This window comes from Sminthopsis crassicaudata, chromosome 3 (assembly GCF_048593235.1).
Source record: "Sminthopsis crassicaudata isolate SCR6 chromosome 3, ASM4859323v1, whole genome shotgun sequence".
In the NCBI taxonomy this organism is placed as follows: Eukaryota; Metazoa; Chordata; class Mammalia; order Dasyuromorphia; family Dasyuridae; genus Sminthopsis; species Sminthopsis crassicaudata.
The window spans coordinates 561,370,731-561,474,383 of record NC_133619.1 but is presented as its reverse complement, the minus strand read 5'-3'; the positions used below and the strand labels follow the sequence as shown (position 1 = coordinate 561,474,383).

Sequence of the window (103,653 nt, the reverse complement as noted above, 5' to 3'; positions counted from 1 at the left end):
ATAATAATTAATTATAGCAATAAATAATAATAGATATTCTCACTTATAATAGAATAATAGATAAGTTCTCACTTAGTAATCCTAACAGATAAACCATTCTGTTACAAAGGGAAAATAAGAAATTTGGATGCAGAAACTATGCTGAAATTCTAGTACTGAATTTGGCCAAGTCGCTAAAAAAAAATCTCTTCTGTTCTGTTTCTCTCTGTGTAAATGAAATGATGAAATTAGATGACCTCTAACGTTTCCAGCACTTTCTCAATTGTAGATCTTCAATAACAACAACAACAAACTCTCTTTAGAGGGACACTCACTTTGGGCATTCTCTTGAGCCTCTAAGCATCTGACATCCAGGTTGTGAATATGTCTTAAATTAGAGCAGCACACAGTAAGTAGGATCTAGGGCTTATGTTTTCCCCACACATTTCCCCACCATTATACTCTGTGTGGAGTACTGGGATGCAGCAATTGTAAAATATAAGATAGTTTGTTCTCTCAAAAAAAAAAAAAAAAAAAAAAACTTTTATAATTTGTCATCCTGGTATTTTCCATTTCCCTTAGGCATACAATTAATCTCAGTGTTCACTCATTAACCAATTCATTCTGCTTATTCTGAGATTAATGAAATATTTTCCCTCCTTTTCTAGGACCTCAAATTGGTCCCAGTCAAGCTCCATATTCCACACTGCCCATCTTCTGCTCATATCCCCTACTTGACACTGTGTGAGTGGGAACCTTGGGCCGCCTTCCCTGTAATAATACTACCAACACTAAGACTTGAGTAAATGGTGAATCAGTGTACGCACTGGGAAAGTGAAGGGAAATTTCAAATGGTGTGAGGTGAGAAAAAGCAGAGAAGCATCATCTCTCAGAAAATAGTCTAAAACTTGTAACGAAATATAAGATGAAGGAAGTTCTTTGTGGGTGAATCAACTACTGGGTTCTGTGGGAATTGTGAGAAAATGTCAGAGCACTGGTTGAACCTGCCACCATGTAGCCTAGAAAACATATCTGTTGCTTAGAAACAAGATTTTTAAAATATTTAAATCAGAACTTAGATTACCCTGACCAGGTGCCCAGCCAGATATGAAGATTTGCAAGAAATGTTAGGAGTTTCCCTTAGATACACATCTCAAGGATTCATGTGGCTTATTTGAAAATGCCTCCTAGCTGGCCAGGCAGCTTCTCTTTTTTTCTTCCTTGTTTGAATCCTATAGTATGTATAATTTACAGAAAATCGGTGGCAACAGCCATCCAACTTTTTAAGTCTCCCTTCTGCTGGATGGCTTAAACTTCTTTTTAAATTATTTTAGCTCTAGATTTTGTTCTCAATCAATAGAGGCAGGAGGAGAAAAGATGGGTTTGGAATTACTAACTTTTGAGTGATAGACAATTAAGTAGAAGTGGTAGAATGATTGCCGTCCCCAGCTGAGGACATAATTGAAAGTAAATAACAACAATCAGTAGTGGATTCATTCAGCATGCTCTCCTAACTTAAATTCTTTTGATTCTTTTAAAAGAATTGATGGATAAAATCTGAAATAACCAAGGAAAGAAAGGTTGCCATATACATTTATTATGTAATACATGACAACTGCAGAGCAAATCTGGACCAGTCCTCCTCAGCCTGGCACTTGACCCCTTACAGGGGAAACATTTTCTGAATTAAAAAAACCAAGTAGGAAGATATAAAACAGGATATGGAGGGGAAGAGGGAAAAGAGGAAATTCCTTGATTTGGTAGAGGTGGCCCAACTTCTAAATCACTTGGCAATGCAATGAAGTTTTCTCCCAATTCTCACCATTGAACAGTGTTCTGAGTAGTTAGAAATTGAAGTGGATCCCTAATTAAATTGAAAGGGAACTGAGCTACCTCCAGAATTGAGTCACATCATAAATTCAGTGTGGTGTATTGAATTCCAATAATTCTTTTGAAAAGTAAAGAAAAGTAAGACTTATTGACACTGAAGTAGAGATAATTTCCAGTTAGGTACTATTTGCACTAGTTGATATCTATAGGGAGGATCTTCCAATTTTATCATTCTGTATTTGTCACCTGCTGAAAGTCCAAAGCCAAGAACATACTAAGGCAGGCTAGCTGCTTTCCCAGAGGTGTGAACACCATCATACTCACTGCTAATGCTATCCCAGGTGAAGTTCAGCAAGTTCCAGAACAAAACTTATGGCAGAAGAGGTGGTCCTGTGAAATCTAATAATGAATTGAATTTATATCTTATGTGGTTCAGGTGAATTTCCACCTTGTGTTGGAAAGGGTTAAATTTAAATAAATGACATATTTTGAATGAATCATTTAAAAACAGGTTTCTAGTTTAAGAAACTTATTTCCTTTTCTGAATTTCAGAATTGGTTCCATTTGTAAGAAACTAGCAGGTAAATATTTCAGTGACAATGGAATGCTACAGCATGACTTAATCTAACAGTGATGATAAACTTCCTAGGACACTAGCCTTTTTGGGTTTTGTATTAGGGGGTTATGATGTTTAACTAAGTTGATTAAGGAGATGTCCCAACTATAGGTGTCTTCAGGGATGTGGATATTCAATGTGAATTTCAAATCCACTTGGTGAGAATGTGGTTCTAGTTTATTTAGTAATTTGCTAAACTTGAACACTGGTATTTTTATTTTATTTATTTTATTCTGAATGTAAGGAGGGGGAGTTTTTTAAATAACATAACAAAATACAGGTATCTTGAAATTTTTTTTTGGGGGGGAGCTAGGTAGCACAGTGCATAGAACACTGGCCTTGAAGTTAGAAAGACCTGAGGTCAAATTTGAAGTCAGACACTTAACACTTCCTAGCTGTGTAACCTCAGGCAAATGACTTAACCCCAATTGCCTCAGGGGGAAAAAAAAAGAAATTTTCTTTTAAAAATTATTTTCTTCTCTTTCTGCCCTCCTCCTAGAAATGGCTAATATTAAGCACAAACATATTTATGGGATGAGATGTGAACCCCATTATATTCACCATTAATGCTATCACAAGTGAATTTTAGGAAGTATCAAAACAAAGCTTATGGCAGTACAGGTGTTACTGGGGAATCTAATGATGCATTGAATGTACATGTTATGGCACATCATATTAATTTAAATTTGTTTTGGAAGGGGATGAATTCAGAGGAAGTACCCAGAGAGAATCATTAAAAAAAAATTAATCTTATTTCTTTTTCTGAACTTCACAGTTGGGTCCATTTTCAAGAAACTAGAAGGGAAAGAAAGGCTAGACTTTATTTTTTCATTTTCTTCAGCTCAGAATATTTTGTATTTTCCGTCATTAGGCAAGCAATTCTGATCAGAAAAAGAAAAGACAGAAGGAGGAAAAATGTCACTTTCTAAACTTAATTGTCATAAATATCAAATTCATTCAGTATTTCATGCCATTAATCCAATTTTTGTCCAAAAAATGGAAGGACAGATCATTTTCTCTTGGATTCATCCATGGATATTCATTCCAGTCATACTGAAATTAATCAGATATTTTCACTCCTTTTATAGGTCTTTAAATTGGTCCCAGTCATGCTTGATATTCCACATTGGCCATCTTCTGCTCATGCACTCTACTTGACACTGAGTGGTTGGGAACCCTGGCCTTCTCTGTAGGAGCACTACCAACCTCAAAAGACTTGAGCAAATGGTGAAATAATGTGTGCACTGGGAAAGTGAAGGGTACTTTCAGAGGGTGTGAGGTGAGGAAAAGCAGAGAACAAGCACCTCTCAGAAAATGGTCTAAAACTTTTGAAGACATATAAGAAAAGTTCTTTGTGGGTAAATCAAATAAGGGGTTCTGTGGGAAGTTTGAGAAAACTTCAGAGCTCAGGTGGAACTTGCCACTAGGTAGCCTACAAAACATGTTGCTCAGAGACCTGATTAACTTAATGTTTAAATCAGAACCTGGATTGCCTGTCCACATGGCCAACCAGGTAAGAAGATTGATGCAAGAAACATTGGGAAGTTTCCCTGGTTGTACAGCCAAACCATTCATGTGTCTTATCTGCAAATATTTCCAAGCCGGCCAAGCAACTTCTGTTTCTTTCTTCCTTTGTTTGAATCCTATATCATATGTAAGTTACAGATATTCAGTGGCAAAGGCCAAACCAACTTTTTGACCCTCCCCTCCATGGGAAGACTTAATAAACTTCTTTGTAAATTCTGTTAGTTGTGGATTTTGTTCTCAGTTAGTAGAGGCAGGAGGAGAGAAGAGAGGTTTGGCATTGCTCCTTTATGAGTGACAGATAATTAACTAGAAATGGCAGAATGATTACCATCCCCAGCTGAGGACATGTTGAAATTAGATACCTCCAATCAGTAGTGGACTCATTCAGCATATTCTCCTAACTTCAATTCTTTTGGTTCTTTTGAAAAGAATGTGATGGATAAAATCTGAAGCAATCCAAGAAACAAAGATTGCAGTATAGATTTATCACTTAATACATGTTAATTGCAGAACACATCAGTAGCAGGCCTCCTCAGCTGGGCACTTGGCCCCATTACAAGGGAGCCACTGCTTTTTGAATAAAAGAAAAGAAGGAAGAAGACATAAAACAGGATAGAGATAAGGGACTTCCAAAGTTGGGAGGGAGAGAGGGGAAAGTGACAATTCCTTGATTTAGTAGAGGTGGTCCAACTTCCTAACCTCAGGGGACTAGGTTCAAACAATGCAACTAAGCTTTCTCACAATCCCCAAAAACTGAACCATTTTTTTTCTTAGTAGACAGAAAATGGAATTAGGTCCCTCATTAAACAGAAAAGGAACTGAGCCACATCCATAACTGAGTCACAGAATAAACTCAATGTGGTTCATGTAATTCTAATAATTCTTTCAAATAATCAAGAAATGTTAAGATGTATTGATTCTGCAACAGGGGTCACTCCCAGTTAGGATGGACTAATTAATATGTATAGAGGGGACCTTTCCACTCTGTCATTCTGTGTTTGTCCTATGCTGAAAAGTTCAAAACCAAGAACAAACTCAGCTGTGGCAGTCACTTTCCCAGAAGTAAGAACTCCATGGTACTCACTGCTAATGCAGTCACCAGATAGTGACTGTCAGAAGTATCAGAACAAAGTTATGGCAGACAGGTGGTCCTGGGAATTCTTATATTGAACGGAATTCACATCTTATACTGGATTAGCCAAATTTTCACCTTGTGTTGGAAGGGGTCGAATCGAGAGGAAGCATGCCTAAGTGAAGATTTTTATTATTTAAAAAAAAAAAAGTTTCTTATTGAGGAATCTGATTTCCTTTTTTGAATCTCAGATGTGGGTCCATTTGCAAGAAATTAAAAGGGATATATTTCAATTACAATGGCTTAATCCAATAGTGATGATAAATTCTACAGGACATTAGCCCCCTTGAGTTCTCTATTTGGGTTTATGATGATTGACTAGGGAGACATCCCAACTTTAGCCTTAGGACTCTTCAGGGACTTGGATATTCAATGTGAATTTCAAACCTACTCAGTCAGAATGTGGTTCTAGTTTAGTAATGGATCAAGCAAGAAGCCATCACTTTCCAGCATGATAACAGGACTTCTGGATTGAGAAATTCTTCAACAATTTGTCATTTGTGAGCAAGATTTACTGGGATTGCTAACAGTAAAAAAGGAATTTCCTTTTCTGGAATTACTAAAGTAATCCAGATTAGCATTGATTTCCTTCTCACATCAGTTTTCTGGAGCCCATCAGAATCCAATGTTGTTTAGGGTGTTAACAATAACATGACTCAAATTTTTATTTTGTATGAGGTCAATTAAAAAACAATTAGTGGAAGGGGCAGAGCCAAGAAGGGGCAGAGAGCAACCAGGAAGCTGTTTCTTAGATTCCTTAAAGTTCTTTAGATACTTTGAAGAGATAAAGATAATTTTAGCAAAGTTAAATTCATTGTAACAAATAACTTTGCCAAGAAAACCCCAAATGAGGAAACAAAGAGCTTGACAAAAAGGAAAGAAATGCACAACAAAAAAGATACAAAAAAGCACACCAAAATCTAGAATTCATTTCACATCTTTATTGAATGGAGTAAAAGATAAGTTAACAGTAATTCAAGTGACATAGGAGTGGAATGGCTTGAAATCTATGGCTTTCGAAGAACTTTGACAAATTCTAGGAAGATTATGAAAGCCACAGTCCTTATGTGTGTTGTTATATATTTTTTTAACTGCTGAAAAAAATTGCTATGTTTTGAAATTTTATAAGCAGAATCCACTGACGATCAGAAGGCACAACATACTTGGGAAGAATCCTCTTCAGCTTGCAGGGTGAAAGGCAAGGCATCTAGAAGTTGGTGATGCTCCTTGTCTTGCAGGGGAAGTTTGGAAATGGAAAAACACCAGCCGGGGAGCCTAGTGGTGGGCTGAGAATTCCTCCTTGTTGGAATGCTCAGAGAGACGAATAGCAGCAAGAACAAAGATGAGAATCCAGTGCACAGAAAGTCATGGGTGCAGGCTTTGTTCCTGGAAGTGGGGGGCCAGGAGAAAACATGGGTCTAACAGGGGCTGCAAATGAAATATCAGGTAACTGATAAATAAGAGAACTCTGCAGAACATTGTAAAAGGCTAGAGTGCCAAATTTGTATTCCAAGTATACTCCAATCCTGGGAATAGGATCTTTTAGTTTGTGGTTCAGTGATCCAGGATAAGATTGCAAATAGTGTCCATCTTCCTTCTTGACACATCTCAGGAAAAAGACAGAGGCATATTTAGTTATTCTCCCGGGACTTTTTATCCTCAAATAGGTTGTGTGAATCCCCAGTGTCCACTGAGGCAGCTGTGTCACATCCACCTCCCAGTACTGTATGCCTGAGGAGAAGGCCTGCTCAGCAAGGACCATGGGAAGGTCAGAGTCATCACCATGTGGGCTGTCTACCTGCCAGCCTTCTCCAGCTCTTACACTCTTCAGATCCTCAGCCACAATCAGGCAGGGACTGGCTGATGCAGGATCCAACCTGATGTCCACTCTGAATTGGTTGAGGGTCTCTATCATGCCAAAGATAGGACACACTCTCACCTCTGGGATGAGAGCCTTGGCCCTTTGGGACAATGCTGACTTGCTCCTTTCCAGCAACTCCTTGACATCCCGGAGCAGATCCAGATTGGGTTGGGAGTCTGCTTCCTGTAGATCTAGCATGAGGTCCTGAAGGGTGCTGCTTTCCTGGGATAGTCTCTCCTTCTTGTTCTTTTTTTCTTGATCCATCCTTTCCAGATAATGATATAACTCATCCCGCATGAGGGAATCCCGTTCCCGGTATTCTCTGCTGATCATCTTCTCCCAGTCAATAACAGGTTTCTTTTCCTTAACAAGAAGTTTCTTAGTTTCCTTAAAGTACTTCTGTAAGCAACTTTGCAGGTGCTGCATCTTCTTCCTGGAATTGGACACAGCTTCTTCTACAGGACAGTGCCTGTGAGCCCCATGCTCTGGGGCTTGACAACATCTTAGACAGAGCACGGTCTGGTCGTCTTCACAAAAGTACTCCAAGACTTCTTTGTGAATGGCACAGCGCCTCTGTCCTCCAGTACTCTGTAACAGCTGGGACCTGAGCTGTGTGCCCAGTTTAGTCAGCTCTGCTAGGCTCCCATTGACTAATGGGAAGCCTCTGACCTGAGACACTTGCCTGCATTCAGGGCAAGAGAAAGCTGTAACTGCTGTGCTTGGGAGACATGCTCGGCAAAAGCTGTGCCCACACCCGATGGTGACTGGCTCACAGAAGTAGTTCCCACAGATGGGACACGTGATCTGGCTCTGCAATTGCTGAAACATTTCCATAGCAGCAGCAGCAGCCATTCTCCTCTCTCCACTTGCTTCTGTTCTGCAGCAGCTGAGATGAAGAGCCTTCACTTCTATTCAAAGTAGTGCTTCTGAGCAGAAGAAGGCTCTCCTTTTATAGCAGGTAGCCCCACCCCTCTAGAGCCTCCCTGGCAAGGTGTGAATTCCCCTGTCCCAGAATTCTGAAGTTCTACCTGAGAACTCTTCCCAGTTGACAGAGTCCTGAGGACCTCAGAGTTCACACTTTTAGTTGGCTCCTTTGAATGTTTGGATTTCACCATCCTGCAGCTTTGTGGCTGTCTGTTAGGAAGAGCTTTCTTTCCCTTACCCAGCCTTACCCAATCAGTTCTAAGAAGCTCCAAAAGTCCTGTGCATTTCTCCCTTCAATCTACTTTTGGAAAGTCACAGAATTTAAGATTAAAAATGGATCTGCATGGCCATTTAGTTCAAGGAGCCCACAGCCATGATGAGGGCCATCTCCAGGATCCAAGAAGGGGTATTCCTTCTCTGTTGCATCGACAGTGGCATACTTATTACTTCTTCTCTATTGCATTTTTCTCTCAGTTAAGTGTCTTCTTCCTCCTTATTCCATCCTTTCCACAGTTGTCAATTAATCTTCCACAAGCAATCTGAGGATTGAAACTGTCTAAAAAAGTGTAACAGAAAAACTGATTTGCTTCTTTTTTTAACAACAGAATACCTTTTTTATAAACAGTTCAACATACAAAGAACATTAATTGAATTTTTTCGTTTATCATTTTAAATTAGTAGAACAAGACATTAAAGTGTCAACAACTTATCTGGAAAATTAATTTCCTTTCCCTAATCCTACCTTTCCTTCACAAATGGTGCACCTAGAGGACAGGGTCTGATTTGTTTATCTTTTGTCTTCTAATATCTTCCATGATGCCGGTGAAATGATAGGTGTCTAAAAGTGTTAACTGAATTGAATTCTATTGATTTTAAAAATGAGGACTCCAATGAAGGCTACAGCATTGGGATGGCTAGTGCTTTTTTTCCATTCCACTTATTGCTCCATTTGGTCAGGTATTAGATGATCTCTCTATATGTTGTTTAAGTTGTTTAAATTATCCAAGTGTTGTGAGGGCTGCTATTAACATCTGGGAATATGATGGGACAGAGAGGAGGAGCTCTACTTTGCCACAAGCATGATTTTTTTTTTTTAAATCTTCACGTTCTTTCTTGAAAGTGGAGAGACATTTCTCTAGAAATGAGGAACAAGGAGGCTTTAATGATTGAGAGTGCCTTGTAAAAAAAGAAGGAAGGATTCCAGTTTTGTGGAAAGGATATGGTAGGGGGTGGAGCTAAGATGGAGGAGAGCAGACACAATTCTCTGTAACCTCCTCTAACCTTCTCTCAAACCTACCCCAGATGAAGCCTCTAAACTGGTTTTGAAGTCAAAGAATCCACAAATATTTGTAGTACAACACATTTCTAGAAGAAGAAGATACCTTGGAAGAATTTCAGAACAGGTCTGTTTCAATCTGGCAGGGGGAGAGTCTGCCAAGCCCAGAGCATAGTATAGGGAGACCAGGGCAAGAAGCTGGAGTGGAGAGTCAAAGTGTTGTAGCTTCCAAGAACCTGGGGATCTTGTGTGAGCCTCCTTAGGCCACTCTGTCCTGGTTGCTACCAGATGGTTTGGCAGATTTGCCTTTTATAAAAAACAAATAGTTCCGTTACTGGAAATCAATCAGCAGAACTGCCCCAGGGCAGCTGTCCCTCCCTTGCATTGAAAGCACCTCAAGCCTTTAAAACAGTGAATAAAAAACAAAAAAGAACTCAAACCTAGACAGCTTTTATGGAGAGAGAAAAACAGCCCTCAAATCCTGAGGTTCCTAAAGGCAAAGCAAGTCCAGAAGAAGCCCTAAAGAGAGATACAAGCTGATTGCCATTTCACAAAACTTTCTTTGAAGATAGCATAAAGGATCTTAAAAGAGAATTAGAAGAAAAATGGTGAAATGAAATGAGACCATTGCAAGAAGGAATAGAAAAAATGAAAAAAAGAATGCAATGAACAAAAAAATTTAATTGTCCAATTGCAAAAGGAGGTAAAAAAATAACTGAAGAAAAGAATACTCTAATTTTTAGTGTATTTAGTGAACAAATGGAAGTGAATCACTCAAGACTTCAAGAATCAGTGAAACAAAAAAAAAAAAAAAATAGAAGAAAATATGAAATACTTCCTAGGAAAAATGATAGTGATAAAACGATTGGTTTATACTCAGTGTAGAGCATATAAGTAGGAACTGAGAACCACTGAGGACAAGCACACTAGAAGCTCTCAGAACCAAGGGGACAAATTCAAGTTAAACTCCAATTTCCTGGTGGCTGGCCTGGCCTCCTGCACTTTCCCCAATAAAAGCAAGGCCACACTGAAAGGCTCTTCAGAAAGCTGCCCAGCATCAGGCAAAGAGGAAATAAAAGATTTGGACTTTAACTCTTGGCTACTCTTCTGGTGATTACTGAACTGAAACAAAGGCTGCTGCCAGAGACCCCAAGAAAACTGAACCAAGAGAACCTTACAAAGGAAGCCTATAAAGTAATAAACATCCCTAAATTGACAGTATGGCTTCATTATCTGTATCTGAAAGTCAAACTAGGTACCAATCAGGGTTGCCTTACCTTTGCCAAAGGCGGTCTTAAACATGTAATATGTATTGCTGTAATATAATTCCTAAGTTTCTAAACTTTTTCTTTGTCATTTGCTGGCCATGGTGTGTTACCTGAATTTTGACAAACTCCCCGGGAAAAATCTCACTTGATTTCTCATGCCAAGCTTTGGGTATTGAAATGGGGATAGTCCCTTTGACCATGAATCTAAGCTTTTTTTCATACCAGTTCTAGGACACGAACAAAACCTTCCTGTTGAAAGTGTAGTCTTCAGTATTTCTGTTTACTGGGCTCTGAGAATGATAGAGAATGACTATTTGTCTAATATTTCATAAAGTAGAACCTTGTGCCAGGTCCAGATGCAATGTTGAGATCGAACTCCAACGGGTAAGTGAATAAAGAATGAAAGGGGAACAATAAAACTCAGGGAGATTCATCAACTTCTCTGTCTTGTATTCTGTTTCTATGCATTATTTAATCAGGCTTCTGATGGAGCACTCATGGAGCTTCATTAGGCTGAAGTTTTATTCTGAGCAATAAGCAGAGCCTGCATGAACACAAATGTTGTGCTACTTGTGAGTTGGAATCAATAGAGCATCTGACCACAATGTTTGACACACCAAAGGGCTTTTAAAAACCAATTTTTATTCGGTTATGAAGGATGAAAACCAAATGAAAGCAATACTCAAGAGAGATTTCTTAGGTGCCAGATAGAATATAAAAGTGAGGATTCAGTCATCATGTTCCTCCTTCCAAAAATATGTACAACATAAGCCACACCTCAGGATTTAGTAATCCCAGGGGAAAGAAAGTTGCAGTCAGAATATAAGTCATTAAGGTACACCCAATGCCTACTATATACCATCCATATAACCTTAGAAAACTCTCTTCTTTTTGAAAAAAGTCCCTTCATCCCTGCTCAGGGTAATTCTTTCTTCTCTGTGGGATTAATTGAAGGGGAGAGAGAGAAATTGGAGAGGTCAAGGTCTATAGGTATTTATTGCTATATCACTAGCTAATTATATCACTCCCCTAACTGACTACCAGAATTTATCTATATGCTGGAAGAGGAAGGTCAGAAGAAATGAGGCAGTCTAAGAATTCCAAAGACTAGAAAAGTAACTGTTGGTTAAGAAGTCAGGAAGTCATTTACTCATTTGCAGATATTTTACGGGGGCTGATTAGAGTAAAAAAGGAAATGCCTGAGAAAGAGATCAGGGGCATGGCTAAAAGCTCTTTCCAAGTGTAATCAAATAAATAAAGAATATTCTTCATGAACCCCTTACTGCCCATAGAAGAATGGTTGAAAATGAACGATATCATTTTTTTTTTTTACTGTCAAAAAGGCTTGTGAAATGTTTAAATTTCCATAATATTGTTTATCCTATTGTCAAACCAGGAAACAGGACTATGCCTACTTGCAGTTTAGAGACCTTTAAGTAAGAACCTAGACTATGCTGCCCAGAACCCTAGTTAGATCCAAAGATTGATGAAGGGAGATTTCTCACAATTGCATACCTCAAACAACCCATATATCTTATCTGAAACCTGAAACTTACTGATGAATCAGTTATTCTTTCCATGTTCTTTGATTAAATATAGATATTTGGGAGTAGGACACCTCTTCATATGAATTAAGGGAATTGCATTGCTTTCTCTCATCCTTACAACTTGGACAGGCCCTAATCTGTCCTTACATTAGAAATCTGATCACCTAATATTGAATTCTTTTCTTAATTAATTGATTTTTATTTGATTAATTGCTTTTAATTTATGAAAGTCTATCTTCTCATGTTTTGGAGATTGAGGCTTAAGCTTGTTGCTTAAGAAATCAATATACTTAGAAGATCCAACCTTTGTTTACATTAGTAATTTTATCTTTCAGGTGGCAGAACAGTCAACGTGATTAGATTTTCTTAAGATCCTTTTAAATTTCTACAAGGATTTATTTCTAGAAGATTTATTCAGCAATAAAGTCTCTTGGCATCTGGAAAACCAGATCTATCGGTATAAATGTGTCTGCAAATCTGTCCTAAAAATAAGGCCCTAAGGATACTGTATGGCTGATTTGCCTAGATATATTTCAGAGTTAATTAGATCAAACTGGACAGTTTTGGGATGATGCTCAAAGACAGTCCCCTAGGGAAGAATTCCTATGAAGAAATGCTTTCCAGAAACAGACAACTTCATGAAGTAGACAACTCTTTCCAAAAATTTGCACTTGGATATACTGATTAAGAACATTAAAGAACTGTTCTACTCTTTTCCTCTTGATCCTTGTTTGTATTTTGGCTTCCATTATATTGATTTGACAGTGTATTTTAGCCATGGGGAGCCATTTCTTGGATCACAGAGATGGCCCTAATCATGAGCATGGGTTCCTTGCACTAAATGACCATGGCGGAGGATTTCTCATCTCACATTCTGTGATTCTCCATAACTGGACTGAAGGGAGAGATGCAGAGGATTCTTGGAGAGACTTGGAAGTGATTGGGTATGGCAGGGTAAAGGAGAGAAGGTACTTATGGATCCTGGTGTTTACATGGGGCTCCTGCACAAATCAGATTGTAAAATTCATTGATCTGAAGCTCCCTGTTTTCAGAGTCTTCTTCCTAAAAGATAGGGGAACCATCATGATGGTGAAATCCATCCATACAAAGGAGTCAACTAAAAGTGTGAACTCTGAGGTCCTCAGGGCTCTGTCAACTGGGAAGAGTTAACAAGTAGAACTTCAGAATTCTGGGACAGGGGAATTCACACCTTGCCAGGGAGGCTCTAGAGGGGTGGGCTACCTGCTATAAAAGGAGAGCCTTCTTCTGCTCAGAAGCACTGCTTTGAATAGAAGTGAAGGCTCTTCATCTCAGCTGCTGCAGAACAGAAGCAAGTGGAGAGAGGAGAATGGCTGCTGCTGCTGTGGAAATGCTGCAACAATTGCAGAGCCAGATCACGTGTCCCATCTGTTGGAAGTACTTCTGTGAGCCAGTCACCATCGGGTGTGGGCACAGCTTTTGCCGAGCATGTCTCCCAAGCTCAGCAGCTACAGCTTTCTCTTGCCCTGAATGCAGGCAAGTGTCTCAGGTCAGAGAATCACCTTTATGTATCAATGGGCGCCTGCTAGAGCTGACTGAACTGGGGAAACAGCTCAGCTCCCAGCTGTTGCAGAGTGCTGAAGGACAGAGGCGCTGTGCCACTCACCAGCAAGTCTTGGAGTTCTTCTGTGAAGACGACCAGACATTGCTCTGTGTCAGATGTTGCCAAACCCCAGAGCACGGGGCTCACAGGCACTGTCCTGTAGAAGAAGCTGCTCCCAATGTCAGGAAGAAGCTGCAGCACCTTCAAAGTTGCTTGGAGAAGCACTTTGAGGAAGCAAAGAAACTTCTTGCTAGTCCCAGACCTCTTGTGAACTGGCACAAGATGATTACAGAAGAATACTACAAAATGTACAACCTGCACTTATTCAAGGAATGCCCTTTTGCTAGGATTGAGGAAGAAGAAAGAAGTGAGAAGGACAGACTTTCCCAGCAAATGAGAACCCTTCAGGACCTCATGCTAGATCTCCAGGAAGCAGAGGGCCAAGCCAATGTGGATCTGCTCCGGGATGTCAAGCAGTTGCTGGAAAGGAGCGAGTCAGTGTTGTCCCAAAGGGCCAAGGCGCTCATCCCGGAGCTCAGAGTGTGTCCCGTCCCTGGCATGATAGAGATGCTCAACCGCTTCAGAGTGCACATCAGGTTAGATCCTGCATCAGCCAGTCCTTGCCTGATTGTGGCTGAGGATCTGAGGAGTGTAAGAGCTGGAGAAGGCTGGCCGGTGGACACCCACCCTGGTGATGACGGGCATCTTCACATGGTCCTTGCTGAGCAGGCCTTCAGCTCAGGGAGACAATACTGGGAGGTGGATGTGACACAGCTGCCTCAGTGGATGCTGGGGATCCACACCCCCTGCTTGAAGAGACAAAGTGGTGGCAGCAAGACCCATTGTCCCTCTGTGTTCTTTCTGAGATGTGTCAGGAAGGAAGAGGATTACTTTTTGCAATCCTACCCTGGATCGCTGGACCACAGACTGAAAAGCCCTATTCCCAGGGTAGGACTCTACCTAGAATACCGTACTGGCATTCTGGCCTTTTACAATGTTCTGCAGAGTTCTCTTATTTATCAGTTACCTGATATTTCCTTTGTAGCCCCTGTTAGACCCATGTTTTCTCCTGGCCCCCCACTTCCAGGAACAAAGCCTGCTCCCATGACTCTCTGTGCACTGGATTCTCATCTTTGTTCTTGCTGCTATTCGTCTCTCTGAGCATTCAAATAAGGAGGAATTCTCAGCCCACCACTAGGCTCCCCGGCTGGTGTTTTTCCATTTCCAAACTTCCCCTGCAAGACAAGGAGCATCACTAACTTCTAGATGGCTTGCCTTTCACCCTGCAAGCTGAAGAGGACTCTTCCCAAGTATGTTGTGCCTTCTGATTGGCAGTGGATTCTGCTTATGAAATTTCAAAACATAGCAATTCTTTTTCAGCAGTTAAAAAAAAATAACAACACACATGAGGACTGTGGCTTTCATAGTCTTCCTAGAATTTGTCAAAGTTCTTCGAAAGCCATGAATTTCAAGCTATTCCACTCCTATGTCACTTGAATTACTGTTAACTTATCTTTTACTCCATTCAATAAAAATGTGAAATGAATTCTAGCTTTTGGTGTGCTTCTTTGTATCTTTCTTGTTGTGCATTTCTTTCCTTTGTGTTAAGCTCTTTGTTTCCTCATTTGGGGTTTTCTTGGCAAAGTTATTTGTTACAATGAATTTAATTTTGCTAAAATTATCTTTATCTGTTCAAGGAATCTAAAGAATTTTAAGGAATCTAAGAAACGGCTTCCTGGTTTCTCTCTGCCCCTTCTTGGCTCTGCCCCTTCCACTATTGTTTTAATTGGCCTCATACATTGAAGTCATATTATTATTGCCACCCTAAAGAATTTTGGGGTCTTATGGACCTCAGAAAATTGATATGAGTAGGAAATCAATGCTAATATGGACATCAATGTCTTCGACCTTGGTCCATTTGACTGGATATCTTATGGATCTGAATGAAAATTAGAATTTAAAATTTTGTTCAGGTTCAAATGACAGGCAATTGGTGATTAGGTGTTATTGCCCAAAATAAAGACTGAAACAAAAAACATCAAAGAATAAGGAAAAGAAATCACTTACACAAATATTTTGGGAGTACTTTTATTGGTGGGGGACAAGAAGCTGGAAATCAAAGGGGGTATATATCACTATGCACTTTATGGTCTCAAGATGCAATAGAATACACTTGTCACGTAAAAAAATGATGAAGATTTTCAGGAAATAATGTGAAGTCTTCCCATTTGGGCATCTATATAAGATAAGAAATATACATAGAATTTATTCTCCCCTCACCCCACAGGAGTTCACTGATGAGGAGTAAATTGGGGCTCTAAGCCAAGATGTATTAGCTGTTCTCCTCCTGAGTCTGATTAACCTCTCTCTCTCCAAAGTAACCAAGGGCAGGTTCAGTAACAAATGAATTTGCTACTCAATGCTGTATCAAAACAAAGTCTTTATTGATAGTAAAGGGATAGACAGGCATTAGGCCTCCAGGAAGACCAAAATGACTGGCAAGGGGATGCCAGTTGGCAGGCACAAGGCTGGTGTAGACCGAGTGCAAGGATTCCATTTTTTAGAACTTCCTTTTATACATAACTAGGGTCATCAAAACAACATTTGCACAGATATGTTATCCAAAATGTTGCCGAGATATTTGTAAATAAGACAGGAATTTCTCTTAATCATTTGTATCTCAAATTATCTCTTTTTACCCTTCCTGAGACAAGAATTTTCTGTTAATTATTTTTATCTTGAACTATCTCTTTTTTTTTTTTTTTTTTTGACATTATCATTTCCCCTTCTCAAATAATAGGACACAAATTCTTTTGGGGGTAGGGAAAATTGTCGTCGAAGATCATCAAGCTGCTTCGTGCTGAAAGGGGCATCGATGGGGGGGGGCGGGAGTTGATGTCTAAAAAGCAATAGCCATAGTATTTTAAGCACAGTAATAGATAACCCAGACAAGTTTGCTGTTCCACTTCCTAACCATAACATAATTATTTACTGAAAATTCTTCCTCCCAAGATACTAAATGTTCTTGTTACCCACAGAAGGAATGCTATAGAATTCAAGTAAGGTCTTCTTCTCACTAAAGATGTTGAAATCCTTTCTTTTGGACTGAAACCTTTTCCTTTTTATAGGATATAAACTGACAGAGAGATGCAATGACTACAAACTTGTCTGAAGCAAAAAAAAAAAAAAAAAAAAAAATGGGCTGTCACAATTGTCCTTGGCTTCTAAGAGAAGAAATACCTTGCCTATATATTTGGAAATGTTCAAGCTGAGGATATCATAATTAAGAAAATTCTTTATTGAGGCATAGTCCCAGATAAAGTGTTTGAAGAAGTCTATGCCAAGCGGGCAGCTAGGTGGCGCAGTGGATAAAGCACCAGCCCTAAATTCAGGAGGACGCAAGTTCAAATCTGGTCTCAGACACTTAACACTTCCTAGCTGTGTGACCCTGGGCAAGTCACTTAACCCCAGCCTCAAAAAAAAAAAAAAAAAAAAAAAAAAAAGTCTATGCCAGAATTATCATCACTTTCAGAATTGCTATGAAGAGGGATGAATTATCTAGCAAGCTTTTTCCTCCAATAAAAAGGCAGTATGAGTAAAGAGCCTTTGCACAGAAGTTCAGGTGATTCTAAATAATGTTGAATCATTGTCAAATATTCATGTGCATTATTTTCATATTTGATGAATCACAGGATTATAAATCTAGAGCAAAATTTCTTAATCTGACATAAATGAAATTCCTGCCCAACCCCCAATCAATGGATAGATATTAGGGGGTCTGTTAATTCCTGACATTCCTGATATTAAGACCAGCTTTCCCAAACATTCCCGTTAGCAATAGAAAGTTCTTTCCAAATTACTGATGACCTGATCAGCATATGACAGCTCAACTTTTGGAAAAACCAATTTGATAGAAACAATTACTAAATATTCACTCCAATTTCACAATCCATGATCTGCCTTTCTGAGGTGGCAGGGAAGGGGGATAGTAGAAAGTAATACTTAGGCCACTAGGTGGCCTTGTACATAAGGTTATTGAACAAAGTTCAAAAATGTTCTCAACCACTAACTAGCTCTGTGACTTTAGATAAGTAATTTAACTTCTGTCTGCCATTTTGTCTTTAGAATGCGTATAATAACTTCTTATTATAAAGCTTTTTTAAAGACCAAACAGGATTAGCTATATAAAGTAATTTGCAAATCTCAAAGCACTGTGAAATTAGATAATATTATTAGTAATCACTTCAGACCAGCTCACCCCACTAGAGAGATGGCAGTTCCTTCAGAAGGAAATGGAAGCCTTAATATGAAACTAAAAGAGACCTGAATTGAACCTCCAATGGCCAAACTGAGAAGATTGTTTAATCCAAGCTAAATACTGGACTCTTATTATCTGATCTTACACTCTCAGGAAGGCAGAAATTTTAGTCTCCATCCCCTTTACAGCCTTTTGCTTAGTAGGTAGGCAAATACATTTGAATGAAGGAAAATTTTGGCTTGAAAATGAAGGTAATATTATTGTGCTGCCTACTTCACAGAGTTATTGTGAGAAAACAACTTTATTGTATAAAGTGTGAATTAAAGGCTGTTGTAGTGCCACAGTTCCCTTTTATGGATCTAATTCAGTTTCCATAATTTTCCTGACCCAGTTTCCCTGAATTATTCTGCCTCTATTCCTAATTGTAATGCTCAATACTGCAACACAACCTTTCCCTCTTAATCATTAGAATGTTTGAAAGTTGAAGATCTTAGATTTTAGACATCATTAGAATATCAGGTGCCTCTCCCCATCCCATTTAATTAGAATATCAGGTGCCTCTCTCTCTCCAGTGCCTCCCCCCATTATGTCATTATTCTTGTTACGCTATAAAGGAATTTTTGTATTCAACATTCTCTGCTAGATTCTTGGAGACAATAGTCCCATTCAGCCCTGGGAAGAAACCATGGATCCATTTGGTCCCAGTAAATCTCTCCCTTTCAAATAAAACATTAAAGACTCTCTAATCTCCATTTTGCCTCAGTTTCTCTGCCATTCCACTGTGATTTAATGACTAGATCTAAGGTTTCAAAGTACTAGAGAAATGTGGAAAAAAAATTCTATCTTTGTTTAAATTGAGAGAGATGGAGAGAGCAGAGCAAATTCACAGCTGCTCAAAGTAGAGTGAGGAAAGGGGAATGTATTTATGGGTTTTTGAGTCTTTTGAACAGGGCTCAGGGGCAAAAGGAATAAAACACATGCACATGCAATAAGCTAGGGAGCAGAATACTTAGAAAGTCTCAAGCAATGTTTTGAATCTTCAAGTGCTTTACACTGGTCAAGGCTAATTCTGTAGTTTCTGGCAACTACAGATATCTCCAAATTCAGCTAGAATTCACTTACAACAGGTCACTTGTACATCAAGAAGTTTTTGGCATCATATGTAATGGGGATAAACTGGAACCCTTCCCAGTAAGATCAGGAGTGAAACAAGGTTGCCCACTATCACCATTACTATTCAATATTGTATTAGAAATGCTAGCTTTGGCAATAAGAGTCAAGAAAGAGATTAAAGAATTAGAGTAGGTAATGAGGAAAACAAATTACCACTCTTTGCAGATGATATGATGGTATACTTAGAGAACCCCAGAGATTCTACTAAAAAAGCTATTAGAAATAATCTACAACTTTAGCAAAATTGCAGAATACAAAATAAAACCCACATAAGTCATCAGCATTCTTACTTATCACTAACAAAATCCAACAGTTAGAATTATAAAGGGAAATTCCATTTAAAGTAATTACCAATAGTATGAAATATTTAGGAATCTATCTGCCAAGGGAAAATCAGGAACTATATGGGTAAAACTACAAAATACTTTTCACACCAAAAAATCAGATATAACCAATTGAAAAAATATTAAATGTTCTTGGATAGGGCAAGCAAATATGATAAATATGACAATACTATTTAATCTATTTATTTAGCGATATACCAATTTGACTTCCAAAAATCTATTTTTATGACCTAGAAAAAATAACAACAAAGTTCATATGGCAAAGCAAAAGGTTAAGAATTTCAAGAGAACTAATGAAAAAAAAATCAAATGAAGGTGCTGTAAATAGACTAGTTGGTCAGTGGAACAGGTTAGATTCAAAGGAAAAAACAATCAATAACTTTAATAATCTAGTGTTTTACAAACCCAAAGACCCCAGCTTTGGGGATAAGAACTCACTGTTTGACAAAAATTGCTGGGAAAATTGGAAATCAGTATGTCAGAAACTGAGCATTGATCCATACTTAACACTGTACACCAAAATAAGGTCAAAATGGGTTCATAACCTGGGCATAAAAAAATGAGATTACAAATAAATTAGAAGAACATAGGATAGTTTACCTCTCTCAGACTTGTGGAGGAAGAAAGAATTTATAACCAAAGAAGGATTAGAGATCATTATTGATCACAAAATAGAAAATTTTTTATTCCTTCTTGCAATGATCTCATTTCATTTCCCTATTGTTCTTCTAATTCTATTTTAAGATCCTTTATGCAATCTTTGAAGAAAGTTTTGTGAAATGGGGACCAACTTTTGTCTCTCTTTAGGGCTTTATCTGGAGTTGCTTTGCCTTTAGGAACCTCAGGATTTGAGGTCTGTTTTTCTCTCTCTCCATAAAATCTGCCTATGGTGATCATTCTTTTTTGTTTTTTATTCTTTTTTTTAAGGCTTGAAGTGTGTGCAAAACAAGAGTGACAGCTGCCCAGGGGTAGTTCTGCTAATTGATTTCCAGTGCTGGGTAATGGTGGCTAGGTCGGGTCTTCTTCCTGCACTCAGTGATTTACAATTTGTCTTTTACAAAAGGCCAATCTGCCAAACCATCTATTTGCAACCAGGACAGAATGGCCTAAAGAAGCCTCACAGAACATTCCCAGGTTCGTGGAAGCTACAACACTTTGACTTTCCACTCCAGCTTCTTGCCCTGGTCTCACTATATACTATGGTCTGGGTTTGGCAGACTGTCCCCTGCCTGATTGAAACAGACCTGTTCTGAAATTCTTCCAAGGTATCTTCTTCTAGAAATGTGTTGTATTACAAATATTTGTGCATTCTTTGACTTTAAAACCAGTTTAGAGGCTTCATCTGCTGTTGGTTTGAGAGAAGGCTAGAGGAGGTTACAGAGAAGTCACTCTTTGCTACACTGTAGATTATTCTATGCTCCAGAATGACTGATTGGAGAAAGTGAGTTTTAAGCTTCATAGAAAAGTGTTTGGCCTTTCTGATTCAGAGATTACTTATTTGGATATTGTAGGACTGCAAATGTAACAGGATCAGCTGTCAGAAGTAAATATAAAGAAGGGAACATTATCAACTTCTCCTATTGGAAGATGAGATTCAGAGGCAAGGGAGATCTGAAGTTTTGTATTCTGCTTATGAGCATTCATGGGACAGTTCTCTTTTTAGAAATTTTGTTAGACATAAGGAGAGACAAAAAGTGATGGCTCATATGGAGAGATACCTTCTGCATCAGGGAGGCCTAAATTCATGTCATCCCTCAGATATTTCCTGATTGTTCTGTAATATCTTTCGTCTTCCAAGTATTCCACCAAAGGTAAAAGTTAGAAAGACCTTTTCCATCAACTTGTGTTTCAAGTGCTTAAACTTCATCTTGCTTGCCAGGGATTCTCCAAGGTGCAGGTTAGGGATTCTACAAGGAACACACACTCCAGAGATCAGGTCTATACAACGATGGAAAATTCCTACTTGTTTATGGGAAAAAGAAAGCAAGACAGAGTCACTGTCAGTTCATGGAGGCGAATAGTATACCAACATAAAAAGAAAACAAAAAAAGACACAAAAATTAAAATAATAGAAAGAGGCCAGGTTGGGAAGATCCATAAATACCCAGCAGAATACCTTGTATTTAAATGAATTTAATTTACAATAAGCAAAATCAATTACAAGGAATATATATATATATAAAGATACTTCTGCCTTCACTGTTTTGGTTCCATAGGGGAGAAATAGAAATGCAAAGTAATACCTATAACATATTGAAGAAAATTAATACTATATTGTATCATTTGATAATTAAAACTATTTTGTCATCTCTATTTTCCCACTATTTTACCAAAAAACGATCTCTTAGCCACATGCAGAAGGGTATCTTTACTAGTCCTAGCCTCCTGGAATATCTACTTATTAGCCACTTTAAAGGTGGCACCCCAGCTTTCCTTTCTTCTTTAAGAAAAAGAACTAGTTGGAACTGCTCTCTCCCTTGGGGACAACTCCACTGTCCTAGCTTCTCACTTTAAAATTTGAGATCTGATCTCCAAGGAAGGGCAAAAAAGAGGTTTGGTGTGATTTTATTTTTTAGCCAAGATTTATTAGAGGCCTTTGAAGACAGTCAATTAATAAATATTCCATAATTGGCTGAGGATGTCTTGATTATCGGTACCTGAACTATCTGCCAATCTACCAATCAGGAGTCAGATGTAAGTCTTTTGGAAAATCCAAGCAAGATGAGGTCTCTTGGATGACTTTAGGGGACTTGGCTAGCCCCCTAACCAAAGCTGGTGACCTATATCCAAGCTCCCTTGGATTATTTATATAGAAGATCAGAATATAACCAGAGTATACCTTATGTAGAAGCAAAAAGGGCCCCCTAAGAGAAAAACACAAACAGGATGTGCCTTGACTAACAGAACAAGGAAATGTCACAACCTTGGTTATACTTTGTGTGGTTTTCTGGCATTTGTATAATGTATAACAGAGAAAAACATGCTTAAGGTGGGATATAAAAAGGAAGCTGTAAGAAATAAAGTCAAGATGTAAGCTTGAATTCACCTGGTCCCATTCATATCCTTTTCAGTTATTACTTCACCCAGCAGTCATACAAACTACTAGCGCTCTTACCTTTGTCAAAAGATGCCACTGTCTTGTCAGGTCAATGAGAAGGAAAACGAACCTAAGTTTAGAAGGCTCTCTTAGCCCTCAATGTCTCTTTTCATTGTGACCCAGAAATCAAAGTCCCACTGTCTTTATAACAGCTAGCCTAAGAAAAAAATTAGTCATACAATCCCTGGATTTTGCCTGCCAGTGCCATCCATCTTATTAACACTTTACACATGGCTGTTATTAAAATGATATCTTGTTCTGGGGGAAAATGTGCCTCAGTTATAATACTATTCACCACAATCTGACTTTAGTATATTGCTTACTGTTAAACTTATCACACTCTTACACCCAACTTCTACCTATATTTCGCCCTTCTAATTTTACCTTATAGAAGACTGATTTCTAGAAGTGAGAGAAGCAATGAAAGTACATAAGATTAAAAAGTAAAGTGATCAGTAAAGTTTATTTTAACAATAATCATAAAAATAGCTTCTTAAAAAAAAGATATCAAATTCCTAATGTTCTTAAGAGCAGAGAATGTGAGCAAATAAAGTGATAAATATTTGACACGTAAAAGTCCTATATTATTATAGACAACATAAACTTAAAAACAAACAGCAATTTATTTGATATTGTCAAATTCATATATATGTTGGCAATACTTTATTGTTTTACTATAGTCCTACAAGAGGAGGGAAGACTAAATCCTACATATATTTTCTATCTGAAACAGATGCCCAAATGTGAAATTCCTCCTATGAATTTTAGAAACTGTTCTTTTCGTCATTTCTTCTGTTTCAAATGTATTCTCTTGCATCTTGATACCAAAACATTCACAGCCATTCCCAACTGATACATACTCTGGTTTTCTAATTTCTTGCCCTGAATTAAAAAAAAAAAATACAAACTAGTATAGGTGATTCCTTTTCTTGTTTCTTTGATTTTTTTTTTTAATCTTTCTTTTTTTTTCTCGTAAATTCTATCTGCTTACCAACTGTCTGTCATTTAAGGCAGATTAAAATTTTAGGTTCTAATCTTGCCTCCTGATCAATAAGATATCCAGCCAAATTTACCTAGGTAGACAAAATTGTTATCCAGCAGGATATTTAGACTTCTGGACTGAGAAATTCTTCAACAATTTTGCATTGTGGATAGGCTTTACAAGGATTTCTGGCAGTAAAAAAAATAGAGTTTGCCTTTCTGGGATAATTGAGGTAATGAATATTAACTCTAATTTCCTTCTTCCATCAGTCTTTTGGAGCCAGTCAAATCCATTGGTCTTTTGAGTGTTAAGAATAATATGCCTCAAATTTTTATAATGTATGAAACTGATTAAAATACAATTATTGAACAGCAGAAACAGAAGAGGAGAGAGAAGCCAGGAAGTTGTTATAGGGACATTTCTCCTTTTCTGAGAATTGCCATGTATGTCAGCTGGTAGGGCAGGCCCAGGGGGTAAAAGGGGTTTGGCCTCTGAGGCAGGAGGTTGTGTCTTACAGGTGGTTCCTTGAGATGAGAAGGGGTGTGTCCTGTTGCTAGATCTCCTCTTAGAATGAAGCACTAACTCCAGGTGTCTCCCTTCTGCAGATCCACCTATTCATGCTGAGGGGGCTAGACATGGGGTAATCCCAAAGGAGAGTTAATATAAATAACCAGCTTAGAGTCCATAGGCAGGGATGTAGAATAAGACGTTTTCCTTACAACTGGGGAGTCTCTGCAATGGATGACTGTCTGCAGATTTAGCAGACTTTGCAGACAGAGCCTAGATGAATCTTTCCCTGATGTTTGTGGTTCCCTACAGGTGGCTGTTGAGAGATTAGTAGGTAAAGGAGAAGCAGCTGGTTTTATTTGGAAATTAGTTCGAGAGAACACTAATGCCCATTGCCAGAAAGCCATGCTCTCCTTAGATGGGGATGCGAGCCTTGAAAAGATTATAAAAAGATGTAACAATGTTGCCTCCAGTGCCTTTCAAATGGATGCCCTGGAAGCTGCTATTTCTGAAGGAGTGCAGTAAGTGATCACATAAAATGCAACTGCCTCCTTGGGCAGTGGTTCTTTATTTAACAGAGCTTCCAAAGGCCTGGGATTAGGTGATCTCTGAGAGGGAAGTTACAGTTACATTCTTCAAATGTCTTTAGATTCTATAAAGAGGTGAATAAAATTTTAGAAAAGTTAGACTTGGGGGCAGCTAGGTGGTACAGTGGATAGAGCACCAGCCCTGAATTCAGGAGGACCCAAGTTCAAATCTGGTCTCAGACACTTAACACTTCCTAGTTGTGTGATCCTGGGCAAGTCACTTAGCCCCAGCCTCAGAAAAAGAAAAAAAAAAGTTTACTGTAGTTTAAGGGGCACAGGACTAGAAAAGGGAACCTCTAGGAACCTCTATTCTATGAACCTCATAGAATTTTGAAATCTATGGACCTCATAGAACTTTAACAAATTCTAGGAAAGCTATGAAAATGATGGTCTTCATAGGAGTTGATGTTAATTTTTAAATTTCTGGAATACAATTGATGTTGTAAAACTTCATAAATACATGGGATCCACTCAGAACAAGAAGGCACAAAACACTTGGCAATGGTCCCCTTTCAGCTTGCAGGGTAAATGGCAAGCTATCTAGAAGTTGATGATATTTATTTTCTTGCAGGGAAAGTTTGGAGATGGAAGAACTCCAGCCAAGAAGCCTAGTGGTAGGTTGAGAGCTCCTCCCTGGAGAAATGTTCTGATAAATGAATAGCAGCAAGTACAAAGATGAGAATCACCTAGACAGAAATGAAACCAAGTTTTGTTCCTAGAACTGGAAGCCAGGAAAAAGATAGGTGTAATAGGTATTATGAATGAAATTTTTGGTAATGGATAAAGAAGAGAACTCCAGAGAACAGTGTAAAAAGCCAGAATGCCAGTTTGATATGCTAAGTAGGGCGTTATCCTGGGAATATGGCCTTTCAGTCTGTGGTTCAATGTTCCAGGATACTATTGTAAACAGTAATCCTCTTTCTTCTGGCCACATCACAGGAAGAACAGAAGGACAATGAGTCATGCTGCCACCACTTTGTCTCTTCAGGTGTGTGTAAATCCCCAGTATCTACTGAGGTAATTGTTATATCAACCTCCCAATATTGTCTGCCTGTGCTGAAGGCTTTCTCAGAAAGGACAATGGGAAGATTAGAGTCATCTCCAGGTTGGGTGTCCACCTGCCAGCCTTCTTAGAAAGGACTGGGTGATGGAGGATCCATTCTAATGTCCCCTCTGAATCAGGTGAGCATCTATCATTTCAGAGATGGGACACATTCTCTACTATGGAATAACGGCTTTGGCATTTTGGGATAATTTTGCTTCACTCCTTCCCAGCAACTGCTTGACACTCAATAGCAGATCAAGATTGGGTTGGGAATCTGCTTCCTCTAGATCTAGCCTGAAGTCCTGAAGGGTTCTCCTTTGCTGAAATACTCTGCCCTGCTCTTCTTGCTTTTTCCTTGGAAGACAATGAGATTCCTCCTCCATCAGGAGGCAGTGCAGTTTGTAGAATTCTCCTATGATCATTTCCTGCCAGTCAACAACAGTTCTCTCCTCCTCAGCAAGAAGTTTCTCTGCTTCCTCAAAGTGCTTCTCCAAGCAACTCTGAATGTGCTAGAGCTTCTTCCTGAAATTGGGAGCAGCTTGTTCTACAGGAGAAATCCTGTGAGCCCCATGCTCTGGGGTTTGGCATCATCTCACACAGTAATGTCTAGTCATCTTCACAAAAGAACTTGAAGACTTTGTGTGTGTCACACTGCTTCTGTCCTCCATTACTCTGCAAAAGCTGGGAGCTGAGCTGTTTGCCCAATTCAGTCAGCTATGCTAGGTACCTGTTGATTAATGGGAAATCTCTGACCTGAGAGCTGCATTCAGGTCAAGAGAAAGTTGTAGCTCTTCAGATTGAGAGACATGCTGGGCAAAAGCTGTGCCCACTCCTGATGGTTGACTGGCTCAGAAGTAGCGTCAAAAGATGGTACAAGTGATCTTACTCTGTAATTTTATATGTGTACAAAGTGTTTTGTATTTTTGCTCATATAATTCCTGTCTTTCCCTTGGCAGATAGATTCCCAAATATTTTATACTATTGGCAGTTACTTTAATGGAATTTCTCTCTGTAGCTCTAACTGTTGGATTTTGTTAGTGATATATAAGAATGCTGATGACTTATGTGGGTTTATTTTGTATCCTGCAACTTTGCTAAAGGTGTGGATTATTTCTAATAGCTTTTTAGGAGAATCTCTAGGGTTCTGTATACCATCATATCATCTGCAAAGCATGCTAATTTGGTTTCTTCATTACCTATTCTAATTCCTTTCATCTCTTTCCCTACCTTTATTGCTGAAGCTAGCATTTCTAATACTATCTTGAATAATAATAATGATGGTGATAAGATCACTCCTAATCTTATTGGGGTTGGTTCCACTTTATCCCCATCACATATGATGTTTACTGATGGTTTTTAATAAATGCTCCTGACTATTTTAAGGAAAAGTCCATTTTTCCCTAGACTTTCAAGTGGTTTTCATAGGAATGGACATTGGATTTTATCAAATGCTTTTTCCGCATCTATTGAGATGATCATATGTTCTTTGTGAATTTGGTTACTGATATAGTCAATTATGCTAATAGCTTTCCTAATATTGACCCAGCCCTGCATTCCTGGTAAAAATCATAGTTGGTCATGGTCTGTTATTCCAGGGATGGTTTTCTATAATCTTTTTGCTAATATTTTATTTAAGATTTTAGTATCAATATTCATTAGGGAGATTGATCTAGAATTTTCTTTATGTGTTTTCATCCTACTTCCCTGCCACCTAAGAAAGGCAGATCATGGATTGTGAAAAATGGAGTGAATATTTAGTAATTTCGTATATCAAATTGGTTTTTCCATAAGTTGAGCTCTCCTATGTTGATCAGGTCATCACTAATTTAGAAATAACTTTCCATTGCTAATGGGAATGTTTTGGGAAGCTGGTCCTGATAGAATATCAGGAATTTACAGACCCCCTAATATCAATCCATTGATTTTGGGGGTGGGCAGGAATTTCATTTATGCCTAGTTAAGGAGCTTTGCTCTAGATTTATAATTCTATGATTGACCAAATATGAAAGCAGTACACATGAACATTTGGCAAGAATTCATTCAATGAGTCAACATTATTTAGAACTACCTTAACTTCTGTGCAAAGGCTCTTTACTCATGCTGCCCTTTTATTGGAGAAAAAACTTGGTAGATGATTCATCCCTCTTCATAGCAATTCTAAAATGGATAATTCTGGCATAGAATTCTTCAAACACTTTATCTTGGGACTTAGCCTCAATAAAGAATCCTCTTAATACAATATCCTCAGCTTGAACTCTTCCAAATATATGGGCAAGGTATTTCTTCTCTGAGAAGCCAGGGACAATTGTGACAGCCCTTTTTTTTTTTTTTTTTTTTTTTTTTTTTTTTTTTTTTTTTCTCTTCAGACAAGTTGTAGTCATTGCATCTCTCTGTCAGATTATATCCTATGAAAAGGAAAAGATTTCAGTCCAAAAGAAAGGATTTCAATATCCTTAGTGAGAGGAAGACCTTACTTGAATTCTATAGCATTCCTTCTATGGATAACCAGAACATTTAGTATCTTGGGAGGAAGAATTTTCAGTAAATAATTATGCTATGGTTAGGAAATGGAACTGCAATCTTAGCTGAGGACTAGATCTTTCTTTTTCAAGCATTTCCTTTTATTCTAATACACCCCCATATCTGTTTAGATGAAATCTGTTTGTAGGATAATAAAGGTTTCAAGGGAGAGGTGAAGGTAGTATTTTAGTCTTTGTGGCTTTTAAGTAACGCAAAATGGCCCAGTAAGTCATGTGAATTCTTTCTCCTTATAGTAAAGATCAGAATAGCTCCAATTATAAGAATAATTTTTTAAATTTGGAATGCCCAGATTTCTCCAGTTCTCATGAATTAAATTATGCCTTCATTACCTAAGTCTACATTAGATGCTCTTGATAAATTCATGGGACAGTACAATTAGTTAAATGTCAAGTTCTATAGTGTCTTCAATCTCTCAAAGTAAATTGTTTCATCAATGTCACCAGCTTTTATTTCCCCAAATTTTGTCACTTCTGTACTCCATCATGTTGAGAAGAAATAATGAAAGGAAATTATATCTCCATCTGTCTATTGACCTGGGGCCATAAGTTCTTGAGATGCAGACAAATATTCTCCCAATATTTGAAGGTTTTATGTCTTAACACAGATCTTTCTGCGGAATCTCTTCATTTCACAGGGCTGTCAAGGCCTGAGTATCTAATAAAGTCTTATCTCCAAGGAGCCACTTTCTAGTTGTATATCATAAGTTCCTGGATTTTGATTTCATTTCTAAAATATAGTCTAAGATAATAGATATGGAAGAGATCTTATAGAAGTCAGCACAACATAACTTCCTCTTACCAGGTAGAAATGAAAGAAGTTAGAAAATGAGCTTTCTAAGAGTACAAAGAAAGCGTAAGGAATGGAAAATGGTTTACACCTCTGATTTACAAACATCTTTCTCTTTGGACAACTATATCCTTCAGTACCTAGCCTTTCTTCTTTATCTTATATAATTTGGGAAAGAGGCACATGGTGATTCCTTACTAAAAATCATTCTCTACAGAGACCCTTAGGGAATTTCTCCTCTTATTTCCTCTTGTTTTCTGCTTTTCATCAATGAGTAAGAGTTGATAAGAATTTCCTATGCTCCAACTGCCCTGAAACTTAGAAGCTCAGCAGTAAGGTCTATGACTATGAGTATGACTATGACACCAGGATGGCAATCCAGCATACGGTCCCAATGCATGACTTGCTGGAGCAGCTTCAGTCTTGTCCCCGGTCATGGCTGCAAAATGACCAATATGTACAAAAAATATTCATAGCAGCTCTCAAGACAAAAATAATTGGAAATTGGAGGGATGGCCACTTGTGATACAATATTATCATTCTATGTGAAATATTGAGCAGGATGCACACAGGAGGAGAAAAAAAAACCATCTGGAAATTCTTTTATGAACAACGTGAAATATATTGTATAAAAAAAGAATAGCAATGTTCTAGCTTTGTTATTCTCAGTAGAGCAATCATCCACAACTATTCCAAAGGACTTAGGATAAAAAATCATATCCATACCCAAAGAAGAAACTGATTATATCTGAATAAAGCATTCATTCTCTCTCTCTCTCTCTCTCTCTCTCTCTCTCTCTCTCTCTCTCTCTCTCTCTCTCTCTGTCTCTGTCTCTCTCTCATTATTTAATTTTTCTTGAGGATTTTTATTTTAATGAGGGTAAAAGATCTATGTTTTCTTTCACAACTTTTGAGAAGATGTTTTGCATAACTTCACATGTGATTTCTTAATTGTGGGTGAGGATAAGGAAGAGTGCCTAGAACTTAAAAACATTTTTAACATTTGTTTTATAGATGTTTAATATTACTAGGGGGGAATTATTAAGTAAATAAATACCTAAGTCTGATAATAAGAACATGCCTGCCTGACTGGAAATGAATCAGAAATATGTGTCTAAGCTCTCCAGTCTTCCTCAACATCTTTGCCCTCCATGTATTCTAGGCTGCAGTGACAATGGCCTCCTTGTACTCAGAGAGGCTCTTCTATCCACACATTTCTTTATCACTGGAATTCTTTTAATGCTAGGAACTCACTTTGTCCTTGTCACTACCTGATGAGTTCCCAACATCCTTCCAACTCCAGATAAAATCCTCCAATCTATGAGCAGTGTTTTCCCAATTTTTTTTTCATGTTAGTCTCTTCTTCCTCTTGATTATACTCAATTTAATTCGTATATCTCTTGGCCAAACATGTCTCTTTTCATGTTTTCTTTTTCATTAATCTGAGAGATCATTAAGGGCTGAGGCTTATTCTGTCTTTTAATTTCTCCCCACCAATTGTCACAGTACTTAAAATATAGGAAAAGCTTAATATGTGATTATTACTATGGGAGATGATGGTGGAAGGATCATGTAATTCAGTATTTTCCAAGTACTCTTTCAAGGCCACTTTGTGATCAATTCATACTATTGCTTAGCAAACTCTTTACTTCTCAAAGTCTATTTATCAAATGTGTCCTATCCGGTTAATCCCCTTTTCCCTTAAAATCTCATTTTTCTGTTTTGATTGATGAAGGAGTCTTAAGACTGGGAAACAAATCAGAAAGCTGAACCAAGATGGCAGGGATAGATGTCATCTCCAATGAGAGACAACTTAAGACTTAACTCTAGATTTCAGGTCAGAAGATATTAGTTTGATTCAAATTTCTGAACTCATTTGATCACAAAAGAGAGAAAAGGACTCATACGTGTAAAAATATTTTTGCATCTCCCTTTGTGTGGTAAGAAACTTGGAATTCAGTAGATGCCCCTCAATTGGGGAATTACCTACTTAGTTATGATATATAAATGTAATTTAATATTATTGTTCTCTAAGTTATTATATACAAGGTGATTTCAGTAAAGCCTGGAAAGACCTTACATGAGGGGCAGCTAGGTGGTGTAGAAAATAGAGCAAAGCCTTGAACTCAAGAGCATCTGAATTCAAATCTGGCCTCAGGTACTTAACACTTCCTCAGTGTGTGACCCTGGACAAGTCACAACCCCAATTGCCTCAGCAAAAAAAAAAAAAAAAAAAGAAAGAAAGAAAGAAAACATACAGGAAATGATGCTAAGTGAAGTGAACAGAATCATGAGAACATTATACAGTGTAAGAACAAGATTATGTGCTAATCAACTGTGATAACCTTGGCTCTTTTCACCAATGAGTTATTTTAAGGCAATGCCAGGAAACTTGTGATGGAAAGTTCAATCCACATTCAGAGAGGAAAAAAAAGGCTGAATATGATGTAAGCATAGTATTTTCACCTTTGTGTTATTGTTTGGCTTCTGGTTTTGTTTTGTTTTTTCCCCTTTGAATCTGCTTTTTTTGCTCAATATGATGAATATGGAAACATGTTTAGAGAAATTGCACCTGTATTGCAATTTACCCTATATTGAATTGCTTGCTGTTTTAGGGAGAGGAAAAGGGAAAGGAAAAGGAGAAAAATCTGGTACACAAAATCTTGCAAAAATTAATGTTGGAAATTATATGTATATGGAAAAAGAAAATACCATTAAATGATTAATAATAATAATAATAATAATAATAAAGTGGATATTCACTTAAGTGCTTTAAAAAAATTGAATTCCTTAGTGACATGTGATAAGTGAGATATTACTTATGAACCTCCATTTCCTCACTTTCCAGACAAGTCAATTAAGTCTGAGAGGCTTTTAATGAAAATTATCTGTGATTGGGGATATTCAACATATTATTGAGGGAGGTATCTTGATACTTACATTCCATACCACAGCCCAGACCAGAAGTTGCTCCTTCTCTTTTAATACACTTTTCTGAACTATTTTGATCTTTCTGTGAAAGATTTCCATCTTTTTCTACATCTTCTCTTGTAAAGAAAGAGGAATAAGCAGTTAGGAAATTTCTTTTCTCAGCCTGAGTTCTGTGACCTAATTGAAACTAAGAAACTCAATAACCCTGATAAGCTGGTACTTTTTCATTGATTTGTTAGGAAGAGTCACCAAAGGAAAGACTGTTAGGTTCTTACCAAGTGCTAAGTCAGTACTTGACAATTCTCTAGTTCCAGCCATGACTGGGAGTTGTACTTGTGAATTTCTGGGGAAGAGCTTGCATGCTTAGGAGGAGCAAGTTCATTGGTTGAAGTAATTTTTCCCAGAAGCCTTTGAATTATCCCACACCCATTCTCTGGGAGGATAAAAGAGGGAAGTCTCACTTTGGACCAGAGTTAACAGCAACTGTCTGGAGACAACAGTTCTCTACAGGAAGAAGAATCTGTCTGAGAGATTTGAGTTGACACAGCAGATCTCCTCCCAGAGAGCAAACAGCAGCTTCTGGAGACAACAGCACATTACAAAAGACCATGAACCCATTCTGACATAGCTTATCACTTAGATCTGAATACTGTTAATGCAGAAACAACGAAATTGTGCATGGACAATCAGTGCCATTCCTGAAGGAGTAGGGTCTTATTCCTATCACAGAACAGCTTCTGGTCTTCCCTGTGTATCTCACATATGCCTTCCCCTTCAGGGTACATGGCAATATCAAATTGATGATCTCTTAACTGAGAAAATTCCCAGCATGTAGTACAACAAGAAGATGGAGAGGTATTTTTCCTTAAGCAAGACATGCAGATTATATGTCCACATTCAGCTGTGATTAGCTTAATGACTTCATTCAAGCAGTTAACACAAAGGCCCTCTTGTACTGCATCAACCATGATTCTGAAGAGAGAAAATGAGGCAGTGTAAGAATACTTCTACACCTTCATTTCTGAAGTTTTAAAAAGCACATTTCAAGAACACCATAGCAAGCAAAATCATAATTGATGATATCCCCCATAAACCTGGAGAAAGTCTTTAACAGGTATAGACTCCATCACTTAGAAAGATAGACACAATAATATGTAATAACATCTAGTTTCACCTTAGACATTTATGATGCATTTCATACTTTTTTTTTTTTTTTTTTTTTTGGTCCACACAAAACCCCCATCAAGTACATGAAATTGTCTGCATAGTGGATAGGGAACCTCAGGATGAGAGGCCAAGTGAGTTGCTCAGAACCAGAAAAGCTCTCCTATTTCCAAAGCTGTATGAGATAATTTTGATACTCTTATTCAAATCAATCAGTATTTAATCAATTTGTTGTGATTTTTATGATTATCAGTGATTGTATTAGTGAATCAAACAGAATGATTAATTCAAGTTGCTGTTAGGATAAGAATTAATCCTCCTTGAAGATTATATTTATTATGTTTCTCAATTACCTTCCTTTTGTTAGTAATGTAATAGCATGTAATTGTTGCATTGATCCCCTCCTTGACTTAGGAAAGGCTGTAATAAGATTCACTTGCTAGTGCAATAGCTCTCCCTCCTATGAACCACTTCTGACCATTCCCTACTGATCTTTATTTCCAGCTCACAACTTCCTTAGACTGTAGGCTAGCATTGGTCAAACCCTAGGGGCTCATGTCTTGTAGAATCTCCTGAGATGTTGTTGAAAGGGTCTTAGGACCTTTGGATCACCTGGAATTTATGACCTGTGAAGAGGTCATGACATAATTATGATTGGTAGACATCCCTAAGATTTCACCCCCTTCTGGAATTGAGAGAGCAGTAAATTGTAATGTCTCCTTATTTTAGGAGTATATAAAAGTAGTTAGCACCCAAGAGGAGGGGCCTCTGATAGTGAGGAAGATCTTAGATCCAATTAAATTTAGGGCCTCTGGATTCACTAATGAATTGATCATGCTTGGAGTTTTCCATTACTTTTGTAATTTTCTGGCTTACAACAACTAATAATCAATCAACATTTATTAAGTGTCTGCCATGTGCCAATTACTGTGCTAGAAATTTTACAAATATCACCTCACTTGATCAGCACAATGAATGAGACTTAGGGGATACTATTTCTGTAATAATACAGTCAAGGAAACTGAGGCAAAGAGGTTTACTAACTTGCTCAGAATGAAACAACTAAATAAATATCTGAGGCTGGATATTGAAAGTAGGTCTTCCTGATTCCATTCCAGTGCTGTACCAATTATGCCACTTATATAATAAAATGATAGGCATAATAAGTAATAATAGCAATAAATAATAATGAAAGAAATATTCTGTTACAAAGGGATAATAAGAAATTTGGATTCAGAAACTATGCTCAAATTCTAGTACTGAATTTGGTCATCACTTTAAAAAAAAACTCTTCCGGTCTGTTTCTCTCTATGTAAAATGAAATGATGAAATTAGATGAACTCTAAGGTTCCCAGCACTTTCTAAATTGGTCTTCAGTAACAACAAAAATTTTCCTCAGAGGGACACCTACCTGGGATATCCTCTGGAGCCTCTAAGCATGTGAATTCCAGTTTGGGAATGTCTTAAACTAGAGCAGCACACAACATCAAAGTGAGTAGGGGCTGGAGCTTAAGTTTTCCCCATACACTTCCCTACCCTCATAATCTGTATGTACTGGGATACAGCCATTGTAAAATATAAGGGACTTTGTCATCCTCCCCCCCCCCAAAAAAAAAAAAAAAAAAACTTTTGTTATTTATTATCCTGTTATTCCCCATTTCTCTTAGGCAGACTTTGAATCTCAGTGTTTACTCATCAATCAATCAATCAATCAATCAACTGACTACTTATTCAATGATTACTAAGCTTTAGGTTTTGTCAAAGTCTTGAGTGATTCAGAACAATACAGAATCATGATCCCACTCTTCAAAGAGTTCACTACTAGGAAAGAGAACTTGAAAACCAATCCACTCTACCAAATACTTGAGGAATAGCCATAACTGTGAAAATGGGTTGGGGGAAACAACTGCCAATGATATCAGGCAGAGGTTCATTTGAACTGAAAGATTTATTTTCAGGGAAAAAAAGAGGAAATTTCACCTGGAAAATTATTTCCTTAGCACCTAAGAGTAATTAGGAAGTAATTACCAATTCAGGTCTTTTTAAATTAAAGAGCTTTCTTTTCTTTTAGTCAAGAGTTATTGCATGTGCCCCAGTCATGGCAGAGATCCTACTATCTGTATAAATTAATTGAAATACACATTTTGGAAAATCAATATATTTTGTGGATGAGAGATCAGGAAATGGCATCCATGGTGGCTCCAGACTGCCCCAACAAAAGAATCTAAAGTTTTGGACTTGCCAAGTTACTCTCTCACCCAGATGAATGGGATTCTTTGTTGTTCAATCATTTTTAGTGATATCTAACTCTTTTTGACCCCATTTGAAGTTTCCTTGGCAAAAATACTGGAGTGGTTTCGGTATTTGCTTCTCCAGCTCATTTTATAGGAGATGAAATAACAGGTTTTAGTGACTTGCCCGGGATTGTAAAGCTAATAAGATTCTAGGGCCACATTTGAACTCAGATGAGAACTCTTCTGGACTCCAAACCAAGCAGTCTGTGCACTGTACCACCTCGATCCCATTCCCTTTTATCACTTCCTCAGCAATAAGTCTCCTCTGACCCACTCCAGTACTCTATTTCTTTAGGCTAATTGGTTCTACATCTCCATCCAAAAATATATAGTGTTTGGAGATCTTTGAGGCCTCTTGAAGTCTGTTCCTCTCAAGAATTCCTATAGCAATCATAGAATTAGAGTACCAAGGCTCTTTCTAATTCTGCACTACAAGGAAAAATGATAGGATCACTATTTGACTGAATTTGATGATACTCTGTCTTTGTACCCTTTCATCTATGACTGACTGAGAATAACATTTCTTCATCTATGTCTATGGATTCTTGATACTTTAGATCCATTTGGGGGCATAATTATAAATGTCTACTTGAGTAACTAACTCACACCTCCACCAGTAGTGTCAGTTCATCTATCTTCTCCCAGATGTTTCAGCATTGTCCATTTTTTCTATCTCTTCTGATCTTTGCCAATTAATTGGGTATGAGTTTCTATCTTTGAGTTCATTTGGTTATCATTGGCTTGGAGAATACTTTCTTTAAGGAATGGTAGTTTCTAAAGTATATTTGAAAACTGATCCTGGGAGAAATTCAGATCGCTAGGTGGACAAGGGAAGATACTAATCCTATCCTTTTAGCAAGCTGACTTTCTCCACTTCTTCTGACATAGATTAGGAAAGAACCCATGAACATGAATTCTTTCTCTCTTCTCCCTTTGCTGGGTTCAGAAGACTCATTCCCAAATTTTTATAGTATAATGTGGTGAACTATACCTCTCAACCTCAATGACTGCCATATTGTGATGGACATTTTTGCATTCCTGTCTCAGAAATGAAGTTTTTAATAGGAAAACTTACCTTTCTTTTTTCTCCTGGGATCTTTTCTTCAGCTTCCACTGGTCTGCCTTTCCTCTCTGTGTTCAGGAAAAGGAAACTCTTGAGTCTGTCTCCTCTTAGGCCTTTCATATACTGCTAAGCACATTCATGAAGCCCCTCCTTCTTTCAAGGTGTGAATTCTCCTGACCTCCAAAGCCAAGAATAAACTCATATGTGACAGCGATTTTCCCAGAGGTATGAACTCCATGGTGCTCACTGTTAATGCAATCACAAGAATGTGAATTTCAGGAAGTAGCAGAACCATGCTTTTGGCAGAGAGGTAATCCGGGATAATCTAATAATGAATTGAATTCTCATCTTATGCTGGACCAGGTGAATTTCCACCTTGTGTTGGGAGGGGCTGAAATTCAAAGGAAGTATCCTGAGTGAATCATAAAAAAAGGTTTTTTATTTAGAAATCTTAATTTCCTTTTCTGAATTTCAGAGTTGATTCTATTTGTAAGGAACCATGGGGGAAATGTTTCAGTGAGAATGAAATGCTGCAGCGTGGTTTAATCCAACAGTAATGATGAAGTACATAGACAACTGGCCCCCTTTGATTCTTTGAGGGCTATTAAGGAGGTGTTCCAAATTCAGCCTTAGGTATATTCAGAAATTTAGATATTCAGTGTGAATTTGAGATCTACTCAGTTAGAATGTAGTTTCAGTTTACTGATCTGCTAATTTTGCACATTGCAGTTGTTGTTGTTTTTTTTTTTTTTTTTTTTTTTTTTTAATTTTATTCTGAACATAAGGGGGGAAAAGGAAGAAAGGATTTACATAAAAATCCTTTAAAATGTATAATAAAGTTATCTGGTAATTCTCTTTTTTTTCACTTTTTTCTTCTTTCCACTCTCCCATCCTGGAGATGGCTACCATTAGGCATAAATATGTTTATGGTATGTGTGTTTGTGTTTGCATGAATGTATATACCTACACCATCCTTATAATTTTATTTATCAGTTCTTTATCTGTGTGCAGATGACATCTTCCTTTATATCTCATTTGCAGTTAACTTGGGAATTTATCATAGTCAAAAAGTGTCTCACAGTTTTTCTTAAAACAATATTTTGTTACTGTGTACAGCGTCCTTTTGGCTCTCCTCATTTCATGCATCTTTATTTCTTTCTATATTTTACTAAGATCATTGAGCTCATCATTTGTTTTATCGTAGCAGTATTGTATCACAATCACACACTATAACCTGTTCAGCTATTCCCCAAATGATGGACTTCTCTGCAGTTTCCAGTCCTGTGCTGCCAAAAAGAACTGCTAAAATTATTTCAGAACATCTATATTATTTTCCTTTTTCTCTTACCATCTTTTCATTTAATCAACAGAGGTATTAGTGTTATTGCTGGGCGAAAGGGTATACACGGTTTTAGAACAGTGAGCAAAATTTCAGATTGTTCTTCACAATTGTTGGATTACTGCACAATTCTTCCAGTAGTGAATTCTTGTCCCACATGCCCTCCAACATTTATTGCTTTCTTCTTCATTCAGTTCATAAAATTTTATTAATGAAAAAAAAAAGTTAAAGAAGGAGGTTTGGCAGTAATAGATTTCAAATGTTATGATTTGGATGTAATTATCAGATTTGTTTACGGAAAAGAAGATCAGTGGAAGAAAATAGACATATACTTTATATTAATAATTAAAGTCATCTTGTTTTTGTTACATCTGAAAACTTAAGATTTGGGAATCAGAACTCGCTCTTTGCCACATTGCAATTTATTCTAAGTTCTAAAATGACTATCTGGAGAAAGTGAGTTTTAAGCTACATTAAAAAGAGTTGGTTTTTTAAACTCAGAAACTACTTGCTTGGGCCTTGTAGCAAGTGAGAAGGATCAGCTGACAGGACTAAAGATGATAGTGGAGTCTTCTCAAATATAAGGGAGAGGACATTCTAAAAATCTAGTATTTTCAACTGCTCCGATTAGAAGATGAAATTCAAAGAGGAGGGAATTCCTGGAAAAGGAAAACACTTAGTATTCTGCTGATGAGCATTCATGGAGAGTTCTTTTTTTTAAGAATTGTACATAAGGAGAGATAAAGTGTGATGGCACATATGGAGAGATGGCTTTTGCATCAAGAACACCTAGATTCATGTCACATCTCAAACATTTCCTGATTGTGCCAGAGAAACAACTTTCTTACAACCATTTATTCCACCAAACATGACAAATGGTAAAAGAGGAAAGAACTTTCCCCTCTTGTACTTCAAGTGTCTAAGCTTCTTCTTGCATGAAGCCAGAAATGCCTATTCCAAAGATTAACTCTGTGCAAAGTTGAAAAATGTGTTTTTGTTTATGGGAAAGAAGAAGCAGGACAGAATCACTGGAGTGTAAGTTCATGGAAGGGAGTAATGTAAAATAAGTAAAAACACAAAAACTAAAAAGACAGAAAGAGACCAGGTTGTGAAGAACTTAAATACTAAGCAGAATACTTTGTATTTAAATATGAGCTTAATTTACAATAACCTAAAATTGGATACAAGAAAGAGTTGTAAAAAGATACTTCTTCCACCCTCTTTTCCAGAGTAGAGTAATAGAAATGTGGAGCAATGTTTATAATATCTTGAAGACAATTAATACTGAGTTCTATCATTTGATTATTAATATTACTTTTTAATCCACCTTTCCCCCCTATTTTGCCAAAACCCCATCTCTTAGCCAAGCTCAAAAGAATACTTCTCCTGTCTAGCTCCTCAAAGTATGTATTTATTAATCAGTTTAAAGTGGGTACCCTTGCTTTGGTTTCCTTGTTAATTAAAAAGACAAAAACTATCTTTTTCTGGTTTCTCGCCAGGAGACAACTGTACTATCCTTGCTTCTCCCTTTGAAATTTGGTTGTGGCTTGATCTCCAAGGGAAAGACCAAACAGGGGTTTGGAGTGGTTATATTTTCCAGGGAAGATTTATTAGATGCAGTTGAAGCCCAGCTAGCAATGAGTATTCCATCACTGGCAGAGGGTGACTTGATCATCTGTACTTTAATGTCACACTACCTGCCAATCTATCAATCAGCATTGTCTTATCTTTGCTAAAATAGGTCCTAATACTGTACTGGCAGATCAATGAGAAGGGAAAACATACCTAAGTTTAGAAAGTCCTGTTGGCCCTGAATGTCTCTATTTATTGAGAGACAGAAGTCAATGTCTCAGTGTTTTGATTACTGCTAGTCTAGTAATAAACTGGTCATGCTCAGGGTTTTACCTACCAGTGTCACCCATCTTACAAATAGTTTACACATGGCTGTTATAAAATTGTAAAAATGTCTTGTCCTGCAGAAAAAAATTGCCTTTGTTGTAATTTTATTCACCAAAAGATGACATCAGTACATTGCTTAACTTTGTTGAAGAGACCACTCCCCTATATCCCACCTCTACCTATACTTCCCCTTTTGATTTTGCCTCATAAAGATGTGTTTTCTAGGAGTCAGAGAAGCAAAGAAAGTACAGAAGATTCTAAAACAAAGTGATGTATATTTCTTATCTTATACAGAAGCCCAAATGGGAAGACTTCCCATTATTTCCTGAAACTCTTCTTTTCATCCTTTTTAAAAAATGTTTCAAGTGGATTCTATTGCATCTTGAGACCATAATGTGTATAGTCCTTCTCTAAATGATACATATCCCTTTGATTTCCAGCTTCTTCCCCAAATAAAAAAATATTCCCAGCATATTTGTGTAAGTGATTTCTTTTCCTTATTCTTTGATGTTTTTGTTTCAGTCTTTATTTTGGTCGATAACACCTATTCACCAACTGCCTGTCATTTCAGTTGGAATAAAATTTTAAATTCTAATTTTTATTCTGATCCATAAGATATCCAGTCAAATGGACTAAGGTAGAAAACATTACTTTCCAGCATGACACTAGGACTTATGAATTGAGAAATTCTTCAACAAATTGTAATTTGTGAGCAAGATTTACTGGGATTGCTGATAGTAAAAAAGGATTTTTATTTATTTGTTTGTTTGTTTGTTTGTTTTTTTCCCGGAATTACTGAAGTAATCCATATTAGCACTGATTTCCTTCTCACATCAGTTTTCTGGAGTCCATTATACCCCAAAGTTCTTTAGGGTGGCAACAATAATATGACTTGAATTTTTGTAATGTATGAAGCCAATTAAAAACAATTAGTGGAAGGGGCAGAGCCAAGAAGGGGCAGAGAGAAACCGGGGAAGCTGTTTGTAGATTCCTTAAAATTCTTTAGATTCCTTGAAGAGATGAAGATAATTTTAGAAAAGTTAAATTCATTGTAACAAATAACTTTGCCAAGAAAACAGAACTTGACACAAAGGAAAGAAATACACACAAAAAAAAGATACAAATAAGCACACCAAAAGCTAGAATTCATTTCATATTTTTATTAAATGGGTCAAAAGCAAAGTTAACAGTAATTCAAGTGGCATAGGAGTGGAAAAGGTTGAAATCCATGGCTTTCAAAGAACTAGGAAGAGTATAAAAACCACAGTCCTCATGTGTGTTGTTAATTTTTTTTTTCTTTTAACTGCTGAAAAAGAATTGATATATTGTAGTTTCATAGAATCCATTGAAAATAAGAAGGCACAACATACTTGGAAATAGTCTTCTTCAGCTTGCAGGGTTAAAGGCAAGCCATCTAGAAGTTGGTGATGCTCCTTCTCTTGCAGGCAAAGTTTGGAAATGGAAAAACACCAGCCGGGGAGCCTAGTGGTGGGCTGAGAATTCCTCCGTGGAGAAATGCTCAGAGAGATGAATAGCAGCAAGAAGAAAGATGAGAATCCACTGCACAGAGATTCATGGGAGCAGGCTTTGTTCCTTGGAGTGGGGGGCCAGGAGAAAACATGGGTCTAACAGGGGCTACAAATGAAATATCAGGTAACTGATAAATAAGAGAACTCTGCAGAACATTGTAAAAGGCCAGATTGCCAGTTTTATATTCCAAGTATACTCCAATCCGGGGAATAGAACCTTTCAGTTTGTGATTCAGTGATCCAGGATAAGATTGCAAATATTGTCCATCTTCCTTCTTGACACATCTCAGGAAAAAGACAAGGGCACATTTAATTATTCTCCCAGGACTTTTTATCCTCAAGTAGGTTGTGTGAATCCCCAGTGTCCACTGAGGCAGCTGTGTCACATCCACCTCCCAGTACTGTATGCCTGAGGTGAAGGCCTGCTCAGCAAGGACCATGGGAAGATCAGAGTCATCACCATGTGGGCTGTCTACCTGCCAGCCTTCTCCAGCTCTTACACTCTTCAGATCCTCAGCCACAATCAGGCAAGGACTGGCTGATGCGGGATCCAACCTGATGTCCACTCTGAATTGGTTGAGGGTCTCTATCGTGCCAGAGATAGGACACACTCTTACCTCTGGGATGAGAGCCTTGGCCCTTTGGGACAATGCTGACTTGCTCCTTTCCAGCAACTCCTTGACATCCCGGAGCAGATCCAGATTGGGTTGGGAGTCTGCTTCCTGTAGATCTAGCATGAGGTCCTGAAGGGTGCTGCTTTCCTGGGATAGTCTCTCCTTCTTGTTCTTTTTTTCTTGATCCATCCTTTCCAGATAATGATATAACTCATCCCGCATGAGGGAATCCCGTTTCCGGTATTCTTTGCTGATCATCTCCTCCCAGTCAATAACAGGTCTCTTTTCCTTAACAAGAAGTTTCTTAGTTTCCTTAAAGTACTTCTGCAAGCATCTTTGCAGGTGCTGGATCTTCTTCCTGCAATTGGATGCAGCTTCTTCTACAGGACAGTGCCTGTGAGCCCCATGCTCTGGGGCTTGACAACATCTTAGACAGAGCACGGTCTGGTCGTCTTCACAAAAGTACTCCAAGACTTCTTTGTGAATGGCACAGCGCCTCTGTCCTCCAGTACTCTGTAACAGCTGGGACCTGAGCTGTTTGCCCAGTTTAGTGAGCTCTGCTAGGCTCCCATTGATGAACAGGAAGCCTCTGACTTGAGTCATTTGTCTGCATTCAGGGCAAGAGAAAGCTGTAGCTGCTGACCTTGGGAGACATGCTCGGCAAAAGCTGTGCCCACACCCGATGGTGACTGGCTCACAGAAGTAGTTCCCACAGATGGGACACGTGATCTGGCTCTGCAATTGCTGAAACATTTCCATAGCAGCAGCAGCAGCCATTCTCCTCTCTCCACTTGCTTCTGTTCTGGAGCAGCTGAGATGAAGAGCCTTCACTTCTATTCAAAGCAGTGCTTCTGAGCAGAAGAAGGCTCTCCTTTTATAGCAGGTAGCCCCACCCCTCTAGAGCCTCCCTGGCAAGGTGTGAATTCTCCTGTCCCAGAATTCTGAAGTTCTACCTGAGAACTCTTCCCAGTTGACAGAGCCCTGAGGACCTCAGAGTTCACACTTTTAGTTGGCTCCTTTGAATGTTTGGATTTCACCATCCTACAGCACTGTAGTTGTCTGTAAAGAACTTTCTTTCCCTTACCCAGCCTTACCCAATCAGTTCTAAGAAGCTCTAAAAGTCCTGTGCATTTCTCCCCTCAACCTACATGTGGAAAGTCACAGAATTTAAGATTAAAAATGGATCTGGGGGCAGCTAGGTGGTGCACTGGATAGAGCACCAGCCCTGAATTCAGGAAGTCCCAAGTTCAAATCTGATCTCAGACACTTAACACTTCCTAGCTGTGTGTCCCTGGGCAACTTAACCCCAGCCTTGGGGGTGGGGGGGCGCGGAGAAATGGATCTGCATGGCCATTTTGTTCAAGGAACCCATGCCCATGATGAGGGCCATCTTCAGGATCCAAGAAGTGGTATCCCTTCTCTGTTGCATCTACTTATTACTTCTTCTCTATTGCATTTGTCTCTCAGTTAAGTGTCTTCTTCCTCCCTTTTCCATTCTTTCCACAGTTGTCAATCTTCTAAAAGCAAGTTGAGGATTGAAAATGTCTAAAAAAGTGTAACAGAAAAACTGATTTGCTTCTTATTTTAAACAACATAATATCTTTTTATAAACAGTTCAACATACAAAGCACATCAATTGAATTTTTTCATCTATCATTTTAAATTAGCAGAAAAAGCCTGAGGTGGTGTCAACAACTTATTTCAAAATTTAATTTCCTTTCCCTAATCCTACCTTTCTATCACAAATGGTGCACCTAGAGGACAGGGTCTGATTTGTTTGTCTTTGTCTTCTAATATCTTCCATAAAGCATGTGAAATGATAGGTGGCTAAAACTGTTAACTGAATTAAATTCTATTGATTTTATTAATGAGGACTTGAATGAAGGCTACAGCATTGGGATGTCTAGTGCTTTTTTTCCATTCCACTTATTGCTCCATTTGGTCAAGTATAAATGATATCTCTATATGTTGTTTAACTTGTTTAAGTTATCCAAGTGTCAGAGACTCCTGTGAGGGCTGCTATTGATGGGGGTTGAAGTCCCTTTAAGATTGCCCAACGGTTTGTTGGGGATGTACAGGCTTTTGATGAGACAAGGCTCGGGTGAAGTAAAAGAATTTACTAAATTATAAGTAAAATTAGAAGTTTAATTTTATTATAAATCATCAAGAGAGCTCAAATGGAGCAGAACTCTTTGATGGAATTAGAGCTCTGCCCCTTCTGCCCCTCCGCCCATTCTTCCCACCCTCGTGAATAAGATTTGAGACAATACAGAGCTACTGGGTTTGAATAGGCTTCAGTAAGGCTAAAGACAGTTTGATTAGTGATAGTTCAAATTGTATAGATCTTAAGTGGAGGTACTTAATGTGAATTCAGTTCTATTGATAGTTAAGTAGGGGTACTTAGCATTAGTTCAGCTCTGTAGAAAATTTGGGTGGTGTCCAGCTGAACTCTATAGAAAGGTAAATTAGTGGTACTTAACAGAGGTGGGGTTGGGCTGGCTTCTAGTTCTGGATAACGTGGGAAGTGACTTTTTTTAGGGTTTCCAGCCTCAATTTCCCTTGTCAGATTCCCATCACCATGACTGACCTTGATTCACAAATCCTGGTCTAAGGCACCCTTTGAATATCCGGACCCAGCCCCCACCATCATCAGCTCAGCTTCCCCCAGCCTTACCTGATCTGAGCTAACTGAAAAGCCTGCCGAGAATTTAGGAGTATAGCTCATTATATATAAAAAGGGCCAAGCTGGAGCCCTCAATGGCAGGAGCCCTCCCAGCCAACAAATGGTATCCTTCCAGCCATGTAAGGGTTCCTGCCCACCTAGCGGCCACCTTCGGCCCTGGCATCTTTCTAACTGAACTTTATTTCCAAATTTCTACAATAAACCTTTTATTTATCAATCTAGGTTTTCAGGCCTGTAAATTCATTTTACAGGGGACACTGTGCCTCATGGGATTATCTAAGCACCGAGAAATGGGGTTCCCCCTTTCCTTTCCCTCATTACTATTAACATCTGAGAATATGATGGGACAGAGAGGGGGAGCTCTATTTTGCCACAAGCATGATGTTTTTTTTGAAATCTTCACATTCTTTCTTGAAAGTGGAGAGACATTTCTCTAGAAATGAGGAACTAGGAGGCTTTAATGATTGAGAGCGCCTTGTAAAAAAAGAAGGAAGGATTCCAGTTTTGTGGAAAGGACATGGTAGGGGGTGGAGCTAAGATGGAGGAGAGCAGACACAATTCTCTGTAACCTCCTCTAACCTTCTCTCAAACCTACCCCAGATGAAGCCTCTAAACTGGTTTTGAAGTCAAAGAATCCACAAATATTTGTAGTACAACACATTTCTAGAAAAAGATACGTTGGAAGAATTTCAGAACAGGTCTGTTTCAATCTGGCAGAGGGACAGTCTGTCAAGCCCAGACCATAGTATAGGGAGACCAGGGCAAGAAGCTGGAGTGGAGAGTCAAAGTGTTGTAGCTTCCACGAACCTGGGGATCTTGTGTGAGCCTCCTTAGGCCACTCTGTCCAGGTTGCTACCAGATGATTTGGCAGATTTGCCTTTTGTAAAACACAAATAGTCCCATTACTGGAAATCAATCAGCAGAACTGCCCCAGGGCAGCTGTCCCTCCCTGGCATGGAAAGCACCTCAAGCCTTTAAAACAATGAATAAAAAACAAAAAAGAACTCAAACCTAGACAGCTTTTATGGAGAGAGAAAAACAGCCCTCAAATCCTGAGGTTCCTAAAGGCAAAGCAAGTCCAGAAGAAGCCCTAAAGAGAGATACAAGCTGATTGCCATTTCACAAAACTTTCTTTGAAGATAGCATAAAGGATCTTAAAAGAGAATTAGAAGAAAAATGGTGAAATGAAATGAGACCATTGCAAGAAGGAATAGAAAAAAATGAAAAAAAGAATGCAATGAACAAAAAAATTTAATTGTCCAATTGCAAAAGGAGGTAAAAAAATAACTGAAGAAAAGAATACTCTAATTTTTAGTGTATTTAGTGAACAAATGGAAGTGAATCACTCAAGACTTTAAGAATCAGTGAAACAAAAAAAAAAAAATAGAAGAAAATATGAAATACTTCCTAGGAAAAATGATAGTGATAAAATGATTGGTTTATACTCAGTGTAGAGCATATAAGTAGGGACTGAGAGCCACTGAGGACAAGCACACTAGAAGCTCTCAGAACCCAGGGGACAAATTCAATTTGAATTTCAATTTCCTGGTGGCTGGCCTGGCCTCATGCACTTTCCCCACTAAAAGCAAGGCCACACTGAAAGGCTCTTCAGAAAGCTGCCCAGCATCAGGCAAAGAGGAAATAAAAGATTTGGACTTTAACTCTTGGCTACTCTTCTGGTGATTACTGAACTGAAACAAAGGCTGCTGCCAGAGACCCCAAGAAAACTGAACCAAGAGAACCTTACAAAGGAAGCCTATAAAGCAATAAACATCCCTAAATTGACAGTATGGCTTCATTATCTGTATCTGAAAGTCAAACTAGCTACCAATCAGGGTTGCCTTACCTTTGCCAAAGGCGGTCTTAAACATGTAATATGTATTGCTGTAATATAATTCCTAAGTTTCTAAACTTTTTCTTTGTCATTTGCTGGCCATGGTGTGTTACCTGAATTTTGACAAACTCCCCGGGAAAAATCTCACTTGATTTCTCATGCCAAGCTTTGGGTATTGAAATGGGGATAGTCCCTTTGACCATGAATCTAAGCTTTTTTTCATACCAGTTCTAGGACACCAACAAAACCTTCCTGTTGAAAGTGTAGTCTTCAGTATTTCTGTTTACTGGGCTCTGAGAATGATAGAGAATGACTATTTGTCTAATATTTCATAAAGTAGAACCTTGTGCCAGGTCCAGATGCAATGTTGAGATCGAACTCCAACGGGTAAGTGAATAAAGAATGAAAGGGGAACAATAAAACTCAGGGAGATTCATCAACTTCTCTGTCTTGTAGTCTGTTTCTAAGCATTATTTAATCAGGCTTCTGATGGAGCACCCATGGAGCTTCATTGGGTGAAGTTTTATTCTGAGCAATAAGCAGAGCCTGCAGGAACACAAATGTTGTCCTACTTGTGAGTTGGAATCAATAGAGTATCTGACCACGATGTTTGACACACCAAAGGGCTTTTAAAAACCAATTTTTATTCGGTTATGAAGGATGAAAACCAAATGAAAGCAATACACAAGAGAAATTTCTTAGGTGCCAGATAGAATATAAAAGTGAGGATTCAGTCATCATGTTCCTCCTTCCAAAAATAGGAAAAACATAAGCCACACCTCAGGATTTAGTAATCCCAGGGGAAAGAAAGTTGCAGTCAGAATATGTCATTAAGGTACACCCAATGCCTACTATATACCATCCATATAACCTTAGAAAACTCTCTTCTTTTTGAAAAAAGTCCCTTCATCCCTGCTCAGGGTAATTCTTTCTTCTCTTCGGGATTAATTGAAGGGGAGAGAGAGAAATTGGAGAGGTCAAGGTCTATAGGTATTTATTGCTATATCACTAGCTAATTATATCACTCCCCTAACAGACTACCAGAATTTATCTATATGCTGGGAAGAGGAAGGTCAGAAGAAATGAGGCAGTCTAAGAATTCCAAAGACTAGAAAAGTAACTGTTGGTTAAGAAGTCAGGACGTCATTTACTCATATGCAGATATTTAAGGGGCGGATTAGAGTAAAAAAGGAAATGCCTGAGAAAGAGATCAGGGGCATGGCTAAAAGCTCTTTTCCAAGTGTAATCAAATAAATAAAGAATATTCTTCATGAACCCCTTACTGCCCATAGAAGAATGGTTGAAAATGAACGATAACATTTTTTTTTTTACTGTCAGAAAGGCTTGTGAAATGATTAAATTTCCATAATATTGTTTATCCTATTGTCAAACCAGGAAACAGGACTATGCCTACTTGCAGTTTAGAGACCTTTAAGTAAGAACCTAGCCTATGCTGCCCAGAACCCTAGTTAGATCCAAAGATTGATGGAGATTTCTCACAATTGCATACCTCAAACAACCCATATATCTTATCTGAAACCTGAAACTTACTGATGAATCAGTTATTCTTTCCATGTTCTTTGATTAAATATAGATATTTGGGAGTAGGACACCTCTTCATATGAATTAAGGGAATTGCATTGCTTTCTCTCATCCTTACAACTTGGACAGGCCCTAATCTGTCCTTACATTAGAAATCTGATCACCTAATATTGAATTCTTTTCTTAATTAATTGATTTTATTTAATTAATTGCTTTTAATTTATAAAAGTCTATCTTCTCATGTTTTGGAGATTGAGGCTTAAGCTTGTTGCTTAAGAAATCAATATACTTAGAAGATCCAACCTTTGTTTACATTAGTAATTTTATCTTTCAGGTGGCAGAACAGTCAAAGTGATTAGATTTTCTTAACGTGATTAGATTTTCTTAAGATCCTTTTAAATTTCTACAAGGATATATTTCTAGAAGATTTATTCAGCAATAAAATCTCTTGGCATCTGGAAAACCAGATCTACTGGTATAAATGTGTCTGCAAATCTGTCCTAAAAATAAGGCCCTAAGGATACTGTATGGCTGATTTGCCTAGATATATTTCAGAGTTAATTAGATCAAACTGGACAGTTTTGGGATGATGCTCAAAGACAGTACCCTAGGGAAGAATTCCTATGAAGAAATGCTTTCCAGAAGCAGATAACTCTTTCAAAGAAGTTGAACTTGCATATACTGATTAAGAACATTAAAGAACTGTTCTACTCTTTGACTCTTGATCCTTGTTTGTATTTTGGCTTCCATTATGTTGATCTGACAGTGTGTTTTAGCCATGGGCAGCCATTTCTTGGATCACAGAGATGGCCCTAATCATGAGCATGGTTTCCTTGCACTAAATGACCATGGCGGAGGATTTCTCATCTCACATTCTGTGATTCTCCATAACTGGACTGAAGGGAGAGATGCAGAGGATTCTTGGAGAGACTTGGAAGTGATTGGGTATGGCAGGGTAAAGGAGAGAAGGTACTTATGGATCCTTGTGTTTACATGGGACTCCTGCACAAATCAGATTGTAAAATTCATTTATCTGAAGCTCCCTGTTTTCAGAGGCTTCTTCCTAAAAGATAGGGGAACCATCAGGATGGTGAAATCCAAACATTCAAAGGAGCCAACTAAAAGTGTGAACTCTGAGGTCCTCAGGGTTCTGTCAACTGGGAAGAGTTCTCAGGTAGAACTTCAGAATTCTGGGACAGGGGAATTCACACCTTGCCAAGGAGGCTCTAGAGGGGTGGGGCTACCTGCTATAAAAGGAGAGCCTTCTTCTGCTCAGAAGCACTGCTTTGAATAGAAGTGAAGGCTCTTCATCTCAGCTGCTGCAGAACAGAAGCAAGTGGAGAGAGGAGAATGGCTGCTGCTGCTGCTATGGAAATGTTTCAGCAATTGCAGAGCCAGATCACGTGTCCCATCTGTGGGAACTACTTCTGTGAGCCAGTCACCATCGGGTGTGGGCACAGCTTTTGCCGAGCATGTCTCCCAAGGTCAGCAGCTACAGCTTTCTCTTGCCCTGAATGCAGACAAATGACTCAAGTCAGAGGCTTCCTGTTCATCAATGGGAGCCTAGCAGAGCTCACTAAACTGGGCAAACAGCTCAGGTCCCAGCTGTTACAGAGTACTGGAGGACAGAGGCGCTGTGCCATTCACAAAGAAGTCTTGGAGTACTTTTGTGAAGACGACCAGACCGTGCTCTGTCTAAGATGTTGTCAAGCCCCAGAGCATGGGGCTCACAGGCACTGTCCTGTAGAAGAAGCTGCATCCAATTGCAGGAAGAAGATCCAGCACCTGCAAAGATGCTTGCAGAAGTACTTTAAGGAAACTAAGAAACTTCTTGTTAAGGAAAAGAGACCTGTTATTGACTGGGAGGAGATGATCAGCAAAGAATACCGGAAACGGGATTCCCTCATGCGGGATGAGTTATATCATTATCTGGAAAGGATGGATCAAGAAAAAAAGAACAAGAAGGAGAGACTATCCCAGGAAAGCAGCACCCTTCAGGACCTCATGCTAGATCTACAGGAAGCAGACTCCCAACCCAATCTGGATCTGCTCCGGGATGTCAAGGAGTTGCTGGAAAGGAGCAAGTCAGCATTGTCCCAAAGGGCCAAGGCTCTCATCCCAGAGGTAAGAGTGTGTCCTATCTCTGGCACGATAGAGACCCTCAACCAATTCAGAGTGGACATCAGGTTGGATCCCGCATCAGCCAGTCCTTGCCTGATTGTGGCTGAGGATCTGAAGAGTGTAAGAGCTGGAGAAGGCTGGCAGGTAGACAGCCCACATGGTGATGACTCTGATCTTCCCATGGTCCTTGCTGAGCAGGCCTTCACCTCAGGCATACAGTACTGGGAGGTGGATGTGACACAGCTGCCTCAGTGGACACTGGGGATTCACACAACCTACTTGAGGATAAAAAGTCCTGGGAGAATAATTAAATGTGCCCTTGTCTTTTTCCTGAGATGTGTCAAGAAGGAAGATGGACAATATTTGCAATCTTATCCTGGATCACTGAATCACAAACTGAAAGGTTCTATTCCCCGGATTGGAGTATACTTGGAATATAAAACTGGCAATCTGGCCTTTTACAATGTTCTGCAGAGTTCTCTTATTTATCAGTTACCTGATATTTCATTTGTAGCCCCTGTTAGACCCATGTTTTCTCCTGGTCCCCCACTCCAAGGAACAAAGCCTGCTCCCATGAATCTCTGTGCAGTGGATTCTCATCTTTCTTCTTGCTGCTATTCATCTCTCTGAGCATTTCTCCACGGAGGAATTCTCAGCCCACCACTAGGCTCCCCGGCTGGTGTTTTTCCATTTCCAAACTTTGCCTGCAAGAGAAGGAGCATCACCAACTTCTAGATGGCTTGCCTTTAACCCTGCAAGCTGAAGAAGACTATTTCCAAGTATGTTGTGCCTTCTTATTTTCAATGGATTCTATGAAACTACAATATATCAATTCTTTTTCAGCAGTTAAAAGAAAAAAAAAATTAACAACACACATGAGGACTGTGGTTTTTATACTCTTCCTAGTTCTTTGAAAGCCATGGATTTCAACCTTTTCCACTCCTATGCCACTTGAATTACTGTTAACTTTGCTTTTGACCCATTTAATAAAAATATGAAATGAATTCTAGCTTTTGGTGTGCTTATTTGTATCTTTTTTTTGTGTGTATTTCTTTCCTTTGTGTCAAGTTCTGTTTTCTTGGCAAAGTTATTTGTTACAATGAATTTAACTTTTCTAAAATTATCTTCATCTCTTCAAGGAATCTAAAGAATTTTAAGGAATCTACAAACAGCTTCCCCGGTTTCTCTCTGCCCCTTCTTGGCTCTGCCCCTTCCACTAATTGTTTTTAATTGGCTTCATACATTACAAAAATTCAAGTCATATTATTGTTGCCACCCTAAAGAACTTTGGGGTATAATGGACTCCAGAAAACTGATGTGAGAAGGAAATCAGTGCTAATATGGATTACTTCAGTAATTCCGGGAAAAAAACAAACAAACAAACAAACAAATAAATAAAAATCCTTTTTTACTATCAGCAATCCCAGTAAATCTTGCTCACAAATTACAATTTGTTGAAGAATTTCTCAATTCATAAGTCCTAGTGTCATGCTGGAAAGTAATGTTTTCTACCTTAGTCCATTTGACTGGATATCTTATGGATCAGAATAAAAATTAGAATTTAAAATTTTATTCCAACTGAAATGACAGGCAGTTGGTGAATAGGTGTTATCGACCAAAATAAAGACTGAAACAAAAACATCAAAGAATAAGGAAAAGAAATCACTTACACAAATATGCTGGGAATATTTTTTTATTTGGGGAAGAAGCTGGAAATCAAAGGGATATGTATCATTTAGAGAAGGACTATACACATTATGGTCTCAAGATGCAATAGAATCCACTTGAAACATTTTTTAAAAAGGATGAAAAGAAGAGTTTCAGGAAATAATGGGAAGTCTTCCCATTTGGGCTTCTGTATAAGATAAGAAATATACATCACTTTGTTTTAGAATCTTCTGTACTTTCTTTGCTTCTCTGACTCCTAGAAAACACATCTTTATGAGGCAAAATCAAAAGGGGAAGTATAGGTAGAGGTGGGATATAGGGGAGTGGTCTCTTCAACAAAGTTAAGCAATGTACTGATGTCATCTTTTGGTGAATAAAATTACAACAAAGGCAATTTTTTTCTGCAGGACAAGACATTTTTACAATTTTATAACAGCCATGTGTAAACTATTTGTAAGATGGGTGACACTGGTAGGTAAAACTCTGAGCATGACCAGTTTATTACTAGACTAGCAGTAATCAAAACACTGAGACATTGACTTCTGTCTCTCAATAAATAGAGACATTCAGGGCCAACAGGACTTTCTAAACTTAGGTATGTTTTCCTTCTCATTGATCTGCCAGTACAGTATTAGGACCTATTTTATCAAAGATAAGACAATGCTGATTGGTAGATTGGCAGTTAGTGTGACATTAAAGTACAGATGATCAAGTCACCCTCTGCCAGTAATGGAATACTCATTGCTAGCTGGGTTTCAACTGCATCTAATAAATCTTCCCTGGAAAGTATAACCATTCCAAACCCCTGTTTGGTCTTTCCCTTGGAGATCAAGCCACAACCAAATTTCAAAGGGAGAAGCAAGGATAGTACAGTTGTCTCCTGGCGAGAAACCAGAAAAAGATAGTTTTTGTCTTTTTAATTAACAAGGAAACCAAAGCAAGGGTACCCACTTTAAACTGATTAATAAATACATACTTTGAGGAGCTAGACAGGAGAAGTATTCTTTTGAGCTTGGCTAAGAGATGGGGTTTTGGCAAAATAGGGGGGAAAGGTGGATTAAAAAGTAATATTAATAATCAAATGATAGAACTCAGTATTAATTGTCTTCAAGATATTATAAACATTGCTCCACATTTCTATTACTCTACTCTGGAAAAGAGGGTGGAAGAAGTATCTTTTTACAACTCTTTCTTGTATCCAATTTTAGGTTATTGTAAATTAAGCTCATATTTAAATACAAAGTATTCTGCTTAGTATTTAAGTTCTTCACAACCTGGTCTCTTTCTGTCTTTTTAGTTTTTGTGTTTTTACTTATTTTACATTACTCCCTTCCATGAACTTACACTCCAGTGATTCTGTCCTGCTTCTTCTTTCCCATAAACAAAAACACATTTTTCAACTTTGCACAGAGTTAACCTTTGGAATAGGCATTTCTGGCTTCATGCAAGAAGAAGCTTAGACACTTGAAGTACAAGAGGGGAAAGTTCTTTCCTCTTTTACCATTTGTCATGTTTGGTGGAATAAATGGTTGTAAGAAAGTTGTTTCTCTGGCACAATCAGGAAATGTTTGAGATGTGACATGAATCTAGGTGTTCTTGATGCAAAAGCCATCTCTCCATATGTGCCATCACACTTTATCTCTCCTTATGTACAATTCTTAAAAAAAAGAACTCTCCATGAATGCTCATCAGCAGAATACTAAGTGTTTTCCTTTTCCAGGAATTCCCTCCTCTTTGAATTTCATCTTCTAATCGGAGCAGTTGAAAATGCTAGATTTTTAGAATGTCCTCTCCCTTATATTTGAGAAGACTCCACTATCATCTTTAGTCCTGTCAGCTGATCCTTCTCACTTGCTACAAGGCCCAAGCAAGTAGTTTCTGAGTTTAAAAAACCAACTCTTTTTAATGTAGCTTAAAACTCACTTTCTCCAGATAGTCATTTTAGAACTTAGAATAAATTGCAATGTGGCAAAGAGCGAGTTCTGATTCCCAAATCTTAAGTTTTCAGATGTAACAAAAACAAGATGACTTTAATTATTAATATAAAGTATATGTCTATTTTCTTCCACTGATCTTCTTTTCCGTAAACAAATCTGATAATTACATCCAAATCATAACATTTGAAATCTATTACTGCCAAACCTCCTTCTTTAACTTTTTTTTTTCATTAATAAAATTTTATGAACTGAATGAAGAAGAAAGCAATAAATGTTGGAGGGCATGTGGGACAAGAATTCACTACTGGAAGAATTGTGCAGTAATCCAACAATTGTGAAGAACAATCTGAAATTTTGCTCACTGTTCTAAAACCGTGTATACCCTTTCGCCCAGCAATAACACTAATACCTCTGTTGATTAAATGAAAAGATGGTAAGAGAAAAAGGAAAATAATATAGATGTTCTGAAATAATTTTAGCAGTTCTTTTTGGCAGCACAGGACTGGAAACTGCAGAGAAGTCCATCATTTGGGGAATAGCTGAACAGGTTATAGTGTGTGATTGTGATACAATACTGCTACGATAAAACAAATGATGAGCTCAATGATCTTAGTAAAATATAGAAAGAAATAAAGATGCATGAAATGAGGAGAGCCAAAAGGACGCTGTACACAGTAACAAAATATTGTTTTAAGAAAAACTGTGAGACACTTTTTGACTATGATAAATTCCCAAGTTAACTGCAAATGAGATATAAAGGAAGATGTCATCTGCACACAGATAAAGAACTGATAAATAAAATTATAAGGATGGTGTAGGTATATACATTCATGCAAACACAAACACACATACCATAAACATATTTATGCCTAATGGTAGCCATCTCCAGGATGGGAGAGTGGAAAGAAGAAAAAAGTGAAAAAAAAGAGAATTACCAGATAACTTTATTATACATTTTAAAGGATTTTTATGTAAATCCTTTCTTCCTTTTCCCCCCTTATGTTCAGAATAAAATTAAAAAAAAAAAAAAAAAAACAAAAAAAAAAACAACAACTGCAATGTGCAAAATTAGCAGATCAGTAAACTGAAACTACATTCTAACTGAGTAGATCTCAAATTCACACTGAATATCTAAATTTCTGAATATACCTAAGGCTGAATTTGGAACACCTCCTTAATAGCCCTCAAAGAATCAAAGGGGGCCAGTTGTCTATGTACTTCATCATTACTGTTGGATTAAACCACGCTGCAGCATTTCATTCTCACTGAAACATTTCCCCCATGGTTCCTTACAAATAGAATCAACTCTGAAATTCAGAAAAGGAAATTAAGATTTCTAAATAAAAAACCTTTTTTTATGATTCACTCAGGATACTTCCTTTGAATTTCAGCCCCTCCCAACACAAGGTGGAAATTCACCTGGTCCAGCATAAGATGAGAATTCAATTCATTATTAGATTATCCCGGATTACCTCTCTGCCAAAAGCATGGTTCTGCTACTTCCTGAAATTCACATTCTTGTGATTGCATTAACAGTGAGCACCATGGAGTTCATACCTCTGGGAAAATCGCTGTCACATATGAGTTTATTCTTGGCTTTGGAGGTCAGGAGAATTCACACCTTGAAAGAAGGAGGGGCTTCATGAATGTGCTTAGCAGTATATGAAAGGCCTAAGAGGAGACAGACTCAAGAGTTTCCTTTTCCTGAACACAGAGAGGAAAGGCAGACCAGTGGAAGCTGAAGAAAAGATCCCAGGAGAAAAAAGAAAGGTAAGTTTTCCTATTAAAAACTTCATTTCTGAGACAGGAATGCAAAAATGTCCATCACAATATGGCAGTCATTGAGGTTGAGAGGTATAGTTCACCACATTATACTATAAAAATTTGGGAATGAGTCTTCTGAACCCAGCAAAGGGAGAAGAGAGAAAGAATTCATGTTCATGGGTTCTTTCCTAATCTATGTCAGAAGAAGTGGAGAAAGTCAGCTTGCTAAAAGGATAGGATTAGTATCTTCCCTTGTCCACCTAGCGATCTGAATTTCTCCCAGGATCAGTTTTCAAATATACTTTAGAAACTACCATTCCTTAAAGAAAGTATTCTCCAAGCCAATGATAACCAAATGAACTCAAAGATAGAAACTCATACCCAATTAATTGGCAAAGATCAGAAGAGATAGAAAAAATGGACAATGCTGAAACATCTGGGAGAAGATAGATGAACTGACACTACTGGTGGAGGTGTGAGTTAGTTACTCAAGTAGACATTTATAATTATGCCCCCAAATGGATCTAAAGTATCAAGAATCCATAGACATAGATGAAGAAATGTTATTCTCAGTCAGTCATAGATGAAAGGGTACAAAGACAGAGTATCATCAAATTCAGTCAAATAGTGATCCTATCATTTTTCCTTGTAGTGCAGAATTAGAAAGAGCCTTGGTACTCTAATTCTATGATTGCTATAGGAATTCTTGAGAGGAACAGACTTCAAGAGGCCTCAAAGATCTCCAAACACTATATATTTTTGGATGGAGATGTAGAACCAATTAGCCTAAAGAAATAGAGTACTGGAGTGGGTCAGAGGAGACTTATTGCTGAGGAAGTGATAAAAGGGAATGGGATCGAGGTGGTACAGTGCACAGACTGCTTGGTTTGGAGTCCAGAAGAGTTCTCATCTGAGTTCAAATGTGGCCCTAGAATCTTATTAGCTTTACAATCCCGGGCAAGTCACTAAAACCTGTTATTTCATCTCCTATAAAATGAGCTGGAGAAGCAAATACCGAAACCACTCCAGTATTTTTGCCAAGGAAACTTCAAATGGGGTCAAAAAGAGTTAGATATCACTAAAAATGATTGAACAACAAAGAATCCCATTCATCTGGGTGAGAGAGTAACTTGGCAAGTCCAAAACTTTAGATTCTTTTGTTGGGGCAGTCTGGAGCCACCATGGATGCCATTTCCTGATCTCTCATCCACAAAATATATTGATTTTCCAAAATGTGTATTTCAATTAATTTATACAGATAGTAGGATCTCTGCCATGACTGGGGCACATGCAATAACTCTTGACTAAAAGAAAAGAAAGCTCTTTAATTTAAAAAGACCTGAATTGGTAATTACTTCCTAATTACTCTTAGGTGCTAAGGAAATAATTTTCCAGGTGAAATTTCCTCTTTTTTTCCCTGAAAATAAATCTTTCAGTTCAAATGAACCTCTGCCTGATATCATTGGCAGTTGTTTCCCCCAACCCATTTTCACAGTTATGGCTATTCCTCAAGTATTTGGTAGAGTGGATTGGTTTTCAAGTTCTCTTTCCTAGTAGTGAACTCTTTGAAGAGTGGGATCATGATTCTGTATTGTTCTGAATCACTCAAGACTTTGACAAAACCTAAAGCTTAGTAATCATTGAATAAGTAGTCAGTTGATTGATTGATTGATTGATTGATGAGTAAACACTGAGATTCAAAGTCTGCCTAAGAGAAATGGGGAATAACAGGATAATAAATAACAAAAGTTTTTTTTTTTTTTTTTTGGGGGGGGGGGAGGATGACAAAGTCCCTTATATTTTACAATGGCTGTATCCCAGTACATACAGATTATGAGGGTAGGGAAGTGTATGGGGAAAACTTAAGCTCCAGCCCCTACTCACTTTGATGTTGTGTGCTGCTCTAGTTTAAGACATTCCCAAACTGGAATTCACATGCTTAGAGGCTCCAGAGGATATCCCAGGTAGGTGTCCCTCTGAGGAAAATTTTTGTTGTTACTGAAGACCAATTTAGAAAGTGCTGGGAACCTTAGAGTTCATCTAATTTCATCATTTCATTTTACATAGAGAGAAACAGACCGGAAGAGTTTTTTTTTAAAGTGATGACCAAATTCAGTACTAGAATTTGAGCATAGTTTCTGAATCCAAATTTCTTATTATCCCTTTGTAACAGAATATTTCTTTCATTATTATTTATTGCTATTATTACTTATTATGCCTATCATTTTATTATATAAGTGGCATAATTGGTACAGCACTGGAATGGAATCAGGAAGACCTACTTTCAATATCCAGCCTCAGATATTTATTTAGTTGTTTCATTCTGAGCAAGTTAGTAAACCTCTTTGCCTCAGTTTCCTTGACTGTATTATTACAGAAATAGTATCCCCTAAGTCTCATTCATTGTGCTGATCAAGTGAGGTGATATTTGTAAAATTTCTAGCACAGTAATTGGCACATGGCAGACACTTAATAAATGTTGATTGATTATTAGTTGTTGTAAGCCAGAAAATTACAAAAGTAATGGAAAACTCCAAGCATGATCAATTCATTAGTGAATCCAGAGGCCCTAAATTTAATTGGATCTAAGATCTTCCTCACTATCAGAGGCCCCTCCTCTTGGGTGCTAACTACTTTTATATACTCCTAAAATAAGGAGACATTACAATTTACTGCTCTCTCAATTCCAGAAGGGGGTGAAATCTTAGGGATGTCTACCAATCATAATTATGTCATGACCTCTTCACAGGTCATAAATTCCAGGTGATCCAAAGGTCCTAAGACCCTTTCAACAACATCTCAGGAGATTCTACAAGACATGAGCCCCTAGGGTTTGACCAATGCTAGCCTACAGTCTAAGGAAGTTGTGAGCTGGAAATAAAGATCAGTAGGGAATGGTCAGAAGTGGTTCATAGGAGGGAGAGCTATTGCACTAGCAAGTGAATCTTATTACAGCCTTTCCTAAGTCAAGGAGGGGATCAATGCAACAATTACATGCTATTACATTACTAACAAAAGGAAGGTAATTGAGAAACATAATAAATATAATCTTCAAGGAGGATTAATTCTTATCCTAACAGCAACTTGAATTAATCATTCTGTTTGATTCACTAATACAATCACTGATAATCATAAAAATCACAACAAATTGATTAAATACTGATTGATTTGAATAAGAGTATCAAAATTATCTCATACAGCTTTGGAAATAGGAGAGCTTTTCTGGTTCTGAGCAACTCACTTGGCCTCTCATCCTGAGGTTCCCTATCCACTATGCAGACAATTTCATGTACTTGATGGGGGTTTTGTGTGGACCAAAAAAAAAAAAAAAAAAAAAAGTATGAAATGCATCATAAATGTCTAAGGTGAAACTAGATGTTATTACATATTATTGTGTCTATCTTTCTAAGTGATGGAGTCTATACCTGTTAAAGACTTTCTCCAGGTTTATGGGGGATATCATCAATTATGATTTTGCTTGCTATGGTGTTCTTGAAATGTGCTTTTTAAAACTTCAGAAATGAAGGTGTAGAAGTATTCTTACACTGCCTCATTTTCTCTCTTCAGAATCATGGTTGATGCAGTACAAGAGGGCCTTTGTGTTAACTGCTTGAATGAAGTCATTAAGCTAATCACAGCTGAATGTGGACATATAATCTGCATGTCTTGCTTAAGGAAAAATACCTCTCCATCTTCTTGTTGTACTACATGCTGGGAATTTTCTCAGTTAAGAGATCATCAATTTGATATTGCCATGTACCCTGAAGGGGAAGGCATATGTGAGATACACAGGGAAGACCAGAAGCTGTTCTGTGATAGGAATAAGACCCTACTCCTTCAGGAATGGCACTGATTGTCCATGCACAATTTCGTTGTTTCTGCATTAACAGTATTCAGATCTAAGTGATAAGCTATGTCAGAATGGGTTCATGGTCTTTTGTAATGTGCTGTTGTCTCCAGAAGCTGCTGTTTGCTCTCTGGGAGGAGATCTGCTGTGTCAACTCAAATCTCTCAGACAGATTCTTCTTCCTGTAGAGAACTGTTGTCTCCAGACAGTTGCTGTTAACTCTGGTCCAAAGTGAGACTTCCCTCTTTTATCCTCCCAGAGAATGGGTGTGGGATAATGCAAAGGCTTCTGGGAAAAATTACTTCAACCAATGAACTTGCTCCTCCTAAGCATGCAAGCTCTTCCCCAGAAATTCACAAGTACAACTCCCAGTCATGGCTGGAACTAGAGAATTGTCAAGTACTGACTTAGCACTTGGTAAGAACCTAACAGTCTTTCCTTTGGTGACTCTTCCTAACAAATCAATGAAAAAGTACCAGCTTATCAGGGTTATTGAGTTTCTTAGTTTCAATTAGGTCACAGAACTCAGGCTGAGAAAAGAAATTTCCTAACTGCTTATTCCTCTTTCTTTACAAGAGAAGATGTAGAAAAAGATGGAAATCTTTCACAGAAAGATCAAAATAGTTCAGAAAAGTGTATTAAAAGAGAAGGAGCAACTTCTGGTCTGGGCTGTGGTATGGAATGTAAGTATCAAGATACCTCCCTCAATAATATGTTGAATATCCCCAATCACAGATAATTTTCATTAAAAGCCTCTCAGACTTAATTGACTTGTCTGGAAAGTGAGGAAATGGAGGTTCATAAGTAATATCTCACTTATCACATGTCACTAAGGAATTCAATTTTTTTCAGCACTTAAGTGAATATCCACTTTATTATTATTATTATTATTATTATTAATCATTTAATGGTATTTTCTTTTTCCATATACATATAATTTCCAACATTAATTTTTGCAAGATTTTGTGTACCAGATTTTTCTCCTTTTCCTTTCCCTTTTCCTCTCCCTAAAACAGCAAGCAATTCAATATAGGGTAAATTGCAATACAGGTGCAATTTCTCTAAACATGTTTCCATATTCATCATATTGAGCAAAAAAAGCAGATTCAAAGGGGAAAAAACAAAACAAAACCAGAAGCCAAACAATAACACAAAGGTGAAAATACTATGCTTACATCATATTCAGCCTTTTTTTTCCTCTCTGAATGTGGATTGAACTTTCCATCACAAGTTTCCTGGCATTGCCTTAAAATAACTCATTGGTGAAAAGAGCCAAGGTTATCACAGTTGATTAGCACATAATCTTGTTCTTACACTGTATAATGTTCTCATGATTCTGTTCACTTCACTTAGCATCATTTCCTGTATGTTTTCTTTCTTTCTTTCTTTTTTTTTTTTTTTTGCTGAGGCAATTGGGGTTGGGACTCGCCCAGGGTCACACACTGAGGAAGTGTTAAGTACCTGAGGCCAGATTTGAATTCAGATGCTCTTGAGTTCAAGGCTTTGCTCTATTTTCTACACCACCTAGCTGCCCCTCATGTAAGTCTTTCCAGGCTTTACTGAAATCACCTTGTATATAATAACTTAGAGAACAATAATATTAAATTACATTTATATATCATAACTAAGTAGGTAATTCCCCAATTGAGGGGCATCTACTGAATTCCAAGTTTCTTACCACACAAAGGGAGATGCAAAAATATTTTTACACGTATGAGTCCTTTTCTCTCTTTTGTGATCAAATGAGTTCAGAAATTTGAATCAAACTAATATCTTCTGACCTGAAATCTAGAGTTAAGTCTTAAGTTGTCTCTCATTGGAGATGACATCTATCCCTGCCATCTTGGTTCAGCTTTCTGATTTGTTTCCCAGTCTTAAGATTCCTTCATCAATCAAAACAGAAAAATGAGATTTTAAGGGAAAAGGGGATTAACCGGATAGGACACATTTGATAAATAGACTTTGAGAAGTAAAGAGTTTGCTAAGCAATAGTATGAATTGATCACAAAGTGGCCTTGAAAGAGTACTTGGAAAATACTGAATTACATGATCCTTCCACCATCATCTCCCATAGTAATAATCACATATTAAGCTTTTCCCATATTTTAAGTACTGTGACAATTGGTGGGGAGAAATTAAAAGACAGAATAAGCCTCAGCCCTTAATGATCTCTCAGATTAATGAAAAAGAAAACATGAAAAGAGACATGTTTGGCCAAGAGATATACGAATTAAATTGAGTATAATCAAGAGGAAGAAGAGACTAACATGAAAAAAAAATTGGGAAAACACTGCTCATAGATTGGAGGATTTTATCTGGAGTTGGAAGGATGTTGGGAACTCATCAGGTAGTGACAAGGACAAAGTGAGTTCCTAGCATTAAAAGAATTCCAGTGATAAAGAAATGTGTGGATAGAAGAGCCTCTCTGAGTACAAGGAGGCCATTGTCACTGCAGCCTAGAATACATGGAGGGCAAAGATGTTGAGGAAGACTGGAGAGCTTAGACACATATTTCTGATTCATTTCCAGTCAGGCAGGCATGTTCTTATTATCAGACTTAGGTATTTATTTACTTAATAATTCCCCCCTAGTAATATTAAACATCTATAAAACAAATGTTAAAAATGTTTTTAAGTTCTAGGCACTCTTCCTTATCCTCACCCACAATTAAGAAATCACATGTGAAGTTATGCAAAACATCTTCTCAAAAGTTGTGAAAGAAAACATAGATCTTTTACCCTCATTAAAATAAAAATCCTCAAGAAAAATTAAATAATGAGAGAGAGAGAGAGAGAGAGAGAGAGAGAGAGAGAGAGAGAGAGAGAGAGAGAAGAGAGAGAGAGAGAGAGAGAGAGAGAGAGAGAGAGAGAGAGAGAGAATGAATGCTTTATTCAGATATAATCAGTTTCTTCTTTGGGTATGGATATGATTTTTTATCCTAAGTCCTTTGGAATAGTTGTGGATGATTGCTCTACTGAGAATAACAAAGCTAGAACATTGCTATTCTTTTTTTGTACAATATATTTCACGTTGTTCATAAAAGAATTTCCAGATGGTTTTTTTTTCTCCTCCTGTGTGCATCCTGCTCAATATTTCACATAGAATGATAATATTGTATCACAAGTGGCCATCCCTCCAATTTCCAATTATTTTTGTCTTGAGAGCTGCTATGAATATTTTTTGTACATATTGGTCATTTTGCAGCCATGACCGGGGACAAGACTGAAGCTGCTCCAGCAAGTCATGCACTGGGACCGTATGCTGGATTGCCATCCTGGTGTCATAGTCATACTCATAGTCATAGACCTTACTGCTGAGCTTCTAAGTTTCAGGGCAGTTGGAGCATAGGAAATTCTTATCAACTCTTACTCATTGATGAAAAGCAGAAAACAAGAGGAAATAAGAGGAGAAATTCCCTAAGGGTCTCTGTAGAGAATGATTTTTAGTAAGGAATCACCATGTGCCTCTTTCCCAAATTATATAAGATAAAGAAGAAAGACTAGGTTCTGAAGGATATAGTTGTCCAAAGAGAAAGATGTTTGTAAATCAGAGGTGTAAACCATTTTCCATTCCTTACGCTTTCTTTGTACTCTTAGAAAGCTCATTTTCTAACTTCTTTCATTTCTACCTGGTAAGAGGAAGTTATGTTGTGCTGACTTCTATAAGATCTCTTCCATATCTATTATCTTAGACTATATTTTAGAAATGAAATCAAAATCCAGGAACTTATGATATACAACTAGAAAGTGGCTCCTTGGAGATAAGACTTTATTAGATACTCAGGCCTTGACAGCCCTGTGAAATGAAGAGATTCCGCAGAAAGATCTGTGTTAAGACATAAAACCTTCAAATATTGGGAGAATATTTGTCTGCATCTCAAGAACTTATGGCCCCAGGTCAATAGACAGATGGAGATATAATTTCCTTTCATTATTTCTTCTCAACATGATGGAGTACAGAAGTGACAAAATTTGGGGAAATAAAAGCTGGTGACATTGATGAAACAATTTACTTTGAGAGATTAAAGACACTATAGAACTTGACATTTAACTAATTGTACTGTCCCATGAATTTATCAAGAGCATCTAATGTAGACTTAGGTAATGAAGGCATAATTTAATTCATGAGAACTGGAGAAATCTGGGCATTCCAAATTTAAAAAATTATTCTTATAATTGGAGCTATTCTGATCTTTACTATAAGGAGAAAGAATTCACATGACTTACTGGGCCATTTTGCGTTACTTAAAAGCCACAAAGACTAAAATACTACCTTCACCTCTCCCTTGAAACCTTTATTATCCTACAAACAGATTTCATCTAAACAGATATGGGGGTGTATTAGAATAAAAGGAAATGCTTGAAAAAGAAAGATCTAGTCCTCAGCTAAGATTGCAGTTCCATTTCCTAACCATAGCATAATTATTTACTGAAAATTCTTCCTCCCAAGATACTAAATGTTCTGGTTATCCATAGAAGGAATGCTATAGAATTCAAGTAAGGTCTTCCTCTCACTAAGGATATTGAAATCCTTTCTTTTGGACTGAAATCTTTTCCTTTTCATAGGATATAATCTGACAGAGAGATGCAATGACTACAACTTGTCTGAAGAGAAAAAAAAAAAAAAAAAAGGGCTGTCACAATTGTCCCTGGCTTCTCAGAGAAGAAATACCTTGCCCATATATTTGGAAGAGTTCAAGCTGAGGATATTGTATTAAGAGGATTCTTTATTGAGGCTAAGTCCCAAGATAAAGTGTTTGAAGAATTCTATGCCAGAATTATCAATTTTAGAATTGCTATGAAGAGGGATGAATCATCTACCAAGTTTTTTCTCCAATAAAAGGGCAGCATGAGTAAAGAGCCTTTGCACAGAAGTTAAGGTAGTTCTAAATAATGTTGACTCATTGAATGAATTCTTGCCAAATATTCATGTGTACTGCTTTCATATTTGGTCAATCATAGAATTATAAATCTAGAGCAAAGCTCCTTAACTAGGCATAAATGAAATTCCTGCCCACCCCCAAAATCAATGGATTGATATTAGGGGGTCTGTAAATTCCTGATATTCTATCAGGACCAGCTTCCCAAAACATTCCCATTAGCAATGGAAAGTTATTTCTAAATTAGTGATGACCTGATCAACATAGGAGAGCTCAACTTATGGAAAAACCAATTTGATATACGAAATTACTAAATATTCACTCCATTTTTCACAATCCATGATCTGCCTTTCTTAGGTGGCAGGGAAGTAGGATGAAAACACATAAAGAAAATTCTAGATCAATCTCCCTAATGAATATTGATACTAAAATCTTAAATAAAATATTAGCAAAAAGATTATAGAAAACCATCCCTGGAATAACAGACCATGACCAACTATGATTTTTACCAGGAATGCAGGGCTGGGTCAATGTTAGGAAAGCTATTAGCATAATTGACTATATCAGTAACCAAATTCACAAAGAACATATGATCATCTCAATAGATGCGGAAAAAGCATTTGATAAAATCCAATGTCCATTCCTATGAAAACCACTTGAAAGTCTAGGGAAAAATGGACTTTTCCTTAAAATAGTCAGGAGCATTTATTAAAAACCATCAGTAAACATCATATGTGATGGGGATAAAGTGGAACCAACCCCAATAAGATTAGGAGTGATCTTATCACCATCATTATTATTATTCAAGATAGTATTAGAAATGCTAGCTTCAGCAATAAAGGTAGGGAAAGAGATGAAAGGAATTAGAATAGGTAATGAAGAAACCAAATTAGCATGCTTTGCAGATGATATGATGGTATACAGAACCCTAGAGATTCTCCTAAAAAGCTATTAGAAATAATCCACACCTTTAGCAAAGTTGCAGGATACAAAATAAACCCACATAAGTCATCAGCATTCTTATATATCACTAACAAAATCCAACAGTTAGAGCTACAGAGAGAAATTCCATTAAAGTAACTGCCAATAGTATAAAATATTTGGGAATCTATCTGCCAAGGGAAAGACAGGAATTATATGAGCAAAAATACAAAACACTTTGTACACATATAAAATTACAGAGTAAGATCACTTGTACCATCTTTTGACGCTACTTCTGAGCCAGTCAACCATCAGGAGTGGGCACAGCTTTTGCCCAGCATGTCTCTCAATCTGAAGAGCTACAACTTTCTCTTGACCTGAATGCAGCTCTCAGGTCAGAGATTTCCCATTAATCAACAGGTACCTAGCATAGCTGACTGAATTGGGCAAACAGCTCAGCTCCCAGCTTTTGCAGAGTAATGGAGGACAGAAGCAGTGTGACACACACAAAGTCTTCAAGTTCTTTTGTGAAGATGACTAGACATTACTGTGTGAGATGATGCCAAACCCCAGAGCATGGGGCTCACAGGATTTCTCCTGTAGAACAAGCTGCTCCCAATTTCAGGAAGAAGCTCTAGCACATTCAGAGTTGCTTGGAGAAGCACTTTGAGGAAGCAGAGAAACTTCTTGCTGAGGAGGAGAGAACTGTTGTTGACTGGCAGGAAATGATCATAGGAGAATTCTACAAACTGCACTGCCTCCTGATGGAGGAGGAATCTCATTGTCTTCCAAGGAAAAAGCAAGAAGAGCAGGGCAGAGTATTTCAGCAAAGGAGAACCCTTCAGGACTTCAGGCTAGATCTAGAGGAAGCAGATTCCCAACCCAATCTTGATCTGCTATTGAGTGTCAAGCAGTTGCTGGGAAGGAGTGAAGCAAAATTATCCCAAAATGCCAAAGCCGTTATTCCATAGTAGAGAATGTGTCCCATCTCTGAAATGATAGATGCTCACCTGATTCAGAGGGGACATTAGAATGGATCCTCCATCACCCAGTCCTTTCTAAGAAGGCTGGCAGGTGGACACCCAACCTGGTGATGACTCTAATCTTCCCATTGTCCTTTCTGAGAAAGCCTTCAGCACAGGCAGACAATATTGAGAGGTTGATATAACAATTACCTCAGTAGATACTGGGGATTTACACACACCTGAAGAGACAAAGTGGTGGCAGCATGACTCATTGTCCTTCTGTTCTTCCTGTGATGTGGCCAGAAGAAAGAGGATTACTGTTTACAATAGTATCCTGGAACATTGAACCACAGACTGAAAGGCCATATTCCCAGGATAACGCCCTACTTAGCATATCAAACTGGCATTCTGGCTTTTTACACTGTTCTCTGGAGTTCTCTTCTTTATCCATTACCAAAAATTTCATTCATAATACCTATTACACCTATCTTTTTCCTGGCTTCCAGTTCTAGGAACAAAACTTGGTTTCATTTCTGTCTAGGTGATTCTCATCTTTGTACTTGCTGCTATTCATTTATCAGAACATTTCTCCAGGGAGGAGCTCTCAACCTACCACTAGGCTTCTTGGCTGGAGTTCTTCCATCTCCAAACTTTCCCTGCAAGAAAATAAATATCATCAACTTCTAGATAGCTTGCCATTTACCCTGCAAGCTGAAAGGGGACCATTGCCAAGTGTTTTGTGCCTTCTTGTTCTGAGTGGATCCCATGTATTTATGAAGTTTTACAACATCAATTGTATTCCAGAAATTTAAAAATTAACATCAACTCCTATGAAGACCATCATTTTCATAGCTTTCCTAGAATTTGTTAAAGTTCTATGAGGTCCATAGATTTCAAAATTCTATGAGGTTCATAGAATAGAGGTTCCTAGAGGTTCCCTTTTCTAGTCCTGTGCCCCTTAAACTACAGTAAACTTTTTTTTTTCTTTTTTTGAGGCTGGGGCTAAGTGACTTGCCCAGGATCACACAACTAGGAAGTGTTAAGTGTCTGAGACCAGATTTGAACTTGGGTCCTCCTGAATTCAGGGCTGGTGCTCTATCCACTGCACCACCTAGCTGCCCCCAAGTCTAACTTTTCTAAAATTTTATTCACCTCTTTATAGAATCTAAAGACATTTGAAGAATGTAACTGTAACTTCCCTCTCAAAGATCACCTAATCCCAGGCCTTTGGAAGCTCTGTTAAACAAAGAACCACTACCCAAGGAGGCAGTTGCATTTTATGTGATCACTTACTGCACTCCTTCAGAAATAGCAGCTTCCAGGGCATCCATTTGAAAGGCACTGGAGGCAACATTGTTACATCTTTTTATAATCTTTTCAAGGCTCGCATCCCCATCTAAGGAGAGCATGGCTTTCTGGCAATGGGCATTAGTGTTCTCTCGAACTAATTTCCAAATAAAACCAGCTGCTTCTCCTTTACCTACTAATCTCTCAACAGCCACCTGTAGGGAACCACAAACATCAGGGAAAGATTCATCTAGGCTCTGTCTGCAAAGTCTGCTAAATCTGCAGACAGTCATCCATTGCAGAGACTCCCCAGTTGTAAGGAAAACGTCTTATTCTACATCCCTGCCTATGGACTCTAAGCTGGTTATTTATATTAACTCTCCTTTGGGATTACCCCATGTCTAGCCCCCTCAGCATGAATAGGTGGATCTGCAGAAGGGAGACACCTGGAGTTAGTGCTTCATTCTAAGAGGAGATCTAGCAACAGGACACACCCCTTCTCATCTCAAGGAACCACCTGTAAGACACAACCTCCTGCCTCAGAGGCCAAACCCCTTTTACCCCCTGGGCCTGCCCTACCAGCTGACATACATGGCAATTCTCAGAAAAGGAGAAATGTCCCTATAACAACTTCCTGGCTTCTCTCTCCTCTTCTGTTTCTGCTGTTCAATAATTGTATTTTAATCAGTTTCATACATTATAAAAATTTGAGGCATATTATTCTTAACACTCAAAAGACCAATGGATTTGACTGGCTCCAAAAGACTGATGGAAGAAGGAAATTAGAGTTAATATTCATTACCTCAATTATCCCAGAAAGGCAAACTCTATTTTTTTTACTGCCAGAAATCCTTGTAAAGCCTATCCACAATGCAAAATTGTTGAAGAATTTCTCAGTCCAGAAGTCTAAATATCCTGCTGGATAACAATTTTGTCTACCTAGGTAAATTTGGCTGGATATCTTATTGATCAGGAGGCAAGATTAGAACCTAAAATTTTAATCTGCCTTAAATGACAGACAGTTGGTAAGTAGATAGAATTTACGAGAAAAAAAAAAGAAAGATTAAAAAAAAATCAAAGAAACAAGAAAAGGAATCACCTATACTAGTTTGTATTTTTTTTTTTTAATTCAGGGCAAGAAATTAGAAAACCAGAGTATGTATCAGTTGGGAATGGCTGTGAATGTTTTGGTATCAAGATGCAAGAGAATACATTTGAAACAGAAGAAATGACGAAAAGAACAGTTTCTAAAATTCATAGGAGGAATTTCACATTTGGGCATCTGTTTCAGATAGAAAATATATGTAGGATTTAGTCTTCCCTCCTCTTGTAGGACTATAGTAAAACAATAAAGTATTGCCAACATATATATGAATTTGACAATATCAAATAAATTGCTGTTTGTTTTTAAGTTTATGTTGTCTATAATAATATAGGACTTTTACGTGTCAAATATTTATCACTTTATTTGCTCACATTCTCTGCTCTTAAGAACATTAGGAATTTGACATCTTTTTTTTAAGAAGCTATTTTTATGATTATTGTTAAAATAAACTTTACTGATCACTTTACTTTTTAATCTTATGTACTTTCATTGCTTCTCTCACTTCTAGAAATCAGTCTTCTATAAGGTAAAATTAGAAGGGCGAAATATAGGTAGAAGTTGGGTGTAAGAGTGTGATAAGTTTAACAGTAAGCAATATACTAAAGTCAGATTGTGGTGAATAGTATTATAACTGAGGCACATTTTCCCCCAGAACAAGATATCATTTTAATAACAGCCATGTGTAAAGTGTTAATAAGATGGATGGCACTGGCAGGCAAAATCCAGGGATTGTATGACTAATTTTTTTCTTAGGCTAGCTGTTATAAAGACAGTGGGACTTTGATTTCTGGGTCACAATGAAAAGAGACATTGAGGGCTAAGAGAGCCTTCTAAACTTAGGTTCGTTTTCCTTCTCATTGACCTGACAAGACAGTGGCATCTTTTGACAAAGGTAAGAGCGCTAGTAGTTTGTATGACTGCTGGGTGAAGTAATAACTGAAAAGGATATGAATGGGACCAGGTGAATTCAAGCTTACATCTTGACTTTATTTCTTACAGCTTCCTTTTTATATCCCACCTTAAGCATGTTTTTCTCTGTTATACATTATACAAATGCCAGAAAACCACACAAAGTATAACCAAGGTTGTGACATTTCCTTGTTCTGTTAGTCAAGGCACATCCTGTTTGTGTTTTTCTCTTAGGGGGCCCTTTTTGCTTCTACATAAGGTATACTCTGGTTATATTCTGATCTTCTATATAAATAATCCAAGGGAGCTTGGATATAGGTCACCAGCTTTGGTTAGGGGGCTAGCCAAGTCCCCTAAAGTCATCCAAGAGACCTCATCTTGCTTGGATTTTCCAAAAGACTTACATCTGACTCCTGATTGGTAGATTGGCAGATAGTTCAGGTACCGATAATCAAGACATCCTCAGCCAATTATGGAATATTTATTAATTGACTGTCTTCAAAGGCCTCTAATAAATCTTGGCTAAAAAATAAAATCACACCAAACCTCTTTTTTGCCCTTCCTTGGAGATCAGATCTCAAATTTTAAAGTGAGAAGCTAGGACAGTGGAGTTGTCCCCAAGGGAGAGAGCAGTTCCAACTAGTTCTTTTTCTTAAAGAAGAAAGGAAAGCTGGGGTGCCACCTTTAAAGTGGCTAATAAGTAGATATTCCAGGAGGCTAGGACTAGTAAAGATACCCTTCTGCATGTGGCTAAGAGATCGTTTTTTGGTAAAATAGTGGGAAAATAGAGATGACAAAATAGTTTTAATTATCAAATGATACAATATAGTATTAATTTTCTTCAATATGTTATAGGTATTACTTTGCATTTCTATTTCTCCCCTATGGAACCAAAACAGTGAAGGCAGAAGTATCTTTATATATATATATATTCCTTGTAATTGATTTTGCTTATTGTAAATTAAATTCATTTAAATACAAGGTATTCTGCTGGGTATTTATGGATCTTCCCAACCTGGCCTCTTTCTATTATTTTAATTTTTGTGTCTTTTTTTGTTTTCTTTTTATGTTGGTGTACTATTCGCCTCCATGAACTGACAGTGACTCTGTCTTGCTTTCTTTTTCCCATAAACAAGTAGGAATTTTCCATCGTTGTATAGACCTGATCTCTGGAGTGTGTGTTCCTTGTAGAATCCCTAACCTGCACCTTGGAGAATCCCTGGCAAGCAAGATGAAGTTTAAGCACTTGAAACACAAGTTGATGGAAAAGGTCTTTCTAACTTTTACCTTTGGTGGAATACTTGGAAGACGAAAGATATTACAGAACAATCAGGAAATATCTGAGGGATGACATGAATTTAGGCCTCCCTGATGCAGAAGGTATCTCTCCATATGAGCCATCACTTTTTGTCTCTCCTTATGTCTAACAAAATTTCTAAAAAGAGAACTGTCCCATGAATGCTCATAAGCAGAATACAAAACTTCAGATCTCCCTTGCCTCTGAATCTCATCTTCCAATAGGAGAAGTTGATAATGTTCCCTTCTTTATATTTACTTCTGACAGCTGATCCTGTTACATTTGCAGTCCTACAATATCCAAATAAGTAATCTCTGAATCAGAAAGGCCAAACACTTTTCTATGAAGCTTAAAACTCACTTTCTCCAATCAGTCATTCTGGAGCATAGAATAATCTACAGTGTAGCAAAGAGTGACTTCTCTGTAACCTCCTCTAGCCTTCTCTCAAACCAACAGCAGATGAAGCCTCTAAACTGGTTTTAAAGTCAAAGAATGCACAAATATTTGTAATACAACACATTTCTAGAAGAAGATACCTTGGAAGAATTTCAGAACAGGTCTGTTTCAATCAGGCAGGGGACAGTCTGCCAAACCCAGACCATAGTATATAGTGAGACCAGGGCAAGAAGCTGGAGTGGAAAGTCAAAGTGTTGTAGCTTCCACGAACCTGGGAATGTTCTGTGAGGCTTCTTTAGGCCATTCTGTCCTGGTTGCAAATAGATGGTTTGGCAGATTGGCCTTTTGTAAAAGACAAATTGTAAATCACTGAGTGCAGGAAGAAGACCCGACCTAGCCACCATTACCCAGCACTGGAAATCAATTAGCAGAACTACCCCTGGGCAGCTGTCACTCTTGTTTTGCACACACTTCAAGCCTTAAAAAAAAGAATAAAAAACAAAAAAGAATGATCACCATAGGCAGATTTTATGGAGAGAGAGAAAAACAGACCTCAAATCCTGAGGTTCCTAAAGGCAAAGCAACTCCAGATAAAGCCCTAAAGAGAGACAAAAGTTGGTCCCCATTTCACAAAACTTTCTTCAAAGATTGCATAAAGGATCTTAAAATAGAATTAGAAGAACAATAGGGAAATGAAATGAGATCATTGCAAGAAGGAATAAAAAATTTTCTATTTTGTGATCAATAATGATTTCTAATCCTTCTTTGGTTATAAATTCTTTCTTCCTCCACAAGTCTGAGAGAGGTAAACTATCCTATGTTCTTCTAATTTATTTGTAATCTCATTTTTTTATGCCCAGGTTATGAACCCATTTTGACCTTATTTTGGTGTACAGTGTTAAGTATGGATCAATGCTCAGTTTCTGACATACTGATTTCCAATTTTCCCAGCAATTTTTGTCAAACAGTGAGTTCTTATCCCCAAAGCTGGGGTCTTTGGGTTTGTAAAACACTAGATTATTAAAGTTATTGATTGTTTTTTCCTTTGAATCTAACCTGTTCCACTGACCAACTAGTCTATTTACAGCACCTTCATTTGATTTTTTTTTTCATTAGTTCTCTTGAAATTCTTAACCTTTTGCTTTGCCATATGAACTTTGTTGTTATTTTTTCTAGGTCATAAAAATAGATTTTTGGAAGTCAAATTGGTATATTGCTAAATAAATAGATTAAATAGTATTGTCATATTTATCATATTTGCTTGCCCTATCCAAGAACATTTAATATTTTTTCAATTGGTTATATCTGATTTTTTGGTGTGAAAAGTATTTTGTAGTTTTACCCATATAGTTCCTGATTTTCCCTTGGCAGATAGATTCCTAAATATTTCATACTATTGGTAATTACTTTAAATGGAATTTCCCTTTATAATTCTAACTGTTGGATTTTGTTAGTGATAAGTAAGAATGCTGATGACTTATGTGGGTTTTATTTTGTATTCTGCAATTTTGCTAAAGTTGTAGATTATTTCTAATAGCTTTTTTAGTAGAATCTCTGGGGTTCTCTAAGTATACCATCATATCATCTGCAAAGAGTGGTAATTTGTTTTCCTCATTACCTACTCTAATTCTTTAATCTCTTTCTTGACTCTTATTGCCAAAGCTAGCATTTCTAATACAATATTGAATAGTAATGGTGATAGTGGGCAACCTTGTTTCACTCCTGATCTTACTGGGAAGGGTTCCAGTTTATCCCCATTACATATGATGCCAAAAACTTCTTGATGTACAAGTGACCTGTTGTAAGTGAATTCTAGCTGAATTTGGAGATATCTGTAGTTGCCAGAAACTACAGAATTAGCCTTGACCAGTGTAAAGCACTTGAAGATTCAAAACATTGCTTGAGACTTTCTAAGTATTCTGCTCCCTAGCTTATTGCATGTGCATGTGTTTTATTCCTTTTGCCCCTGAGCCCTGCTCAAAAGACTCAAAAACCCATAAATACATTCCCCTTTCCTCACTCTACTTTGAGCAGCTGTGAATTTGCTCTGCTCTCTCCATCTCTCTCAATTTAAACAAAGATAGAATTTTTTTCCACATTTCTCTAGTACTTTGAAACCTTAGATCTAGTCATTAAATCACAGTGGAATGGCAGAGAAACTGAGGCAAAATGGAGATTAGAGAGTCTTTAATGTTTTATTTGAAAGGGAGAGATTTACTGGGACCAAATGGATCCATGGTTTCTTCCCAAGGCTGAATGGGACTATTGTCTCCAAGAATCTAGCAGAGAATGTTGAATACAAAAATTCCTTTATAGCGTAACAAGAATAATGACATAATGGGGGGAGGCACTGGAGAGAGAGAGGCACCTGATATTCTAATTAAATGGGATGGGGAGAGTTACCTGATATTCTAATGATGTCTAAAATCTAAGATCTTCAACTTTCAAACATTCTAATGATTAAGAGGGAAAGGTTGTGTTGCAGTATTGAGCATTACAATTAGGAATAGAGGCAGAATAATTCAGGGAAACTGGGTCAGGAAAATTATGGAAACTGAATTAGATCCATAAAAGGGAACTGTGGCACTACAACAGCCTTTAATTCACACTTTATACAATAAAGTTGTTTTCTCACAATAACTCTGTGAAGTAGGCAGCACAATAATATTACCTTCATTTTCAAGCCAAAATTTTCCTTCATTCAAATGTATTTGCCTACCTACTAAGCAAAAGGCTGTAAAGGGGATGGAGACTAAATTTTCTGCCTTCCTGAGAGTGTAAGATCAGATAATAAGAGTCCAGTATTTAGCTTGGATTAAACAATCTTCTCAGTTTGGCCATTGGAGGTTCAATTCAGGTCTCTTTTAGTTTCATATTAAGGCTTCCATTTCCTTCTGAAGGAACTGCCATCTCTCTAGTGGGGTGAGCTGGTCTGAAGTGATTACTAATAATATTATCTAATTTCACAGTGCTTTGAGATTTGCAAATTACTTTATATAGCTAATCCTGTTTGGTCTTTAAAAAAGCTTTATAATAAGAAGTTATTATACGCATTCTAAAGACAAAATGGCAGACAGAAGTTAAATTACTTATCTAAAGTCACAGAGCTAGTTAGTGGTTGAGAACATTTTTGAACTTTGTTCAATAACCTTATGTACAAGGCCACCTAGTGGCCTAAGTATTACTTTCTACTATCCCCCTTCCCTGCCACCTCAGAAAGGCAGATCATGGATTGTGAAATTGGAGTGAATATTTAGTAATTGTTTCTATCAAATTGGTTTTTCCAAAAGTTGAGCTGTCATATGCTGATCAGGTCATCAGTAATTTGGAAAGAACTTTCTATTGCTAACGGGAATGTTTGGGAAAGCTGGTCTTAATATCAGGAATGTCAGGAATTAACAGACTCCCTAATATCTATCCATTGATTGGGGGTTGGGCAGGAATTTCATTTATGTCAGATTAAGAAATTTTGCTCTAGATTTATAATCCTGTGATTCATCAAATATGAAAATAATGCACATGAACATTTGACAATGATTCAACATTATTTAGAATCACCTGAACTTCTGTGCAAAGGCTCTTTACTCATACTGCCTTTTTATTGGAGGAAAAAGCTTGCTAGATGATTCATCCCTCTTCATAGCAATTCTGAAAGTGATGATAATTCTGGCATAGACTTTTTTTTTTTTTTTTTTTTTTTTTTTGAGGCTGGGGTTAAGTGACTTGCCCAGGGTCACACAGCTAGGAAGTGTTAAGTGTCTGAGACCAGATTTGAACTTGCGTCCTCCTGAATTTAGGGCTGGTGCTTTATCCACTGCGCCACCTAGCTGCCCGCTTGGCATAGACTTCTTCAAACACTTTATCTGGGACTATGCCTCAATAAAGAATTTTCTTAATTATGATATCCTCAGCTTGAACATTTCCAAATATATAGGCAAGGTATTTCTTCTCTTAGAAGCCAAGGACAATTGTGACAGCCCATTTTTTTTTTTTTTTTTTTTTTGCTTCAGACAAGTTTGTAGTCATTGCATCTCTCTGTCAGTTTATATCCTATAAAAAGGAAAAGGTTTCAGTCCAAAAGAAAGGATTTCAACATCTTTAGTGAGAAGAAGACCTTACTTGAATTCTATAGCATTCCTTCTGTGGGTAACAAGAACATTTAGTATCTTGGGAGGAAGAATTTTCAGTAAATAATTATGTTATGGTTAGGAAGTGGAACAGCAAACTTGTCTGGGTTATCTATTACTGTGCTTAAAATACTATGGCTATTGCTTTTTAGACATCAACTCCCGCCCCCCCCCATCGATGCCCCTTTCAGCACGAAGCAGCTTGATGATCTTCGACGACAATTTTCCCTACCCCCAAAAGAATTTGTGTCCTATTATTTGAGAAGGGGAAATGATAATGTCAAAAAAAAAAAAAAAAAGAGATAGTTCAAGATAAAAATAATTAACAGAAAATTCTTGTCTCAGGAAGGGTAAAAAGAGATAATTTGAGATACAAATGATTAAGAGAAATTCCTGTCTTATTTACAAATATCTCGGCAACATTTTGGATAACATATCTGCAAATGTTGTTTTGATGACCCTAGTTATGTATAAAAGGAAGTTCTAAAAAATGGAATCCTTGTACTCGGTCTACACCAGCCTTGTGCCTGCCAACTGGCATCCCCTTGCCAGTCAGTTTGGTCTTCCTGGAGGCCTAATGCCTGTCTATCCCTTTACTATCAATAAAGACTTTGTTTTGATACAGCATTGAGTAGCAAATTCATTTGTTACTGAACCTGCCCTTGGTTACTTTGGAGAGAGAGAGGTTAATCAGACTCAGGAGGAGAACAGCTAATACATCTTGGCTTAGAGCCCCAATTTACTCCTCATCAGTGAACTCCTGTGGGGTGAGGGGAGAATAAATTCTATGTATATTTCTTATCTTATATAGATGCCCAAATGGGAAGACTTCACATTATTTCCTGATAATCTTCATCATTTTTTTACGTGTCAAGTGTATTCTATTGCATCTTGAGACCATAAAGTGCATAGTGATATATACCCCCTTTGATTTCCAGCTTCTTGTCCCCCACCAATAAAAGTACTCCCAAAATATTTGTGTAAGTGATTTCTTTTCCTTATTCTTTGATGTTTTTTGTTTCAGTCTTTATTTTGGGCAATAACACCTAATCACCAATTGCCAGTCATTTGAACCTGAACAAAATTTCAAATTGTAATTTTCATTCAGATCCATAAGATATCCAGTCAAATGGACCAAGGTCGAAGACATTGATGTCCATATTAGCATTGATTTCCTACTCATATCAATTTTCTGAGGTCCATAAGACCCCAAAATTCTTTAGGGTGGCAATAATAATATGACTTCAATGTATGAGGCCAATTAAAACAATAGTGGAAGGGGCAGAGCCAAGAAGGGGCAGAGAGAAACCAGGAAGCCGTTTCTTAGATTCCTTAAAATTCTTTAGATTCCTTGAACAGATAAAGATAATTTTAGCAAAATTAAATTCATTGTAACAAATAACTTTGCCAAGAAAACCCCAAATGAGGAAACAAAGAGCTTAACACAAAGGAAAGAAATGCACAACAAGAAAGATACAAAGAAGCACACCAAAAGCTAGAATTCATTTCACATTTTTATTGAATGGAGTAAAAGATAAGTTAACAGTAATTCAAGTGACATAGGAGTGGAATAGCTTGAAATTCATGGCTTTCGAAGAACTTTGACTAATTCTAGGAAGACTATGAAAGCCACAGTCCTCATGTGTGTTGTTATTTTTTTTTAACTGCTGAAAAAGAATTGCTATGTTTTGAAATTTCATAAGCAGAATCCACTGCCAATCAGAAGGCACAACATACTTGGGAAGAGTCCTCTTCAGCTTGCAGGGTGAAAGGCAAGCCATCTAGAAGTTAGTGATGCTCCTTGTCTTGCAGGGGAAGTTTGGAAATGGAAAAACACCAGCCGGGGAGCCTAGTGGTGGGCTGAGAATTCCTCCTTATTTGAATGCTCAGAGAGACGAATAGCAGCAAGAACAAAGATGAGAATCCAGTGCACAGAGAGTCATGGGAGCAGGCTTTGTTCCTGGAAGTGGGGGGCCAGGAGAAAACATGGGTCTAACAGGGGCTACAAAGGAAATATCAGGTAACTGATAAATAAGAGAACTCTGCAGAACATTGTAAAAGGCCAGAATGCCAGTACGGTATTCTAGGTAGAGTCCTACCCTGGGAATAGGGCTTTTCAGTCTGTGGTCCAGCGATCCAGGGTAGGATTGCAAAAAGTAATCCTCTTCCTTCCTGACACATCTCAGAAAGAACACAGAGGGACAATGGGTCTTGCTGCCACCACTTTGTCTCTTCAAGCAGGGGGTGTGGATCCCCAGCATCCACTGAGGCAGCTGTGTCACATCCACCTCCCAGTATTGTCTCCCTGAGCTGAAGGCCTGCTCAGCAAGGACCATGTGAAGATGCCCGTCATCACCAGGGTGGGTGTCCACCGGCCAGCCTTCTCCAGCTCTTACACTCCTCAGATCCTCAGCCACAATCAGGCAAGGACTGGCTGATGCAGGATCTAACCTGATGTGCACTCTGAAGCGGTTGAGCATCTCTATCATGCCAGGGACGGGACACACTCTGAGCTCCAGGATGAGCGCCTTGGCCCTTTGGGACAACACTGACTCGCTCCTTTCCAGCAACTGCTTGACATCCCGGAGCAGATCCACATTGGCTTGGCCCTCTGCTTCCTGGAGATCTAGCATGAGGTCCTGAAGGGTTCTCATTTGCTGGGAAAGTCTGTCCTTCTCACTTCTTTCTTCTTCCTCAATCCTAGCAAAAGGGCATTCCTTGAATAAGTGCAGGTTGTACATTTTGTAGTATTCTTCTGTAATCATCTTGTGCCAGTTCACAAGAGGTCTGGGACTAGCAAGAAGTTTCTTTGCTTCCTCAAAGTGCTTCTCCAAGCAACTTTGAAAGTGCTGCAGCTTCTTCCTGACATTGGGAGCAGCTTCTTCTACAGGACAGTGCCTGTGAGCCCCGTGCTCTGGGGTTTGACAACATCTGACACAGAGCAATGTCTGGTCGTCTTCACAGAAGAACTCCAAGACTTGCTGGTGAGTGGCACAGAGCCTCTGTCCTTCAGCACTCTGCAACAGCTGGGAGCTGAGCTGTTTCCCCAGTTCAGTCAGCTCTAGCAGGCGCCCATTGATACATAAAGGTGATTCTCTGACCTGAGACACTTGCCTGCATTCAGGGCAAGAGAAAGCTGTAGCTGCTGAGCTTGGGAGACATGCTTGGCAAAAGCTGTGCCCACACCCGATGGTGACTGGCTCACAGAAGTACTTCCAACAGATGGGACACGTGATCTGGCTCTGCAATTGTTGCAGCATTTCCACAGCAGCAGCAGCCATTCTCCTCTCTCCACTTGCTTCTGTTCTGCAGCAGCTGAGATGAAGAGCCTTCACTTCTATTCAAAGCAGCGCTTTTGAGCAGAAGAAGGCTCTCCTTTTATAGCAGGTAGGCCCACCCCTCTAGAGCCTCCCTGGCAAGGTGTGAATTCCCCTGTCCCAGAATTCTGAAGTTCTACTTGTTAACTCTTCCCAGTTGACAGAGCCCTGAGGACCTCAGAGTTCACACTTTTAGTTGACTCCTTTGTATGGATGGGTTTCACCATCCTGATGGTTCCCCTATCTTTTAGGAAGAAGCCTCTGAAAACAGGGAGCTTCAAATCAATGAATTTTACAATCTGATTTGTGTAGGAGCCCCATGTAAACACAAGGATCCATAAGTACCTTCTCTCCTTTACCCTGCCATACCCAATCACTTCCAAGTCTCTCCAAGAATCCTCTGCATCTCTCCCTTCAGTCCAGTTATGGAGAATCACAGAATATGAGATGAGAAATCCTCCTCCATGGTCATTTAGTGCAAGGAACCCATGTTCATGATTAGGGCCATCTCTGTGATCCCCAAGTGTGATGCCCATGGCTAAAACACACTGTCAAATCAATATAATGGGAGCCAAAATACAAACAAGGATCAAGAGGAAAAGAGTAGAACAGTTCTTTAATGTTCTTAATCAGTATATCCAAGTGCAAATTTTTGGAAAGAGTTGTCTACTTCATGAAGTTGTCTGCTTCTGGAAAGCATTTCTTCATAGGAATTCTTCCCTAGGGGACTGTCTTTGGGCATCATCCCAAAACTGTCCATTTTGATCTAATTAACTCTGAAAATATATCTAGGCAAATCAGCCATACAGTATCCTTAGGGCCTTATTTTTAGGACAGATTTGCAGACACATTTATACCAGTAGATCTGGTTTTCCAGATGCCAAGAGACTTTATTGCTGAATAAATCTTCTAGAAATATATCCTTGTAGAAATTTAAAAGGATCTTAAGAAAATCTAATCACGTTGACTGTTCTGCCACCTGAAAGATAAAATTACTAATGTAAACAAAGGTGGGATCTTCTAAGTATATCGATTTCTTAAGCAACAAGCTTAAGCCTCAATCTCCAAAACATGAGAAGATAGACTTTTGTAAATTAAAAGCAATTAATCAAATAAAATCAATTAATTAAGAAAAGAATTCAATATTAGGTGATCAGATTTCTAATGTAAGGACAGATTAGGGCCTATCCAAGTTGTAAGGATGAGAGAAAGCAATGCAATTCCCTTAATTCATATGAAGAGGTGTCCTACTCCCAAATATCTATATTTAATCAAAGAACATGGAAAGAATAACTGATTCATCATAAGTTTCAGGTTTCAGATAAGATATATGGGTTGTTTGAGGTATGCAATTGTGAGAAATCTCCCTTCATCAATCTTTGGATCTAACTAGGGTTCTGGGCAGCATAGTCTAGGTTCTTACTTAAAGGTCTCTAAACTGCAAGTAGGCATAGTCCTGTTTCCTGGTTTGACAATAGGATAAACAATATTATGGAAATTTAAACATTTCACAAGCCTTTTTGACAGTAAAAAAAAAAAAATGATATTGTTCATTTTCAACCATTCTTCTATGGGCAGTAAGGGGTTCATGAAGAATATTCTTTACTTATTTGATTACACTTGGAAAAGAGCTTTTAGCCATGCCCCTGATCTCTTTCTCAGGCATTTCCTTTTTTACTCTAATCAGCCCCCACATAAAATATCTGCATATGAGTAAATGACTTCCTGACTTCTTAACCAACAGTTACTTTTCTAGTCTTTGGAATTCTTAGACTGCCTCATTTCTTCTGACCTTCCTCTTCCCAGCATATAGATAAATTCTGGTAGTCAGTTAGGGGAGTGATATAATTAGCTAGTGATATAGCAATAAATACCTATAGACCTTGACCTCTCCAATTTCTCTCTCTCCCCTTCAATTAATCCCACAGAGAAGAAAGAATTACCCTGAGCAGGGATGAAGGGACTTTTTTCAAAAAGAAGAGAGTTTTCTAAGGTTATATGGATGGTATATAGTAGGCATTGGGTGTACCTTAATGACTTATATTCTGACTGCAACTTTCTTTCCCCTGGGATTACTAAATCCTGAGGTGTGGCTTAAGTTGTACATATTTTTGGAAGGAGGAACATGATGACTGAATCCTCACTTTTATATTCTATCTGGCACCTAAGAAATCTCTCTTGAGTATTGCTTTCATTTGGTTTTCATCCTTCATAACCGAATAAAAATTGGTTTTTAAAAGCCCTTTGGTGTATCAAACATCGTGGTCAGATGCTCTATTGATTCCAACTCACAAGTAGCACAACATTTGTGTTCCTGCAGGCTCTGCTTATTGCTCAGAATAAAACTTCAGCCCAATGAAGCTCCATGAGTGCTCTATCAGAAGCCTGATTAAATAATGCATAGAAACAGACTACAAGACAGAGAAGTTGATGAATCTCCCTGAGTTTTATTGTTCCCCTTTCATTCTTTATTCACTTACCCCTTGGAGTTCGATCTCAACATTGCATCTGGACCTGGCACAAGGTTCTACTTTATGAAATATTAGACAAATAGTCATTCTCTATCATTCTCAGAGCCCAGTAAACAGAAATACTGAAGACTACACTTTCAACAGGAAGGTTTTGTTGGTGTCCTAGAACTGGTATGAAAAAAAGCTTACATTCATGGTCAAAGGGACTATCCCCATTTCAATACCCAAAAGTTGGCATGAGAAATCAAGTGAGATTTTTCCCGGGGAGTTTGTCAAAATTCAGGTAACACACCATGGCCAGCAAATGACAAAGAAAAAGTTTAGAAACTTAGGAATTATATTACAGCAATACATATTACATGTTTAAGACCGCCTTTGGCAAAGGTAAGGCAATCCTGATTGGTAGCTAGTTTGACTTTCAGATACAGATAATGAAGCCATACTGTCAATTTAGGGATGTTTATTCCTTTATAGGCTTCCTTTGTAAGGTTCTCTTGGTTCAGTTTTCTTGGGGTCTCTGGCAGCAGCCTTTGTTTCAGTTCAGTAATCACCATAAGAGTAGCCAAGAGTTAAAGTCCAAATATTTTATTTCCTCTTTGCCTGATGCTGGGCAGCTTTCTGAAGAGCCTTTCAGTGTGGCCTTGCTTTTAGTGGGGAAAGTGCATGAGGCCAGGCCAGCCACCAGGAAATTAAAGTTCAAATTGAATTTGTCCCCTTGGTTCTGAGAGCTTCTAGTGTGCTTGTCCTCAGTGGCTCTCAGTCCCTACTTATATGCTCTACACTGAGTATAAACCAATCATTTTATCACTATCATTTTTCCTAGGAAGTATTTCATATTTTCTTCTATTTTTTTTTTGTTTCACTGATTCTTGAAGTCTTGAGTGATTCACTTCCATTTGTTCACTAAGTACACTAAAAATTAGAGTATTCTTTTCTTCAGTTATTTTTTTACCTCCTTTTGCAATTGGACAATTAAATTTTTTTGTTCATTGCATTCTTTTTTTCATTTTTTCTATTCCTTCTTGCAATGGTCTCATTTCATTTCACCATTTTTCTTCTAATTCTCTTTTAAGATCCTTTATGCTATCTTCAAAGAAAGTTTTGTGAAATGGCAATCAGCTTGTATCTCTCTTTAGGGCTTCTTCTGGACTTGCTTTGCCTTTAGGAACCTCAGGATTTGAGGGCTGTTTTTCTCTCTCCATAAAAGCTGTCTAGGTTTGAGTTCTTTTTTGTTTTTTATTCATTGTTTTAAAGGCTTGAGGTGCTTTCAATGCAAGGGAGGGACAGCTGCCCTGGGGCAGTTCTGCTGATTGATTTCCAGTAATGGAACTATTTGTTTTTTATAAAAGGTAAATCTGCCAAACCATCTGGTAGCAACCAGGACAGAGTGGCCTAAGGAGGCTCACACAAGATCCCCAGGGTCTTGGAAGCTACAAAACTTTGACTCTCCACTCCAGCTTCTTGCCCTGGTCTCCCTATACTATGCTCTGGGCTTGGCAGACTGTCCCTCTGCCAGATTGAAACAGACCTGTTCTGAAATTCTTCCAAGGTATCTTCTTCTAGAAATGTTTTGTACTACAAATATTTGTGGATTCTTTGACTTCAAAACCAGTTTAGAGGCTTCATCTGGGGTAGGTCTGAGAGAAGCTTAGAGGAGGTTACAGAGAATTGTGTCTGCTCTCCTCCATCTTAGCTCCACCCCCTACCATGTCCTTTCCACAAAACTGGAATCCTTCCTTCTTTTTTTACAAGGCACTCTCAATCATTAAAGCCTCCTTCTTCCTCATTTCTAGAGAAATGTCTCTCCACTTTCAAGAAAGAATGTGAAGATTTCAAAAAAAAAATCATGCTTGTGGCAAAGTAGAGCTCCTCCTCTCTGTCCCATCATATTCCCAGATGTTAATAGCAGCCCTCACAACACTTGGATAATTTAAACAACTTAAACAACATATAGAGAGATCATCTAATACCTGACCAAATGGAGCAATAAGTGGAATGGAAAAAAAGCACTAGCCATCCCAATGCTGTAGCCTTCATTGGAGTCCTCATTTTTAAAATCAATAGAATTCAATTCAGTTAACACTTTTAGACACCTATCATTTCACCGGCATCATGGAAGATATTAGAAGACAAAAGATAAACAAATCAGACCCTGTCCTCTAGGTGCACCATTTGTGAAAGAAAGGTAGGATTAGGGAAAGGAAATTAAATTTGCAGATAAATTGTTGACACTTTAATGTCTTGTTCTACTAATTTAAAATGATAGATGAAAAAATTCAATTAATGTTCTTTGTATGTTGAACTGTTTATAAAAAAGGTATTCTGTTGTTAAAAAAAGAAGCAAATCAGTTTTTCTGTTACACTTTTTTAGACAGTTTCAATCCTCAGATTGCTTGTGGAAGGTTAATTGACAACTGTGGAAAGGATGGAATAAGGAGGAAGAAGACACTTAACTGAGAGAAAAATGCAATAGAGAAGAAGTAATAAGTATGCCACTGTAGATCCAACAGAGAAGCAATACCCCTTCTTGGATCCTGGAGATGGCCCTCATCATGGCTGTGGGCTCCTTGAACTAAATGGCCATGCAGATCCATTTTTAATCTTAAATTCTGTGACTTTCCAAAAGTAGATTGAAGGGAGAAATGCACAGGACTTTTGGAGCTTCTTAGAACTGATTGGGTAAGGCTGGGTAAGGGAAAGAAAGCTCTTCCTAACAGACAGCCACAAAGCTGCAGGATGGTGAAATCCAAACATTCAAAGGAGCCAACTAAAAGTGTGAACTCTGAGGTCCTCAGGGCTCTGTCAACTGAGAAGAGTTCTCAGGTAGAACTTCAGAATTCTGGGACAGGGGAATTCACACCTTGCCAGGGAGGCTCTAGAGGGGTGGGGCTACCTGCTATAAAAGGAGAGCCTTCTTCTGCTCAGAAGCACTGCTTTGAATAGAAGTGAAGGCTCTTCATCTCAGCTGCTGCAGAACAGAAGCAAGTGGAGAGAAGAGAATGGCTGCTGCTGCTGTGGAAATGCTGCAACAATTGCAGAACCAGATTACGTGTCCCATCTGTTGGAAGTACTTCTGTGAGCCAGTCACCATCGGGTGTGGGCACAGCTTTTGCCGAGCATGTCTCCCAAGCACAGCAGTTACAGCTTTCTCTTGCCCTGAATGCAGGCAAGTGTCTCAGGTCAGAGGCTTCCCATTACTCAATGGGAGCCTAGCAGAGCTGACTAAACTGGGCACACAGCTCAGGTCCCAGCTGTTACAAAGTACTGGAGGACAGAGGTGCTGTGCCATTCACAAAGAAGTCTTGGAGTTCTTTTGTGAAGACGACCAGACCGTGCTCTGTCTAAGATGTTGTCAAGCCCCAGAGCATGGGGCTCACAGGCACTGTCCTGTAGAAGAAGCTGTGTCCAATTCCAGGAAGAAGATGCAGCACCTACAAAGTTGCTTACAGAAGTACTTTAAGGAAACTAAGAAACTTCTTGTTAAGGAAAAGAAACCTGTTATTGACTGGGAGGAGATGATCAGCAGAGAATACCGGGAACGGGATTCCCTCATGTGGGATGAGTTATATCATTATCTGGAAAGGATGGATCAAGAAACAAAAAACAAGAAGGAGACACTATCCCAGGAAAGCAGCACCCTTCAGGACCTCATGCTAGATCTACAGGAAGCAGACTCCCAACCCAATCTGGATCTGCTCCGGGATGTCAAGGAGTTGCTGGAAAGGAGCAAGTCAGCATTGTCCCAAAGGGCCAAGGCTCTCAACCCAGAGGTGAGAGTGTGTCCTATCTTTGGCATGCTAGAGACCCTCAACCAATTCAGAGTGGACATCAGGTTGGATCCTGCATCAGCCAGTCCCTGCCTGATTGTGGCTGAGGATCTGAAGAGTGTAAGAGCTGGAGAAGGCTGGCAGGTAGACAGCCCACATGGTGATGACTCTGATCTTCCCATGGTCCTTGCGGAGCAGGCCTTCTCCTCAGGCATACAGTACTGGGAGGTGGATGTGACACAGCTGCCTCAGTGGACACTGGGGATTCACACAACCTATTTGAGGATAAAAAGTCCCGGGAGAATAACTAAATATGCCTCTATCTTTTTCCTGAGATGTGTCAAGAAGGAAGATGGACACTATTTGCAATCTTATCCTGGATCACTGAACCACAAACTAAAAGATCCTATTCCCAGGATTGGAGTATACTTGGAATACAAATTTGGCATTCTGGCCTTTTACAATGTTCTGCAGAGTTCTCTTATTTATCAGTTACCTGATATTTCATTTGCAGCCCCTGTTAGACCCATGTTTTCTCCTGGCCCCCCACTTCCAGGAACAAAGCCTGCTCCCATGACTCTCTGTGCACTGGATTCTCATCTTTGTTCTTGCTGCTATTCGTCTCTCTGAGCATTCCAACAAGGAGGAATTCTCAGCCCACCACTAGGCTCCCCGGCTGGTGTTTTTCCATTTCCAAACTTCCCCTGCAAGACAAGGAGCATCACCAACTTCTAGATGGCTTGCCTTTCACCCTGCAAGCTGAAGAGGATTCTTCCCAAGTATGTTGTGCCTTCTGATTGTCAGTGGATTCTGCTTATCAAATTTCAAAACATAGCAATTTTTTTTCAGCAGTTAAAAGAATATATAACAACACACATATGGACTGTGGCTTTCATAGTCTTCCTAGAATTTGTCAAAGTTCTTCGAAAGCCATAGATTTCAAGCCATTCCACTCCTATGTCACTTGAATTACTGTTAACTTATCTTTTACTCCATTCAATAAAGATGTGAAATGAATTCTAGATTTTGGTGTGCTTTTTTGTATCTTTTTTGTTGTGCATTTCTTTCCTTTGTGTCAAGCTCTTTGTTTCCTCATTTGGGGTTTTCTTGGCAAAGTTATTTGTTACAATGAATTTAACTTTGCTAAAATTATCTTTACCTCTTCAAAGTATCTAAAGAACTTTAAGGAATCTAAGAAACAGCTTCCTGGTTTCTCTCTGCCCCTTCTTGGCTCTGCCCCTTCCACTAATTGTTTTTTAATTGACCTCATACAAAATAAAAATTTGAGTCATGTTATTGTTAACACCCTAAACAACATTGGATTCTGATGGGCTCCAGAAAACTGATGTGAGAAGGAAATCAATGCTAATCTGGATTACTTTAGTAATTCCAGAAAAGGAAATTCCTTTTTTACTGTTAGCAATCCCAGTAAATCTTGCTCACAAATGACAAATTGTTGAAGAATTTCTCAATCCAGAAGTCCTGTTATCATGCTGGAAAGTGATGGCTTCTTGCTTGATTCATTACCAAACTAGAACCACATTCTGACTGAGTAGGTTTGAAATTCACATTGAATATCCAAGTCCCTGAAGAGTCCTAAGGCTAAAGTTGGGATGTCTCCCTAGTCAATCATCATAAACCCAAATAGAGAACTCAAGGGGGCTAATGTCCTGTATAATTTATCATCACTATTGGATTAAGCCATTGTAATTGAAATATATCCCTTTTAATTTCTTGCAAATGGACCCACATCTGAGATTCAAAAAAGGAAATCAGATTCCTCAATAAGAAACTTTTTTTTTTTTTAAATAATAAAAATCTTCACTTAGGCATGCTTCCTCTCGATTCGACCCCTTCCAACACAAGGTGAAAATTTGGCTAGTCCAGTATAAGATGTGAATTCCATTCAATATAAGAATTCCCAGGACCACCTGTCTGCCATAACTTTGTTCTGATACTTCTGACAGTCACTATCTGGTGACTGCATTAGCAGTGAGTACCATGGAGTTCTTACTTCTGGGAAAGTGACTGCCACAGCTGAGTTTGTTCTTGGTTTTGAACTTTTCTTCATAGGACAAACACAGAATGACAGAGTGGAAAGGTCCCCTCTATAGATATTGATTAGTCCATCCTAACTGGAACTGACCCCTGTATCAGAATCAATACATCTTAACATTTCTTGATTATTTGAACGAATTATTAGAATTACGTGAACCACATTGAGTTTATTCTGTGACTCAGTTCTGGATGTGGCTCAGTTCCTTTTCTGTTTAATGAGGGACCTAATTCCATTTTCTGTCTACTAAGAAAAAAATGGTTCAGTTTTTGGGGATTGTGAGAAAGCTTAGTTGCATTGTTTGAACCTAGTCCCCTGAGGTTAGGAAGTTGGACCACCTCTACTAAATCAAGGAATTGTCACTTTTCCCTCTCTCCCTCCCAACTTTGGAAGTCCCTTATCTATATCCTGTTTTATGTCTTCTTCCTTGTTTTCTTTTATTCAAAAAGCAGTGGCTCCCTTGTAATGGGGCCAAGTGCCCAGCTGAGGAGGCCTGCTGCTGATGTGTTCTGCAATTAACGTGTATTAAGTGATAAATCTATACTGCAATCTTTGTTTCTTGGATTGCTTCAGATTTTATCCATCACATTCTTTTCAAAAGAACCAAAAGAATTGAAGTTAGGAGAATATGCTGAATGAGTCCACTACTGATTGGAGGTATCTAATTTCAACATGTCCTCAGCTGGGGATGGTAATCATTCTGCCATTTCTAGTTAATTATCTGTCACTCATAAAGGAGCAATGCCAAACCTCTCTTCTCTCCTCCTGCCTCTACTGACTGAGAACAAAATCCACAACTAACAGAGTTTACAAAGAAGTTTATTAAGTCATCCCATAGAGGGGAGGGTCAAAAAGTTGCTTTGGCCTTTGCCACTGAATATCTGTAACTTACATATGATATAGGATTCAAACAAAGGAAGAAAGAAACAGAAGTTGCTTGGCCGGCTTGGAAATATTTGCAGATAAGACACATGAATGGTTTGGCTGTACAACCAGGGAAACTTCCCAATGTTTCTTGCATCAATCTTCTTACCTGGTTGGCCATGTGGACAGGCAATCCATTTTCTGATTTAAACATTAAGTTAATCAGGTCTCTGAGCAACATGTTTTGTAGGCTACCTAGTGGCAAGTTCCACCTGAGCTCTGAAGTTTTCTCAAACTTCCCACAGAACCCCTTATTTGATTTACCCACAAAGAACTTTATCTTATATGTCTTCAAAAGTTTTAGACCATTTTCTGAGAGGTGCTTGTTCTCTGCTTTTCCTCACCTCACACCCTCTGAAAGTACCCTTCACTTTCCCAGTGCACACATTATTTCACCATTTGCTCAAGTCTTTTGAGGTTGGTAGTGCTCCTACAGAGAAGGCCAGGGTTCCCAACCACTCAGTGTCAAGTAGGAGTGCATGAGCAGAAGATGGCCAATGTGGAATATCAAGCATGACTGGGACCAATTTAAAGACCTATAAAAGGAGTGAAAATATCTCATTAATTTCAGTATGACTGGAATGAATATCCATTCATGAATCCAAGAGAAAATGATCTGTCCTTCCATTTTTTGGACAAAAATTGGATTAATGGCATGAAATACTGAATGAATTTGATATTTATGACAATTAAGTTTAGAAAGTGACATTTTTCCTCCTTCTGTCTTTTCTTTTTCTGATCAGAATTGCTTGCCTAATGACGGAAAATACAAAATATTCTGAGCTGAATAAAATGAAAAAATAAAGTCTAGCCTTTCCCTTCTAGTTTCTTGCAAATGGACCCAACTGTAAAGTTAAGAAAAAGAAATAAGATTAATTTTTTTTTTAATGATTGTCTCTGGGTACTTCCTCTGAATTCATCCCCTTCCAAAACAAATTTAAATTCATGTGATGTGCCATAACATGTACATTCAATGCATCATTAGATTCCCCAGTAACACCTGTACTGCCATAAGCTTTGTTTTGATACTTCCTAAAATTCACTTGTGATAGCATTAATGGTGAATATAATGGGGTTCACATCTCATCCCATAAATATGTTTGTGCTTAATATTAGCCATTTCTAGGAGGAGGGCAGAAAGAGAAGAAAATAATTTTTAAAAGAAAATTTCTTTTTTTTTTTTTTTCCCTGAGGCAATTGGGGTTAAGTCATTTGGCCGAGGTTACACAGCTAGGAAGTGTTAAGTGTCTGAGGTCAAATTTGACCTCAGGTCTTTCTAACTTCAAGGCTGGTGCTCTATGCACTGTGCTACCTAGCTCCCCCCAAAAAGAAAATTTCAAGATACCTGTATTTTGTTATGTTATTTAAAAAACTCCCCCTCCTTACATTCAGAATAAAATAAATAAAATAAAAATACCAGTGTTCAAATTTAGCAGATTACTAAATAAACTAGAAGCACATTCTCACCAAGTGGATTTGAAATTCACATTGAATATCCACATCCCTGAAGACACCTACAGTTGGGATATCTCCTTAATCAACTTAGTTAAACATCATAAACCCCTAATACAAAACCCAAAAAGGCTAGTGTCCTAGGAAGTTTATCAGCACTGTTAGATTAAGTCATGCTGTAGCATTCCATTGTCACTGAAATATTTACCTGCTAGTTTCTTGCAAATGGACCCAATTCTGAAATTCAGAAAAGGAAATAAGTTTCCTAAACTAGAAACCTTTTTTTAAATGATTCATTCAAAATATGTCATTTATTTAAATTTAACCCCTTCCAACACAAGGTGGAAATTCACCTGAACCACATAAGATATAAATTCAATTCATTATTAGATTTCACAGGACCACCTCTTCTGCCATAAGTTTTGTTCTGGAACTTGCTGAACTTCACCTGGGATAGCATTAGCAGTGAGTATGATGGTGTTCACACCTCTGGGAAAGCAGCTAGCCTGCCTTAGTATGTTCTTGGCTTTGGACTTTCAGCAGGTGACAAATACAGAATGATAAAATTGGAAGATCCTCCCTATAGATATCAACTAGTGCAAATAGTACCTAACTGGAAATTATCTCTATTTCAGTGTCAACAAGTCTTACTTTTTTTTACTTTTCAAAAGAATTATTGGAATTCAATACACCACACTGAATTTATGTTGTGACTCAGTTCTGGAGGTAGCTCAGTTCCCTTTCTATTTAATTAGGGATCCACTTCAATTTCTAACTACTCAGAACACTGTTCAATGGTGAGAATTGGGAGAAAACTTCATTGCATTGCCAAGTGATTTAGAAGTTGGGCCACCTCTACCAAATCAAGGAATTTCCCCTTTTCCCTCTTCCCCTCCATATCCTGTTTTATATCTTCCTACTTGGTTTTTTTTAATTCAGAAAATGTTTCCCCTGTAAGGGGTCAAGTGCCAGGCTGAGGAGGACTGGTCCAGATTTGCTCTGCAGTTGTCATGTATTACATAATAAATGTATATGGCAACCTTTGTTTCCTTGGTTATTTCAGATTTTATCCATCAATTCTTTTAAAAGAATCAAAAGAATTTAAGTTAGGAGAGCATGCTGAATGAATCCACTACTGATTGTTGTTATTTACTTTCAATTATATCCTCAGCTGTGGATGGTAATCATTCTACCACTTCTACTTAATTGTCTATCACTCAAAAGTTAGCAATTCCAAACCCATCCTTTCTCCTCCTGCCTCTGTTGATTGAGAACAAAATCTAGAGCTAAAATAATTTAAAAAGAAGTTTAAGCCTTCCAGCAGAAGGGAGACTTAAAAAGTTGGATGGCTGTTGCCACCGATTTTCTGTAAATTATACATAATATAGGATTCAAACAAGGAAGAAAAAAAGAGAAGCTGCCTGGCTAGCTAGGAGGCATTTTCAAATAAGCCACATGAATCCTTGAGATGTGTACCTAAGGGAAACTCCTAACATTTCTTGCAAATCTTCATATCTGTCTGGGCACCTGGTCAGGGTAATCTAAGTTCTGATTTAAATATTTAAAAAATCTTGTTTCTAAGCAACAGATATGTTTTCTAGGCTACATGGTGGCAGGTTCAACCAGTGCTCTGACATTTTCTCACAATTCCCACAGAACCCAGTAGTTGATTCACCCACAAAGAACTTCCTTCATCTTATATTTCTTTACAAGTTTTAGACTATTTTCTGAGAGATGATGCTTCTCTGCTTTTTCTCACCTTACACCATTTGAAATTTCCCTTCACTTTCCCAGTGGGTACACTGTTACACCATTTAATCAAGTCTTAGGGTTGGTAGTATTATTACAGGGAAGGCGGCCCAAGGTTCCCACTCACACAGTGTCAAGTAGGGGATATGAGCAGAAGATGGGCAGTGTGGAATATGGAGCTTGACTGGGACCAATTTGAGGTCCTAGAAAAGGAGGGAAAATATTTCATTAATCTCAGAATAAGTAGAATGAATTGGTTAATGAGTGAACACTGAGATTAATTGAGTGCCTAAGGGAAATGGAAAATACCAGGATGACAAATTAGAAAAGGTTTTTTGTTTTTTTTTTTTTGGAGGGAACAAACTATCTTATATTTTACAATTGCTGCATCCCAGTACTCCACACAGAGTATAATGGTGGGGAAATGTGTGGAGAAAACATAAGCATGTCTTGCTTAAGGAAAAATACCTCTCCATCTTCTTGTTGTACTACATGCTGGGAATTTTCTCAGTTAAGAGGTCATCAATTTGACATTGCTATGTACCCTGAAGGGGAAGGCATATGTGAGATACACAGGGAAGACCAGAAGCTGTTCTGTGACAGGAATAAGACCCTACTCTGTGTGACCTGTTCTAAGTCAGGAAGTCATGAGAACCACTTACACTGGCCCATTGCAGTGGCTGCTCTTTGTTACAGGGTAAGTCCAACACAGCTCAATGCCATTCCTTCAGGAATGGCACTGATTGTCCATGCACAATTTTGCTGTTTCTGCATTAGCTTATCACTTAGATCTGAATACTGTTATGTCAGAATGGGTTCATGGTCTTTTGTAATGTGCTGTTGTCTCCAGAAGCTGCTGTTTGCTCTCTGGGAGGAGATCTGCTGTGTCAACTCAAATCTCTCAGACAGATTCTTCTTCCTCTAGAGAACTGTTGTCTCTAGACAGTTGCTGTTAACTCTGGTCCAGAGTGGGACTTCCCTCTTTTATCCTCCCAGAGAATGGGTGTAGGATAATGTAAGGGCTTCTGGGAAAAATTACTTCAACCAATGAACTTGCTCCTCCTAAGCATGCAAGCTCTTCCCCAGAAATTCACAAGTAAAACTCCCAGTCCTGGCTGGAACTAGAGAATTGTCAAGTACTGACTTAGCACTTAGTAAGAACCTAACAGTCTTTCCTTTGGTGACTTTTCCTAACAAATCAATGAAATAGTACCAGCTTATCAGGGTTATTGAGTTTCTTAGTTTCAAGTAGGTCACACAACTCAGGCTGAGGAAAGAAATTTCCTGTTTATTCCTCTTTCTTTACAAAAGAAGATGTAGAAAAAGATGGAAATCTTTCACAGAAAGGTCAAAATAGTTCAGAAAATTGTATTAAAAGAGAAGGAGCAACCTCTGGTCTGGGCTGTGGTATGGAATGTAAGTATCCAGCTACCTCCCTCAATAATATATTGAATATCCCCAATCACAGATGATTTTCATTAAAAGCCTCCCAGACTTAATTGACTTGTTTGGAAAGTGAGGAAATGGAGGTTCATAAGTAGTATCTCACTTATCACATGCCACTAAGGAATTCAATTTTTTTCAGCACTTAAGTGTATATCCACTTTATTATTATTATTATTATTAATAATAATCATTTAATGGTATTTTCTTTTTCCATATACATATAATTTCCAACATTAATTTTTGCAAGATTTTGTGTTCCAGATTTTTCTCCTTCTCCTTTCCCTTTTCCTCTCCCCAAAACAGCAAGCAATTCAATATAGGGTAAATTGCAATACAGGTGCAATTTCTCTAAACATGTTTCCATATTCATCATGCTGAGCAAAAAAAAAAAAAAAAAAAAAAAAGCAATTCCTTAATCTTCTCTTTCTCTATTTTCTTCAAATAACCCTCTAAAGATATGAAATTTCCCCTTATTACTCCTTTAGCTGCATCCCACAGATTTTGGTATGATGTCTCATCATTGTCATTATCTTGGGTGAAATTATTAATTGTTTCTATAATTTGCTCTTTCACCCAGTCATTCTTTAAGATGAGATTATTCAGTTTCCAATTACTTTTTGGTCTATTTATCCCTAACTTTTTACTGAATGTAGCTTTTATTGCATTGTGGTCTGAGAAGAAGGCATTTATTATTTCTGCCTTCCTACATTTAATTTTGAGATCTTTATGTCCTAATATATGGTCAATTTTTGTATAGGATCCATGAACTGCTGAGAAGAAAGTATATTCCTTTCTATTGCCATTCAGTTTTCTCCAAAGGTCTATCATACCTAGTTTTTCTAATGTTCTATTTACTTTTTTAATTTCTTTCTTCTTTGTTTTGTGGTTTGATTTGTCTAAATCTGAGAGTGCAAGGTTGAGATCTCCCACTATTATAGTTTTACTGTCTATTTCTTCTTGCAACTCTCTTAACTTTTCCTTTAGAAAGTTAGATGCTATACCACTTGGTGCATATATATTTAGTATCGATATGGCTTCATTATTTATGCTACCTTTCAGTAGGATATAGTTTCCTTCCTTATCTCTTTTAATTAGATCAACTTCTGCTTTTGCTTGATCTGAAATAAGGATAGCTACCCCTGCTTTTTTGGCTTTACCTGAAGCATAATAGATTCTGCTCCAACCTTTTACCTTTACTCTATATGTATCTCCCTGCTTTAAGTGTGTTTCCTGTAAACAACATATTGTAGGGTTCTGATTTTTGATCTAGTCTGCTATCCGTCTCCATTTGATGGGAGCGTTCATCCCATTCACATTTACAGTTAAAATTACTAATTCTGTATTTCTTGCCATCGTATTATCCCCAGATTATGCTTTTTCCCTAGACCCCCCTGAACCCCTTCCCCAATTTTCAATTTATAGACCCCCCTTGTGACGCGCAGCCCTCCCTTTTTTTTTTTAGTATCCCTCCACGTCCCTTTCCTTATTCTCCTTTTCCTTTTCCATTTTCCTCTCCCCCCTTTTAATGAGGTGAGAGAGAATTCTCTGAAAAAGAAAATATGACAATTATTTACTCTTTGAGCCTCTTCTGATGAGAGTAAGATTTACACAATGATTCTCCCCCTCTCTAAATTCCCTCTGATATGGTGTATTTTCTATGCCTCTTCTTGGGATGTAGTTTCCCTCTTTTTATCACTCCCTCCCCTTTTTCTGATACTACCCCCTTCCCTTTACTGCCCCCCTCCTTTTTTTTTCTTTTATATCAGTAAAATCAAATTATCCATGTGTACTTTCTATATAACCACAACAGAGATATAGTTCTCAAGGGTTCTGTGTACCTTTTTCTGTTTCTCTTCAGTCTTTTGGATGTAGATCAAATTTTTTGTTTAAGTCTGGTTTTTTTCTTATAAACATGTGGAATTCCTCTATTTCACTGAATGACCATCTTCTTCCATGGAAAAAGATGCTAAACTTAGCTGGGTAGTTTATTCTTGGTTGCAATCCTTGATCTTTTGCCTTTTGGAATATCAGGTTCCAGGCCCTTCTATCTTTTAATGTGGAGGCAGCCAGATCTTGTGTGACCCTTATTGTGGCACCTTGGTATTTAAATTGTTTTTTTCTAGCTGCTTGCAGGATTTTCTCCTTTGTGTGGTAATTCTGCAGCTTAGCCACAATATTCCGTGGTGTTCTTTTTTTAGGGTCTATTTCAGAAGGCGTTCGATGAATTCTTTCAACATCTACTTTCCCCTCTGTTTCTATTATCTCTGGACAGTTCTCTTTGATAATTTCCTGTAAAATAGAATCTAGGCTCTTTTTTTCGTCATAGTTTTCGGGAAGTCCAATGATCTGCAGATCATCTCTCCTAGATCTATTTTCCAGGTCTATAGATTTTCCCAGTAAGTATTTGATGTTGTTCTCCAGCTTCTCATTTTTTTTGTTTTGTTTGAATGATTCTTGGGTTCTCAATGAATCATTCATTTCTATTTGTTCCATCCTGACTTTCAAGGAGTTATTTTCTTCATTCACAGTTTTTAGTTCTTTTTGTAAATGCCCAATTTCATTTTTAAATGAGTTATTTTGCTCTATTGAATTTTTTTCCATTTCCCTAATTTTTTTTTTTGAGAATTATTTTCTTTTTCCAATTCAGAAATCCTATTTTCTTGGGACTTTTTTATCTTCTCCAATTCAGAAATCCTATTTTCTTGAGACTTTTTTATCTTCTCCAATTCAGAAATCCTACTTTCCTGTGATTTTTTTACCTTTTCTAATTCACTAATTTTGTTTCCCTGCATCTCCTGTGACTTCTTTATTTTTTCCAACTCCAATTTCAGAACGTTGTTATTCTCTATCATAGCTTCTCTTTCCTTTCCCCATTTTTCTTCAAACTCTCTTAACTTTTTAATAGTCTCTTCAAGGAGAGAGTTATGTGATGGGGGGCAGGAATCATTCCCCTTTAGGTTGTTATCTGCTGACTCTCTGCTGTTAACTTCCTCAGGGTTGGATACCCGCTCTTTCTCTGTGTAGAAGCAATCTATGGTTTTTTTGGGCTTCTTGCTCATACTTAAAAAATCTTTTGGGGTCTGTCCCTGGGGTAGGAATTTATTTATTTATTTCTTTACCAGATTCCTCCCAGACCGGATGGATGCAGCGGCCCCCGCACCTGAGCTAAGAGAGACCTCTGGGAGAGAGTTCCCCACCCCCTCCTTGGAAATGCCTCAGAGGTGACCAACACTGCTGTGCCCCGAGGGCGCTGTGTTTTAGCGGCTTCCCTGAGGTTGAGACTGAACAGCAAAGGCGACTCAGAGCCTAGCCTAAACATCCTGGTGGGGCGTGGATGTCTGCATCAGGTGACGTGAAAAGCCCCTGCGCACAAACTGGGAAGTGTCTGCCAGAAACCGCGGTCCCTAGTTCAAAGGTTCTGCTTCTCAGGGAGTTCCGTTCCACAGCCTCCAGCCAGCCGAGCCAGGCACTATGAGTTACCGCCCCACCCACTCTTCAATCTCTTAACTACCCCAAGGCAAAAGCCTGGATTGCCTATGTCGGCCACACCCACCAGTGCCCAGATCTGCTGAGTCACCCCTGGGATCCGGGAAGATCCAATCTGGTTTTAAATTTTAAAGTTGCTTAGATTTCTCTTCTGAACTGCTGTTTTATAAGCAGAGAAGAGCTAACAGCCTCTGCCAGATTCTTTTATCTCAGTGGCTTCTCTGATCCCAGAGCCCTCCCCAGCGCAACCGGCGCAGTGTGCCACTACCCCACCGTCTGCGCTGGCCTCTCTTCTTCCTCCCCTGGGAGCTGACCTTTCCTGCTGAAACTCCAGATTCTCTTCAGCTGGTAAGTCGTGCTTCCAGTCCTTGTGGATTGTATCAGTCCAATGCTATTTCTGAGGCTGATTAAATCTAGTTGGTTGTGAGGGAAGAAAGGAGCTTACATAGTGGTGTGTATCTTCTCCGCCATCTTGGCTACGCCCCCCTCCAATTCTTTACCACTACAAAAACAGGTAATATGAATATTTCTTGTGCATATAGGTCTTCTCTGTCCCATCTGCTTTTCTTTTCTTTTTTTTTTTATATTATCCCTTGTATTCATTTTTCCAAATCATCCCCCCCCTCCTTCCCCCCGATGACAGGTAATCCCATACATTTTACATGTGTTACAATATAACCTAGATACAATATATGTGGGTAAATACCATTTTCTTGTTGCACGTTAAGTATTAGATTCCGAAGGTATAAGTAACCTGGGTAGATAGACAGTAGTGCTAACAATTTACATTCACTTCCCAGTGTTCCTTCTCTGGGTGTAGTTATTTCTGTCCATCATTGATCAACTGGAAGTGAGTTGGATCTTCTTTATGTTGAAGATATCCACTTCCATCAGAATATATCTTCTGGTTCTGTTCATTTCACTCAGCATCAGTTGATGTAAGTCTCTCCAAGCCTCTCTGTATTCCTCCTGCTGGTCATTTCTTACAGAGCAATAATATTCCATAACCTTCATATACCATAATTTACCCAACCATTCTCCAATTGATGGGCATCCATTCAACTTCCAGTTTCTAGCTACAATAAAAAAGAGCTGCCACAAACTCCCATCTGCTTTTCTGTGCCACTGGCACACAGAACCAGATGTGTCTTAGAAGACACTCAGGACAGAGGATATCCACCAGCATCCTGGAATGATACCCTTCTCAGAATTTAATGCCCGTCAGCATTTTATTTTTCTGAGAATCCAGATGCTAGTACAGACAGACAGAACAGATAAACAGATCAGATGTCCTAAAACAGACATTCAGAGTTACTCTCTGGTGAACAAAAGGAAGGGGTCCACAGTTGGGCATGGCTACAACTGAAAACTTCTCTCTTCCCTGGAGACTCTGGTAATAAATGCAGAGGGCCAGCCTCTCCAGGCTAAGAACTCAGATCTCCATCTACCCAAGACCCAAGGTGGAGACCCAAATGTCTCTAATCTCTATTCCCATTCTCAGTTTCTAAAATCTTACTGGGACCTCCAAATGTAATGCAGAGAAACTGAGGCAAAATAGAGATTAGAGAGTGTTTAATAATTTATTTGAAAGGGAGAGATTTACTGGGACAAAATGGATCCACAGTTTGGTCCCAGGGCTGAATGAGACTATGGTCTCCAAGAATCCAGCATCCTGCTAGCATTGAGCATCCAATTCCAGTTCTCAATGGCATACTTATACACAGTAGCTAAACAAAGGCAAGGGGTGGAGTCCAAACTCTGGTAAGCCGGAATCTCCAGGCAGAAACCATCAATTTGGTTCTGACAGGTTGGGAGGTAGGACCATAAATTCTAACAAAGTGGGAGTTAAGAAAGTGTCTGGATTCCCTTTTTTTGAGTTTGCACACTGACATTTTAAACCCTTAGAGCAAATAGTCCTGAGTTATATCAGTCTTCATAAACAAGAGGGGAGTTTGCAACTAAGGGGATTGAGGCATAACAATTAGGGAAACTGAGTCAGGACAATTAGGGAAACTGAGTCAGGACAATAAAAGGGAACTGTGGCAAAACACCTTCATATAGGATTTCTTTTGGATACAAGCCTATTAGTGGTATTGCTGCATCAAAAGATTTGCATTGTTTTGTAGTACTTTAGGTACAGGTCCAAGTTGATTTCTTTAAAGATTGGATCAGTTTACAACTCTCCTGACAATAGTATCCCAATTTTGTCACATCTTCTCCTTCATTTGCCATTTTTCTTTTCTGTTATATTAACCAATCTGACAGGAGTGAGGAAGCAATCAAAGTTATTGCATTTCTCTAATCAAGAATGATTGCTTGCAGTTTTTCATTTCTCTATAGATAGCTTTGATTTCTTCATCTGAGAACTGCTTGTTCATATCTTTTGATCATTCATCAGTTGGAAATAGCTTATAGTTTTATAAACCTGAGTCAGTTTTCCAGTTATTTAAGAAACTAGGCCCTTAATGGAGATATTTGTTATACAGATTATTTTATAAAGTTCTTGCTAGGAAAAGGGTTTCTACAAAAATTAAATTACCCCCCCCCCAAGGCCAATAGTAAAAGATTCACAATCAGGTTTGAATTCACATGCTTTCATGAAGTTTATGAATGCTTGTGAAGCAGAAAAGTAATAAAATGGGAGAAATGAAAAAAATCCTGGATTTGGGAATATTAGAGGTGACATGAGTTAAGAAACCCAGTATAAAATAATGAAGGAATCAAGTCTCTCCAATAAACTAAAAGAGGTTGCAAAATGGTAAGTATTATGATGTAGTAGCTGGAAAACATTACATTAGATGAATGGATTAGTTAAATGACAATTTTGGGGACAAGAAGGAGTAAAGAGAAAGTTTGGAATAAGTTGTTTGATGGTCTTAAGAACTCTAATTCAAACTGGAAAAGCCCTTAGATGTCAACCATATATAGTAAAACTCTGATCTTAAAGGATAAAACTGAAATCAGAGACTAAGTAACTTCCCCAAGTTCATACAACTGGTAAGAGAGGAATCCTGGGGTTATGATTCCTACTTATCCCAATGCTCTTTGTATCACACCACATTGAGCAGGCACAAAAGGGGATATTTGAGGGCTGCCCTTGGTATATCACCTAATGTCTTTCTTTCAGGCCTATACAAACAGAGTATTGTTGCAGAAGCAACTTAAGCAACTATGGTAATATCTAACAAGGAAGAAGACAGCGAAGGGGGGAAATGTCATTCTGGAAAAGGAAAACAAGAAGTTCCGTGAACTCATTCAAAGACTAAAGGAAATAGAGGCTACACAGGAACAACAAATCATGGAGGAAAAGAAGAAGTGGGAGGCCATGATATCTAGCCAAAGTAGATTTCTAACAGCCATAATTACTGAGCTGAAGGAAAAGATGGAGAAACTAGATGTAGAAATGCTACAGGTGAGACTATGGCAAACTCATCAGGGAAAGTTGTTTGGGGGACAAGGAATCTAGGACATCTTCTTTCCCTGACTTTCCTGTGTCACAAAAGATTTCTTTGGGGATCTCCCCTTATCTCCTGCTGTATTCTTATATTTCCTGTGGGGGAAAAAAGTGGGTTCATTCCTGAGAGTTATGGTATCTAACTAGAGATATTTTGGTTTGAGAGCAGCCTGGAGGGCTCTGTGTACTGATGCTAAGTCCAAGTGATCCAAGGATCTAAAACCTAGGAATGCTCCTCTAATTTGGATCTATCATACGTGTAATAGCAGTGGCTGGAATAAGAGACAGGGTGACATTCATGGTTTCCATGCAGCTGTAGAGATGGCTCCAGAAGATCTCCATTCATTCCCAGGAGGCTTTTAAAAACAATTATCAGTACTTTCCATTTTTTCTGAGTGATAGAGAATGAGTGTTATCACAAAATGACCTTTTCTTGACTACATTTCTTCTGGTACAACACAGGAACTGCTCAAGAATCTCCTGGCATGAGAAGAAAATTTGTATCCAGAATGTAGCTTTTCCAAAATGGCCTTCAGTGAAATCAAGAAAATAATAAAAGAGCAGTGAAAGTCCCTGTTCAGGACTGGGAGGCTATGAAGCTTTAGAGATTGGTATCATGGAAAGGTTTTAGGAGAAATGATTCATAAATAATACTGACCTTTTTTCTTTCTGGGATGTTGCAGAGACATTGGAAAGGTATGTTTCTTTTTAGAGCGATTACAGATAGTATGCAGAGCTTAGTTTGGGGCAGGGTGGAAAGGGCTTGGGGATAAGGGATTGTCCCTCAAAAGAGAAACAAGTAATAGGGCCTTTAGGAGAGTTTATTGCACAGGTTGTTCAATTTCAGTGATTTCTCTTTTTTGTAAGACTTATATTAAACTGAATTTGCAACCTTTTGTACCGACTATGGATGCTTCATATATCACTGTGGTGACCAAATTATTAAAAATAATTCAAAGTAAGTGTCAGCCCTTTGGAAAAGAATCTTTAAGCTTTCCTCCCAAGAATCCTGGAAGGAATACAACCTTCCTATTAGAAATGCAGTCTGAAATATCCCTGTTATCAAATTTCTGATACCTTTGTGTCTTTAACTTGGGAATTATTCCCAGCATAGATAAGTTCATTTGTCTAGAATATGCCAAAAGGTAGAAGGGAGAAACTGATAGAGTAGTATAGGGGGGCGGGCAGGAGGGTTGTGGGAGTAAATAAGAAGAAAAACAAGTGAAGGGAGAAACAAACTCCATAAGATTAGTTGAGAGCTCTTTCTTTTGGGTGCTTCCTGGCACTATTTGATTAGATGGAACTCTACTGGGATGGTCTTGAAGCTTCATTGAACTGAAATCTTGCTTTGAGAAAGGAGAGCAGACTTTTGGGGGATGTTAGAGGTATTAGGACATTTGAGCCTGGTGCTAGGCATTAAATAAATTCTTGTGCTCACTTTTGCTCATTCGTGAAGGATAGAAAATAACAAGTAATTGTTGGGATTACTAGGTGAGAATTACTAGGGCACTTAGGAAAATGTTTTGCTAAGAATCCAGAGAATAATTTCAGTAAAGTGTCACTGTCCTCCTTTGCTGAAATATGTAAGATGAACAAGATGGACAAGGCATTCAAGGTTATAGCAATCCAAGGGGAAAGAAATCCCTGGATCAATATTACAAACTATTTTATTATTCCTGGAACATTCATTGAAGCCTCAGAAAGCTCCTTTTCTAGCCCTTTATTTCTGCCTGGATCTGGCAACTGTAAGATGCGATGTATTAAATGACTTTTATAAGATCCTTTCCAGATCTATTAGAATGTGTTTTGTAAATGAAATAAAAATCCATGAACTCTAAAGATGAATGACTATGTAATGACTCCTCTCCTTTGGAGGTTACTTGGGACATGGTATGAAGACATAAGACTTTGATACTCAGACCCTGAGAGCTCTATTAAATGAGGGAATTCCTCAGAGAGATCTACATTATGCAAAAGCCTTCAAATATTTGGGGAACAATCATTTGTACCCTAAGAACTTATTGTTCCTATTAATAGAAACATGGAGACAGTTCCTCCCAGTTGCTCTCTTTGCTCTATGATGAACTGAAGGAATGAAGAAATTTGGGGAGGCAAAAGCTGATACTCTTCATGATCCAATTTACTTTAAGATATTTAGAATGCTAGAAAAGTGCATCATTGGCTAATTATACTGTACCTTTTTTTTAAATAAATTAATAATTTATTATTATATAGATATTTTTATAATATTATCCCTTGTATTCATTTTTCCAAATTATCCCCCCCTCCCTCTATTCCCTCCCCCCAATGACAGGTAATCCCATACATTTTACATGTGTTACAATATAGTCTTATACTGTACCTTTAATTAATGAGTTTTACTTAGAGGAGCACTTATTTAATGGGAAAGCAAAATTTAATTCTCTGCCTTTCTTGAGAGATAGGGATATCTGGACATTCCAAGCCCAGGAAGTAATTGTTGCCTTTAAAGACAAGAAGTCATTTATCTGTGAATAGTAATTCTTGCAGCTGGAGTTATCTTGGTCTTTAATATAAGCAGGGAGAGTTCACACTGCTCCCTTGGCCATTTTGCCTTACTTACAAATAGAAAGGCTTCACTTCTTCTTTGAAAACTTTCTTTATTCCTTACATGACTGTTCTAGAAATAGGTATGGCAGTGGATTAGAGGAAAATGAAATGCCTTAAATAGAGAGCTCTGGTTCTCAGAACCTTTTCCTTTTTCAAGCACAGCATAAGTATTTACTGAAAATTCTTGCTCTGGATAAAGCAAGAGAATTATATAAGATGCAAGGAAGGCTTCCCTCTCAGTAGGGATATTGAAAGCCTTTCTTTTCAACTGATATCATGTCCTTTTTATAGGACAAAAACTGTCAGAGAAACGGAATTTCTACAGTTTGTCTGAAGAGAAAAAGAGGGCAATCAGAATTATTCCTGGCTTCTCAGGCAATACCTACTTTGTCTATATGTTTGGGAGTATTCACACTGAGGATATCAGAGGAAGAACATTTTTTATACACACTTAGTCCTGGGATGAAATTGTTGAAGAATACAGCTACACAAGAGCAATCATTAATTTTAGGAATTGCATTCGGAGTGATCAGTCATCTAGCTGGCCTTTTAACCCCTACTAAAATGGTATTGTGAGCAAATATCTGTGCACACAGATTGAAGTGGTTCTGGATGTTATTGAATCTATGTATTTAATAAACTTAACATCTTGTCAAAAGTTCATGTCATATTGCTTTTGTATTTGGTCAGTCATAATTTATAAATGTAGAACAACTTTTTTTCTCAATATTTTATTTTTCCAAATACAAATAGTTTCCAGCATTCATTTTTGCAAGATTTTGTGTTCCAAATCTTTTTCCCTCCCTCCCTTACCTCCCCCCTCTTTCTAAGCAACAAGAAATCTAATACAAGTTAAATACATATAATCCTTTTAAAGATATTTCCTTTTTATTATATTGTACAAGAAATATCAAATCAAAAGGGAAAAAACATGAGAAAAAAAATAAGCTAATAAATAAAAAGGTGAAAATACTTTGTTTCAATCTACATTCAGTCTCTTTAGCTCTGTTTCTTGAAGCAGATGGCATTTTCCATCCCAAATCTATTGTAATTGCCTTGAATCACAGCATTGCTGTGAGAAGCCAAGTCCATCATAGTTGATCCTCACATGTACAGGGTTCTCTTCATTCTTCAGAGTCTTGATTCTTCTCTCTCTGCCTTTTCACCAAAAACCTCACTGGGTAAATATTACAGGATCTGAGAATGGCTGATGCTTTACTAAGACCAGTTTCTGAAAAACATTCCCTTTATCACTGGAAAGTTCTTCTGAAATTACACATCCTGATTTGCAATCATTATTTGAGAACTCACCTCAATGTAGAAGCCTGCTTAATAAATGCAGTTACTGAATATTCACTCCAATTTGCACCATCTGGGATATGCTTTTATTTGATTGAAGGATAGCCAGATAGAAGTAGTAGTGGGCACTAGGTGGCCCTATGCACAGTGTTTTTAAAGTTCAAGTCTGTCCTCACATTTACTAGCTGTTTGATTGTAGGTAGGTCATTTAGCTTCTGTCTGCCATGGTCTCATCACCTGTAAAATGGGAGAAGAAACACCTACCTAACAGGGTTGTTTTGAATATCAAATGGGGTATGCTTCATAAATAGGTAAAAATTTCTAAACCTTAAAGTACTTCATAAATGTTAGCTACTTTAGCTATTATTAGTAATCACTTCAGACCAGCATTTTCACTTAGCCAACTGAGAATAAAACAACAACTTTAGTCAGCTTTGTATTGCAAATGGAAACCTGAATATGACATTTTGAATTCAATTTCCACTGCCCAAACTGAGTAGATCTGTGGAATCTGGGCTAAATCCCCGGCCCTGGTTTTCTGTTTTTATCCTTCCATGAAGACACAAATTTTAATCTCTGCTCTCTGCACTACCTTGTGCATAGTAAATGATAGATTTGAGTTGAAGTAAACTTTTGATATAAAAAAGGGGTTATCTGGAGAGGATA

General features: G+C 38.0%; 5 protein-coding genes and 1 long non-coding RNA gene across 6 annotated transcripts; 4 read left to right on the top strand and 2 right to left on the bottom strand.

Moving 5' to 3' along the window:
- The first annotated feature begins 13,308 nt into the window (after nucleotides 1–13,308).
- LOC141562382 (E3 ubiquitin-protein ligase TRIM58-like) lies at nucleotides 13,309–14,650 on the top strand. The gene is made up of 2 exons (XM_074302422.1): nucleotides 13,309–14,490; nucleotides 14,630–14,650. Exons 1-2 carry the CDS (start codon nucleotides 13,309–13,311, stop codon nucleotides 14,648–14,650), a joined length of 1,203 nt encoding a protein of 400 aa, XP_074158523.1.
- Nucleotides 14,651–14,725: 75 nt separating this feature from the next.
- On the bottom strand, nucleotides 14,726–42,472 carry LOC141562381 (E3 ubiquitin-protein ligase TRIM58-like). Its single transcript, XM_074302421.1, has 2 exons — nucleotides 41,484–42,472; nucleotides 14,726–14,777 (listed from the first exon to the last, which is right to left on the bottom strand). The coding sequence occupies exons 1-2, from the start codon at nucleotides 42,470–42,472 to the stop codon at nucleotides 14,726–14,728; spliced, it is 1,041 nt and encodes a 346-aa protein (XP_074158522.1).
- A 6,632-nt stretch (nucleotides 42,473–49,104) lies between these two features.
- Nucleotides 49,105–76,841, top strand: LOC141562380 (E3 ubiquitin-protein ligase TRIM58-like). The gene is made up of 2 exons (XM_074302420.1): nucleotides 49,105–50,093; nucleotides 76,790–76,841. The coding sequence occupies exons 1-2, from the start codon at nucleotides 49,105–49,107 to the stop codon at nucleotides 76,839–76,841; spliced, it is 1,041 nt and encodes a 346-aa protein (XP_074158521.1).
- Nucleotides 76,842–76,916: 75 nt separating this feature from the next.
- On the bottom strand, nucleotides 76,917–78,258 carry LOC141562379 (E3 ubiquitin-protein ligase TRIM58-like). Its single transcript, XM_074302419.1, has 2 exons — nucleotides 77,077–78,258; nucleotides 76,917–76,937 (listed from the first exon to the last, which is right to left on the bottom strand). The coding sequence occupies exons 1-2, from the start codon at nucleotides 78,256–78,258 to the stop codon at nucleotides 76,917–76,919; spliced, it is 1,203 nt and encodes a 400-aa protein (XP_074158520.1).
- Nucleotides 78,259–83,764: 5,506 nt separating this feature from the next.
- LOC141562378 (tripartite motif-containing protein 51-like) lies at nucleotides 83,765–85,109 on the top strand. The gene is made up of 2 exons (XM_074302418.1): nucleotides 83,765–84,766; nucleotides 85,089–85,109. Exons 1-2 carry the CDS (start codon nucleotides 83,765–83,767, stop codon nucleotides 85,107–85,109), a joined length of 1,023 nt encoding a protein of 340 aa, XP_074158519.1.
- A 13,670-nt stretch (nucleotides 85,110–98,779) lies between these two features.
- LOC141559809 (uncharacterized) lies at nucleotides 98,780–102,503 on the top strand. Its single transcript, XR_012487565.1, has 3 exons — nucleotides 98,780–99,057; nucleotides 99,562–99,795; nucleotides 101,980–102,503. It is a non-coding gene; the product is annotated as an uncharacterized LOC141559809 (long non-coding RNA).
- The last annotated feature ends 1,150 nt before the right edge of the window (nucleotides 102,504–103,653 follow it).

What these genes read in the sequence shown, in the direction of transcription:
- LOC141562382 (XM_074302422.1), top strand. Translation starts at nt 13,309, where the DNA reads ATGGCTGCTGCTGCTGTGGAAATGCTGCAACAATTGCAGAGCCAGATC. An exon ending in TGAAAAGCCCTATTCCCAGG is followed by an intron (nt 14,491 to 14,629) that starts GTAGGACTCTAC and finishes CCCCACTTCCAG; the next exon opens with GAACAAAGCCTGCTCCCATG.
- LOC141562381 (XM_074302421.1), bottom strand. Translation starts at nt 42,472, where the DNA reads ATGGCTGCTGCTGCTGCTATGGAAATGTTTCAGCAATTGCAGAGCCAG. An exon ending in GCCTTCACCTCAGGCATACA is followed by an intron (nt 14,778 to 41,483) that starts GTACTGGGAGGT and finishes CTTGTCTTGCAG; the next exon opens with GGGAAGTTTGGAAATGGAAA.
- LOC141562380 (XM_074302420.1), top strand. Translation starts at nt 49,105, where the DNA reads ATGGCTGCTGCTGCTGCTATGGAAATGTTTCAGCAATTGCAGAGCCAG. An exon ending in GCCTTCACCTCAGGCATACA is followed by an intron (nt 50,094 to 76,789) that starts GTACTGGGAGGT and finishes CTTGTCTTGCAG; the next exon opens with GGGAAGTTTGGAAATGGAAA.
- LOC141562379 (XM_074302419.1), bottom strand. Translation starts at nt 78,258, where the DNA reads ATGGCTGCTGCTGCTGTGGAAATGCTGCAACAATTGCAGAGCCAGATC. An exon ending in TGAAAAGCCCTATTCCCAGG is followed by an intron (nt 76,938 to 77,076) that starts GTAGGACTCTAC and finishes CCCCACTTCCAG; the next exon opens with GAACAAAGCCTGCTCCCATG.
- LOC141562378 (XM_074302418.1), top strand. Translation starts at nt 83,765, where the DNA reads ATGGCTGCTGCTGCTGTGGAAATGCTGCAACAATTGCAGAACCAGATT. An exon ending in TACAGTACTGGGAGGTGGAT is followed by an intron (nt 84,767 to 85,088) that starts GTGACACAGCTG and finishes CCCCACTTCCAG; the next exon opens with GAACAAAGCCTGCTCCCATG.